General features: G+C 42.7%; 4 protein-coding genes across 8 annotated transcripts; 3 read left to right on the top strand and 1 right to left on the bottom strand.

The window, feature by feature from the left end:
• Positions 1-17112: 17112 nt before the first annotated feature.
• Positions 17113-49561, bottom strand: LOC135517649 (hippocampus abundant transcript 1 protein-like). Its single transcript, XM_064942149.1, has 12 exons — positions 49234-49561; positions 45970-46068; positions 36923-36985; positions 36423-36550; positions 26473-26587; positions 25623-25841; positions 25370-25483; positions 24802-24873; positions 24313-24425; positions 23881-23978; positions 23078-23241; positions 17113-18928 (listed from the first exon to the last, which is right to left on the bottom strand). Exons 1-12 carry the CDS (start codon positions 49312-49314, stop codon positions 18692-18694), a joined length of 1503 nt encoding a protein of 500 aa, XP_064798221.1. The 5' UTR covers positions 49315-49561; the 3' UTR covers positions 17113-18691.
• A 16538-nt stretch (positions 49562-66099) lies between these two features.
• On the top strand, positions 66100-98474 carry LOC135517648 (spindlin-W). Of its 3 annotated transcripts, XM_064942147.1 has the most exons (7): positions 66100-66291; positions 70598-70657; positions 71203-71328; positions 90187-90232; positions 91936-92195; positions 92448-92681; positions 93040-98474. In XM_064942147.1, exons 3-7 carry the CDS (start codon positions 71274-71276, stop codon positions 93237-93239), a joined length of 795 nt encoding a protein of 264 aa, XP_064798219.1. In that variant the 5' UTR covers positions 66100-66291; positions 70598-70657; positions 71203-71273; the 3' UTR covers positions 93240-98474. The 3 variants fall into 3 exon arrangements, with proteins under 3 accessions (XP_064798219.1, XP_064798218.1, XP_064798220.1); XM_064942146.1 differs by having other exon boundaries at positions 70598-71328; XM_064942148.1 differs by lacking the exons at positions 66100-66291; positions 70598-70657 and having other exon boundaries at positions 71299-71328; positions 91916-92195.
• Positions 98475-98713: 239 nt separating this feature from the next.
• Positions 98714-100067, top strand: LOC135518591 (nucleoredoxin-like protein 2). Its single transcript, XM_064943752.1, has 2 exons — positions 98714-99255; positions 99616-100067. Exons 1-2 carry the CDS (start codon positions 98954-98956, stop codon positions 99785-99787), a joined length of 474 nt encoding a protein of 157 aa, XP_064799824.1. The 5' UTR covers positions 98714-98953; the 3' UTR covers positions 99788-100067.
• A 6099-nt stretch (positions 100068-106166) lies between these two features.
• LOC135517647 (chondroitin sulfate N-acetylgalactosaminyltransferase 1-like) lies at positions 106167-143305 on the top strand. Of its 3 annotated transcripts, none has more exons than XM_064942141.1 (9): positions 106167-106491; positions 113919-114035; positions 118432-119795; positions 130683-130899; positions 132305-132406; positions 138600-138778; positions 138975-139069; positions 139175-139256; positions 141273-143305. In XM_064942141.1, the coding sequence occupies exons 3-9, from the start codon at positions 119069-119071 to the stop codon at positions 141563-141565; spliced, it is 1695 nt and encodes a 564-aa protein (XP_064798213.1). In that variant the 5' UTR covers positions 106167-106491; positions 113919-114035; positions 118432-119068; the 3' UTR covers positions 141566-143305. The 3 variants fall into 3 exon arrangements, with proteins under 3 accessions (XP_064798213.1, XP_064798214.1, XP_064798215.1); XM_064942142.1 differs by having other exon boundaries at positions 113916-114035; XM_064942143.1 differs by lacking the exon at positions 113919-114035.
• Positions 143306-144179: the final 874 nt, after the last annotated feature.

The following is a 144179-nucleotide window of genomic DNA, read 5'->3' as shown; positions in this document are numbered from 1 at the left end:
AGTTTTTGGCTTTACGTCCTATGCATGGCACAACTACGGGGCATGATTTGTATGAAGAGGTGTCAAGATGTGTAAATGAGATGGAGCTGCCTTGGGAAAAACTCGTGGGTTTGACAACCGACGGAGCACCTGCGATGTGTGGACACAGGAGCGGACTGGTGGCGAAGATACGGGAAAAGATGCAAGAGGAAAACGTGACAGGTGAGCTGACAGCTTATCATTGTATCATACACCAGGAAGCGTTGTGCGGTAAAGCCTTGAAAATGGAGCATGTAATGAGCATCATCACGCGCACAGTTAACTTTATCAGAGCCAAAGGTTTGAATCACCGCCAGTTCAAGGCATTTCTGACGGAGTTAGAAACGGAGCATGGTGATTTGCCTTATCACACAGAGGTGCGATGGCTAAGCCAGGGAAAGGTGCTTCAAAGATGTTTCGAGCTTCGTGAGGAGATTTGTCTGTTCTTGGACAGCAAAGGGAAAGACACAACACAACTCCGAGACGAAATGTTTCTGTGTGAAATGGCTTTTCTGTGTGACATTACGAGTCATCTGAATGCAATGAACTTGCAGCTGCAGGGTCGGGATCATGTCATCTCTGATATGTACAGTACAGTGAAGGCATTTAAAACCAAACTGACTCTGTGGGAGACGCAGATGCGGAAAGAAAATTTGAGCCACTTTCCCAGCTGCCAGACCATGAAAGAGAAGCTCTCTACCAGTGCGTTCCCGAGCGCACAGTTGGCTGATAAAATAGGTATGCTTGCCGCTGACTTTCGACGCCGATTTGCTGACTTTGAAGCACAAAAAAGCAGGTTGGAACTGCTCGGTAACCCATTTGCTGTTGACGTGGAAAGCTCACCACTAAACCTCCAAATGGAGTTGATTGACCTCCAATGCAATGATGCACTGAGGGCAAAATATGCGGCAGTGGGTGCTGCGGAGTTCGCCCGTTTCCTCCCCGACACAATGCCCCAGCTGCACATCCAGGCTGCTCAAACGTTGTCTATGTTTGGCAGCACATACCTGTGTGAACAACTTTTTTCTTTGATGAACCTGAACAAAACATCACACAGAAGTCGACTTACTGCTGAACACCTCCACTCAATTCTGAGGATTTCCTCAGCTCAGAGCCTTACCCCGAACATTGATGAACTTGTGGAAAAGATGGGACACCACCAAGTATCACCCTCAACCTCAAACAAGTGAACATTACTGTGCAATCACATATTTAGAGTTTTTACTCAGTTCAAGTTTAAAAGTTAAAGTTTAATATTTGTTTTCACTGCATGTTACTTCTCCTTAAACAAAGTGTTGTTTTTGATTAATAGATTTTTGCACTTTATTTTATTGTATTTCAATCCAATTATATTTTAAAAATATTTCAGTTGAGTGGATGATAGAAAATTGCTATTATTGTTTTTTTCTTTGAAGTAAATTTAGCCCACTTTTGCTAAAATAGAAAATATAGGCTACTGATGGTGCCTTGAATACCGGTTTCTTTCATTTAATGTTCATGTTATGGGGATTTTTATATAAAGGAAATTTGTCTTTTGTGTCTGTTGAAAATTAAAGATTACTGACAGAGCCATAAGAAAATATTGCTTTATTTATCTGATCATATTGGAATATATTTGTTAGGTTTTCAGTAGGTTCAATTAGGTTCACTAGACTATATGCGTCATTTAAAAAATTTTCAATGAACATTCGAACAGTCCGGCCCTCGGCTTGTAGCTAAATTTTTTATTTGGCCCTCCGTCCATTTGACTTTGACACCCCTGTCCTATGGCATCGCTCTCAAGAACCTTATTTAGTTCCAAATTCGGTCTTTATAGTCTAAGACAGGTCCTCCTGAATCGACTGGGCCCCAACCAATGCCTGCTGACCTGGGAGCATATAGACTCAATCACCAGCAATGCTCATGTCTGGATCAGTCTTGGCAAGTCACGGCTCGATCTCATATCATGATAACACACATACCCTATTTAGGCCGACAGCTATCCCCACAAACATCCTTATAAACTCCTCACTATTATAATGGAGATGGAGTCACAACTGATCCAGATTTTTTTTTTTAAGGGATTTTCTAGTGAGCCAATAGTAGTGAGATTCCACCATGCTAGTTTTGAGGACGCCGCCCACCATTCAGGGCAAGACTTAAATCCATGGAGTCCTTCTTCAGAGATAGTGTATTTCTTTTATTTTATCTTTTCTTTTATCTCCTTCACCCCACTGGCACACAGGGGCGGAGTCAATGAGCCTACGACACATAATCATGAGACACTCTGAGATGTGTGTTGTGTGTGTGCTCGTGCATGTCTGCGTGCCTGCCTGCTTGCGTTTGTGCGTGTGCGTGCCAGCGAGGGATTTAGTTTTGAAAGTGAAACTCAACTGAGTTTGTAACAGATTAAAGATGCCTAGGGTTACAACCAAGAAATCTTTAGAATCCCATGGAGATGGACTCATGCATGGGAAGACTGATCTCTCTCCTTCGGATTCAATGTCCTCTGAGGCAGGAGTCCACGGTGCAGTCAATAGATAAATGTCAAGACTCATAGAAACACATTTTATACAAGAATTCATGTGATCCATAAAATCAGTATAGCATTTTACAGTTGAGATGTGAGCTGCACACTGCTTCATGAAAGGCAGAAAAATCTGCTTCTCCAAAGAGAATTGCAATCTTTCTTTGTGTATGATGTCTTGATTATTCCATAAGGGTTGAAGAGAGCATAAGATGAAAACAAGAAACATTAAAAGCTTCTCGCAAGGCTTCAAATCATCACCCTAAAGTGTGTCCTTCCTTATCTGTTATGTTTTATAATGTTTTATACCAAGAGCATGCGGAATGAAAATGAAATCGAATGGAAGGAAGGAAAGGAAGGAAGGAAGGAAGGGTAATCTTTAAAGAAGTGTTTGTTTCATTGAACAACAAACATCAATTTACACAATTTATGTTACATTTTCAACAATCTCTAATGCATTTCTAATGCAATCTCTAATCCATATCACCTCCACCCTACCTGACACCCTAGACCCACTCCAATTTGCTTACCGCTCAAATAGGTCCACAGACGATGCAATCTCAACCACACTGCACACTGCCCTAACCCATCTGGACAAGAGGAATACCTATGTGAGAATGCTGTTCATCGACTACAGCTCGGCATTCAACACCATAGTACCCTCCAAGCTCGTCATCAAGCTCGAGACCCTGGGTCTCGACCCCGCCCTGTGCAACTGGGTACTGGACTTCCTGATGGGCAGCCCCCAGGTGGTGAGGGTAGGTAACAACATCTCCTCCCCGCTGATCCTCAACACTGGGGCCCCACAAGGTGTGCGTTCTGAGCCCTCTCCTGTACTCCCTGTTCACCCACGACTGCGTGGCCACGCACGCCTCCAACTCAATCATCAAGTTTGCGGACGACACAACAGTGGTAGGCTTGATTACCAACAACGACGAGACGGCCTACAGGGAGGAGGTGAGGGCCCTCGGAGTGTGGTGTCAGGAAAATAACCTCACACTCAACGTCAACAAAACTAAGGAGATGATTGTGGACTTCAGGAAACAGCAGAGGGAACACCCCCCTATCCACATCGATGGAACAGTAGTGGAGAGAGTAGCAAGTTTTAAGTTCCTCGGCATACACATCACAGACAAACTGAATTGGTCCACTCACGCAGACAGCATCGTGAAGAAGGCGCAGCAGCGCCTCTTCAACCTCAGGAGGCTGAAGAAATTCGGCTTGTCACCAAAAGCACTCACAAACTTCTACAGATGCACAATCGAGAGCATCCTGGCGGGCTGTATCACCGCCTGGTACGGCAACTGCTCCTCCCTCAACCGTAAGGCTCTCCAGGGGGTAGTGAGGTCTGCACAACGCATCACCGGGGGCAAACTACCTGCCCTCCAGGACACCTACACCACCCGATGTTACAGGAAGGCCATAAAGATCATCAAGGACATCAACCACCCGAGCCACTGCCTGTTCACCCCGCTATCATCCAGAAGGCGAGGTCAGTACAGGTGCATCAAAGCTGGGACCGAAAGACTGAAAAACAGCTTCTATCTCAAGGCCATCAGACTGTTAAACAGCCACCACTAACATTGAGTGGCTGCTGCCAACACACTGACACTGACTCAACTCCAGCCACTTTAATAATGGGAATTGATGGGAAATGATGTAAATATATCACTAGCCACTTTAAACAATGCTACCTTATATAATGTTACTTACCCTACATTATTCATCTCATATACATACGTATATACTGTACTCTATATCATCGACTGCATCCTTATGAAATACATGTTTCACTAGCCACTTTAACTATGGCACTTTGTTTATATACTCATCTCATATGTATATACTGTACTCGATACCATCTACTGTATCTTGCCTATGCTGCTCTGTACCATCACTCATTCATATATCCTTATGTACATATTCTTTATCCCCTTACACTGTGTATAAGACAGTAGTTTAGGAATTGTTAGTTAGATTACTTGTTGGTTATTACTGCATTGTCGGAACTAGAAGCACAAGCATTTCGCTACACTCGCATTAACATCTGCTAACCATGTGTATGTGACAAATAAAATTTGATTTGATTTGATTTTCTAGTAGGCCTACATTACACATGTATTAAAAGCAAAGACCTTACACTTTTCTTGACTTCTTTGTAAGGCCTGAACCCTAAAATGTATATTTTCCCTCCATTCTTTGGGACAGTTGAGGGAGTTATTTGTGGAAGAGAGACGTTCCTATCTGGACTTGATAAGACAACATGAAAGATGCTTCCGTATCACCTCTGTAAGTGGAAACCCTTAGTCACTGGGCATAAACTCAGTGCTTCAAGTGGCTGAATTCTACAGTAAGATGTGCTTCTCTTAGCAAGGTTAATAGGGGGTTTCTGAACTTAGCTGCCCTCCTCTAACCTCACAAACCCATTTAGAATTGTGAAATAAGCCCTTTGTCTTTGGTGAATTAATATAGGCCATATTGGATCTAATTCAGTGCACATTATATTTTCTTGCAAAACTTGCAAAAGCACATCAAATGCTGGATTAATGCTTCTCTTTCAAATTGTAATGTGTTTTTAATCGGATCCAATTATGAGAGAGAAAGGGTAGCATCTAAATCTCTCTCACACCCTCCCACTTTCCCTTTACCTCTCCCTCTCCCCCCTATTTTCATCCCTATCCTCTCACTCTCTCTTTCTGGAAGGATCAGTGTCCATCCATTGGGATAGAGTGACAGTGGTGAATGTGTCTATTCTTTGGCAGTAAACAGAGGCAGAGCTTGGTAAACAGACAGGCTGGCAGCCAGGGGATGGGGTGGGGCTGGCCGGTGGGAGTTCATCAGGCGCGGGGTCTGAATGTGTGTCCCAAATGGCACTCTATTGCCTATATAGTGCACTACTTTGACCTGGGTCCATAGGGTTTTGGTAAAAAAATAAAAATGCACACTACATAGGCAATAGGGTACTGTATTATAAGCAAAAGTGTGCCACTTGGGATGCACTTCAAGATGGGAATCTAAACAGCACAAGGAGGAGAGGATGGGATAGCAGGAGAGTGCTGTGTGACGTACAACAACACAGCAGACAACATTATACATCACACTGGCAGGGGACGTATTTACCCTTAACATGCTAATGGGGGAAGGGGTTGGAGAGGTTAGAGAGAGAGAAGAGCGTGGGGGGGTAACCTAAAATGAAATTAAACACTTTTCCAAGATACTGTCTTTACTGGCACCTGTCCACAGTTTCCTTCAAACAGTCAGACCATCCAAACTCACCCCTATAGACAGGGACTTGTCAAAGACCAAAGAGCTGACCCCAAACATTTGAACAGTAGTGTATATTTGAAAGCACTTCCCTTATTCCACACCAGAAACTGAACATACAAATCATGCAAACGGTCACATTGACCATGGAATTTATTTGTTAACACCAGGCTAGGAAGACTGAATCTGCAATATTTAGGTAAGTACACTTCAACTATGACAGACAAAATGAGAAAAGAAATCCAGAAAATCACATTGTAGGATTATTACTGAATTTATTTGCAGCTTGGTTTGAAGTCACACTCCAAACTCCACTATGGCCAAGACCAAAGAGAAGGCTAGGAAGACTGAATCTGCAATAGGTTCAGCTTGGTTTGAAGGAATCAACTGTGGGAGCAATTATTAGGAAATGGAAGACATACAAGACCACTGATAATCTCCCTCGATCTGGGGCTCCACGCAAGATCTCACCCCGTGGGGTCAAAATTATCACAAGAACGGTGAGCAAAAATCCCAGAACCACACGGGGGGACCTAGTGAATGACCTGCAGAGATCTGGGACCAAAGTAACAAAGCCTACCATCAGTAACACACTACGCCGCCTGGGACTCAAATCCTGCAGTGCCAGACGTGTCTCCCTGCTTAAGCAAGTACATGTCCAGGCCCGTCTGAAGTTTGCTAGAGAGCATTTGGATGATCCAGAAGAAGATTGGGAGAATGTCATATGGTACAATCAAACCAAAATAGAACTTTTTGGTAAAAACTCAACTCATTGTGTTTGGAGGACAAAGAATGCTGAGTTGCATCCAAAGAACACCATACCTACTGTGAAGCATGGGGGTGGAAACATCATGCTTTGGGGCTGTTATTCTGCAAAGGGACCAGGACGACTGATCTGTGTCAAGGAAAGAATAAATGGGGCCATGTATCGTAAGATTTTGAGTGAAATCCTCCTTCCATCAGCAAGGGCATTGAAGATGAAATGTGGCTGGGTCTTTCAGCATGACAATGATCCCAAACACACCGCCCGGGCAACGAAGGAGTGGCTTCGTAAGAAGCATTTCAAGGTCCTGGAGTGGCCTAGCCAGTCTCCAGATCTCAACCCTATAGAAAATCTTTGGAGGGTGTTGAAAGTCCATGTTGCCAAGCAACAGCCCCAAAACATCACTGTTTTGTGATGTCCGGTCTATCCGGTACCACCTCCACGCACCAGCCCTCCGGTGGCAGCCCCCCGCACCAGGCTGTCTCTCTGTCTCATCCCTACAGGTGCTCCCACCTGTCCAGTGCTGCCGGAGCCTTCCTCCTCTCCAGCGCTGCCGGAGTCTTCCGCCTGTCCAGCGCTGCTAGAGCTTTCCTCCTCTCCAGCGCTGCCGGAGTCTCCCGCCTGTTCGGCGCTGCCAGAGCTCCCACCCCTCAGTCCAGAGGCGCCACAGCTACTCAGTCCAGCGTTGCTGGAGCTTCCCGTCTGCCCAGCGCCATCAGAGGCGCCAGAGCCCCTCAGCCCAGAGCCCCTCAGCCCAGAGGCGCCAGAGCCCCTCAGCCCAGAGCCCCTGCCCCTCTGTCCAGAGCCTCCGCCCCTCTGTCCAGAGCCTCCACCCCTCTGTCCCGAGCTGCCCTTCTGTCCCGAGCTGCCCCTCAGTCCAGTGGGGTCATTTAGTAGGGTCACCGTGGTTAGGAGGCCACGGAAGCGGTCAAGAAGGCGGACTAAGACGATGGTGAAGTGGGGTCCGCGTCTTGCGCCAGAGCCGCCCCCGCGGACAGACGCCCACCCAGACCCTCCCCTATAGGTTAAGGTTTTGCGGCCAGAGTCCGCACCTTTGGGGGTACTGTCACGCTCTGACCTTTATTTCCTTTGTTTTGTCATTATTTAGTATGGTCAGGGCGTGAGTTGGGGTGGGCAGTCTATGTTTGTTTTTCTATGATTTGGGTATTTCTATGTTTCGGCCTACTATGGTTCTCAATCAGAGGCAGGTGTCATTAGTTGTCTCTGATTGTGAATCATACTTAGGTAGCCTGGGTTTGACTGTGTGTTTCTGGGTGATTGTCCCTGTCTCTGTGTTTGCACCAGGCTGTTTTTGGTTTTCCACGTTTACTGTTTTGTTAGTTTATTCATGTATAGTGTCTTTATAAATTAAAACATGAATAACCACCACGCTGCGTTTTGGTCCGCCTCTCCTTCATCTAAAGAAAACCGTTACAAATGTTTACATACCCTACATTACTCATCTCATATGTATACACTGTACTCGATACCATCTACTGCATCTTGCCTATGCCGTTCTGTACCATCACTCATTCATATATTTTTATGTACATATTCTTCATCCCTTTACACTTGTGTATAAGGTAGTTGTTGTGAAATTGTTAGGTTAGATTACTCGTTGGTTATTACTGCATTGTCGGAACTAGAAGCACAAGCATTTCGCTACACTCGCATTAACATCTACTAACCATGTGTATGTGACAAATAAAATTTGATTTGATTTGGGGATCCCTGAGAAATGCAAATACAAACCCAAGTTTAACATTTAAAGCATTAGACCTCTCACTAAAGGCATTAGTCATACAAAAGTTATACTTAAATCTGAACTGGTTCTCTAGTAAATTAGTAAGAATGTCTCATCCCATGTTCAAGAATGGCCTTTTTCCCTTTATTCAGATTGCAACCGCTCATTTTCAGTTATTTGAAAGCAAAATAATACCCAAAATATCGTTATTTCTTAAACAAGCCATAGAAACTTGGTTGCAATTTCATTCTTTGACTGGTGATTGTTACACGTTATTTGAATGAATGCTTTTGTTTTTTGGTAATTGTTTGTATTTGATTCACTTAAGTTGGGATTGATTATTTGTTTGAATTGTATAGTGTTACGCACGCCTCTATGAAGAGGGAACGCAACACCCTGCTACAACTAAACTCTCCGTGAAGTGAAAAAGGTATGGACTGTAGGTGCAAGAAAGAATGACAACAGACAGAATGTGGTACCGTTTACCAGGACTTTATTCCTTCACACAGTAATATGGGGAAAAGGGGCTGGACGGAACCAAAGCAAAGAAAGTACATCTCAAAGCCCCCCCTCTCCTATCTTACCTGCCTACCCACTACTTACCTAATTTAGCACCACCTGGTGCCCTAACCAAAATACAAGGGGGTGGTCCGCCCAGGTCTTACCTAGTGTGCCTAGACAGCGAATATGCTACGGGTATATGTATGCCCGCGGGCCTCTTGCCTAAGCACTCCTTAGGTGCCTTCCCCTTGCCCCTTGGGAACAAATGAAACAGAATATTAAACCATTTTTGAAAACAAACTAAGAAACAAAGGATGTCAAATAAGCTCTATCTGAGCAACAAACTCACTAAACATACCAACTCTCAGCAATGAACTCCTAGCAAAATCTCTAGCAAAATATCTGCAATGACCTCCCAGCAAAACTCTCTAGCAAAATCTACCTCTAGCAAAATCTACCTCTAGCAAAATCTACCTCTAGCAAAATCTACCTCTAGCAAAATCTACCTCTAGCAAAATCTACCTCTAGCAAAATCTACCTCTAGCAAAATCTACCTCTAGCAAAATCTACCTCTAGCAAAATTCTCTCCTACCTGCACAGAACACTGGCTTTTATATAGCTTCTGGTATAGGTAATTGGAGACAGCTGCGTCTTGACGAGGGGGCGGGGTCAGCTCTCCAATTAGCCCTGGAGTCGACCAATCAGCTGCTTGATGGATTTCAGGAAGCCATTTCCTGAAATAAACACATGCAAACTACAACACATAAACTGGGGAACGTAACATATAGTGTTTAATTAATTTGATTAGAAATTTTAACATGTAACCAAATAAATTGACCTTTCAACACCATACTGCCCTCCAAGCTTGTCACTAAGCTCAGGGCCCTGGGTCTGAAACCCTCCCTGGGCAACTGGTTCCTCGACTTCCTGATGGGTTGACCCCAGGTGGTAAGGTTAGGCAACAACTCCTCTGCCATGCAGATCCTCAACACGGGGCCCCCCAGTGGTGTGTGCTCAGTCCCCTCCTCTACTCCCTCCGTACCCAAGACTGCGTGGCTACGCACAACTCCAACTCAATCATCAAGTTTGCTGATGACATGACAGTGGTAGGCCTGATTACCAACAACAATGAGACAGGAAGGAGGTTAGAGCCTGGGTGGAGTGGTGTCAGGAAAATAACCTCTCCCTCAATATAAAAAAAAGGAGCTGATCGTGGCCTATCGGAGACAGAGGAGGGAGTGGAGAGGGTGAACAGCTTCAAGTTCCATGGCTTGAAATAGTCCGACCACACCAACACCATGGTGAAGAAGGCCCAACAGCGCCTTTACAACCTCAGGTGGCTGAAGAAATTCGGCATGCTCAGCCACCTGAATCACGGTCTGTTGAATCTGCTACCATATAGCAGACAGAGACAGTACAGGAGCATCAAAGCAGGGACCAAAAGACTGAAAAGCAGCTTCTATCTCCAGTCCACAGACTGTTGAACAGTTATCACAATATTTCCTGTAGTAAGAGACAAAGAAAGACTCACTCACACAAAATGCACACACACACACTTCATACACACGCAGACTCCTGCACTCACATATAGACTCACAGACGCATATGCCCATGCCCACAAACACACAAACTCACAGCCAATGCTGCTGTCCCATGTATATAGATACATTCAACACTGAAGCATTTATTTTATATTATTATTCATACTGCGTATTCATCCAATGTGTTCTTCAATTAGCTCATTCTAATATATCAACTACTGTACATTGCATTTTGTTACACTATTTACAGTTGAAGTCGGACATTTACATACACCTTAGCCAAATACATTTAAACTCAGTTTACCACAATTCCTGGCATTTGATCCTAGTAAAAATCCCTGTCTTAGGTCAGTTAGGATCAACACTTTATTTTCAGAATGTGAAATGTCAGAATAATACTAAAGACACATCACATTCCCAGTGGGTCAGAAGTTTACATACACTCAATTAATATTTGGTAGCATTGCCTTTAAATTGTTTAACTTGGATCAAACATTTTGGGTATCCTTCCACAAGCTTTCCACAATAAGTTGGGTGAATTTTGGCACATTTCTTCTGACAGAGCTGGTGTAACTGTGTCAGGTTTGTTGGCCTCCTTGCTCGCACACGCTTTTTCAGTTCTACCACACATTTTCTATGGGATTAAGGTCCAGGCTTTGTGATGGCCACTCCAATACCTTGACTTTGTTGTCCTTAAGCCATTTTGCCACAACTTTGGAAGTATGCTTGGGGTCATTGTCCATTTGGAAGACCCATTTGCGACCAAGCTGTAACTTCCTGACTGATGTCTTGAGATGTTGCTTCAATATATCCGCATATTTTTCCTGCCTCATGATGCCATCTATTTTGTGAAGTGCACCAGTCCCTCCTGCAGCAAAGCAACCCCACAACACGATGCTGCCACCCCCGAGCTTCACGGTTGGGATGGTGTTCATCGGCTTTCTTTGGCTTGTTCTTCGGTCCTTTTTTCCTCCAAACATAACGATGATCATTATTGCCAAACAGCTCTATTTTTGTTTCATCAGACCAGAGGACATTTTTCCAAAAAGTACAATCTTTGTCCCCATGGGGGTTTTGGAGCAGTGGCCTCTTCTTTGCTGAATGGCCTTTCAGGTAATGTCGATATAGGACTCGTTTTTACTGTGGATATAAAGACTTTGTGCCTGCTTCCTCCAACATCTTCACAAGGTCCTTTGCTGTTGTTCTGGGATTGATTTGCTCTTTTCGCACCAAAGTACATTCATCTCTAGGAGACAGAACACGTCTCCTTTCTGAACGGTATGCTAGCTGCGTGGTCCCATGGTGTTTATACTTGCGTGCTATTGTTTGTACAGATGAATGTTGTACCTTCAGGCATTTGGAAATTGCTCCCAAGGATGAACCAGACTTGTGGAGGGCTACAATTGTTTTCTGAGGTCTTGGCTGATTTCTTTTGATTTTCCCATGATGTCAAGCAAAGAGGTACTGAGTTGGAAGGTAGGCCTTGAAATACATCCACAGGTACACCTCCAATTGACAAGAATTATGTCAATTAGCCTATCAGAAGCTTCTAAATCATTCTCTGGAATTTTCCAAGCTGTTTAAAAAGGCACAGTCAACTTAGTGTATGTAAACTTCTGACCCACTCGAATTGTGATGCAGTGAATTATAAGTGAAATAATCTGTCAACAATTGTTGGAAGAACTACTTGTGTCATGCACAAAGTAGATGTCCTAACCGACTTGCCAAAACTATAGTTTGTTAACAATAAATTTGTGGAGTGGTTGAAAAACTAGTTTTAATGACTATGTGTATGTAAACTTCCGACTTCAACTGTATATACTGGACTATATCTGTAATATATCTACTGCTGTACATATCATTCTTTGTATATCTTTTTGGTGTATATACGCATAGATTGTATTTCAGTTGTTAACTGAATTCGTTCTGCCATTCATCATTTCTTGTTCCTAGTCGTCTGACATTTTTGCTGCACTGTCAGGAACTAGTAACACAAGCATTTTGCACCCACTATAACATTTGCTGAACTGTGTACGCAATCTCTAAACTTTGATTTGTGTATCAAGCTGCGATCCTAAGTCTGTCACTTCATGTGACCTGCAGTCACCACGGAAAGGAATGTGAGGGGAGGGAAAAGCATTTCCTCAACTGATGATCTGAAACATAACAACTATCCTCAGCAAGGCAACATACATGTGTCTGCCTGAGGGAAAACACTGTCCCAACAGACATTTCACACTGGCAGCACAAATCTCAGATCGGGATTTCTATTGGGAAAACACAGTAAACTACACTTCACACCACTGCCACCAAGTGATCAAAATATGTACACGCAGCTTTAAAAAAAAAAAGGTTACTTCCGTCATGTTGTTTTTATTAATAATTAAACCATATTTTTTTAAGACAAGACATAAAATGTATACATAGCCCATGTACATCTCATTTGTTTGTGCTATCATGAGCAATAACATCCACTCCATGTACACCGTCAGTATTTACATATACTCCGTCCCCAAATTGCACCCTATTCCCCATATGGTGCCCTACTTTTTGACCAGGGCCCATAGGGCTCTGGTCAAAAGTAGGGCACTATATAGGGTATAGGGTGCCATTTGGGATACATTTCTAGTTATTTTTCTGATCTTCAAAAATGAACATGTTCACTTGTTAGGCACGTTTTGTATAATAACCCTCTCGTAAAGATGCTGGGTGCAGACACAGACATAAAGAACACACGGTGGAATGTGTTGTCTCGTGGTTAGAAACCATCCTGCAAACACAACTATGAAGTTGATGTGTTGTGGTGGTAGCAAAGTCATGTTCTAATCATTTTACACCACACAAAAACGACAAAAAAATACTTAATGGGTGCATTTTAGATTTGTGGGCAATAGCATTCTAGAACTGTTCCAAAACTATAGCAGTCATAGAGATATGTACTACAACCATTCCCGAGATACTTTTCCATAACATATACATTACATTACAACGCAATAGTCTTCATCATAGAATTCATTATACTAATATACTGTACATAGTTTATTTTACTCTTACAGGCTGGGTACAATATAACACTGGAGGAAATTCAACAACAGTCACTCTGACTGACAGTATGGGAGAGCGGGGTCAATTGAGAATTTCTTTACATTCCGCATCACTCTGGCAAGGGAAATAAACAGTATTGTTCTAACTAACAAAGATGTCTACATATATTTCAGGATGTTGTGTATCCCTGGCTATAATCAGAATTCATGAAAAATATTACAGTTTCCAAAACATAGCTTGTCCAAAGAATGTGGTCTTTTGGTACAATTTACACCAGGTATGGGGTAAGTTGAGCCATGGAACAGAGTGTTAAAGGCGCTTTCAAATGTCTTTATTGAATGAAATGCTAACACTACCTTTTTAAAATCATGTCTATGTCTATTTCCCAAACATAAACACAATCAGCATCGTTTTTTTGTTGTCTGGTAATTGTTTTAAGCATTTTTTTAACACAGGCTTAACACCTAACAAATACGTTAACATAGGCCAAGCCCTGCTATCTCATATCCCAGCAAAAATGCGTTGCATTAAACCGGTCAAGAAAACACTTACATTTGCTCAATTTACCATTGGATCAACTTACCCCAAGGCAAACATTTAGTCTATATTAGCCCACACAGCTACAAGGTTGCACTTTCATGCTTGGTTTAGGACCTCATATTGAAGCTTATAGAGACCCCAACTGATGTATAGAACAATCTTAAAATGATCTACTTTGCTTTAGATACAAGCATCATGAAACCTCGAACAATAAATTCCTTTGACTTCTTTTTTTTTTTAGATCTAGCTTGCTTATCACCTTTTCCATGTCGTATCTTCCTTCACAGACTCCATGAAATGATGGCCTCTTCCTAAATATTTGGTCAAATTATACATTTGTGTATGGTTTGCTAGAAACCCCTTTGGTTCAACTTACCCCCACTGTTAACCTCCTTCGGACATCAATTTATGGATTCTTGGTCAAGATACTTCATAAAAGGATTGGGGTTGGAGGTGACAGATGGTAAAGCTTTACCTTCTCCTGCTCACTTCAACAATGCATACAGGTCCCATAGCATAGAAAACAAGGACATGACTGGCAACCCGTAAGGGCAAAGCAAAAGCACTGACACATTCTACTGTCTGGGCACAGACAATAGCCAATAAATTGTCTGGAATAAAACGGTATACCTAATATGCTGTCCATCATATCATTTCAGGGACAGTCAAGAAGACATGCTGTATATGTAGCTGTGTCCTTCTGTCCCATTGGCCACTTTGTTTGAAATATAAATACTTTGAAAGGTCCACATACAAGTATGACACAGTTTTGGAAATTTCTAATATTATACTATTTTCAAAATCCAAATGTCCCATGGACAGCTATTTACTATTCATGTATTCAAACAGGAATCTCCTTCAGTAAATACTCAACTTAACACAGGCATGAGCCGCGATCGATCGATAGATCGAAAGATAGATACAGTGGGGCAAAAAAGTATTTAGTCAGCCATCAATTGTGCAAGTTCTCCCACTTCAAAAGATGAGAGAGGCCTGTAATTTTCATCATAGGCACACGTGAACTATGACAGACAAAATGAGAAGAAAAAATCCAGAAAAATCACATAGTAGGATTTTTAATGAATTTATTTGCAAATTATGGTGGAAAATAAGTATTTGGTCAATAACAAAAGTTTATCTCAATATTTTGTTATATACCCTTTGTTGGCAATGACAGAGGTCAAACATTTTCTGTAAGTCTTCACAAGGTTTTCACACACTGTTGCTGGTATTTTGGCTCATTCCTCCATGCAGATCTCCTCAAGAGCAGTGATGTTTTGGGGCTGTTGCTGGGCAACACGGACTTCCAACTCCCTCCAAAGATTTTCTATGGGGTTGAGATCTGGAGACTGGCTAGGCCACTCCAGGACCTTGAAATGCTTCTTACGAAGCCACTCCTTTGTTGCCCGGGCGGTGTGTTTAGGATCATTGTCATGCTGAAAGACCCAGCCATGTTTCATCTTCAATGCCCTTGCTGATGGAAGCAGGTTTTCACTCAAAATCTCTCGATACATGGCCCCATTCATTCATTAATTCCTTCACACGGATCAGTCGTCCTGGTCCTTTGGCAGAAAAACAGCCCCAAAGCATGATGTTTCCACCCCCATGCTTCACAGTAGGTATGGTGTTCTTTGGATGCAACTCAGCATTCTTTGTCCTCCAAACACGACGAGTTGAGTTTTTCCAAAAAGTTATATTTTGGTTTCATCTGACCATATGACATTCTCCCAATCTTCTTCTGGATCATCCAAATGCTCTCTACCAAACTTCAGACGGGCCTGGACATGTACTGGCTTAAGCAGGGGGACACGTTTGGCACTGCAGGATTTGAGTCCCTGGCGGCGTAGTGTGTTACTGATGGTAGGCTTTGTTACTTTGGTCCCAGATCTCTGCGGGTCATTCACTAGGTCCCCCCGTGTGGTTCTGGGATTTTTGCTCACCATTCTTGAGATCATTTTGACCCCACGGGGTGAGATCTTGCGTGGAGCCCCAGATCGAGGGAGATTATCAGTGGTCTTGTATGTCTTCCATTTCCTAATAATTGCTCCCACAGTTGATTTCTTCAAACCAAGCTGCCTACCTATTGCAGATTCAGTCTTCCCAGCCTGGTGCAGGTCTACAATTTTGTTTCTGGTGTCCTTTGACAGCTCTTTGGTCTTGGCCATAGTGGAGTTTGGAGTGTGACTGTTTGAGGTTGTGGACAGGTGTCTTTTATACTGATAAATTCAAACAGGTGCAATTAATACAGGTAACGAGTGGAGGACAGAGGAGCATCTTAAAGAAGAAGTTACAGGTCTGTGAGAGCCAGAAATCTTGCTTGTTTGTTATTAACCAAATACTTATTTTCCACCATAATTTGCAAATAAATTCATTAAAAATCCTACAATGAGATTCTCTGGATTTCTTTTTCTCATTTTGTCTGTCATAGTTGAAGTGTACCCTATGATGAAAATTACAGGCCTCTCATCTTTTGAAGTGGGAGAACTTGCACAATTGGTGGCTGACTAAATACTTTTTTGGCCCATGATAGATAGATAGATGGATAGATGGATAGATGGATAGATGGATAGATGGATAGATGGATAGATGGATAGATGGATAGATGGATAGATAGATAGATAGATAGATCACTTCGCTATTTCCTGGTTGCTAAATTTAGAATAGTTTGCCTAATTTCAGTTCACGTGACAAAACAAGCAATGCATAGTGTGGAGAATCATTGCACCATCTAAACCGATGTGAAATAGTATTTTCAGCTGTTTGAAGCTGGTATACAACACTGAAAGATTTAGATGCAAAAATGAAACAGAAAGGGAAGCGTAGAAATAGTGCACATAGAACAGATCTACAGCTTAGACGCTTTCAATGAGAATGACAGATCTATAACTCATATTTCTATGTGAATTTGGTCAGGTAGACCAAAATGTTACAAATGGCAGCTTTAATTCAATACAGTATGTACATATAAAACATTAACTATGGACATTTATACATTGTGACAACCTCACAGAAAAGAGAAGGATGATTGTGTACCATAATAACATGCAACTCATGTATTTGATCGGATGAAATAGCTTTCACTTCATTTATATTTTATAAACCCTGGGTTAGTTAAATTTGACTCTTGGGGTGTGAAAACTATTTGAGCTAACGATGGTTTTGCAGATGTTAAAATCAGACTTCAAAATAGTAACACTTGGACATATTTATTGAAGGAAAAAAACAATGATTGAAATTCATGATTTTGTCATCCAAATAAAAAAAGGAAACCTCACCTTATATCCACCCCTATAATATAATTCAGAGTAAGGTTATACTTAAAAGACAATGAAGAATCCTCCCAAAAATTACAAAAAGAAAACCAGTAAAAATGTGTCTCACTCAAAGTTGAATATAATATTTTTACTACCAAAGTAGCCTAGACATTTCAGTCAATATGTTGCAGAATGTTAGCAATACTATTTTTACAGCATGGATAACAGGGTTGGGTCAATTCAGGAAATACACTAAAATTCAAACTCAAATTCCAATTCTCTTCAATGCTTTTCAATGAGGAAAATGTGGAATACTTTCTAAATTGACTGGAATTGCCCCCAGCCCTGATGTATAATATCAATAAAATACATCATAAATACATCTTATAAATTATATTCTTCAAGATAAAAAACTTTTTTTTATACAGTAACAATCAAGATTTCACAGACTGAACAGAAACCGCAGGGCACTGCATGAAACCATAACGCTCAGCAACAATTATGGCATCATTAACACCTCAATTCTGCCTCAACATACTGTAGTTCCATGTTCTCACCATACAGTAACACTTTTAGCAGTTTCTCTAGGAGCGATGGTTCAAATACCAAAACTCTGCACAATAAAGTGTGAGATGAGATCTTGGGAGTAAAACAATTACATCAAGATCTCATCTTCCTATGCCAACTACTCTACCATCCTAATCCCCCATGTCTCCCTACCCCTTATAAGACAATGATATGATAAGTGCTCTCTGAAAAAAATGTGAGTTGTTGTAAGGCTTGTGAACAGAAGATCCCATGGAAATATTGGACTAATATCTGAGCCCTTTTATTATGTCATAATCGTACGGCTGCTCATAGTGACAGAGTTCCTCTATGAACAGTCTTCTAAAGTAAATATGTTAAGTGTTGTTGACTACTGGCACAGTTCTCCTTCTTGTAATCGAAATGATGTGAAATGGAGTTTGAAAATGCGTTGAAGCAATAAAATGCAGGGCACAACAAGCTCTTTCTGTTCTACCTCCATTAATCTCCCCAGCGGGCAAAGCTGGTTGAAATGGCATCATTACAACCAGATTACAACCAGTAACCAGTTTTGCCCGCTGGATCCACTATCTCCGCTATCTCTCCTTTCAGACTCTTGCAGCAAAAACAAGGTCCAGAGTCCTATAGGTGAAAAACTAAAATCACTGGGGTAACCATCCCCCAAAAGATCACAACATCATAAACAGTTTATCAAATCCTCTTAAATAAATAAATAATTACTAGTTCCTATTGGGTAAGGGCAGAGACAGGGGCGTAGACCAGGGAATTAATGGTTGGTTGTGCAGTGCAGAGTTGAACACAAAATTGAGTTAGGTTAGCTAGACCCCTGTCCCATCCCTATTGCCCCCTTTCTCTCTCCTCCTCCTCCTCCTCCTCCATTGGGGATAGATAGGCTACATAATTGGCGTGTTGGGGTAGTTCCCATAGCTGGATGTAACAATACCAAAGCCGCCTGCTGCCCGCCCTCAGTCACACGACGCTGTCCTGCAGCAGGGGCTCCTCATCGCTGGTCGGCACCTGCGTGTCCTCGTCGCTGCCCGGTAATGGGGTGTTGATGTGGACGCCAGCTAGCGTGGAGGTTTCCTTGGAATCGGCGCAGGTCACAACTGGAGGCTCGGTGTGTTCGGGGATGAACAAGGCTACCAGGAACGCCACGACAACCGTGCACGAGCCCAGGAGGAAGGGAGGGCCGGGGATCAGTGATTTCTGTATGGAGAGAGACCGTATATTATAGATATGAAGAGTTTGATTCCAAAACACAATATAGCCATTTTCAGAAATGTTGGAAAATTGACATGAATTAAAAACACATCTTGTGAAAGACCTAGAGCTATAATTCTTTCATCTTACCATGACATGAGTTAGTGAAAACCCAGACATGATTTTGACCAGGTATACATCGACCAGTTAAATCAAGGTGAAAGCTATGATCCATTATTGAGGTCAATTGTTAAATTCACTTTAATCAGCAGAGATGAAGGGGAGGAGACGGGTTAAATACGTATTTTTAAGCCTTGAGACAGTTGATGCATGGATTGTGTATGTGTATCATCCAGATGGTGAATGGGCAAGACAAAATATTTTAGTGCCTTTGAATGGGGTATGGTGGTAGGTGACAGGCGCAACAGTTTGTATCAAGAACTGGACGCCGCTGGGTTTATCACGCTCAACAGTCTCTCGTGTGTATCAAGAATGGTGAACAACCCAAAGGACATCCAGCCAACTTGACACAACTGTAGGAAGCATTGGAGTCGACATGTGCCTGCATCCCTGTGAAATGCTTTTGACAACTTGTAGAGTCCATGCCCTGATGAATTGAGGCTGTTCTGAGGGCAAAAGGGGGGGGGGGGGTTGCAACTCAATATTAGGAAGGTGTTCTTAATGTTTTGTACACTCAGTGTATACTGCAAGGTCATTTTATTTTAGAGTGACAAAATGCTATATATCCACCCCAAACAACAGAACTCCCGATTGGGTTTAAAACAGTTACATGTAATAAAGTAGGCCTATCTATACATAAATAAATATTAAATGATCCCAAACAGTAAGTCTGATTACATGTAAAATAGCCTTTTGAGTGACTAAAATATAAACCATAATCTTTATTGGGGCTAGAAATGTTCAAACTAGCAGGAAGTTTGAAAATCCAGGAGTCGATGGAGCTGTTGGAGGAGGGAGATCGGAGTGAGATGTTGTTCAGGTGTATTCTGCACCACACTCGCCCTGAAGAGCGTGTCATCAGTCCGGTGAAACCTGTGCCGGCTCCACGCACCAGGCCTCCAGTGCGCCTCCTCAGCCCGGTACGTCCTGTGCCGGCTCCCCGCACTCGCCCTGAAGAGTGTGTCACCAGCCCTGAGCCTCTGCGCCGGTGCCCAGTCCAGGCACGGCGTCCAGTCCCGCTCCTTGGCCAGAGCTGTCCTCTGCGCCGGTGCCCAATCCAGGCGCGGCCTCCAGTCCCGCTCCATGGCCGGAGCCTTCCTCTGCGCCGGTGCCCAGTCCAGGCACGGCGTCCAGTCCCGCTCCTTGGCCGGAGCCGTCCTCTGCGCTGGTGCACAATCCAGGCGCGGCCTCCTGTCCCGCTCCATGCCCGGAGCCTTCCTCGGCACCGGTGCCCAGTCCAGGCACGGCATCCAGTCCCACTCCAGTCCCACTCCTATAGGTCAGGGCATGACCAGGGGGTGTTCTTGTCTTTAATTTCTCTTTGTGTGAGTATGGCTCCCAATTGGAGGCATCTGATGATCGTTGCCTCTAATTGGGGATCATACTTAGTGTGGTCCTTCTCCCACCTGCGTTGTGGGATATTGTTTCGTTTAGTGCTTATGTGCGTTACGTACTGCACGTTCGTTTATTTATTTGTTCTTTGAAGTTTCACCTTAATAAATATGTGGAACTCTACGCACGCTGCGCCTTGGTCCGCTCATTTCTACAACGAACGTGACAATCACATAGCCGATTTATTGTATCCAGAGTATACAATGTGTTTTCTCTCTCCGATTCAACCTCAAAGACCAGGGAAGATTGCAATGCCTCGCAAAGAAGGGTACCTATTGGTGGATGGGCAGAAATAAAAAAGCAGACATTGAATGTTCCTTTGAGCGTGGAGCATATGGATGGCAGGTAGCCTAGTGGTTAGAGCGTTGAACCAGTAACCGGAAGGTTGCTGGATCGAATCCCCAAGCTGACAAGGTACAAATCTGTCGTTCTGCCTGTGAACAAGGCAGTTAACCCCCTGTTCCCCGGGAAGGCCGTCATTGTAAATAAGACTTTGTTCTTAACTGACTTGTCAAATTAAATGGTGAAGTTATTCATTACACTTTGGATGGTGTGAGAGCGGAAAACACGCAGGGATTTCACCATGAGGCCAATGGCTGTGATAGGAGAAAACTGAGGATGGAACAACATGTATCTTTGTATTGACACACCATCCAAAGTGTAATGAATAACTTCACCATTGGGCATCGGTTACAAGAATGCTACCAAAATTAACACAATAGCAAATTTCCATGCTAGCTACAGTGGTTGCTCCACTAAAGGTTTTGCGATTATGCTGCGGGACTTAGAGGTAAGTTGTGGTTTAGTAAGGTACCCTGCATCACCACTTCATTGCTCCAGACCAGCGTAAGAGATAGAGCACTGATTATGCTTTTGGGGCCTACTGTGTCTCTAACTGACAATGAATGGGCGACATAAACCTAAATAGAAACTGATAATTGTGCACGACTTCAGTATTACTTACTAGTATGATCCACCATGCAATCTGCGCCGCAGTACACTGCAACTTTTAAAGGACGAACCACTGTAAATAGGCTAACGAGCGCAAATGTCATTTTTGTTGAATTTGAACATTTACAAGTGAATGTGAACAAGTGACTTTGTGCAATTAACAAAGGTTTTGATGCATGTTTGTCTGCCCTGCGAAGATAGGGGAGGAGCACAATGGCCGAGAACAGAGGAGAAAAGCGCAAAGAAATCAAAAGATAGCAGTGGCAGATGTACAGATAACTCATCCAAAGGGCTTTGACTTCTCAAACACTGCAGAAACCTTACACAATATGATGCCCCGTCACCTTACTAATTTAGTAACTTACTTAGATAGCAAGCTAAACGTAGGTGTCACGTTAAGGCAAAATTTGTTATTTTTAATACAGGAAAGAAATATTAAATGTGTAAGATTTCTCTTGCTGCGTTTTGTAAACGCAGATCTAAAATGCTTCTTATTGTAATTTCTGCCCAGCATCAGACATCGTGCTTCTACACCTGCATTGCTTGCTGTTTGGTGTTTTAGGCTGGGTTTCTGTACAGCCCTTTGTGACATCAGCTGATGTAAGAAGGGCTTTATAAATACATTTGATTGATTGATGAAAACTGTCTGAAGGCACTGTATCTAGAGAGTTGGGACAACTTTTCGATTTTTTTTAAATATTGTTCTAATTCTAGGCATTCAGAAACATGGCATTTAAAAAAAAAAATATTCCCTGTGTAATGATAATCGGATGCGAACATGGCTGCCATAGAATGTTGTCGTGTCATGTAAATGCATCATAATGCAGAAAACCCAATGTCCCAACTCTCTATACACATGGCTCTGGATATAGCTTGTTTTGGTATGAAACAAGTGTGTCACATATCACATAAAAAATTTGTGGTATCCAATTGTTAGTCGTTACTGTCTTGTCTCATCGCTACAACTCCTGTACGGGCTCGGGAGAGACGAAGGTCGAGAGCCTTGCGTCCTCCGAAACACAATCCAACCAAGCCGCACTGCTTCTTAACACAGCGCGCATCCAACCCGGAAGCCAGCCGCACCAATGTGTCGGAGGAAACACCGTACGCCAAGTGACCTGGTCAGCGTGCACTGCGCCCGGCCCGCCACAGGAGTCGCTAGTGCGCGATGAGACAAGGATATCCCTACCGGCCAAACCCTCCCTAACCCGGACAACACTAGGCCAATAAATAACACATTTGGAAGAACATCTAAAGTAAATGTTATAAAAGTATGAGAACAACCATAATTCATACACATAGAAAGGGATCCCTAAGCATTCATGTCAGACAGCGACCCATGAGCAATTTCATTTCAAAATGTGTGTTTATCATGTTTTGTGAATCAAACCCTTCAGATATAACTTGTTTTTCTGTAGGAACTTGACTTCATATTCATATAAAACACAAATAACATAATCCATCTCTGAATAAAGAAACAGAATGATTCAGGATTACAGCTAAGGAAAGATTGCAAGTGCTTACTTAGAAATAAATATGTTTTAAAGCTAAAGAAGATATATGTATACGGCTGGTCTGCCTGGCCCGAGAGGCAGAATGAGAATGTGATATTGGTTTTAGTAATCCATTTACCTCAGCCGGTGGGTTTATAGGTATAGGGTCGATGGGGTATTCTCCCTGGATGGGGTCAATGGTGTTCAGCTCTACGTTGAACATGAAGAAGATAAGGCCATACAGCGCTGGGCCCAGACCGTTACACAGGCCCCGGATACCAGTGATCATTCCTTGCACCAGACCTGAGGAGAGAAAGGTTAGTCGTTTATTTGTCAGTAACGATGTGTAAACACATGTAGCTACATAGACCGTCTGCGGTTCCTGGGCAGAACACACAAAACGGGCGGCAGGGGTGCCTAGTGGTTAGAGCGTTGGACTGGTAACCGAAAGGTTGCAAGTTCGAATCCCCGAGCTGACAAGGTACAAATCTGTTGTTCTGCCCCTGAACAGGCAGTTAACCCACTGTTCCTAGGCCGTCATTGAAAATAAGAATTTGTTCTTAACTGACTTGCCTAGTAAAATAAAGGTAAAATAAAAAAATAAAAATTTAAACAGCATGATATCACAGAAAACACAGCATATACATAAACATCCATGAGGGTCTGTTTCTGATAAATAGTCTATTATAAAAAAATAAAAAATTCAAACGATAACAGGATTTGTCTGCTATGAAATCAAACAGTCAACTTTAAAAACATCCATGCATTCATATGCTGTGATGTGTCTTAATTGAAAATGTTAGAAAAAAAAATGTCTCCAAAAATTAAATAACATTTATTCACTTTCAAAAAAGGGTAACGGCGGAGGAAAGGTAGTACCGTAGAGAACGGGATGAATGGATAGATTACATACAGTAAAGGGCAATAAGGGGAATGTTTTACCCTGCTTATCTGGGTCTGCGCTGTGAGACACCAGGGCGCTCACTGCAGGAAAGGTGATACTAGACATGGCTGCTACTGCACCCGCAGCCCACATCATCCTAAAAACCACAGCGAGAGAGAAAGAGACACAGAGGAGACAGTGGTTAGCTACAGACACATACAGTACGAGACATCACTTAACTAAATGGACCCACTCTAAGGAGTCGCACCCTCTGGACCAGCCCTACTGAGCATGCTCAATGATCTTTGACAAAATCGATTCCCGATCCTCCTTCTCTTTTCTTTTCATTTTAGATAGATTCTAAAGACGAGGGAGAAAGATATACCAGTAGCTACATAAACATACAAATTTTGACATGTAACACATTTTAGGACAGCTCTGTAGATCATACTCCACTAACCACAGTGAAGAGAGAGTTAAAGGTGACCCACCATGGCTCTGACCCAAAACCGTACCAGGCCAGCTGTAGAATCTGGAAGCCCAGCCCCAGTAGAACTGTGTTCTTGTTCCCAATCGTTCTCATCAAGACTGTCAGGATAAGTGTCTGCAACGACAAATAATCAATGAATCAAACAAATGTATTTACAATGCCCATTTTGTATCAGAAGTTGTCATTCGTGCTTTACAGATGGCCAATTAGTTTCTTCAGAAATATTGTATGCATAGGAATGACACGAGTTGCTACATTACATTGGAATGCTTTTCTTTTAAGTAGGATAGACCGGACAGCCTCAGGCTATGTCGACATGATTTATATCTAAACATGGAGCAAGATTAAATACATTCCAAACGACAGTCACACAGTTGAACTGAGACACATGCTGTTAACCTAAGAACGGATTGTTCGCTAACACATTGCAGTTCCCCACAGACACAGTTAAATGGACTAGCAGAAGGTCACCATTGAGTCAGATACGTACCTGGGCTATGATGGAGAGGATTCCAACCACCCCGATGAACACCGCAATCGTTGCCGATGAGAAGTTAATGACCTGAGTCGGGGTAGAGAGAAAAAAAAGAAAGTGAGAGAGAGAGAAAAAGAGAGAAAGAAAGAACGAACGAAAGAACGAACGAATGACAGCATTAGCCTCTCTTTCTCTCTTTGCTCCACGGGTCCAATGCAAAGTAACAGAACTATGCTAAATGACTAGCACTTGAACGTGCTCAATGGAGATAGAGCTGTACAAGTGGATCTAAAAAGAAAAGCGAAAGAACTCTATAATTACAGTCAATGTACTAAAACGAACTGAACCAGAGGTACTTTGAACACTGTGCACTGAAATAACTTTGCTGTTCTTCATCTCTTGTTGTTGCACTTGTAGTTTGTGTAGATGATGTTATCATTTGCAATATGGCATGTCTTTCTTAATTTCCCCTAAGGGGATAAATAAAGTTTTACTGAATTGAATTTCATGTTTACTGCCAGATGGTGCAGGTAAATGTAGAGGAGTTGTCCTGCCTAAGATACAGGACAAGCTGGATATTTACCTGTCTAAGGTAGAGAAAAAAGCTGGAGTATTGGCCAGCTTCAGGTAGGTAGGACAGGAACACAGTTATACAGATGAGAAGAACCGTGGGATCCTTCCCCACTTTCCTCATCGACTGCAAACAAGAGATAGACCAAAGACTTTTAAACAACAGAGAGACACCAACGTCTTTAAAAAAAGGACACACCCTAATGAAGCCATTAGCTGATGTAGCCTTCTCAGCATAGCATGGCATGCCATGGCATAGCACTCACCTGGAAGGGGTCGGCCTGCTCCCAGGTGATGGGTGCACCCCAGGTGTTGAGCCTCATCTTCTCTGGGAGGGACTCTGGCACAGCCAGCAGGATGAAACAGATGTCTGCCAGAGCAACCAGTGTAGCCACCAACACCACCAAGTTGTCACCGTAACACGCGGACAGGTACGCCCCGATGGCTGGACTCGTCACCAGGCTGGCAGCAAACGTAGCAGATACCTAGGGACACAGGAGGAGAATTTAGTTTCAAACACACAGTTGTTTCGAGGTCAGTTTATATTTCATCATGATAGTCCACTCGGTGACAATTGTCACTGTTTTCCATCAAGTCCTGTTGTATGTTTTGTGTTGTGTTATTTTAGAATTGTATGGGAGCCAATAGCTGTCAACGACCCAATTGTCAGGGATGCAGTCTTTTTTTTTTTTACAAGTGGTTGAGCTACAAAGGAAACGGAATTTATGTTCATTCAATGCCAGGGCTCAAAATACAAAGAGAAAAGGGAGGGAGAATTCAATGGGATATGGCTGCACCTGCTACCATCTACTAATCTGTGTGCACAACCAATAAACTTTGATTTGATTTTCTGCATGCTGTGACCTCAAGGGATCCATCATGACACAACAGTATGAGATATGAAAACCACAGTGTGAAGGATAGGCTTGCAGAAATGTGACACTACCAACATCTATTCTCAGCACAAAAGGGCACTTTGCATGACCCTTATAGAATTACAGAACTTGATCTTTATTCACATAGATAAAAAAGTTAAATTATCCACTACCCTCTTCCCCAATCGACATGGGAATCAAATGAGACAGATACTGGGCATCATAACAAAAAACTTTTTACCAAACCGTATGCGGTGCTTCTCTCATGCTCCTCCGTGACATCAGCGACATAAGCGAAGATGACAGAGAAGGTGACAGAGAAAGCCCCTGACATGGAAATCGCTGCAAAGTACCACCTGAGGGAGGGAACATTGTCAGTTAGACTCTTTTCAAACTGCCAGTCAGTCACATTCAAGCAAGTGCATTTCACACCATATACTTGACAAATAACATCAACAAATACTCATTCAGACTCTAAAGATAGGGATTCCGTGACCGATTCCTTGACAGTCTTAAAGTGTTTACCAATTACAAATGCTGACTAAAATTGGTAAAAAACTATATGGTGGTGTGCATGAGGGATAATATAGTATTTTAATTTAAAACAGCACTGTTACATTTGGACAAAGACTACACTCTTAGACAAAATTTGCGAGGGATAGGGTTCTACCATCTGAAGATCCCATTTTGGAAGACAATGGTTCTTTGTAAGGCAAAGCGTTCTACCTAGAACCTTTAATTTCCTAAGAACTGTTTTTTGGAAGAAGGGTTCTTTGATGATTCTTTGGAAGGCAAGAAAGATTCTTTGGAATAGAAGAAATATTCTTCGGAAGGCAAGAAAGATTCTTCGGAAGGCAAGAAATATTCTTCGGAAGGCAAGAATGATTCTACGGAAGGCAAGTATGATTCTTTGGAAGGCAAGTATGATTCTTTGGAAGGCAAGAAAGATTCGTTGGAAGGCAAGAAAGATTCTTTGGAAGGCAAGAAAGATTCGTTGGAAGGCAAGAAAGATTCTTTGGAAGGCAAGAAAGATTCTTTGGAAGGCAAGAAAGATTCTTTGGAAGGCAAGAAAGATTCTTTGGAAGGCAAGAATGATTCTTTGGAATGCAAGAAGGGTTCTACATACAGAGCATTCTGAAAGTATCCAGACCCCTTGACTTTTTCCACATGTTGTTGCGTTACAGCCTTATTCTAAAATGTATTACTAAAAAAGTGTTACGGACAGACTAATCTAAGTTTGAGGTGTTCAGATCACAAAGAAGAACATTCGTGAGATGCAGAAAAAATTAAGATGCTGGAGTGCTTGACGCCATCTGTCAAGCATGGTGGGGGCAATGTGATGTCTGGGGGTGCTTTGGTGGTGGTAAAGTGGGAGATTTGTACATGGTAAAAGGGATCTTGAAGAAGGAAGATCACTCCATTTTGCAACGCCATGCCATACCCTGTGGACTTAGCTTAATTGGAGCCAATGTCCTCCCGCAATAGGACAATGACCCAAAGCACAGCTCCAAACTATGCAAGAACTACAATTAATGGCAATGCACAAACAATACTTTACAAAACAATATAATTATTGAGATAAACCAAAGAGAGAAATATTGAACTTTATTAATGTTTCAATGGAACCAACCAAAATCATACAATTATTTAATACAAAATAAATTATATTTTTTCATAATTATTGGCACTCCTCATTTAGTACTTAGTGCCACCACCTCTGGCAAAGATAACAGCATGGAGTCTTTCCTGTAATGTTTGACAAGGTTAAGGAACACATTTGGAGGGATTTTGGACCATTCCTCTATGCAGATCCTTTCAAGATCCTTCACATTCTTGGATTTGCGCTTATCAACTGCCCTCTTCCACTCAGCCCACAGGTTTTCGATTGGATTGAGGTCCGGCAACTGACGGCAAGATGGCCATGGCAGAACATTGATTTTGTTGTCACAGAACCATTACTGTGTGGATCTTGAAGTATGTTTCGGGTCATTGTCTTGTTGAAAAGTTCACCTGCGGTCAAGTCCCAGCCTTCTGGCAGAAGCAACCAGATTGTCAGACAAAATTGCCTGATACTTGGTGGAATAATTTATGCCGTCAATCTTAACCAGTGCCCCTGGACCTATGGAATTAAAACAGCCCCAAAACATCACTGAACCCCCTCCATGTTTCACCGTGGGTATGAGGTGCCTCTCCTTGTATGCATCTCTGTTTCGATGCCAAACATGCCGAAGCTGTATCTTACCAAAACGTTCAATTTAGGTCTCATCTTACCAGAACACCTTCTTCCAGTCAAAAATGAAATTACTTTTGGCAAACTCCAAGGGCTTGGGTTTAGAAAGGACTTTCTTCTGGCAACCCTTCCAAAGTGCCTGTGGTTGTGGAGGTGGCGTCTGATGGTTCTTTTTGAAACCTAGTGACCCCAAGGCCTGCAATTCTTTCACAGCTGCTTCTCTCACCATCCTCCTCCCTATCCTGGGGGGAAAAATGCGTATGAGTCCTCTACCCGTGAGGTTTTCAACTGTTCCATATCTTTTGCATTTTTTAATAATTGCCCTGACAGTGCTCAGTGGTATATTCAATCGTTTGTGGATCTTCTTGTAGCCATTGCGTCAACACCTGCATTGTTTGCTGTTTGGGGTTTTAAGCTGGGTTTCTGTACAGCACTTTGAGATATCAGCTGATGTACGAAGGGCTATATAAATACATTTGATTTGATTACTAGATTTATGAAGGTCTACGACCATCTGTCTCTTTTGAACAGCCAGTTCTTTTCTTGTCTTTCAGGGTATTGCGTGTGTTACCTCATTTTTATACCCTAGTGAAACAGGAAGTGATGTAATGGCTCAATATAGTTCCTTAAGACTTAGATAAACTTAAATAAGTGGAATTTAATTTGTGGTTTAATTTTGGTAGATGTTATTTACAATAATCTTTAAGGGTGCCACTAATTGTGAAACCTTGATTTGGAAGACATTGATTTTTAATTAAATCAATACATTATTTTTGGTTGGTTCCATTGAAACATTAATAAAGTACATTATTACTCACATGTTGGTATTTTGAGTATCTCTATAATTATGTTGTTTATATTTGTTTAAACATTGTTTGTGCATCGCCAGTCAAGGGTGCCAGTAATGTTGGAGTCCACTGTATTTAGGGGATAAGCAGTCAGCTGGTATTCTGTCTATAATGGAGTGGCCAGCACAGTCACCGGATCTCAACCCTATTGAGCTGTTGTGGGAGCAACCTGACCGTATGGTACGTAAGAAGTACCCATCAAGCCATTCCAACTTCTGGGAGGTGCTTCAGTAAGCATGGAGTGAAATCTCTTCAGATAACCACAACAAATTGACAACTAGAATGCTAAAGGTCTGCAAGCTGTAATTGCTGCAAATGGAGGATTATTTGACGAAAGCAAAGTTTGAAGGACCCAATTATTATTTCAATGGAAAAACATTATTTATAACCTTGTCAACATCTTGACTATATTTCCTATTCATTTTGGAAGTTCATGTATGTTTTCATGGAAAACAAGGACATTTCTAAGTGACCCCAACCTTTTGAACGGTGTATATATATGTACAGTGCCTTGCGAAAGTATTCGGCCCCCTTGAACTTTGCGACCTATTGCCACTTTTCAGGCTTCAAACATAAAGATATAAAACTGTATTTTTTTTGTGAAGAATCAACAACAAGTGGGACACAATCATGAAGTGGAACGACATTTATTGGATATTTCAAACTTTTTTAACAAATCAAAAACTGAAAAATTGGGCGTGCAAAATTATTCAGCCCCTTTACTTTCAGTGTAGCAAACTCTCTCTAGAAGTTCAGTGAGGATCTCTGAATGATCCAATGTTGACCTAAATGACTAATGATGATAAATACAATCCACCTGTGTGTAATCAAGTCTCCGTATAAATGCACCTGCACTGTGATAGTCTCAGAGGTCCGTTAAAAGCGCAGAGAGCATCATGAAGAACAAGGAACACACCAGGCAGGTCCGAGATACTGTTGTGAAGAAATTTAAAGCCGGATTTGGATACAAAAAGATTTCCCAAGCTTTAAACATCCCAAGGAGCACTGTGCAAGCGATAATATTGAAATGGAAGGAGTATCAGACCACTGCAAATCTACCAAGACCTGGCCGTCCCTCTAAACTTTCAGCTCATACAAGGAGAAGACTGATCAGAGATGCAGCCAAGAGGCCCATGATCACTCTGGATGAACTGCAGAGATCTACAGCTGAGGTGGGAGACTCTGTCCATAGGACAACAATCAGTCGTATATTGCACAAATCTGGCCTTTATGGAAGAGTGGCAAGAAGAAAGCCATTTCTTAAAGATATCCATAAAAAGTGTTGTTTAAAGTTTGCCACAAGCCACCTGGGAGACACACCAAACATGTGGAAGAAGGTGCTCTGGTCAGAGGAAACCAAAATTGAACTTTTTGGCAACAATGCAAAACGTTATGTTTGGTGTAAAAGCAACACAGCTCATCACCCTGAACACACCATACCCACTGTCAAACATGGTGGTGGCAGCATCATGGTTTGGGCCTGCTTTTCTTCAGCAGGGACAGGGAAGATGGTTAAAATTGATGGGAAGATGGATGGAGCCAAATACAGGACCATTCTGGAAGAAAGCCTGATGGAGTCTGCAAAAGACCTGAGACTGGGACGGAGATTTGTCTTCCAACAAGACAATGATCCAAAACATAAAGCAAAATCTACAATGGAATGGTTCAAAAATAAACATATCCAGGTGTTAGAATGGCCAAGTCAAAGTCCAGACCTGAATCCAATCGAGAATCTGTGGAAAGAACTGAAAACTGCTGTTCACAAATGCTCTCCATCCAACCTCACTGAGCTCGAGCTGTTTTGCAAGGATGAATGGGAAAAAATGTCAGTCTCTCAATGTGCAAAACTGATAGAGACATACCCCAAGCGACTTACAGCTGTAATCGCAGCTGTCATATAAAGAGAAATAAAGAAGACAAAATATAGATAAAATGTATCGGTGCCCATTAACCAATGGACATAAAAATTACACAACAAGTTGGAAATCGCAAATTCAACAATGAGTTGTTTGGAAGGAATCACTGGCTAACTGCAAGTGTTGCAAAAAAAACATTAACGTTAGCCTGCTATTCAATGGTGTGGCTGTGAGTTCCCACCATAAATCCAGAGAATGCCAGACTACGATGACAAAGTTTGATGACAAAATTGTCCCACAAAGGACCTCTGCGCCGCTGTAATATGCAAGGGATAAATGTATACTGTCGCTAAGAATGTAATACTAAGTGTATGTTGTGTAGTAAGCTGTTAGTAGACCATATATGTCTCACCCTTATAATTTGGTCTATTTTCACCAAAGCGGTATTGTAAACACATCACTGGTGGTCCGGTGAGTGCTTGTTTGGATACTTTCTGTACATCTTTGACAGTGCTACTGATAGTAGTGGTGGTGCATAGTTTGCACGTGCAAATTCAGCACACACAAGATTATATAATAGAATTGTGTTATTTGACGTGTCAAATTAAAAGCTTATTTAATGCGTCAAATAGTGTTATATGGAGTGTATATTTTTTGACACGCAAAGATCTAAAAGGCGTTCAATGTGCCTCACCCTAATAATTTGGTCTATTTTCACCTCTTGATTTCGCCTACTGTTCTAACTTGGTGGTGCACCTAAAGCCTACAACCTGTTTCAGAGAAATCTAATCATTGAATATTGTAAGAGCTTTCATTTTCTGTTTATATGCCCCCTTTATTTATCCTACGGTTTTGACTTGTACAGGGAGTACCCTGTAAGAACGGCCCAAGTTCTGAATTCAGTCGCTGCACATTTCAAAAGTGCTGCTCAAATAGTTATATTGACTATGTCCGGCATCGCTTGCTCTTTAATGTCTTAATCGAAATTACGGATTGCCTCTTATCTGCTTGTCGTTCACTTATGCCATAATTTGTACATCTCAATTGTCAGTAGACACCACATTTGTTTAAGTGAGTACGTTTTTTTTAAAGGCAGTAAATGAGGCTGAATTAACTGTTTCGATACCAGACAGGGCTCTGCTGAAAGCCAGGTATAGCAGTGGTTAGGTGTGGGGACTCTGCTGTCGGGACTCTGCTGGTGGGACAGCTTTATGTAGGCCCTAACAGTTTGTGGGCACCGTTTGTCACCGTTATAGTGCAATTAATGTATTGTTTAATGTTGTGTCGTGTAGTGGCTATGCTGGCATGCATCCCACATTTTTTTTTTGCCCCAACAAGATTTACATGATAAATTGCCACTGAGCTGAGCTCAATTTTGAGTCTCATAGCAAAGCGTCTGAATAATTACGTAAATAAGGTATTTCTATTTTTAAAACATTTGCAAAAATGTCTAAAAACCTGTTTTCGCTTTGTCATTATGGGTTATTGTGTGTAGATTGATGAGAAAAAAATGTTTTTTTAATCCATTTTAGAATAAGGCTGTAACGTATCATAATGTGGAAAAAGTCAAGGAGTAAAAAATACTTTCCAAATGCACGGTATGGACATAGGATTAGGATGCTGTACATAGCATTTTAAGATATTACAACAAAAGCGATAAACAATACTTGTCCAGCCTTTGCTGCTATGCTTGCAGATGTGCATGATATGCTGCGCCCCTAATCAAAAAGTATTTAATAACTTACAACATCCTATAGCAACATTATGGTTATTTTAACATTTAAACTAAAAACATGTTTTACTTTTTTTTTGCACTGCATGGATCACTTGAGCAGTGCAAGGCAGCATTGCTGTATGGTGCACTCAAAATGTCCTGCAGTTGAGTAGCCAACTTAGGCTACTGCTCAAATGTGGCTGTAATAGGCTTACATTTTTCTCTTTTGCATTTTGTTTTGCTACACTTTAAAAAAAAAAGAAATATATATATATACATACACTGCTCAAAAAAATAAAGGGAACACTAAAATAACACATCCTAGATCTGAATGAATGAAATATTCTTATTAAATACTTTTTTCTTAACATAGTTGAATGTGCTGACAACAAAATCACACAAAAATGATCAATGGAAATCAAATTTATCAACCCATGGAGGTCTGGATTTGGAGTCACACTCAAAATTAAAGTGGAAAACCACACTACAGGCTCATCCAACTTTGATGTAATGTCCTTAAAACAAGTCAAAATGAGGCTCAGTAGTGTGTGTGGCCTCCACGTGCCTGTATGACCTCCCTGCAACACCTGGGCATGTTCCTGATGAGGTGGCGGATGGTCTCCTGAGGGATCTCCTCCCAGACCTGGACTAAAGCATCTGCCAACTCCTGGACAGTCTGTGGTGCAACATGGCGTTGGTGGATGGAGCGAGACATGATGTCCCAGATGTGCTCAATTGGATTCAGGTCTGGGGAACGGGCGGGCCAGTCCATAGCATCAATGCCTTCCTCTTGCAGGAACTGCTGACACACTCCAGCCACATGAGGCCTAACATTGTCTTACATTAGGAGGAACCCAGGGCCATCCGCACCAGCATATGGTCTCACAAGGGGTCTGAGGATCTCATCTCGGTACCTAATGGCAGTCAGGCTACCTCTGGCGAGCACATGGAGGGCTATGCGGCCCCCCAAAGAAATGCCACCCCACACCATGACTGACCCACCGCCAAACCGGTCATGCTGGAGGATGTTGCAGGCAGCAGAATGTTCTCCACGGCGTCTCCAGACTCTGTCACGTCTATCGCATGTGCTCAGTGTGAACCTGCTTTCATCTGTGAAGAGCACAGGGCGCCAGTGGCGAATTTGCCAATCTTGGTGTTCTCTGGCAAATGCCAAACGTCCTGCACGGTGTTGGGCTGTAAGCACAACCCCCACCTGTGGACGTCGGGCCCTCATACCACCCTCATGGAGTCTGTTTCTGACCGTTTGAGCAGACACATGCACATTTGTGGCCTGCTGGAGGTCATTTTGCAGGGCTCTGGCAGTGCTCCTCCTGCTCCTTCTTGCACAAAGGCGGAGGTAGCGGTCCTGCTGCTGGGTTGTTGCCCTCCTACAGCCATCCTGGATGAGCTGCACTACCTGAGCCATTTGTGTGGGTTGTAGACTCCGTCTCATGCTACCACTAGAGTGAAAGTACCACCAGCATTCAAAAGTGACCAAAACATCAGCCAGGAAGCATAGGAACTGATAAACTGCAGAACCACTCCTTGATTGGGGGTGTCTTGCTAATTGCCTATAATTTCCACCTATTGTCTATTCCATTTGCACTACAGCATGTGAAATGTATTGTCAATCAGTGTTGCTTCCTAAGTTGGACAGTTTGATTTCACAGAAGTGTGATTGACTTGGAGTTACATTGTGTTGTTTAAGTGTTCCCTTTATTGTTTTGAGCAGTGTATATACATTTTAAGCTTCAAAAACTGAATCCAGACTGCAACATTTTAGTAGCCTAGCTAGGACTGGCTGTAAATTTGACACATGAAAGCAGCACAGTTGAAGTTTGAATTAATGATGCGAGCACATCAGGCTGCAATTTCATAAAGTAGAACTGTTGACTCATTTATACTCGCTTGCTTGTGTGTCCTACTTGGCCCGCAGGCCTTGTGTTTGACACATGTGCGCTAGCCTATTAGCCATGTTATGACTGTTATTTTTACTGTTATTTTTACTAGAGTAAAAGACTCTAAACCATGCCAATTATTATCATATTTCCCAGCAAGCTCTATTAGAATTTCAGAATTGTTTCAATATCTGTATTTTTGCATGTACAGTGAATGGTTGATAAATAGCATGCATTTTTATAAACTATTCCAATCTGTTAGTAGTTGGATTTATTGTACCCGTTACTGAGATGATTATTCCAGTTAAGAAGATTCAGGTAGACTCTTCCCTACCATAGCAGTAATTTTGAATGCAGATTGCTAGTGATGTTACGTTTGATATAACGGAGCTCTGAGATATGTCGAAATTGTTAACCAGTTTACTTCAAAGCAGTGTGCCAGTATCAATTTTTCAGACTCACGTGATCAATGACAACCGAAGCTTTGTTTAGTCAAACAACCACCTGAATGGTTTGATATTGGTTTCGGTAGAAAACATAAAGACTACCCTGCGTACGGGCTGCTCTGTTTGGGATGTCATATATAATAATTTGGCTGCTCTAAATTCTTTTGACCAGCAGGTGCCACTAGTGTACACTTTGTTGATCAAAGCCTTGAGTATAAACCTATTTTTGACACAATGGGCTGGATAGCCTCAATGCTTCAAGAAGCTTAGTTTCCCCATGACTAAAGACTGAGGGTGATCAAAAGTTTCAATTGTGAGATATCCTCACTCTGGCTGGATTCCAACAGGAATTACACTTTACATTCCAAAGTGAGCATAACGTGCCTTGCAGGCCTGATGTGGCCTGTAAACAAGGAGCTTCCTACCACCAGTGTTAGGGTATAACTAGGCCCTCAAGGATAAGGCTTTAGATATATGTAATTTACTGTCAAAGGCTTTTAACTTTAAAGGCTAATACGGCTGGTGCAAACACTCATTGAGGGTTCTAGGAAGAACCCTTCAAAGATTAAAGGGTTCTTAGTAGAACTGTTAATATCAAACCAAATCCAATTTTATTGGTCACATGCGCCGAATACAGGTGTAGACCTTACCGTGAAATGCTTACTTACATGCCCTTAACCAAACAATGCAGTTCAAGAAATAGAGTCAAGAAAGTATTAACTAAATAAACTAAAGTCAAAAATGTAATAAAAAGTAACACAAAATAATAACTTGGCTATATAGATGAGGTACCGGTACCGAGTCAATGTGCGGGGGTACAGGTTAGTTGAGGTAATTTGTACATGTAGGTAGGGGTAAAGGGACTATTCATAGATAATAAACAGCAATGTAAATAGTCCGGGTGGCCATTTGATTAATTGTTCAGCAGCCTTATGGCTTGGGGATGGAAGCTGTAATAGAGGGTTCTAGGAAGAACACTTCAAAGAGGGTACATAGAGGGTACTAGGTAGCACCAAAAAGGGTTTCCCTATGAGGACAACCCGAAGAACTCTATGTGGTTTTACTTTGACTTTTTGTCTAACTGTATATTTCATGTTTAAATGTGCTTATTGTTTAATTCTAATCAAATAAACAATGAATACTAAACCAAATCACAATAGTGATTTTTTTTCTTGGCCAGTAGAAACGGGCGGTCTTACCAGGGACTGAGTCTCATAAGCGGGATGGGGGCGCAGGTGAAGAACACAGTGACCAATAGGAAGGACCGTCTGCCCCACACGTCTGACAAGGCACCAATCAGAGGGGCGCTCATGAAGGACAGAAGACCCTGTTGAGGAGGAGGGTGAAGAGGGTAGGAGCCTCTGTTAAAATTGCCATGGTTACCGGGAACCCATAATGAGAAGGCTCATTCATCTTTAAAGGAAATGAGAGCGAGCTTGATTACAATCATGTTGCAGCACACAAATGGCTCGTTTTATGACCTATAATAAACCTACAATAAACATACACTTGATATGAAATAATAAGATACTGAAAAAAGATCAGCTGGAGTACACAGAATAAAGAATGTGCTGCTTTTGTTCAACTCTATGGGGGGGGCATAGAGGTGATCAATAAATGGCATTGTTGGTTAATTTTTTGGGGAGATATACTGTTCGTAGTCTTTGCTAAATAGTTATTTCTAAGCCTGATGTCTTACCTTTACCCCTTGAATGAGACCATTCATCAGAAACGTGTGCTGTGGAAAAGTTTCATGTAAAACCTGCAAAGAACAGAAAAACCACAAACATCTTAAACAGGGCTGTTCAATGGAAAGGCTGCCAAGAAACCATAACACACACACACACACACACACACACACACACACACACACACACACACACACACGCATTTTAACAAGACAAGAAACCTACCCTAAAAAAACAACACGTGCGTTTTACTAGACCATTCAAACGGGAAGGTTGACAGAGAGGGAAGATAGACAGAGAGAGAAGGTGAGAATAGAAAGATGAAGAGGAAAATAAGAGCAAGAGAAGGATGACTGTACAGTGTCAGAAAGAACAAGATAGAGAGCGATAGAGACCTATAGACAATTAGTATTTCTGTAATTCCTCATTACCTACTTTCTCACCTCCTTCTCAACCGTATTGGAGGGAAAGGCCGAGGGCCCTCGGTCCCAATGAGTTTTGAGATTTATCTCAGTTAACACATATGGACCCAGAGTGTTCTGGGTTAAGAGAAGAGATAGAATGAGGATCGGAACGGAATAGGAGTAAAAAGCTCCACCCTGTCTCTTTGCAAGTTAAGGGAAAGTCTATGGGCCAAATGTCCCCTCCACTTCCAAAATTTGAAAAGATGCTAACACCTGTGAAGTCATGATTTGTCCAAAGCACCAGAACAAATGCTGCTAATTATCTCACGCATCCCCTTGTATCATGACAGACCTTTTCCAGTTGAAGTCAGAAGTTTACATACACTTAAGTTGTAGTCTTTAAAACTCATTGTCACGACTTCTGCCGAAGTTGTTGCCTCTCCTTGTTCGGGCGGTGCTCGGCGTTCAACGTCAATTGTCTTCTAGCCATCATTGATCCTTTTTTCATTTTCCATTGGTTTTGTCTTGTCTTCCCACACACCTGTTTTCAATCCCATTCATTACCTGTTGTGTATTTAACCCTCTGTTTCCCCTCATGTCTTTGTCAGAGATTGTTTTATTGTCAGTATAGTGTGATTGTTGTATAGGTGCGCGTCGGGTCCTCGTACCCATGTTTGGTTTGTTTGTACATTTAGTGTTATGGAGCATACTCTTGGAACTTTATTAAAAGACTCCATTTTACACTCAGTTTGATTCTCCTGCGCCTGACTTCCTGCCACCTATTACACCTATGCATGACAGAATCTCTGACCAATATATATTGAAGTCAGCAGGAGAGGACACTATGCCCATGGACCTGGAGGAACGCATTCAGGAACAAGCGAGGGAGCTTGACTGTATCAGCTCCGTCATGGAGCACATTGTCTAGAAAATGGATCGCTGGGAGAGACTGAGTTTCTCCAGCGCCACCACCACCACAACCGGAATCTCCCGTGAACGTTTTTTCCTCTCCGGAATCGAGGATCCATTTATCCCTACCCACGGGATACAACGGAGATACTGCCGGCTGCCAGGGTTTCCTCTTCAAACTGAACTTATATCTAGCCACGGCCTCCCCAGTACCATCTGACCGTGAGAAGAGTTACGCCCTTGTCTCATGCCTCACCGGGAAAGCCCTGGAATGGGCCAGCTCTGTGTGTAGAAGGGAGGATGCGGCGTTGGACCATTTTGAGGAGTTCACCCGCCAATTCCGGATAGTATTCGATCACCCACCTGAAGGCAAAGCAGCGGGTGAGCTCCTCTATCATCTGAGACAGGAGACGAGGAGTGCCCAGGATTTTGCTTTGGAGTTTAGGACCTTGGCTGCCGGCGCTGGATGGAGCGACAGGGCCCTGATCAACCATTACCGTTGTAGTCTACGCGAGGACGTCCGTCGGGAGCTGGCCTGTAGAGACACCACCCTCACCTTCGACCAGCTGGTGGACATGTCCATCAAGCTGGACAACATGCTGGCTACTCGTGGATGTCTAGATCGGGGTCTGGTTGTTCCATCCTCCCGCACCCTCTCTCCCAAACCTATGGAATTGGGAGGGATGGTGCGTAGGGAGACCGGAGGGGGTTCCCGCTCGAGCACCATTCATGGTCGCAGAGGGCACACTGCTGATCGGTGCCGGGTTGGTTCCTCTGGGAATAGAGAGGGCAGGCAGGGCATTCTGGCGTCACCCCAGGTGAGTAGGCACCATTCTCATCCAGAGCCCTCTGCTGCACTAATGTTTGTCTCTGTCTCTTTTCCTGATTTTTCACTGCATTCCCAGTATAAGGCACTAGTAGATTCAGGTGCGGCTGGGAATTTCATTAATAAAAGTCTAGCTCATAGTTTAGGGATCCCTATTGTTCCTGTGGATATGCCTTTCCCTATTCATGCCTTAGATAGTCGACCATTAGGGTCAGGGTTTATCAGGGAGGTAACCGCACCTTTGTGTATGATAACGCAGGAGGGTCACAAGGAGAAGATTAGTCTTTTCCTTATTGATTCTCCTGCGTATTCTGTGGTGCTAGGCCTACCCTGGTTAGTTTGTCATAACCCCACTGTTTCTTGGCCACAGAGGGCTCTCACGGGGTGGTCGCGAGAATGCTCAGGTAGGTGTTTAGGGGTTTCCGTTGGTGCTACTACGGTGGAAAGTCCAGACCAGGTCTCCACCGTGCGCATTCCCCCTGAATATGCCGATTTGGCTCTCGCCTTCTGTAAAAAGAAGGCGACTCAATTACCACCCCATCGACGGGGGGATTGTGCGATAGATCTCCTGGTAGACGCTGCATATCCCAAGAGTCACGTGTATCCCCTGTCGCAAGCGGAGACGGAGGCTATGGAGACATATGTCTCTGAATCCCTGCATCAGGGGTTCATTCAGCCATCCATTTCACCCGTCTCTTCGAGTTTCTTTTTTGTGAAAAAAAGGATGGCGGTTTACGCACGTGCATTTATTATTGAGGTCTTAATAAAATCACAGTGAAATATAGTTACCCGCTACCTCTGATCAATTTAATGCACGGGGCACGTTTTTTCACAAAATTGGATCTCAGGAGTGCGTACAATCTGGTGCGTATTAAGAAGGGTGATGAGTGGAAGACGGCATTTAGCACTACCTCAGGTCATTATGAGTACCTGGTAATGCCATGTGGGTTGATGAATGCTCCATCAGTTTTCCAATCATTTGTAGATGAGATCTTCAGGGACCTGCACGGGCAGGGTGTAGTGGTGTATATCGATGATATTCTGATATACTCTGCTACACGCGCCGAGCATGTGTCCCTGGTGCGCAGGGTGCTTGGTCGCCTGTTGGAGCATGATCTATATGTCAAGGCTGAGAAATGCTTGTTTTTCCAACAATCCATCTCCTTCCTAGGGCATCGGATTTCCACTTCAGGAGTGGAGATGGAGAGCGACCGCATTACAGCCGTGCGTAATTGGCCGACTCCAACCACGGTAAAGGAGTTGCAGCGTTTTTTGGGGTTTTCCAATTACTACCGGAGGTTTATCCGGGGTTTTGGTCAGGTGGCAGCTCCCATTACCTCACTGCTAAAAGGGGGCCCGGGCGCTTGCAGTGGTTGGCTGAGGCGAACAGGGCTTTTGAGCACCTGAAGACTCTGTTTACCTCGGTGCCTGTGCTGGCTCATCCGGATCCCTCTTTGCCATTCATAGTGGAGGTGGACGCATCCGAAGCTGGGATAGGAGCAGTGCTCTCTCAGCGTTCGGGTACGCCACTGAAGCTTCGCCCCTGTGCTTTCTTTTCGAAGAAACTCAGCCCGGCGGAGCGAAACTATGATGTGGGGAACCGAGAGCTGTTAGCTGTCGTAGAAGCCTTGAAGGTGTGGAGGCATTGGCTTGAGGGGGCTAAACACCCTTTTCTCATCTGGACTGACCACCGCAATCTGGAGTACATCCGGCAGGCGAAGAGATTGAATCCTCGCCAGGCAAGGTGGGCCATGTTTTTCACTCGTTTTGTGTTTACTCTTTCTTACAGACCAGGCTCCCAGAACGTTAAGGCAGACGCATTGTCTCGGCTGTATGACACAGAGGAGTGGTCCATGGATCCCACTCCCATACTCCCAGCTTCGTGTCAGGTGGCGCCTGTAGTGTGGGAGCTGGACGCGGACATTGAGCGGGCGTCACGTGCAGAGCCTTCTCGCCCTGAGTGTCCAGCTGGTCGTCTGTACATTCCGTCTGCTGTCCGCGACCGATTGATATATTGGGCTCACACGTCACCCTCCTCTGGTCATCCTGGGATAGGTCGGACGATGCGCTGTCTTGAAGAAGGTACTGGTGGCCCACTTTAGCTAAGGACGTGAGGATTTATGTTTCTTCCTGTTCGGTGTGCGCCCAGTGCAAGGCTCCTAGACACCTGCCCAGAGGTAAGCTACAACCTCTACCCGTTCCTCAACGGCCATGGTCGCACCTGTCGGTGGATTTTTTGACTGATCTTCCACCTTCACAGGGTTACACCACAATCCTGGTCATTGTGGATCGGTTTTCAAAGTCCTGTCGTCTCCTCCCTTTGCCCGGTCTCCCTATGGCCTTACAAACTGCAGAGGCCCTGTTTACACACGTTTTCCGGCACTATGGGGTGCCTGAGGATATAGTGTTTGATCGGGGTCCCCAGTTCACATCAAGGGTCTGGAAGGCGTTCATGGAGCGTCTGGGGATCTCGATTAGTCTTACCTCAGGTTTTCACCCCGAGAGTAATGGGCAGATGGAGAGAGTTAACCAGGATGTGGGTAGGTTTCTGCAGTCTTATTGCCAGGATCGGCCGGGGAGTGGGCGAAGTTCGTGCCCTGGGCAGAGATGGCTCAGAACTCGCTACGTCACTCCTCCACTAACCTTACTCCCTTTCAATGTGTATTATGGTATCAGCCGGTTCTGGCTCCTTGGCATCAGAGCCAGACCGAGGCCTCTGCGGTGGACAATTGGTTTCGGCACGCTGAGGAAACCTGGGAGGCAGCCCACGTCCACCTTCAGCGTGCCATAAGGCGCCAGAAAATTGGCGCAGACCGTCGCCGCAGTGAGGCCCCAGTGTTCGCACCAGGGGACAGGGTCTGGCTCTCGACCCGAAACCTGCCCCTTCGCCTGCTCTGCTGGAAGCTGGGTCCGCGGTTTGTGGGGCCGTTTAAAGTCCTGAGGAGAGTGAACGAGGTATGTTATAGGTTACAACTACCCACTCATTACCGTATTAACCCCTCGTTCCATGTTTCTCTCCTCAGGCCGATGGTGGCTGGCCTGCTCCAGGAGGCTGAAGTGCGTGATGTTCCTCCGCCTCCTCTAGACATCGAGGGGTTCCGGCGTACTCTGTTCGATCCATTTTGGATTCGAGACGTCGGGCGAGGGGCCTTCAGTACCTCGTGGACTGGGAGGGGTACGGGCCGGAGGAGAGATGCTGGGTTCCGGTGGAGGACGCGTCAGGGGGGGGGGTACTGTCATGACTTCTGCCGAAGTCGTTGCCTCTCCTTGTTCGGGCGGTGCTCGGCGTTCGACGTCACCGGTCTTCTAGCCATCATTGATCCTTTTTTCATATTCCATTGGTTTTGTCTTGTCTTCCCACACACCTGTTTTCAATCCCATTCATTACCTGTTGTGTATTTAACCCTCTGTTTCCCCTCATGTCTTTGTCAGAGATTGTTTTATTGTCAGTATAGTGTGATTGTTGTATAGGTGCGCGTCGGGTCCTCGTACCCATGTTTGGTTTGTTTGTACATTTAGTGTTATGGAGCATACTCTTGGAACTTTATTAAAAGACTCCATTTTACACTCAGTTTGACTCTCCTGCGCCTGACTTCCCTGCCACCTATTACACCTATGCATGACACTCATTTGTCAACCACTCCACAAATGTATTGTTAACAAACTATAGTTTTGGCAAGTCGGGTTAGGACATCTACTTTGTACATGACACAAGTAATTCTTCCAACAATTGTTTACAGACAGATTATTTCACTTACAATTCACTGTATCACAATTCCAGTGGGTCAGAAGTTTACATACACTAAGTTGACTGTGCCTTTAAACAGCTTGGAAATTTCCAGAAAAAGATGTCATGGCTTTAGAAGCTTCTGATAGGCTAATCTGCAGGGCACCGATAGAGAGGGTAGTACCGCTTTATAACAGCTAATGGACAATGCCATTGCGATTATAACTGGACTAATCTAAGGTTACTGAAAATGTCACTGAAAAAAGGATACCTTCAAACTCAGTGCCTCTGCTTGACATCATGGGTAAGTCAAAAGAAATCAGCCAAGACCTTAGAAAAAAAATTGTAGACCTCCACAAGTCTGGTTCATCCTTGGGAGCAATTTCCAAACGCCTGAAGGTATCACGTTCATCTGTACAAACAATAGTACCCAAGTATAAACACCATAAGACCATGCAGCCGTCGTACCGCTCAGAAAGTAGACGCATTCTGTCTCCTAGAGATGAACATATTTTGGTGCGAAATGTGTAAATCAATCCCAGAACAACAGCAAAGGACCTTGTGAAGATGCTGGAGGAAACAGGTACAAAGGTATCTATATTCACAGTAAAATGAGCCCTATATCGGCATAACCCAAAAGGGCGCTCAGCAAGGAAGAAGCCACTGCTCCAAAGCCGCCATCAAAAAGACAGACTACAGTTTGCAACTGCACATGGGGACAAAGATAGTACTTTTTGATTTGTTTTACTTTTGGAGAAATGTCCTCTGGTCTGATGAAACAAAAATAGAACTGTTTGGCCATAATGACCATTTATGTTTGGAGGAAAAAGGGGGTGGCTTGCAAGCTGAAGATCCCCATCCCAACCGTGAAGCACGGGGGTGGCAGCATCATGTTGTGGCGGTGCTTTGCTGCAGGAGGGACACGTGTACTTCACAAACTAGATGGCATCATGAGGCAGGAAAAATATGTGGATACATTGAAGCAACATCTCAAGACATCAGTCAGGAAGTTAAAGCTTGGTCGCAAATGGGTCTTCCAAATGGGCAATGACCCCAAGCATACTTCCAAAGTTGTGTCAAAATGGCTTAAGGACAACAAAGTCAAGGTATTGGAGTGGCCATCGCAAAGCCCTGACCTCAATCTTATGGAACGAGCAAGGAGGCCTGACTCAGTTTCACCAGCTCTGTCAGGAGGAATGAGCCATAATTCACCCAACACATTGTGGGAAGCTTGTAGAAGGCCACCCGAAACATTTGAACCAAGTTAAACAATTTAAAGGCAATGCTACCAAATACTAATTGATTGTATGTAAACTTCTGACCCACTCCCACTAGGAATGTGATGAAAGAAATAAAAGCTGAAATAAATCATGCTCTCTCCTTTTATTCTGACATTCCACATTCTTAAAATAAAGTGGTGATCCTAAATTACCTAAAACAGGGAATATTTACAAGGATTAAATGTCAGGAATTGTGAAAAACTAAGTTTAAATGTATTTGGCTACGGTGTATGTAAACTTCTGACTTCAACTGTATGTTTACGTCGTCTGTCCACAAGATATTATGAAAAGATGGATGCGAGGAATCAAGGCCATTTTGTTTTAGAAAGAGCCCTACACTCTTAAAAATAAACGTGCAATAGGAGAACCATTTGAGGGTGTCTGAATGAACCATACATGGGATGGTTCTTTGAATAAACATACAAAAATGCAAAACCAGACATGTTTCGGCCTTCCAGGACCAGAATTCAATAGACCTGCTGTTGGGTTTCAAGGCCTATTTGCATATTTCCCACGGTGCCTTTCAGGTGAATTTTTGAATTAGCACCCATGAATGTGTTTGCTATTGACAGAGACATGCTTGTTGCACTCATCCAATTTCATTCCTTAGCCTTTTTACCAATTGAGATCCTAAGAGAATAGGTTGTCATAAAATGTTATTAAAAAAATGAAACATATTTCATAAGGATTTATTTTTCAGGGCATAGTTTTACTCTAATACAGTGGCCTGAAACTCTTGGTTTACAGGCCACATTAGGCCTGCAAGTTGCATTATGCTGGCTTGGAAAGAGATGTGTGATTCTGGCTTGCAAAGTGATGTGCAATTCCCATTGGAATCCAGCCACAGTGGGGCTAACCAACATGTGGGAACTTTTTATCCATCTGCAACCTGCATCCAGAACTATTTCCAGGGTTGGGAAGACTAAAATATGAGACTACCTTAAACATCTAAACTGGAACAACCATTTCAGTAACATATGCAATAAGTCCAAGTAACCGATTGGAATAGTTTAGAACAATTTATGTTATTTATATTTGAGTAGCTTGACATGAATTAATCAATCAATGTACATGCAAAAACATAGATATTGAAACAAATATATATTTTAAAATCAAACGTATAGATCATGCTGGGAAATATGATAATGATGAGCATGGTTTTGGATCAACTCTGGTTATTAACACCAGTACTGAGGATATTTTAAGTGTTAATTTAAATATTTACAGCCTTCATTGAATTCTTGAATCAACACAAAATATTTCAACAACCTTTCCAAATTCTGAAGAACCGTAGATGCCACATCAAGCACCCCACACTTAACTCAAAGGATATTTATCGCACAAGTGTTCATAAAGGAACCTTAAGAGCTGAGGAAGAAACATTTAAGAACCTTAATTTTTTTTCAGTGCAGATCACATGTCAAACTCATTTCAAGGAGGGCTGAATGTCAGCGGGTTTTCACTCCTCCCTTGTACTTGATTCATTCATTAAATTCACTAATTAGTAATGAAATCCCCTCACCTGGTTGTCTCGGTCTTAAGTGAAAGGACAAACAAAAAAGCTGCAGAAAGTAGGCCCTCCATGGAATGAGTTTGACACCCCTGGTGTAAATAGACCTGGAGAGACCTAGCTAGCCCAATTCTGATATTTTGCCAAATTACGGTCAAAAGAGCTTATCTGATTCATCAAAATACCAATTACTGGAAAAAGATCTGAATTAGGGTGATGTGTAAATGGAAAAAGATCATAATTAGGCAGAGGCAGTCTAACTCTGACGTTTTATTACACAAATTTGTATTTTGACCAATCGCATCAGATCTTTTCACATCAGCTCTTTTTCAAAGCTGATCTGGTTGGTCAAAATACCAATTTGAAAGATAGGCAGGCAAGCCAGATAGAGATGGAACTCACTGTCAGCATTGGAGTGGTAAGGAGACCCCAGGCAAAGAACTCCAGGAAGATGACCACCACAGCATGGGAAACACTGGGTCTGCCAATACCCTGGCCCGGCTGCAACACACAGTAAAGAAAGTCAGCCATTTTAGAACATATTGTATTCCATGTTAAAACATACACTATGGAAATGAGCAGCTCTTACAGTGTTAGAAAAATGTAAACAGCTTTTCAAAAAGGTAACTTGAGATGATCAACATCCACCATAATCACAAAGCATATAAAAAAACATTATCAGGACCCTATAAATCGGTTTGCTGTATTTGAGTGCCTAGACTTATTTTGACAAATGCAGTCTATTCTTTTGGGAAGCACACATACAATATGCACTATTAGGAAAACAATTTACTAAGGCAACCATTTATTGATCTCCACTCTATACTGTAGATCGTTCTTCTGAATGGGATTGTCAAGGAGTCCAAACAAAAATGATCAATAAAAAAAGCCCACTGCTTCTCTGTCAATATGAATCAGTCACTTTGCTATTTGAAGACATCCACGTGGCCATTGTCTCCCAGGACACCCCTGAGCAAGGACAGACAGCAGTGGTATTTGAGGAAGGCAGTGGCATAGAAAAGATAGATAGATTAGCACAGGCCCCTAGCTACTTCACAGCACAGCGTGAGGCAGCCTGCAGCTTGGGAAGCTTGGGACATGGCCGTTACATAACAGTGGAGACGAGATGGGCCCCCCAATTCCCTAGTCCTCACAACTTGAGTGCACCAAGTTTGCTGTGTGTATGTAATATGTATGCGTGAGTGAGGACTGGGGGAGATTGAGACGTGGTTGTGTTCTCAGCTCGCTGTCACGCAAAGAGCAAATCACGTCATCGTCACCTAGTCTAAACTGAGAAATTAGACATACAGTGGGGCAAAAAAGTATTTAGTCAGTCACCAATTGTGGAAGTTCTCCCACTTAAAAAGATGAGAGAGGCCTGTAATTTTCATCATAGGTACACTTCAACTATGACAGACAAAATGAGGAAGAAATTCCAGAAAATCACATTGTAGGATTTTTTATGAATTTATTTGCAAAATAAGTATTTGGTCACCTACAAACAAGCAAGATTTCTGGCTCTCACAGACCTGTAACTTCGTCTATTAAGAGGCGCCTCTGTCCTCCACTCGTTACCTGCATTATTGGCACCTATTTGAACATGTTATCAGTATAAAATACACCTGTCCACAACCTCAAACAGTCACACTCCAAACTCCACTATGGCCAAGACCAAAGAGCTGAGTAAAAAACCCAGAACCACACGGGGGACCTAGTGAATGACCTGCAGAGAGCTGGGACCAAAGTAACAAAGCCTACCATCAGTAACACACTACGCCGCCAGGGACTCAAATCCTGCAGTGCCAGACGTGTCCCCCTGCTTAAGCCAGTACATGTCCAGGCCCGTCTGAAGTTTGCTATAGAGAATTTGGATGATCAAGAAGAAGATTGGGAGAATGTCATATGGTCAGATCAAACTAAAATAGAACTTTTTGGTAAAAACTCAACTCGTCGTGTTTGGAGGACAAAGAATGCTGAGTTGCATCCAAAGAACACCATACCTACTGTGAAGCATGGGGGTGGAAACATCATGCTTTGGGGCTGTTTTTCTTCAAAGGGACCAGGGCGATTGATCCGTGTAAAGGAAAGAATGAATGGGGCCATGTATTGTGAGATTTTGAGTGACAACCTCCTTCCATCAGCAAGGGCATTGAAGATGAAACGTGGCTGGGTCTTTCAGCATGACAATGATCCCAAACACACCGTCCGGGCAATGAAGGAGTGGCTTCGTAAGAAGTATTTCAAGGAGTGGCCTAGCCAGTCTCCAGATCTCAACCCATAGAAAATCTTTGGAGGGAGTTGAAAGTCCGTGTTGCCCAGCAACAGCCCCAAAACATCACTGCTCTGGAGGAGATCTGCATGGAGGAATGGTCCAAAATACCAGCAACAGTTTGTGAAAATCTTGTGAAGACTTACAAAAAATGTTTGACCTCTGTCATTGCCAACAAAGGGTATATAACAAAGTATTGAGAAACTTTTGTTATTGACCAAATACTTATTTTCCACCATAATTTGCAAATAAATTCATAAAAAATCCTACAATGTGATTTTCAGGATTTTTTTTCTCATTTTGTCTGTCATAGTTGAAGTGTACCTATGATGAAAATTACAGGCCTCTCTCATCTTTTTAAGTGGGAGAACTTGCACAATTGGTGTCTGACTAAATACTTTTTGCCCCACTGTACACTGTAGCCAGGCCTAATTGAGATTGAATCTTTGTTTTCTTACCATGCTGTGAAAAATAGACTTAGGCCTAATTTGTGTTGTTTGCTACAAATTAAACCACTGATCTAAAATGAATGTCCCAATCCACTTTGCTGTGATAGCTCAGATTACATAATAGAATAGAATCTTGTTTATTTTTAAATTAGGCCATCTGTAATTTTGTTTTTGGTCCAGGTCCTCTTTCCAAGGAAACACCATGGTAACACCTTCTATGGTCCTCACAGCTGGCTATTGGCTAGTGTTTAGCCTATGAGGAGGTTTAAATCCGAGGGCACTGTGGGACACACAACTTGCCTGGAGCACCTCCAACATCATCAACACCAACAGTTCATGAAAGGATAGAGGTTACTGCAATAAAAAAGTGTCTTATTTTTATTGCAGGGGATCTGGACTCTATTATCTATACATAAAATAAACAAATAGGCTTTAAGCATTTTTATGGCATTATCATGATAATGCACCAGTCAATGAATATGATTATGGAATTATCATGCAAACAGATTGCGTTGAGAGGGTGTTATGTAATACAGTAAGGCTAATGGCAGCCGCATGACAATGTTATACAGTCTTCATTCAATCTGCAGCTAGGCCGACTGAAAGACGCAAATATATTACCGGACGCGTCCTTCCAATAGAGGTTGCAATGTACCCATCTCCTATCACTATCTATTAACAAATTGATACAAATTTCAAAGCTGTTTGGCAATAGCATTACAGAAAAATGTGGTGCACTGTACGCTGACAGAGCCGTAAAATGTTTCACAAGGTACAGTATCTCGAGCGCATAATGTCCGTTTATGTCATAACCTGCCGCTACCGCAGGCGCACTCACAGCTGATGTTGCATCCTTTGCCGTTTATGTGAAAATCAGTTACATTGTTACATACACATTCCCGGTTACAATTGGTAGGATACCGAAATAAAGACAATTAATTCACATACCGTGGGCCCATCTTTCATGATAATTTTCTTGACCAACACTATACGGCTGGTACCCTGATGATCTCTCTCTCCCGGAGCCATCTCCTCATTACATTTTACCGGAGTTACATAGAATCCATGCTGCGTAGGGATCTTCGGTGCACCCGTTTCGTCCAGGATGCCTTCTGATTTAGCCTTGAAAGGCTAGCGGTTATTAAATGACGTGTTTATAACCCAGTAGCCCAAACCGAATTGACAACACCGGCAAATGTACAAAATGGATATCGCACACGTCCTCTCGAATGTCTCTCTGTGCCGAGGACAGCGCACTATGCGATTGAATTTTAGAGCGGTGCTGAAGGACTGACTGTGGATCAGTGCGCGGTTTAATGGCGTCATTTTATGCATCGGCTTGATGTCGGCTGAAGGTTGGAAAAGCCGGTCTGAAATCAGATTTATGGCTAAGCAGCGCTTCTTTCTGCAGCCACAGTAGACTACGGGAAACCACGTGGCACTTGTCTATTAAGGTTTATTCTCCCTCTGGTACAAATAAAACATTAATTTGTGGTTAAATGTATTGAACTGAAAGTACATGACCTAGTTTTGGCCTATTCTGAGAAAACATGAGCTGTGATCAATTATTCAAAATAATATTATTGGGAGGCTATATGACGACTCTATGAAATATGCTGCATTGAATTCTATTGTTTTAGTCTTACATTCACTGTCAAAAAAAGGTTATATCCACTTGCATTCTATTGACAAATCATGCAGTGTCTGTTTTTCTTCCAGCTTTTGCATTCTAGGCTATCAAGTGTTGCATTCTGCATTCACAAGGTCATTTTTTCTTCTGATATATTTATACTCCATGCCCATAAAGTGTGCACTAGGTGGGTAAGTCATGTGAAATAAATTGCTTTACTTTCTGCTCCATGGGGTCTGTTTGTGGTCATTGCTAGGGTTTTGCCAGCAAACTATACTAGGATCTCCTAAGGCAAATTCCTTCTCCTCCACAACACTTATGGTAAAGCAAATAAAATCAAATAACATCTTTAGACCGACCCACTTGTGTCTGTTTCTATAGACAGAATGGCCTTAGCAAGTGGACACAGGGTTGACAAGGAAACAAAAGATGAACCGCCAAGCCCCAGGTAAGTAACTCACTCTGTCTGTCTGTCTGAAACATGAGAGAACATGATCCTCTAGAACAGAGTTTCCCCAAACTCGGTCCGAAGGCTGGGTCCTGGGGCCTTCCCTGGGTGCACATTTCATTTTTTTGCCCTAGCAATACACAGTTGATTCAAGTAACCAACCCATCATCAAGCTTGGATTATTCAGCTGTATAGCGCTACTGCAAAAACCAAAGGTTCACCCTGCCCCAGGACTGAGTTTGGGGAAACACTGTTCTAGAGGATCATGTACCCCCAAACTTACACATTTTTATTGCATCCTAGGACAAGCACACCTGATTCAACTTGTCAGCTAATCATCAGGCCCTCAATGAGTTGAGTTATGTTTGTCCGGGACCACAACAAAAATGTGTGCTGCTGGGGGTACTCGAGGACTGGAGTTGGGAAGCACTGTTAGAGGTAGATGGAGCAAGTTGTTTCCATGTTATTTCTCCATTACCGCGTCTCTACCTCTCCAGGCATGGCCATGCACTAGCAGTGGCTGGGAATATAGCTTTCCTGTTTGGAGAGGTATCCACCATGTTCCATTAAGTAAATCCCACTACTTTTATTTGACCAATTGGTATCAGTAGAACATGCTAATGAACCTAAAAATGTATTTCCCTGTCTTTTGTAGGATGACCTGTCAGTATATCTGAATAACTTCTACATGCTCACAGTTTCAGCATAATTCTACTCTATGAGCTAAACAAAACACATGTAGGCTATGACTAATATCCTTGGTGATGGCCTGGTTAAATCATAATTCCAGCCTTTTTAAAAATGCACTGTGATATGATTATACCCATGATTACTCACTTCACTTAACAAGTTGTATTGTGTTGTAGTTTCACCCACTCATCACATGCGAGGTGATGCCACAGAATGGTAAATTATATAGTGTACACAGCATCTGAAAAATTAAATACAATTGTCACACCATACTATTACTGTATGCAATCTGTCTTCAAATCAATCACGGACACATTCATTGACACATCCGTTGAGATGTACTACATACCAGAGGTTGACCGATTAATCGGAATGGCCGATTAATTAGGACCGATTTCAAGTTTTCATAACAATCGGAAATCGGTATTTTTGGACACCGATTTGGCCAATTTTATTTTTTATATATATATATATATTTTACACCTTTATTTAACTTGGCAAGTCAGTTAAGAACATGTTCTTATTTTCAATGACGGCCTATGAACGGTGGGTTAACTGCCTTGTTCAGCGGCAGAATGACAGATTTTTACCTTGTCAGCTCGGGGATTCAATCTTGGAACCTTACATTAACTAGTCCAACACTCTAACCACCTGCCTCTCATTGCACTCCACGAGGAGCCTATCTGTTACGCAAATGCAGTAAGAAGCCAATGTAAGTTGCTAGCTAGCATTAAACTTATCTTATAAAAAACAATCAATCAATCCTAATCACCAGTTAACTACACATGGTTGATGATATTACTAGTTTATCTCGCGTGTCCTGCGTTGCAAATAATCGGTGCAGTGCGCATTCGCGGAAAAAGGACTGTCATTGCTCCAACGTGTACCTAACCATAAACATCAAAGCCTTTAAGGTTTTTAAACCTGCATATTTAGCTATATTAACCAGGTGAAACTGTGTCACTTCAAATCAAATCAAAATCAAATCAAATTTTATTTGTCACATACACATGGTTAGCAGATGTTAATGCGAGTGTAGCGAAATGCTTGTGCTTCTAGTTCCGACAATGCAGTAATAACCAACAATTCCTAAACTACTGTCTTATACACAGTGTAAGGGGATAAAGAATATGTACATAAGGATATATGAATGAGTGATGGTACAGAGCAGCATAGGCAAGATACAGTAGATGGTATCGAGTACAGAATATACATATGAGATGAGTATGTAAACAAAGTGGCATAGTTAAAGTGGCTAGTGATACATGTATTACATAAGGATGCAGTTGATGATATAGAGTACAGTATATACGTATGCATATGAGCTGAATAATGTAGGGTAAGTAACATTATATAAGGTAGCATTGTTTAAAGTGGCTAGTGATATATTTACATCATTTCCCATCAATTCCCATTCCTAAAGTGGCTGGAGTTGAGTCAGTGTCAGTGTGTTGGCAGCAGCCACTCAATGTTAGTGGTGGCTGTTTAACAGTCTGATGGCCTTGAGATAGAAGCTGTTTTTCAGTCTCTCGGTCCCAGCTTTGATGCACCTGTACTGACCTCGCCTTCTGGATGATAGCGGGGTGAACAGGCAGTGGCTCGGGTGGTTGATGTCCTTGATGATCTTTATGGCCTTCCTGTAACATCGGGTGGTGTAGGTGTCCTGGAGGGCAGGTAGTTTGCCCCCGGTGATGCGTTGTGCAGACCTCACTACCCTCTGGAGAGCCTTACGGTTGAGGGCGGAGCAGTTGCCGTACCAGGCGGTGATGCAGCCCGCCAGGATGCTCTCGATTGTGCATCTGTAGAAGTTTGTGAGTGCTTTTGGTGACAAGCCGAATTTCTTCAGCCTCCTGAGGTTGAAGAGGCGCTGCTGCGCCTTCTTCACGATGCTGTCTGTGTGAGTGGAACAATTCAGTTTGTCTGTGATGTGTATGCCGAGGAACTTAAAACTTGCTACTCTCTCCACTACTGTTCCATCGATGTGGATAGGGGGTGTTCCCTCTGCTGTTTCCTGAAGTCCACAATCATCTCCTTAGTTTTGTTGACGTTGAGTGTGAGGTTATTTTCCTGACACCACACTCCGAGGGCCCACACCTCCTCCCTGTAGGCCGTCTCGTCGTTGTTGGTATTCAAGCCTACCACTGTTGTGTCGTCCGCAAACTTGATGATTGAGTTGGAGGCGTGCGTGGCCACGCTGTCGTGGGTGAACAGGGAGTACAGGAGAGGGCTCAGAACGCACCCTTGTGGGGCCCCAGTGTTGAGGATCAGCGGGGAGGAGATGTTGTTACCTACCCTCACCACCTGGGGGCGGCCCGTCAGGAAATCCAGTACCCAGTTGCACAGGGCGGGGTCGAGACCCAGGGTCTCGAGCTTGATGACGAGCTTGGAGGGTACTATGGTGTTGAATGCCGAGCTGTAGTCGATGAACAGCATTCTCACATAGGTATTCCTCTTGTCCAGATGGGTTAGGGCAGTGTGCAGTGTGGTTGAGATTGCATCGTCTGTGGACCTATTTGGGCGGTAAGCAAATTGGAGTGGGTCTAGGGTGTCAGGTAGGGTGGAGGTGATATGGTCATTGACTAGTCTCTCAAAGCACTTCATGATGACGGAAGTGAGTGCTACGGGGTGGTAGTCGTTTAGCTCAGTTACCTTAGCTTTCTTGGGAACAGGAACAATGGTGGCCCTCTTGAAGCATGTGGGAACAGCAGACTGGTATAGGGATTGATTGAATATGTCCGTAAACACACCAGCCAGCTGGTCTGCACATGCTCTGAGGGCGCGGCTGGGGATGCCGTCTGGGCCTGCAGCCTTGCGAGGGTTAACACGTTTAAATGTTTTACTCACCTCGGCTGCAGTGAAGGAGAGACCGCATGTTTCCGTTGCAGGCCGTGTCAGTGGCACTGTATTGTCCTCAAAGCGGGCAAAAAAGTTATTTAGTCTGCCTGGGAGCAAGACATCCTGGTCCGTGACTGGGCTGGATTTCTTCCTGTAGTCCGTGATTGACTGTAGACCCTGCCACATGCCTCTTGTGTCTGAGCCGTTGAATTGAGATTCTACTTTGTCTCTGTACTGACGCTTAGCTTGTTTGATAGCCTTGCGGAGGGAATAGCTGCACTGTTTGTACTCGGTCATGTTACCAGACACCTTGCCCTGATTAAAAGCAGTGGTTCGGTGCTTTCAGTTTCACGCGAATGCTGCCATCAATCCACGGTTTTTGGTTAGGGAATGTTTTAATCGTTGCTATGGGAACGACATCTTCAACACACGTTCTAATGAACTCGCACACCGAATCAGCGTATTCGTCAATGTTGTTATCTGACGCAATACGAAACATGTCCCAGTCCACGTGATGGAAGCAGTCTTGGAGTGTGGAGTCAGCTTGGTCGGACCAGCGTTGGACAGACCTCAGCGTGGGAGCTTCTTGTTTTAGTTTTTGTCTGTAGGCAGGTATCAGCAAAATGGAGTCGTGGTCAGCTTTTCCGAAAGGGGGGCGGGGCAGGGCCTTTTATGCGTCGCGGAAGTTAGAGTAACAGTGATCCAAGGTTTTTCCACCCCTGGTTGCGCAATCGATATGCTGATAAAATTTAGGGAGTCTTGTTTTCAGATTAGCCTTGTTAAAATCCCCAGCAACAATGAATACAGCCTCTGGATAAATGGTTTCCAGTTTGCAAATAGTTAAATAAAGTTCGTTCAGAGCCATCGATGTGTCTGCTTGGGGGGGGGGGGATATATACGGCTGTGATTATAATCGAAGAGAATTCTCTTGGTAGATAATGCGGTCTACATTTGATTGTGAGGAATTCTAAATCAGGTGAACAGAAGGATTTGAGTTCCTGTATGTTTCTTTCATCGCACCATGTCTCGTTGGCCATAAGGCATACGCCCCCACCCCTCTTCTTACCAGAAAGGTGTTTGTTTCTGTCAGCGCGATGCGTGGAGAAACCCGTTGTCTGCACCGCTTCGGATAGCGTCTCTCCAGTGAGCCATGTTTCCGTGAAGCACAGAATGTTACAGTCTCTGATGTCCCTCTGGAATGCTACCCTTGCTCGGATTTCATCAACCTTGTTGTCAAGAGACTGGACATTGGCAAGAAGAATGCTAGGGAGTGGTGCACGGTGTGCCCGTCTCCGGAGTCTGACCAGAAGACCGCCTCGTTTCCCTCTTTTTCGGAGTCGTTTTTTGGGTCGCTGCATGCGATCCATTCCGTTGTCCTGTTTGTAAGGCAGAACACAGGATCCGCGTCGCGAAAAACATTCTTGGTCGTACTGATGGTGAGTTGACGCTGATCTTATATACAGTAGTTCTTCTCGACTGTATGTAATGAAACCTAAGATGACCTGGGGTACTAATGTAAGAAATAACATGTAAAAAAACAAAAAACTGCATAGTTTCCTAGGAACGCGAAGCGAGGCGGCCATCTCTGTCGGCGCCAGAAGTTAGGCGTTCATTGCACGCAGAGTCAGTGTATATGCAATAATAATAAACCTTTTGTTTTCGAAATTATAGTTTCCGGATTCTCCCATATTAATGACCAAAGGCTCGTATTTTTGTGTGTTATGTTATAATTAAGTCTATGATTTGATATTTGATAGAACAGTCTGACTGAGTGGTGGTAGGCAGCAGGCTCGTAAGCATTCATTCAAACAGCACTTTCATGCGTTTTGCCAGCAGCTCTTCCCTGTGCTTCAAGCATTGCGCTGTTTATGACTTCAAGCCTATCAACTCCCGAGATTAGGCTGGTGTAACCGATGTGAAATGAATAGCTAGTTAGCGGGGTGCGCGCTAATAGCGTTTCAAACGTCACTCGCTCTGAGACTTGGAGTAGTTCTCCCCTTGCTCTGCATGGGTAACACTGCTTCGAGAGTGGCTAAAGTGCCTATAAGAACATCCAATAGTCAAAAGGTATATGGATTACAAATGTTATAGAGAGAAATAGTCCTATAATTCCTATAATAACTACAACCTAAATCTTTTTTCCTGGGAATATTGAAGTCTCATGTTAAAAGGAACCACCAGCTTTCATATGTTCCCTCCCTCCACAGTGGGGTTAAAGGCAAGCACTACCTATTTGGAGGAGATGTCCAATCTGCAAGCTGGAGAATGTCTTTCTGCACTCTTAAAATAAAGGTGCAAATTGGAACCCAACTCCAGTCCTTGAGTACCTCCTACAGTACACATTTTATTGTAGCCCTGGATAAGCACACCTGATTTAACTTGTCAACTAATCATCAGGCCCTCAATGAGTTGAATTAGGTATGTTTGTCCAGGGATACAACAAAAATGTGTGATGTTGGGGATACTCGAGAACCGGAGTAGGGAACCACTGCCATAGGGGAACCATTTTATGATCTCTGAAGAACCAGAAATGGGATGGGATGGTTTCTTGAAGTACCATACTAAAAATCTATGTCAGAAATGTTTCTGCCCTCCAGGACAGGAATTGAATAGCCCTGCTTTAGGGGTTTAAGCCTTGTTTCCATATTTCCCAGGGTGCCTTTCAAATTAATTTTAAAGTTACCAGTACCACTCATGAGTCTGTTTGCTAGTGACAGAAACATGGTTGTTACATTCATTCATTTTCAGTCCTGTGGCCTTCACCAAGTGAGATCCTAAGTAAATACGTTGTCATACATTTTTTATTCTTAAACACAAAGCAATACATATTTCATAAGCACTTCTTTTGAGGGCCTAGTTTTACCCTAACACAGTGACCTGAAACTTAGTTTACAGGCCACATTATGCTGGCTTGCAAACTGATATATAATTCATATTGGAATCCAGCCAGAGTGGTGATATACAGTGGGGAGAACAAGTATTTGACACACTGCCGATTTTACAAACATAAAAATCATAGAATGTGATTTTCTGTATTTAAGTAATTAATTTGCATTTTATTGCATGTCATAAGTATTTGATCACCTACCAACCAGTAAGAATCCCGGCTCTCACAGACCTGTTAGTTTTTCTTTAAGAAGCCCTCCTGTTCTCCACTCATTACCTGTATTAACTGCACCTGTTTGAACTCGTTACCTGTATAAAAGACACCTGTCCATACACGCAATCAAACAGACTCCAACCTCTCCACAATGGCCAAGACCATATTATTGTAGACCCACACAAGGCTGGGATGGGCTACAGGACAATAGGCAAGCAGCTTGGTGAGAAGGCAATAATTGTTGGTGCAATTATTTAAAAAATGGAAGAAGTTCAAGATGACGGTCATTCACCCTCTGTCTGGGGCTCCATGCAAGATCTCACCTCGTGGGGCATCAATGATCATGAGGAAGGTGAGGGATCATCCCAGAACTACACTGCAGGACCTGGTCAATGACCTGAAGAGAGCTGGGACCACAGTCTCAAAGGAAACCATTAGTAACACACTACGCCGTCATGGATTAAAATCCTGCAGCGCACGCATGTCCAGGCCCGTCTGAAGTTTGCCAATGACCATCTGGATGATTCAGAGGAGGAATGGGAGAAGGTCATGTGGTCTGATGAGACGAAAATATAGCTTTTTGGTCTAAACTCCACTCACCGTGTTTGGAGGAAGAAGGATAAGTACAACCCCAAGAACACCATCCCAACCGTGAAGCATGGAGGTGGAAACATCATTCTTTGGGGATGCTTTTCTGCAAAGGGAACAGGACGACTGCACCGTATTGAGGGGAGGATGGATAGGGCCATGTATCGCGAGATCTTTGCCACAACCTCCTTCCCTCAGTAAGAGCATTGAAGATGGGTCGTGGCTGGGTCTTCCAGCATGACAACGACCCGAAACACATAGCCAGGGCAACTAAGGAGTGGCTCCGTAAGAAGCATCTCAAGGTCCTAGAGTGGCCTAGCCAGTCTCCAGACCTGAACCCAATAGAACATTTTTGGAGGGAGCTGAAAGTCTGTATTGCCCAGAGACAGCCTCGAAACCTGAAGGATCTGGAGAATGTCTGTATGGAGGAGTGGGCCAAAATCCCTGCTGCAGTGTGTGCAAACCTGGTCAAGAACTACAGGAAATGTATGATCTCTGTAATTGCAAACAAAGATTTCTGTAACAAATATTAAGTTCTGCGTTTCTTTTTTTTTGTATTACACTTAGCATTTTTAGAGTCCAAGCTGCAGAATGGCGAATGTCTTCCTCTATTCTTAAAAATAATTACTGCCAGAGTTAGGTAAACAACATGAGACTACCTTAAACGTCCAAACTGGAACAACAATTTCAGTAACGGGTGCAATAAGTAACAGATTGGAATAGTAACAAAAAAAATTATGCTATATACTGTATATTTGAGTAGCATTAAATTCATTAATAAATCAATGCACATGCAAAAACATAGATAATGAAACAAACTATTCTAAAGATCAACCTCCAATACAGCATGCTGGGAAATATGATAATTATTGGCATGGGTTTAGTTCACGTCTGGTTATTAACGCCAACACTAGGGTTCTTTACACCACTGAGTGTTAATTTAACTCTTTACAGTGTTAATTTTACTTCTGAGTCAACACTTTCTGCTATAGCACAGCTAGCGGTACAGGAGCACAAACTCTGAAGCCAAAATGCACCTGAAAAGTTTCTACCCCAAAGCCATAAGACTGCTGAACAGCTAATTAAATGGCTACCCTGACTTTCTGTTTTTCACCCCCTACCTACATAGTACTTCAATTAATCACCTAACCAAACCTACATGTACATATTACCTCAATCAATCTCTCAACTACCTCGTACCCCAGTCCACTGACTCTGTGCCGGTACTCTTTGTATATAGACTGTATATAGCCTTGTTATTGTTGTTTTATTGTGTTACTATTTTATCTATGTATTTGTTAATTTTCTTATTTTTAACTGCATTGTTGCGAAAGGGCTCGTAAGTAAGCATTTCATGGTAAAGTCTACACTTGTTGTATTCTGTGCATGTGACAAATAAAATGTGATTTTTTTTTTGTTACACTGAAAATCAACACCTGTTTATCCTGGCCAATTTCTATGAAAGGGACACCTCTGCAGGCTTCCAAACATTTCAAGAACCTTTAAGAATTCTGAAGAACACTAGATGCCACATCAAGAAACCCACAACTTTGTTTTAGTGTGGAGTCTACTGCTTTGACATAGGTAAGCTTACAGGACAGGGCAGGGAGACTAGTCTGTCTACCTAGGTTAATAAAGGGAAGGAGTGTAGATGATAGGAAGAACACAGCCTCAACTCTCAAAGATGAAGGCTAAAATAACTGATTAAAACCCAGCTTCTTTGCTACTTCATTTTTGCCAATGTCAACGGATGGGATGATGGATCTTAACTTCCCAAATGAATAACAGCCACTTTGAAAGAATAGTACCATAGCATTCATTATTTCCACAAGCCTTATATTCAGGATCTTTAGGGTGGGATTGTAATGTTCATTACTGAGTTTGCTGTGCAATTTATCATTGCTAAAACTATACAGTCTGATACACAGTCACATTATACAATGCCTCTCCCCCATGAGACCTACTTGTTGTGTGTATGTACTGAAATGTATGTGTAACTGATAGATGCACACACGCAACATAGAAATTCTACCAAATATAATTTATAGAAATGTGTTACAAATGACGGAATCATCCATGATTCACCCAAATATACAGTTGATGTCGTAAGTTTACATTCACCTTAGCCAAATACATTTAAACTCCGTTTTTTATTTTATTTTTATTTTTACAATTCCTGACATTTAAACCCAGTAACAATTCCCTGACTTAGGTCAGTTAGGATCACCACTTTATTTTAAGAATGTGAAATGTCAGAATAAAAGTAGAGAGAATTATTTCAGCTTTTTCTTCTTTCATCACATTCCCAGTGGGTCAGAAGTTTACATACACTCAATTAGTATTTGGTAGCATTGCCTTTAAATTGTTTAACTTGGGTCAAACGTTTCGGGTAGCCTTCCACAAGCTTCCCACAATAAATTGGGTGAATTTTGGCCCATTCCTTCTGACAGAGCTGGTGTAACCGAGTCAGGTTTGTAGGCCTCCTGGCTCGCACACGCGTTTTCAGTTCTGCCCACAAATTTTTGATAGGATTGAGGTCAGGGCTTTGTGATGGCCACTCCAATACATTGACTGTTGTCATCAAGCCATATTGCCACAACTTTGGAAGTATGCTTGGGGTCATTGTCCATTTGGAAGACCCATTTTCGACCAAGCTTTAACTTGATGTCTTGAGATGTTGCTTCAATATATCCACATGATTTCCATTGCTCATGATGCCATCTATTTTGTGAAGTGCACCAGTCCGTCTTGCAGCAAAGCACCTCCACAACATGATGCTGCCACCCCCGTGCTTCACGGTTGGGGTGTTCTTCGGCTTGCAAGAGTCCCCCTTTTTCCTCCAAACATAACAATAGTCATTATGGCCAAACAGTTCTATTTCTGTTTCATCAGACCAGAGGACATTTCTCCAAAAGTACGATCTTTGTCCCCATGTGCAGTTGTAAACCGTAGTCTGGCTTTTTAAATGGCAGTTTTGGAGCAGTGGTTTCTTCCTTGCTGAGCAGCCTTCAGGTTATGGTGATATAGGACTTGTTTTACTTTGGATATAGATACTTGTGTACCTGTTTCCTCCAGCATCTTCACAAGGTCCTTTGCTGTTGTTCTGGGATTGATTTGCACATTTCGCACATTCATCTCTAGGAGACAGAACACGTCTTCCTAAGCGTATGACAGCTGCGTGGTCCCATGGTGTTCATACTTGCGTACTATTGTTTGTACAGATGAACGTTTTTTTGAGGTCTTGGCTGATTTCTTTTGATTTTCCCATGATGTCAAGCAAAGAGGCAGAGTTTGAAGGTAGGCCTTGAAATACAACCACAGGTACACCTCCAATTGACTCAAATTATGTCAATTAGCCTTACAGAAGCTTCTAATGCCATGATATAATTTTCAGGAATTTTCCAAGCTGTTTAAGGGCACAGTCAAAATAGTGTATGTAAACTTCTGACCCACTGGAATTGGGATACAGTGAATTATAAGTGAAATAATATGTCTGTAAACAATTGTTGGAAAAATGACTTGTGTCATGCACAAAGTAGATGTCCTAACTGACTTGCCAAAACTAGAGGAAGCAAAATATTTTAAGCATATGTTATCATTTCAGTCTCCTCCATCGCCACTAACTGAAGTTAATTGTAAGGATTTATTTTTCTATTAATAATGTAAAATTAACAGCTGTACAGAAAGACTCATCTGAAGGAAAATTACAGAGGAGGAACTTGTTGGTGCAATTAAAGCCTTTCACTCTGGGAAAACTCTGGGGCTGGATTAAATACCAGCTGAGGTGTATCAAACATTTCCCCATGAACTTAGAGGTCTGTTTTAACTACTATAAAAACTATAAAAAAATGTAGACTGATACTCAGCAAGAGGGTACATATAAAGATCCAGTCCACCTAAAAAACACTTCAGTGTTGTGATGCAAAAATTAGAGCAAAATGCATAGCGCATAGAATAAAAAAGCATTGTCGGATATTATACATCCTAATCAGTTTCTTTTTTACATGGAGATACATTTGAGATAATATAAGACAAGTACTTGAAACAATAGAACACTATGAACAAATGGTAGATATAGTACTCATAGCTGATTTTGAAAGGATTTTGATAAAGTACAACTAGAATTTATGTATAAATACCTGGAGTATTTGAATTTGAAAATCCAGTAACGATGCAGTTCTTGACACAAACGGGTGTGACTGGCATCTACTACCATACCCTAATCAAAGGCACTTAAATCTTTTGTTTACCCTCAGAATGGCACACATACACAATCCATGTCTCAATTGTCTCAAGGCTTGAAAATCCTTCTTTAACCTGTCTCCTCCCCTTCATATAACTTGATTGAAGTGGATTCAATAGGTGACATCAATAAGAAATCATAGCTTTCACCTGGTTAGTCTGTCATGGAAAGAGCAGGTGTTCCTAATGTTTTGTACACTCAGTGTACGTATTTGGTGGGAATTTAAAAGATGTTTGTGTTATTCCCTCTCTGGAATAACGGACCGGGTGCAATGCACGCAGACACGGTCACCAGGTGTACGGTGTTTCCTCGTGACACATTGGTGCGGCTGGCTTCCGAAGCAGTGCGGCTTGGCACGGCTCTCGACCTTCGCCTCTCCCGATGTGACAAGACTGTAACTACCAGTTGGATACCACGAAATTGGGGAGAAAAAGGGGTAAAAGTTAAAAAATGTTTAATTAAAGGTGATAAATCTGGCAATGGGCCTTGAGCAAGGCCCTTAACCCTAATTTGCCAAAGGGGCACCCTACTAATATGTCTGACCCTGTAAAATAACACAGTTCACCGCACCTATCCAGTGGGTGACAGTACAACATATATATATATATTTTTTTTTTTTCAGGAAGAATGACAAAAGCTTTGTTTGTGGTTTAGTATTGCAGGAACTACAGGAAATGCTTGAGAGACACAGAGCCCAGAACAAGACCTGGCTATGTGCTCAGGCAGAGGAGAATGACAAGGAGAGAGAGGAGCTGTAAACTCAGTGTTTTTTTTGTGGTAACACCACTTTCACACCCAGCAGTACAAACATAAACAGACATGTAACGTTTCCAGGCCATTCTAAATCTAGGTACGAAACATAAGAGACAGATTATGAAAACATTTATTCTATTCAGTTTTATTTATAGTGGATTATCGGCATTATCGGTCTTTGGGGAGTGTGTGACAGTCGTACCTTTCAGCACTGGGCTACAAGAAAATCCCACCTGTTCAGAAAAGATAGCCGTCCATCTATGAATACATCAATGTGCTTTTGAACTCAAGTGTACTGTAAAAAGCCATGGGGCTATCGTGAATGAATTTTCCTTTTCTGATTTTCAAGGAGGAAGTTGTGCATGAGCAGGAGAAACTGAAAGAAGCGCAGGGAAACATCCAGAACTGCAGTGATCAGCTCCTATCCATCATGCAACAGTTCAAAGGCATGTAAAGACATGTTTCCATAGCAACCACCTGGAGGAAGCATATTGCCCATGTTTGTGGGTGTGGTTTACTTTCCCAAGGATGAAAAACGAAAGGGGTCAACTCAAAAGTCTCTGTGAAAAGGAAATGTGACATTCATTTGTCTTTTTCCACTGGTGTGTTTAAATAGTTAGCATTTTGTCTGTAGCTGAGATGAAATTTTGCTGTCTTTTGCCAGATTGTCCCCCATCTCTCTAAAATATTATGACTAAGGGATTATTTTGACCTTGTCAAAAGAACAAATCACTCATGGCATAATGTTGAATTCTTTGGAATTCCTATTTGGGCATTTCAAAGTAGGTCTGTATCATAATTTCCCCAGTGGCTACCCCTCCTTCAGGACAGGTGGAGCAGCAGCTAGGGGAAAATACAGAGCATAGGCATTGGTAATGTCCTCTAGTTGCGCCCTGATTGGCTCAGTGTTCTGTCACTCATGGGGACAATACGTCCTCACAGAATCTACAGGGAGTGCTCGGCAATTCAAGTCGCCTTGGGTGCTGCCATAGATTTACATTAGAAGTGCCCATCCATAAAGGCTCAAGGTCATTGGCCGCAGATAAAATGACGTCAAATCACGTTATATCTACCATAGCTTTGATTGTACTGATAATGTCAACATCATACTTTCAAAATATCAGCTAGCAAGCATTCATCATCATGAATCACGTCGACAATCTCCTGGGAAATCCTTTTCAATCCTTGTCATATGACAAGAAATTATTGATTAAACTTTTCGGTGCTCATCGACCATTGGACATACAGTAAACATTACACAACAAGTCGGAAATTGCAAATTCAACAATGAGTGGTTTGGTAAGAATCAGTGGCTAACTGCAAGCGTGGCAAAGCAATCAATATTTTGCTTCCCTTGCCTGCTATTTGGTTTAGAGGGTGTGTGCTCCAAGTCTGGGTTTAAGGATTTAAAACATCTGTCTAAAAGGGTCTCTTTTCCAAGCTTAAAAGGACAAACATTCACACGCAACACCATGGGCCAGAAAAGATTGAATACATTGACCATGTCAATCCAGCATGACTTCTGCCGCATTCAAAACAACTTTAAAATCGGACCTGTGAAATCTCAGACTTCAGTGAGTTCAAGATAACTGGGAACTTGGAAAGAAACCGGCTCTGACTGGGAAAATACGTTTTGAACGGTCATCCAACTCTGAACTTGGGCCTCTTTCTAGAGCTCAGACCTGAAGATCACTGACGTCATGATTCAACCTTGTTTTTTTGAAAGTTCCCAGTTGTCTTGAAAGCACCATAAATCCAGAAAAAGACTGACTTTGATGAAAGTTTGATGACAAAATCAGCCCACAAGAAGAACCCCTTCCTATTTAAGTGAGCACAGCACAACGATGGTGAATCCAGAAATGTCTTGTATGCTGCTGCATATATGATGTAATATGCTAGGGAGTTATGTATACTGTAGCTAAGAATGTAATACTAAGTGTATGTTGTGTAGTAATTTGTCCCTTTCCCCCTCGGAACTTAGCCTACTGTTCTCACTCACAAGCTTTCTTTGTTTCCTTATATGCCCACTTTAATGTCTCCTACGGTTCTGACTTGGTGTACAGGGAGAAACTGTAAGAATGGCCCATGTTCTGAATTCTGTCACTGTACATTTCAAAAGTTGAACCAAAAATTATATTGACTACGTCTATCTTAGCTCGCTCATTAATGTCTTAATCAAAATTACAGATTTCCTCTTATCCCCTCATTGTTCTCTTATGCCATAGTCTGTACATCTCAATTGTTACAAGCCTATTGCTAATATAATGTAGGTCTATCTCATTAGTATCTTATTTATCATTTTAGGCAATGTTGGAATGATTTAATTGTTTTCCTTACATTGTGTATTATAATTAGCGTGTGCTTTTCTTGACGAGAAGGAGATACTGTATAATGTTGTTGGGTCTGTAACCATGTTTGCAAGTGACAGTCTCTTCCCATTCAAAAAATGTGTTCAACAAAAAGATCAGTAATACACCCATGTAATTACAGATGATATTGTGAGGGTTGTTTTGTTTGTGCAATGCGCTACCTGTATATTGTATATTACATATAAAGTGGATCCTCGTGATTGTATTTTCCTTCCTTTTTAGATGACATATGCCAAATAAAATACCTAAAATGGTAGGCTAACCAAGAGTCTCTCTCTCTGTGTGTGGTGACTTAAATAATAGTAAAGTTAAGGCCATATTTCTGAATTCATCTGAACTAACATCTATCGGAATTTCTGTCTGTGTCCATTTTGAAAGTGCTGACCGAATAGGCCTACCTCATTGCAGCTCGTTTGCTTGCACTTGCTTTACTGAACATAAATGTAATAATGTGTATGGTTCAAAAGTCAGCTCATTTTGGCGTTCATTATTATTGAAGAAGAATGCGGTCAGTAGTAACCATATTTGTTTAAGCAAGTCAGCCATATCAGCTATGGTTTTTAAAAAGGCAGTAAATGTTGGGACAGCTTTCTATAGGCCCAAACAGTTTGTGGGCAGTTTGTCACCGTTATAGTGCAATTAATCAATTGTTTTGTGTTGTGTAGTGGCTTTGCTGGCATGCATAAACAAATAAATGAGTTTGCCCTACCAAGATTTACATGCTAAGACCACCAATGGATAGGCCTAGGGAATAGGTTGTGAAGGAGAATAATTAACTGAGTTGTTGATTCATGTAGCCTAATCATGTAGTCTTGTCATATCTGCATAAAACAAACCTTCTGTTCCCTTTTCTTTCAAATGCCACACTGAAGGATTACACTTTTTAGAGAATACATTTAAATAATTAGGGCATATTCCATTATATTCTAAATGTGGGCAAATTAGGCGAACCTGGCAGGTGCATGGGTATAGATTATACAAAAAAAAGTAGACTATAGGTAAAGGATCATTATTAATTTAATCAGACATTGACAAGACTGGTTGTCAATTAAATGGTTTACTCAAATAGTTCTTGTCCTCAAGTTGTTCCGAGCCCTGTCGCAGTCACACATGCGCAGGTGCAGAGCTGTCGGTTCGGAGAACGCGCAATGACTCACTATTTTGCAGGAAGATGGAATTTACTGCGCCAATTGTTTCTCGTGCTGTAACACTATTTGGCAGCGGAAGAAGAGGGGAAGGTTTTTGGCCATAGAATCGGTGTTGCCATCAAACGGAGACTGGCTTGGCACAGGGGACAAACGGGAGACGAAAATATCCTTCATATCTTGCTATAATTTCACAATAAAGCGGGTAAGATATCCCGACAGACAAACATCTATTGTCAGACAGGAAGCCAACCACAAATATGAATTCGAAAAGGGCTCTATGCGCGCGTAACATGGGTTTTCAAAATTGGGGTGGGAAGTAGGCTGGTTTGAGTCATTTTTGTTGTCATTTGAAAATGTGTTTCTTGTCAGCCAGAGTACAGTACATCCTTTGTTCGACTGTGCCGTTAATAGTAATGCAATATGGCTGACATTGGCTGCTGCAGCCACTAACGTTAGCTATAGTGTAGCTAATTGTGCGCTGTTTTCAGACTGCATTTTTCTTACCATTTCAAGACCATGACCATGTTTACATGCGCACTGTATTCCTGATAGTAGCTCATATCCCGCTTAAAGTCAATTTAGGCTTGATCCCAAAATGTAGTCGGAGGCTTGGTATGGAGGGCGTGACGCAATTGCGTAGTCATGCAGAGGCAAGACAAACTCTGTACCGCATCGCCTTGCCCTTCCGAACTATGCGGAGGGCTCCGTATAAGACCGCATCGACGTGATTGGTTGACGGTAGGTGGGGGCGGTACATCCTGTATAAACACTAACTTCCCCGACAACTTCCTTCACAATTGCTCTGCTCTGCTAAGCGCAAGAAGTATGAAAGCCTTGACATCTGCGGAGGCTGCATCTCAGTAAATGTTGAACTGCCACAGATGTCGGATTGACCAATCAGAGCCTTTTAAGGTCATATTCGGGATAAACTGTTGACATGAACCTTTGATATACTGTTTATATTAACCCGTGATATCCTGATCATGAGTATCCCTGTAACCATGAATAAACATAATTTTCCTAATTTAAGTATATGGGTTAAATTGAATAGTAACTGATATATGGACACTGACTGTTGGCCTATAACCTCTCACATGTAACGTACTATAACATGAACTCCTGCTGATTAATCCATTTCTTGCAGAGGAATTATATTAACAATTGTTAATTTTGTCTTGGGAACAGGAGTGGAGAAATATATATATATTTTTCTTTCAGTACCTCTTGACAAAATGTGAATGAGTGTGTAATGTGTAATCATTGACACTGTTTATGCAAGCAGACAGTATTTCAAATCAAATGTTATTGGCCACATACACATATTTAGCAGATGTTATTGAGGGTGTAGTGAAATGCTTGTGTTCCTAGCTCCAACAGTGCGGTAATATATAAAACAATTCACAACAATACACACATCTAAAAGTAAAAGAAGGGACTTTAGAAATATATAAATATTAGATTGAGCAATGTCGGAGAGGCATTGACTAAAATATAGTAGAATAGAATACAGTATATACATATGAGATGAGTAAAGCAGTATGTAAACATTATTTAAACATTATTAAGACTAGTGTTCCATTATTAAAGTGGCCAGTGATTCCAAGTCTATGTATATAGTGCAGCAGCCTCTAAGGTGCAGGGTTGCGAAGCCGGCTAGTGATGGCTATTTAACAGTCTGATGGCCTTGAGATAGAAGCTGTTTTTCAGTCTCTCGGTTCCAACTTTGATGCACCTGTACTGACCTGCCCTTCTGGATGATAGATGTGTGAACAGGCCGTGGCTCGGGTGGTTGATGTCCTTGATGATATATTTGGCCTTCCTGTGACATTGGGTGCTGTAGGTGTCCGGGAGGGGCTTTGGTGACAAAACAGATTGCACTGTGATAGACTACTTCCAGTTTACTAGTAGACTGTTGGAGGCTATTTTGTAAATGACATCGCCAAAGTCAAGGATCAGTAGGATAGTCCGTTTTACGAGGGTATTTTGGCAGCATGAGTGAAGGAGGCTTTGTTTGCAAAATAAGAATCTGATTCTAGATTTAATTTGAATTGGAGATGCTTAATGTGAGTCTGGAATGAGAGTTTACAGTCTAACCAGACACTTAGGTATTTGTAGTTGTCCACATATTCTAAGTCAGAACATTCCAGAGTAGTGATGCTAGTCGGGCGGGCGGGTGCGGGCAGGAATCGGTTGAAGAGCAAGCATTTTGTTTTCCTAGCATTTAAAAGCAGTTGAAGGCCATGGAATGAGTGTTGTCTGGCATTGAAGCTCGTTTGGAGGTTTGTTAACACAGTGTCCAAAGAAGGGCCAGATGTATACAAAATGGTGTCGTCTGCGTAGAGGTGGATCAGAGAATCACCAGCAGCAAGAGCGAAATCATTGATATATATACAGAGAAAAGAGTCGGCCCTAGAATTGAACCCTGTGGCACCCCCATAGAGACTGCCAGAGGTCCAGACAACAGGCCCTCTGCCCTGAACTCTATCTGAGAAGTAGTTGGTGAACCAGGTGAGAAACCAAGGCTATTGAGTCTGCCGATAAGAATGCAGTGATTGACAGAGTCGAAAGCCTTGGCCAGGTCGATGAAGGCGGCTGCACAGTACTGTCTTTTATTGATGGCAGTTATGATATCGTTTAGGGACCTTGAGCGCGGCTGAGGTGCACCCACGACCTGCTCGGAAACCAGATTGCATAGTGCACAGATTGCATAGAAACCAGATTGCATGATCTGTATGTTAACTTGGCTTTCGAAGATTGTGTGTCTCCAACTTTTGGGGGGGAGGGGGGGGGGTGACCGCGGCAGCTTTCCAATCTTTGGGGATCTCAAATGACACAAAAGAGAGGTTGAACAGCCTAGTAATAGGGGTTGCAACAATTTTGGCGGATAATTTTAGAAAGAGAGGGTCCAGATTGTCTAATCCAGTTGATTTGTAGTGATCTAGATTTTGCCGCTCTTTCAGAACATCAGCTGTCTGGATTTGGGGGAAGGAGAATCAGGGGGTGCAGAGCTGTTGGCCGGGGTAGGGGTAGCCAGGTGGAAAGCATGGCCAGCTGTAGAAAAATGCTTATTGAAATTATCAATTATCGTGGAATCGGTGGTGACAGTGTTTCCTAGCCTCAGTGTAGTGGGCAGCAGGGAGGAGGTGCTCTTATTCTTCATGGACTTTACAGTGTCCCAAAACTTTTGGGATTTAGTGCTACAGGATGCAAAATTGTTTGAAAAAGCTAGCCTTAGCTTTCCTAACTGACTGTGTATATTTGTTCCTGACTTCCCTGAAAAGTTGCATATCGAGGGGGCTATTCGATGCTAATGCAGAACGCCACAGGATGTTTTTATGCTGGTCAAGGGCAGTCTCCTCTGAACAGTTGATGTTGAGATGTGTCTGTTACTAGAACTCTGAAGCATTTATTTGGGCTGCAATTTCTGAAGCTAGTAGCTATAATGAACTTATCCTCTGCAGCAGAGGTAACTCTTCATTTCTTGTGGCAGTCCTCATGAGAGCCAGTTTCATCATAGTGCTTGATAGTTTTTGGGACTGCACTTGAAGAAACTGACCTTCAAGTCTTACCTTCAAGTCTTAAAAGTAATGATGGATTTCTCTTTGCTTATTTGAGCTTTTCTTGCCATAATACGGTCTTGGTCTTTTACCAAATAGGGCTATCTTCTGTATACCAACCCTACCTTGTCACAACACAACTGATTGGCCCAAACACATTTAGAAGAAAAGAAATTCCACAAATGTACATTTAACAAGGCACACCTGTTAATTTAAATGCATTACAGGTGACTATCTTGGCATTTTCTCAACCAGCTTCATGAGATAGTCACCTGGAATGGTTGAGAAAATGCCAAGAGTGTGCAAAGCTGTCATCAAGGCAAAGGGTGGCTACTTTGAAGAATCTCAAATATAAAATATATTTTGATTTGTTTAACACTTTTTTGGTTACTGCATGATTCATACGTGTTATTTCATAGTTTTGATGTCTTTACTATTATTCTACAATATAGAAAATGGTACAAATAAAGAAAACCCCTGGAATGAGTAGGTGTGTCCAAACATTTGACTGGTACTGTACATCTTGATGATTTAGCCCACAATATTTGGAGTGTCTGCTTTGGTATGTAATGGATATGAAACACAATGTTCTCCTCTTTTTTGAGATTATGTGCAAAATTAGTCTTTTAAAAGTGACTCAATAGAATTAAGCAATAAGGCACGAGGGCGTGTGGTATATGGCCAATATACCATGGCTAAGGGTTGGTCTTAGGCACAACATAGAGTGCCTGGATGCAACCCTTAGCTGTGGTATATTGGCCATATACCACAAACCCCCAAGGTGCCTTATTGCTATTATAAACTGTTACCAATGTAATTAGAGCAGTAAAACTACATGTATTGTCATACACATGCTATACGGTCTGATATAGCACGGCTGTCAGCCAATCAGCATTCAGGGCTCGAACCACCCAATTTATAATCACCTTTATAATTTATTTTGGTTTGCAGGTCTTCGCAGAGACCTGACGTGACCGTCATCCCTGAACAGAGCCATCCGCCTGCTCCGAAGTCAGTCCTTAACCATCATTGGGCAATCTGGGTTGAATATTATAACCAGTCCCTATCCCTTTTTTCAGCTTTCACTGGGTATCATAGATAGACACTTTACTTTTTAACTCCCTCCCTCCCACTGGGCAAAAACTGGTTGAATAAAAGTTGTTTCCTCATCATTTCAACCCCCAAAACAGAATATGTTGACGTTGAATCAACGTGGAGAAATAATTGGATTTGCAAAAAGTCATCAACATAAGGGCATTTCGTAATTTTTTTCACCTAACTTTTAACCTAAATCCAATGACATGGTGACATTTTTTTTGTTGATTTCATGTTCGTTGACAACTCAACCAAATGCAAATCAAAACTAGATGTTGAACTGACGTCTGTGCCCAGTGGGCAGTTTCCATTTTCTGAATTGGTTGCCATATAGATTTTCACTTTCTCACTTCCTCTGACTGGACCCACTGGATTCTATTAAGATTTATTCCCTGGCTGTTGTCCATCTCTCTGGGCTATAACATAAATCATTAATGTTTTCATTACGTTCATATTTTTAGACCCCAGACTTGGTACCATAGATATTTTCACCCTAGTCTGGCAGCTAGGCTGCTCCCCTATATGCTGATGAATGAAGACCCCATTCAGGAAGAGCGCGCCGGGCCAGAGATCCAGAGCTGATGCAGGTTAGTTTGGCTTTAATCAGGCTCTTTATAGATGTGTTTGTCTGCATCCCAAATGGCATCCCATTCCCTTTATTACTTACTTTGGGAGCATAGGCCATCAATGACTCCTCTCCATCGTACTCTGTTCTAGTGTTGTATGGTAAGCTGAAATGTCTGTACTTTTTTATACTAGAACATGAGAAACGGTTCAGTAATAGAATTTGTAATACTGTATTACTTTTGGTACTTCTGTCAAATGCCTCATGTCGTCTACTGATTTGAAAGAGGATCAAGTCTGTCTATCGAGGTGCCCTTATAGCGCGAGAGCACCGTGCCTGCTCCACTTACTCATTGCTAGCTCTAGCCTATCCTGAGGAACCACTGAACTCACTGAAGTCTGGGCTGCATCATGTTAGCTCCACACTCATGTCTTCACAGAAGTTAGCACACTTGAATAATGCAAAACGGCATTTAGAAATGTTGTAACTGTTTTGCAAACTGTATTTGACAATGGCATTACAGGCGAGAGCACTTTACAATACAATATTGAAGATACCGGTAGCTTCCAGCTTTGTAGGCTAACTTCCCTTGCTATATGCTGAAGCTCACATCAATTCACAACCCTAGTACTTAGTTTGTGATAATATGCCATACATAATGCAAAATATAGCTGATTTCAAAGCTGATTGTCAACACAAACCATAGCTACAGTCATTGCCCAAAACTTTATTCACTGTCTCCCTCGCCTGCTGCGCTAGGTTACGTCTTTCCTGTCTCTCTCACTGTGTGTGTGAATGTACCACCTCAAGGCTTACTATAAAGCAGGTGACAGCTCACCTTATTTGGTAATGGTCTCTGTAAGTGGAGTGTGCCAATATATTTTTGCATGATGCTTCCTTGACTAGACTTCTGACATTAACCAAAATTCAAAAGGCAGTAAGGCACATTTCCTCATATGACCAAATTCAACATTCTTTCTTACGCTTTCATACACATCTATGTGCTTTTACGAAGAAAAAAAAATATAGGCTATGAGGATTATACCTTTTTATATTCATTGCTACATCCATCGTAATAAGAAATAGATGACAATGGTAGTCATCTCGATTCCTTGTATTTTTTCTCAACTACTATGACTGATAGGTGGCGCAGTCCGCTAGGACAGTTGGCTCATAGTTCAATAGATGGGTTAGCTGACAACGTCACGAAAACTTTATGCACGCTTCCGTGGGGCAGAAGTCAGCATGTTGTTGTGATTTTGGATGGCCAGATTCCTAAAAAGAATGACAAGAAACTGCCATGTGTGGAATCATAAGTGGCTCGTTTCATCTTGTTCTTGATTACTAAAGCTGTGTTCGAATATCAATACTAACATACTGTATACTACATACTTAATGAGGATATATTACATACTATTAGTTAATTTTAGTATACTGTCAACTAACGGTATCCTTTCAGTTGATGTATTAGGCTTCGGCTGTCTACCTGAAGTTGATGCTGTTGCTATGCAACCTATTGCTAGTTCCGGGTGTGTTCATAAATTCAATCCAGAGCGTTGTCAGATTGTCTATTTGCAAATTCAGAATGTTTCGCTCTTGGAGCGTACACTGGATGCTCTGACCGAAGAGTAGGGTTGATCCGAGCGAGTGTTCTCACCTCACAATGGTAGTCAAGCACCCAAGCTAACGTTGGCTATCTTGCTAGCTACTTCCAGACACAAATGAGAGAACACCTCACTCTGACCATTTTACTCACCCTAGCAGAGCTGGTTAGGCTGTTTTAATTTTATCCAGGGCGTTGGTGACTAACTGTGCTGCTGGCAACAATTTAATTACGCTTGTTTTTGAAGAAGTTTACTGACACTGGCCATATTCAATAGGCGTTGAGCGTTTGTAAAATCCTTCAGTAATTCTGCGCTCTGGCACACTCAGACGAGAGTGCTCTGAAATCGGAGTAGATAGCCAAAATGAACTATATCCATTGAGAACTCACAACGACTATACCATTTAGCTAAGAATGACGTGAATAATCAAATCAATAAATATTTGGGTAGTTAGTTAGCATATAGTTAATATACTGCCTGGCAAGTTCATTGGAATAGTAGCCAACTAATGTTAAGTAACTAACATACCGATACATACTGTTGTAATGCTATGCGGTTCGTAAGGATAGCGTAACTAACAAATTGTCAGCCAACATACCATGTTACGTAACTTATTTAAAAGTCATTACTTTATTACATTGCTCAACATGTTCTTAAACATTTGTCATAATTAGTTAAAACAATGATTTTTGTATCCGCTCTCTTCAACTTCAGCTGCATATTTTCCGCCATTTTCTTCAAATCTGAAAACTTGTGAAACCACGCCCATTTTCTGAAGAATTTCATTATGAGCCCTAAAAGCACAGAAATAGTAACAACTGCTTGAATACTTCGTATTTTGGCGAAATTAGTATGACATCCGGGAACTTTTGGAATACTAACTATATCCATACTATGACCAAAAAGCATACTACATACTCAATTTACGTCACAAATAGTACAGTTAGTGTAGTTGGTATGAGTATTCGAATATAGATGTCTTGTTTTGACTGATTTCATATCAAAGCTAATATGGCTAAATTTCGCTTGCCAGATAACCAACACCTCTAACCATGTATTTGTGCAAATGTATTTATGTTTTAAATAAACATTGGAGACGACCTATACATGTCAACAACCTAAGCTAACCCCCTCTATTTCTTTCCAAGTAGTTGCGCGTGCCTTGGTTTTGTTGCTAAACAACCGACCCGTCTATGGTTGCTAGTTCTAACCCCACATGGGGTAGATATCTTATATTTTATCCTTTATTTACAATATTCATGCCTTGCCCACACACTTTGAATTCTGAAAAGTGAAAGCATACCTGTGAGAGAGGTCGCCCTGGTAGTAGTTTGTATGTAGCACCCACGACCAATCTGTGAGTTAATTTGACCATTGGGAAAAAGAGCTATTGCATAAACACTACAATGCGGGTTGGATTGAACTGACACCCCCCCCCCCCCCAATTGAGCCCCTAAATCGTAATTTTCAAGGGATGATTGTTCTTTTCTTTCCAACACAATAAATGTTAGTCCACATTTCAACGTTTTTTTTTTGCGCCACTTGGCAATAGGTGTCAGGAACTCAGGAACTAGGCGCCTTACCACTGGTTTCCACTAGTTACCACAGCCACAAAGTCATGTTGGCTATAGCATAACAATGAATGAAAACGAAAATTAGGCATAAGTTAGGGTTGTGTTAGGGAAAAGTTAGTGTGTTTATGTTTAAATTTTAATAAGATAAATTGTAGAATTAGGTGGCCTGTATGTCTTTGTGGCTGTGGTAACTTGTGACGACCCATACAGGGGGCAACTGTCCTCACTGCCCAGTGTCGTATTTGCTCGCAATGCACATAATTGTATTATCAGAGCGTGCCAGTGGACCTCTGGTAAGTAGGCTATGTTTTATTGAGAAAGTTTACCTTGGTAGGCCGTCATTGTAAATAAGAATTTGTTCTTAACGGCCTTGCCTAGTTAAATAAAAGGTAAGGTAAATACCCCCAAAATGAATATTTATGTGCAATTCTCCCAATCCACAACTTCTCAACTGAATTACTTTTTAATTTTACATTTTAAGGCGCAAAGGCTTAAATTGGGGTTGAGAGTTACCCTTTAAAGCGACAACGCACACTTTTATATATATATAAAAAAAGAGATTGCTTCTTCTATGCAAATGTCGTTGATCAGTAGGTTCAAATGTTTAATATATGAGTGCATTGGTCTCCCGTTTCACTGAAATTGTTTGCTTTTACTTTCTTTCTACCTTCCGAAAATACATCTCATCTGTGGTGACAACTGATATGTCCTCTCATTCAGTCTCGAACTAAGCATGTAACTGCATTGACAGTCATTGATTTACAAGTCATTTCGTATGCCGAACAACCCCAGGCAATATATTAGTCGCCTAGTCAAACTGCGCGCTGTTGGTCAGTGTGCGAAGCGAGAGGTAAAGCGGCCTATTCCTATTCCTTGCACATCTACGCATTGGCACCTCCAGCATTCAAATGTTTGTAAAATGGTTGCGTAATATTAGGCTTTATTCATTGAGTGGCAACCACTGTAATTGGTTATTGTTGTCAAATGCTGTTGGAAAATTGTGTTTTACCGGAATAAAATAAATCGACCAGAGACACATCTCTCATCTGGCTATAGCCTATATACAGTGTCTTCAGAAAGTATTCACACCCCTTGACTTTTTCCACATTTTGTCGTGTTCCATCCTGAAGTGAAAATTGATTAAATTGAGATTTTGTTTCACTGGACTACACACAATACCCCATAATGTCAAAGTGGAAATATGTTTTTAGAAATGTTTACAAATTAATAAAAAATGAAACCTGAAATGCCTTGAGTCAATAAGTATTCAACCCCTTTGTTATGGCAAGCCTAAATACGTTCAGGAGTAAAAAGTTGCTTAACAAGTCAATACGTTGCATGGACTCACTGTGTGAAATCATGTTAAACCCTATTATCATTGAATGACCACCCCATCTCCGTACCCCACACATACAATTATCAGTAAGGTCCCTCAGTCGAGCAGGGAATTTCAAACACAGATTCAACCACAAAGACCAGGGAGGTTTTCCAATGCCTTGCAAAGAAGGGCACCTAAAAAGCAGAAATTAAATATCACTTTGAGCATGGTGAAGTTATTCATTACACTGGATGGTGTATCAACACACCCTCTCACTACACAGACACAGGCGTCCTTCTTAACTCAGTTGTTGGAGAGGAATGAAACTGCTCAGGGATTTCACCATGAGGCAAATGGTGACTTTAAAACAGTGACTCGGTTTAATGCCTGTGAAAGGAGAAAACCGTGGATGGATACAATACACAATACAATACTAATGTAAATGACACAGCGAAATGAAGGAAGCCTCTACAGAATAAAAACTTTGTCCTTAATTTAAAGCATTATGTTTGGGGCAAATCCAATAGATCACTTAGTACCACTCTTCATATTTTCAAGAATGGTACTGGCTGCATCATGTTATGGATATGCTAATTGCTGCCAAAGGTGATTCTTACATGTATTGACTTGGGGTTGAATGTAATTAAGATATATTAGTGTTTTATTTTTCATGTATTTTCTTAAAAATGTTCTTCCACTTTGACAGAGTATTTTGTGTAGATCGTTGACAAAACAATTACAGTTAAATACATTTTAATCCCACCTTAACACTGGAAAAAGTCAATGGGTGACACAGCAGTCGGATTTGAGCTAGCCACACTGTTTTTTTACAAACACAGTTCTTACAAAGTTATGTCCTGAATGTGACCAGTTTATTTTTGGATGCAGTAGCGACAGCATACGCAATCATCCAAACCAGAAAATGTAGGCTACATTAGTGGATGCCAATTTAAGGCAGCCCTAACACCTCTCCGATTCAGAGGGGTTGGGTTAAATGCGGAAGACACATTTCAAGGCATGCAGTTGTACAACTGACTAGGTATGACACAAGTAATTCTTCCAACAATTATTTACAGATAGATTATTGATTTTATAATTAATTCACTGTATCACAATTCCAGTGGGTCAGAAGTTTACATACACTAAGTTGGCTGTGCCTTTAAACAGCTTGGAAAATATAGAAAATTATGTCATTGCTTTAGAAGCTTCTGATAGGCTAATTGACATAATTTTAGTCAATTGGAGGTGTACCTGTGGATGTATTTCAAGGCCGACCTTCAAACTCAGTGCCTCTTTGCTTGACATCATGGGAAAATCAAAAAGAAATCAGCCAAGACCTCAGAAAGGAAATTGTAGACCTCCACAAGTCTGGTTCATTCTTGGTAGCAATTTCCAAACGCCTGAAGGTACCAAGTTCATCTGTACAAACAATAGTACCCAAGAATAAACACCATGGGACCACGCAGCTGTCATACCGCTCAGGAAGGAGACGCATTCTGTCTCCTAGAGATGAACGCACTTTGGTGTGAAAAGTGCAAATCAATCCCAGAACTACAGCAAAGGACCTTGTGAAGATGCGGGAGGACACAGGTACAAAAGTATCTATATCCACAGTAAAACGAGTCCTATATCGACACAACCTGGAAAGGCCGCTCAGCAAGGAAGAAGCCACTGCTTCAAAACCACCATAAAAAGGCTAGACTATGGTTTGCAACTGCACATGGGGACAAATACTTTTTGGAGAAATGTCCTCTGATCTGATGAAACAAAAATAGAACTGTTTGGCCATAATGACCACTGTTAAGATTGAAGGAAAAAGAGGGAGGCTTGCAAGCCGAAGAGCACCATCCAACCGTGAAGCACTGGTGTGGCAGCATCATGTTGTGCGGGTGCTTTGCTGCAGGAAGGACTGGTGCACTTAACAAAATAGATGGCATCATGAGGAAGACAAATGTTGCTTCAATATATGCACATCATCTCAAGACATTAAAGCTTGTAAGTTAAAGCTTGGTCTCAAATGTGTCTTCCAAATGGACAATGACCCCAAGCATACTTCCAAAGTTGTGTCAAAATGGCTTAAGGGCAACAAAGTCAAGGTATTGGAGTAGCCATCACAAAGCCCTGACCTCAATCGTATCGAAAATTTGTGGGCAGAATTGAAAACGCATGTGTGAGTGTTACGCCCCTGAAAACGGGAGAAATAATCACGAGAGTGATACGGTGTTGTATTCTCAATTCAACGTTTAGTGTCATGAGAAAAGACCGCGATTTTCCCCAGGAATATGGGTGGAGACCAGAGCAATCGATCTCCGGCTCATAGATTAAGAGCATTTCGTAGATCACAGGTTAACACTTTTAGGCACTACAAAATAAAGTAATCAATATAACGTTTACACATTACTCTCACAATTCGTACACTTTGACAGATTTGAACTTTAACACAATTATATGAATGTTATCAATCTCTATCAACTAATACTGAATGCATATTTTTAACCTTAGATGTTTTAAGATCCTCACATACTATGAATTTACTAATACTTTTTAATGTACAACAGGCTATGAATATTTCCTTTAACCTGTCACATGAGCAAGCAGGGCTACAAACTTGTCTCAGTTACTCCAGCACTGTCAGGCAGAATGGGCCATAATTCACCAAATTTATTGTGGGAAGCTTGTGGAAGGCTACCCAAAACGTTTGACCCAAGTTAAACCATTTTAAGGGCAATGCTACCAAATACTAATTGAGTGTATGTAAACTTCTGACCCACTGGGAATGTGATGAAAGAAATAAAAGCTTATATAAATCATTCTCTCTCCTATTATTCTGACATTTCACATTCTTAAAATAAGGTGGTGATCCTAACTGAATTAAGACAGGGAATTTTTACTTGGATTAAATGTCAGGAATTGTGAGTAAATGTATTTGGCTAAGGTGTATGTAAACTTCCGACTTCAACTGTACATACATAATGTATGCTACAGTAGAAACAACACGAATTACAGAAAATAAGGCACTTACTTTGAAAGGAACGCACACATGTCCAGTTATTATTCGTAAGGAAAATAACAAGTAAGGCATTGCAAGCGCAAGCCAGAAAATGTTCCAATTCGTGTAAAACCGTGCAAATGTCTGCATACTTGATCTGCAGAAGCATTGGTGAAGTGCTTGGGCTGTCCTCGAAGAGGCTCAGTATAGCCTCAAACATAAATTGTCCGCAACACTGAAATGGGCTACTTCAATGTGAATTAATGAGGTGGAACACACCTCAATTCAAACTGATGTTATAAAAAAAACATTGACAAGTTGAAACAGCCTATCGATAATTAACAGGCAGCGCGTGTTCACTGTCCTGTTGCGTCACGAGCGCATTTTGGGGCGAACTTTATATATTTGGAACTCACATGTGAAAAGGTTTTAAACATTTGATTTTTGTTTGGTACATTTTGTCATCTCAACCAATGCCATGTAGTAAAATGGTAATGTAGTTTTCATTATAGGACTCCCATATTTTTTGAAACACGCATTCAAAGATGGTTGAAAACCAGGAGATGAACATTAGCAAAACCGAACCTCATTTACCACAATTTGTTTTTACTAGTTGTGTATAAAATTGGGAAAATATAAGGTTGTAACATGTTGTTGACTTCTAAAACATAATTTGAGAATAATTAAATTACTCATATTTTGGTTTAGCAATTTTAGGAACTCTTTAAAAATATGAACTGCCGGGTGGTTAGTTGCCCATTTAAAGGAATGCTAAACTCAGCAAAAAAATTATAATTTAAAAAATCATAAGTAACCGTCAGCATTAAGTACTGCAGTGCATCTCCTCCTCATGGACTGCACCAGATTTGCAAATTCTTGCTGTGAGATGTTACCCCACTCTTCCACCAAGGCACCTGCAAGTTTCCTCACCCTCCGATCCAACAGGTCCCAGACAGATCATCATGCACAGAACAATCAGTATGGCTGGTGGCATTGTCATGCTGGAGGATCATGTCAGGATGAGCCTGCAGGAAGGGTACCACATGAGGGAGGAGGATGTCTTCCCTGTAACTCACATCGTTGAGATTGCCTGCAATGACAACAAGCTCAGTCCGATGATGCTGTGACACACCGCCCCAGACCATGACGGACCCTCCACCTCCAAATCGATCCTGCTCCAGAGTACAGGCCTCGGTGTAACGCTCATTCTTTCGACGATAAATACGAATCCGACCATCACCCCTGGTGAGACAAAATCGTGACTCGTCAGTGAAGAGCAGTTTTTGCCAGTCCTATCTGGTCCAGCGACTGTGGGTTTTTGCCCATAGGCGACATTGTTGCAGGTGATGTCTGGTGAGGACCTGCCTTACAACAGGCCTACAAGCCCTCAGTCCAGCCTCTCTCAGCCTATTGCGGACAGTCTGAGCACTGATGGAGGGAATGTGCGTTTCTGGTGTAACTCGGGCAGTTGTTGTTGCCATCCAGTACCTGTCCCGCAGGTTTGATGTTCAGATGTACCAATCCTGTGCAGGTGTTGTTACACGTGGTCTGCCACTGCGAGGACGATCAGCTGTCCGTCCTGTCTCCCTGTAACGCTGTCTTAGGCGTCTCGCAGTACAGACATTGCAATTTATTGCCCTGGCCACATCTGCAGTCCTCATGGCTACTTGCAGCATGTCTAAGGCATATTCATGCAGAGGAGCGGGGACCCTGTGCATCATTTTGGTGTTTTTCAAAGTCAGTAGAAAGGCCTCTTTAGTGTCCTAAGTTTTCATAACTGTGACCTTAATTGCCTACCGTCTGTAAGCTGTTCATGTCTTAACGACCATTCCACAGGTGCATATTCGTTTAATTGTTTATGGTTCATTGAACAAGTATGGAAAACAGTGTTTAAACCCTTTACAATGAAGATCTGTGAAGTTATTTGGATTTTTACAAATTATCTGTGAGGGACGGGGTCCTTAAAGGGGCGTTGAGTTTATTAAGTCAAAGCTAGTGATAATGGACAATCGAAAAATATTATGGGATGTCTTTATGCAAATATGTGTATTTTTAAATCCATATCATTATTTACTGTTATCTACAATATGTTTCACAATATCATTCAGCACATTTAATTTTCTAAGCATATAAACTGTAAACAAATGAATTTACATGCATTTTATTATTCATATATAATTAATTTAATATTCATATTTTGACATATCATTTTTTAAATATTTGATATCAGTCCCCATTTAACTAGGCCTATCTTCCATTACTAGTAAATGAAGCAGACATAATGTAAATTCATGTATAGTTTTTTTTCGATGATTTACAAATTCCAATACAAAATTAGTTTAGTCTAATTGGGCAACTCAAACAGCTGGTTGCGATATTTCAAATCAAATTTTATTGGTCACATACACATATTTAGCAGATGTTATTGTGGGTGTAGGGAAATGCTTTTCTATGCATTTATCTATCAACTTTTAAATTATGTAAACAACAATTCTTTACTTATGGCATATACTGAGGCCAAATACACATATTTTGCAGCATTTGTTTGTTTATATTTTTTGTTGGTGTGCCAGTTACAGCATTAAACAATTTGTGTATATGGTCATTTTTAGATATAAAGTTTATTATTTCATAATCAGGACAGCAATCAGTTTTGCGAGCAGCACCGCATGGTTGACGCAAGAGATCCTCACTCCTTCAACACTACCAAATGATCAAAAACATTAATTTTGAGACAGGGGTGAAATCCAAATTTGTGCTATATTCAGTATTCATTGTAATAGCTGCCATGGCTATTATATTGATACATTACTAACTCAAACACTTTCAATCTGGAAAAAGGAGAAGTGGTTGATGGTGATTAAATTATGTGAAATAAAAGGCATATATTGCCCCCCAATCTGATAGTGGGGTGGTAGAGGCCTGCTAGTCTCCCTTATGGCTCAGCTCAGGTGATTACATACACCATAGACACACAGTGCATTCGGAAAGTATTCAAACCCCTTGACTTTTTCCACATTTTGTTACGTTACAGCCTAATTCTAAAATTGATTAAATAGTATTTTTCCCCCTCAGCAATCAACACACAATACCCCATAATGACATAGCAATGGGTCTGAATACTTATCTAAATAAGGTGTTTCTGTTTTTCATTTGTAAAAACTTAAAAAAAAACAGTTTTTGCTTTGTCATTATGGGGTATTTTGTGTAGACTGATTAGGATTTTATATATATATACAGTGGGGGGAACAAGTATTTGATACATTGCCGATTTTGCAGGTTTTCCTACTTACAAAGCATGTAGAGTTCTGTAAAAAAAATTATCATCGGTACACTAAAACAAAATTCCAGAAAATCACATTGTATGATTTTTAAGTAATTCATTTGCATTTTATTACATGACATAACTATTTGATCACCTACCAACCAGTTAGAATTCCGGCTCTCACAGACATATTAGTTTTTCTTTAAGAAGCCCTCCTGTTCTCATTACATTACATTTAAGTCAGTTAGCAGACGCTCTTATCCAGAGCGACTTACAAATTGGTGAATTCACCTTCTGACATCAGTGGAACAGCCACTTTACAATAGTGCATCTAAATCATTTAAGGGGGGGTGAGAAGGATTGCTTTATCCTATCCTAGGTATTCCTTGAAGAGGTGGGGTTTCAGGTGTCTCCGGAAGGTGGTGATTGACTCCGCTGTCCTGGCGTCGTGAGGGAGTTTGTTCCACCATTGGGGGCCAGAGCAGCGAACAGTTTTGACTGGGCTGAGCGGGAACTGTACTTCCTCAGTGGTAGGGAGGCGAGCAGGCCAGAGGTGGATGAACGCAGTGCCCTTGTTTGGGTGTAGGGCCTGATCAAAGCCTGGAGGTACTGCGGTGCCGTTCCCCTCACAGCTCCGTAGGCAAGCACCATGGTCTTGTAGCGGATGCGAGCTTCAACTGGAAGCCAGTGGAGAGAGCGGAGGAGCGGGGTGACGTGAGAGAACTTGGGAAGGTTGAACACCAGACGGGCTGCGGCGTTCTGGATGAGTTGTAGGGGTTTAATGGCACAGGCAGGGAGCCCAGCCAACAGCGAGTTGCAGTAATCCAGACGGGAGATGACAAGTGCCTGGATTAGGACCTGCGCCGCTTCCTGTGTGAGGCAGGGGCGTACTCTGCGGATGTTGTAGAGCATGAACCTACAGGAACGGGCCACCGCCTTGATGTTAGTTGAGAACGACAGGGTGTTGTCCAGGATCACGCCAAGGTTCTTAGCGCTCTGGGAGGAGGAAACAATGGAGTTGTCAACCGTGATGGCGAGATCATGGAACGGGCAGTCCTTCCCCGGGAGGAAGAGCAGCTCCGTCTTGCCGAGGTTCAGCTTGAGGTGGTGATCCGTCATCCACACTGATATGTCTGCCAGACATGCAGAGATGCGATTCGCCACCTGGTCATCAGAAGGGGGAAAGGAGAAGATTAATTGTGTGTCGTCTGCATAGCAATGATAGGAGAGACCATGTGAGGTTATGACAGAGCCAAGTGACTTGGTGTATAGCGAGAATAGGAGAGGGCCTAGAACAGAGCCCTGGGGGACACCAGTGGTGAGAGCGCGTGGCGAGGAGACAGATTCTCGCCACGCCACCTGGTAGGAGCGACCTGTCAGGTAGGGACGCAATCCAAGCGTGGGCCGCACCGAGATGCCCAACTCGGAGAGGGTGGAGAGGAGGATCTGATGGTTCACAGTGTCGAAGGCAGCCGATAGGTCTAGAAGGATGAGAGCAGAGGAGAGAGAGTTAGCTTTAGCAGTGCGGAGCGCCTCCGTGATACAGAGAAGAGCAGTCTCAGTTGAATGACTAGTCTTGAAACCTGACTGATTTGGATCAAGAAGGTCATTCTGAGAGAGATAGCGGGAGAGCTGGCCAAGGACGGCACGTTCAAGAGTTTTGGAGAGAAAAGAAAGAAGGGATACTGGTCTGTAGTTGTTGACATCGGAGGGATCGAGTGTAGGTTTTTTCAGAAGGGGTGCAACTCTCGCTCTCTTGAAGACGGAAGGGACGTAGCCAGCGGTCAGGGATGAGTTGATGAGCGAGGTGAGGTAAGGGAGAAGGTCTCCGGAAATGGTCTGGAGAAGAGAGGAGGGGATAGGGTCAAGCGGGCAGGTTGTTGGGCGGCCGGCCATAACAAGAAGCGAGATTTCATCTGGAGAGAGAGGGGAGAAAGAGGTCAGAGCACAGGGTAGGGCAGTGTGAGCAGAACCAGCGGTGTCGTTTGACTTAGCAAACGAGGATCGGATGTCGTCGACCTTCTTTTCAAAATGGTTGACGAAGTCATCTGCAGAGAGGGAGGAGGGGGGAGGAGGATTCAGGAGGGAGGAGAAGGTGGCAAAGAGCTTCCTAGGGTTAGAGGCAGATGCTTGGAATTTAGAGTGGAAGAAAGTGGCTTTAGCAGCAGAGACAGAGGAGGAAAATGTAGAGAGGAGGGAGTGAAAGGATGCCAGGTCCGCAGGGAGGCGAGTTTTCCTCCATTTCCGCTCGGCTGCCCGGAGCACTGTTCTGTGAGCTCGCAATGAGTCGTCGAGCCACGGAGCGGGAGGGGAGGACCGAGCCGGCCTGGAGGATAGGGGACATAGAGAGTCAAAGGATGCAGAAAGGGAAGAGAGGAGGGTTGAGGAGTCAGAATCAGGAGATAGGTTGGAGAAGGTATGAGCAGAGGGAAGAGATGATAGGATGGAAGAGGAGAGAGTAGCGGGGGAGAGAGAGCGAAGGTTGGGACGGCGCGATACCATCCGAGTAGGGGCAGTGTGGGAAGTGTTGGATGAGAGCGAGAGGGAAAAGGATACAAGGTAGTGGTCGGAGACTTGGAGGGGAGTTGCAATGAGGTTAGTGGAAGAACAGCATCTAGTAAAGATGAGGTCGAGCGTATTGCCTGCCTTGTGAGTAGGGAGGGGAGGTGAGAGGGTGAGGTCAAAAGAGGAGAGGAGTGGAAAGAAGGAGGCAGAGAGGAATGAGTCAAAGGTAGACGTGGGGAGGTTAAAGTCGCCCAGGGCTGTGAGAGGTGAGCCGTCCTCAGGAAAGGAGCTTATCAAGGCATCAAGCTCATTGATGAACTCTCCGAGGGAACCTGGAGGGCGATAAATGATAAGGATGTTAAGCTTGAAAGGGCTGGTAACTGTGACAGCATGGAATTCAAAGGAGGCGATAGACAGATGGGTAAGGGGAGAAAGAGAGAATGACCACTTGGGAGAGATGAGGATCCCGGTGCCACCACCCCGCTGACCAGAAGCTCTCGGGGTGTGCGAGAACACGTGGGCGGACGAAGAGAGAGCAGTAGGAGTAGCAGTGTTGTCTGTGGTGATCCATGTTTCCGTCAGTGCCAAGAAGTCGAGGGACTGGAGGGAGGCATAGGCTGAGATGAACTCTGCCTTGTTGGCCGCAGATCGGCAGTTCCAGAGGCTACCGGAGACCTGGAACTCCACGTGGGTCGTGCGCGCTGGGACCACCAGATTAGGGTGGCCGCGGCCACGCGGTGTGGAGCGTTTGTATGGTCTGTGCAGAGAGGAGAGAACAGGGATAGATAGACACATAGTTGACAGGCTACAGAAGAGGCTACGCTAATGCAAAGGAGATTGGAATGACAAGTGGACTACACTTATTGAATGTTCAGAACGTTAAGCTTACGTAGCAAGAATCTTATTGACTAAAATGATTGAAATGATACAGTACTGCTGGAGTAGGCTAGCTGGCAGTGGCTACGTTGTTGACACTACACTAATCAAGTCGTTCCGTCGAGTGTAATAGTTTCTACAGTGCTGCTATTCGGGGGCTAGCTGGCTAGCTAGCAGTGTTGATTACGTAACGTTACGTTAAAAGAACGACAATAGCTGGCTAGCTAACCTAGAAAATCGTTCCAGACTACACAATTGTCTTAGATACAAAGACGGCTATGTAGCTAGCTAGCTACGATCAAACAAATCAAACCGTTGTACTGTAATGAAGTGAAATGAAAATGTGATACTACCTGTGGAGCGAGGCGGAATGTTGACCGGGTTGTTGAAGTTCAATTCGGAAGACGTTGGCTAGCTGTTGGCTAGCTAGCTAGCAGTGACTCCTACGTTAAGGACGACAAATAGCTGGCTAGCTAACCTCGGTAAATTAAGATAATCACTCTAAGTCTATACACTCTAAACTACACAATTACCTTGGATACGAAGACAGCAAAGACAACTATGTAGCTAGCTAACACTACACTAATCGAGTCGTTGAGTGTAATAGTTTCTACAGTGCTAGTGGACGTTAGCTAGCTGCTGTGCTAGTGGACGTTAGCTAGCTGCTGGGCAGAAAGCAGTGTAGACTACGTTAGGACGACGAAATACGATAATTACACAATTATCTTTGATACAAAGACGGCTATGTAGCTAGCTAAGAAGAAATTGCTAAGATTAGACAAATCAAACCGTTGTACTATAATGAAATGTAATGAAAAGTTATACTACCTGCGGACCGAAGTGTAGATGCGACCGCTCGCTCCAACCCGGAACCGGAAAGGGTCCACTCATTGCCTATATTAACTGCACCTGTTTGAACTTGTTACCTGTATATTTGAACTTGTTACCTGTATAAAAGAGACCTGTCCACACACTCAATCAAACAGACTCCAACCTCTCCACAATGGCCTAGACCATATAATTGTAGACCTACACAAGGCTGGGATGGGCTACAGGACAATAGGCAAGCAGCTTGGTGAGAAGGCAACAACTGTTGGCGCAATTATTAGAAAATGGAAGAAGTTCAAGATGACGGTCAATCACCCTCTGTCTGGGGCGCCATGCAAGATCTCACCTTGTGGGGCATCAATGATCATGAGGAAGGTGAGGGATCAGCCCAGAACTACACGGCAGGACCTGGTCAATGACCTGAAGAGAGCTGGGACCACACTCAAAGAAAACCATTAGTAACACACTACACCATCATGGGTTAAAATCCTGCAGCGCACGCAAGGTTCCCCTGCTCAATCCAGTGCATGTCCAGGCCCGTCTGAAGTTTGCCAATGACCATCTGGATAATCCAGAGGAGGAATGGGAGAAGGTCATGTGGTCTGATGAGACAAAAATAGGGCTTTTTGGTCTAAACTCCACTCCCCGTGTTTGGAGGAAGAAGAAGGATGAGTACAACCCCAAGAACACCATCCCAACCGTGAAACATGGAGGTGTAAACATCATTCTTTGGGGATGCTTTTCTGCAAAGGGGACAGGATGACTGCACCGTATTGAGGGGAGGATGGATGGGGCCATATATTGCGAGATCTTGGCCAACTACCTCCTTCCCTCAGTAAGCGCATTGAAGATGGGTCGTGGCTGGGTCTTCCAGCATGACAACGACCCGAAACACACAGCCAGGGCAATTAAGGAGTGACTCCGTAAGAAGCATCTCAAGGTCCTGGAGTGGCCTAGCCAGACTCCAGACCTGAACCCAATAGAAAATCTTTGGAGGGAGCTGAAAGTCCGTATTGCCCAGCGACAGCCCCGAAACCTGAAGGATCTGGAGAAGATCTGTATGGAGGAGTGGGACAAAATCCCTGCTGCAGTGTGTGCAAATCTGGTCAAGAACTACAGGAAACATATGATCTCTGTAATTGCAAACAAAGGTTTCTGTACCAAATAATAAGTTCTGCTTTTCTGATGTATCAAATACTTATGTCATGGAATAAAATGTTTTGGCTGATTTCTTTTGATTTTCCAATGATGTCAAGTAAAGAGGCACTGAGTTTGAAGGTAGGCCTTGAACAGGTACACCTCCAATTGACTCAACTGATGTCAATTAGCCTTCTAAAGCCATGACATGGCTTCTCCGCTATGCAATCTGGTTTCAGAGCTGGTCATGGGTGCACCTCAGCCATGCTCAATGTTCTAAACGTCGTTATAACCGCCATCGATAAGAGACATTACTGTGCAGCCGTATTCATCGACCTGGCCAAGGCTTTCGACTCTGTCAGTCACCACATTCTTATTGGCAGACTCGACAGCCTTGGTTTCTCAAATGATTGCCTCGCCTGGTTTACCAACTACTTCTCTGATAGAGTTCAGTGTGTCAAATCGGAGGGCCTGTTGTCCGGACTTCTGGCAGTCTCTATGGGGGTGCCACAGCGTTCAATTCTCGGCCCGACGTTCTTCTCTGTATACATCAGTGATGTCGCTCTTGCTGCTGGTGATTCTCTGATCCACCTCTACTCAGACGACACCATTCTGTATATTTCTGGCCCCTCTTTGGACACTGTGTTAACTAACCTCCAGACGAGCTTCAATGCCATACAACTCTCCTTCCGTGGCCTCCAACTGCTCTTAAATGCAAGTACAACTAAATGCATGCTATTCAATCGATCACTGCCCGCACCTGCCCGCCCGTCCAGCATCACTACTCTGGACGGCTCTGACTTAGAATACGTGGACAACTATAAATAACTTGGTGTCTGGTTAGACTGTAAACTCTCCTTCCAGACTCACATTAAGCATTTCCAATCCAAAATTAAATCTAGAATCGGCTTCCTATATCGCAACAAAGCATCCTTCACTCATGCTGCCAAACATACCCTCGTAAAACTGACCATTCTACCGATCCTCGACTTCGGCGATGTCATCTATAAAATAGCCTCCACCACTCTACTCAACAAATTGGATGCAGTCTATCACAGTGCCATCCGTTTTGTCACCAAAGCCCCATACACTACCCACCACTGCGACCTGTACGCTCTCGTTGGTTGGCCCTCGCTTCATACTCGTCGCCAAACCCACTGGCTACAGGTTATCTACAAGTCTCTGCTAGGTAAAGCCCCGCCTTATCTCAGCTCACTGGTCACCATAGCAGCACCCACTCGTAGCACGCGCTCCAGCAGGTATATCTCACTGGTCACCCCCAAAGCCAATTCCTCCTTTGGTCGCTTTTCCTTCCAGTTCTCTGCTGCCAATGACTGGAACGAACTGCAAAAATCACTGAAGCTGGAGACTCATCTCTCCCTCACTAGCTTTAAGCACCAGCTGTCAGAGCAGCTCACAGATCACTGCACCTGTACATAGCCAATCTGTAAACAGCCCATCTATCTACCTCATCCCCATACTGTATTTATTTATTTATCTTGCTCCTTTGCACCCCATTATCTCAACTTGCACATTCATCTTCTGCACATCTACCATTCCAGTGTTTAATTGCTATATTGTAATTACTTCGCCACCATGGCCTATTTATTGCCTTAACACCCTTACCTTACCTCATTTGCCCTCACTGTATATAGACTTTTTTGTTTTCTTTTTTCTACTGTATTATTGACTGTATGTTTTGTTTATTCCACATGTAACGTTGTGTTGTTGTTGTATGTATCAAATTGCTATGCTTTGTCTTGGCCAGGTCGCAGTTGCAAAAGAGATCTTGTTCTCAACTAGCCTACCTGGTTAAATAAAGGTGAAATGAATTCAAAATGAAAAACATAATTCTCTGGAATTTTCTAAGCTGTTTAAAGGCACAGTCAACTTAGTGTATGTAAACTTCTGACCCACTGGAATTGTGATACAGTGAAATAATCTGTCTGTAAACAATTGTTAGAAGAATTACTTGTCATGCACAAAGTAGATGTCCTAACCGACTTACCAAAACTATAGTTTGTTAACAAGAAATGTTTGGAGTGGTTGAAAAACATGTTTTAATGACTACAACCTAAGTGTATGTAAACCTCCGACTTCAACTGTAATTAGATTGGTAAAAACGGAAGTCAGTGGTTGTATAATTGATTCATTAATGCATACATAACTGATGATACCTCAAAAGATCTGTCTTGGTCAAGTGCCATTCCGTGACTTTGGCGTTTTTTGTTGTTGCTGTGGTATCGTTTTGGTATCGAGTGTTGTGATGGTATTGAGTGTCATGATACTTAACCTGGTATCAAAGTCAAACTTCTGCTATCATGACAACTCTGCTCTTTTCTGGGCAGTCTTCTCGAGATCGTTCCACTCTACGCCAGTTCTCTTTGTATCTGCCTCAAGCTCCCACCTCCAGGTGTTTCTCGACACACTTTTTTCTCCTTTTGCCAGCCTTGTGAGTTCCAGGATCCCGCTTGCCTGGTGATGTTGGAAACACCTGGAAACACATATTCCATTTTATAGTGCACTACTTTTGTTTCCTTAATAATGCACTTCTTTGGACCAGGGCCCCATAGAGGCTTTGATCAAACATAGTACTCGGTAGGCCTATAATAGGGAATATGGTGCCATTTGAGGGGGACAGACTTTGTGGTTTGCTTTTGTTATCTTCAGATAATAATCAGGTACATTTAGCCTACTTATAAGAGTAGAGTAGCCTAGCTACTGAATAGATTTACTACATTAATTTGCATTAGAATAATTTAAAAAAATGTTTTTGTTTTTAAGGGCACTCAGGTGTTTCTGCAAATATGAAGAAAAAGAACTCCCACAAGTAAGCAAGGAATCCTCCACTTAACTTAGCTATTATGTACCCTTTGTGATTGTGCATTTGTACAACATTCAGCATTCAACTGTTTTGAATAGACATTTTGCTTAGTAGGCCTATTAAATGAACGGCTAAAACCATCTGCAGCCGACTTTTGACTATGTAGAGAACAGTGGTGCTTGGTAAAATACATAGATTATTTAGTCTAGTAGTGCCACGCTGAATACCTGAATATCTGATACTGGTCTTTAGTGGTCTGCTGAAGTGAATACTGGGCTAGTATCAGCTGTGCAGTGACACACTACCATGGTATGGTCAGTACTATATTCACACTTCAAAGTACACAGTCTTTACGGGTCTCAGGTAGACAGATCCAGGGAATGAAAGCAGATCAGAGTACACACTTGACTATTATATTGCCATGGGCTACAATGCATTTTGGAAAGTATTCAGACACCTTGACATTTTCCACATTGTTACATTACATTGTTACCTTACAGTCTTATTCAAAACACAAGTCCTTATAAATCTTCACACCATACCCCATTATGACAAAGCAAATGAAGGTGTGTAATTTTTGCAAATGTATTAAAAATAAAACAAGACATATCTTATTTACAAAAGTATTCAGACTCGAAATTGAGCTCAGGTGCATCCTGTTTCCATTGATCATCCTTGAGATGTTTCTACAACTTGTTGTAAATTTAATTGATTGGGCATGATTTGGAAAGGCGCATACCTGTCTATATAAGGTCCCACAGTTGACAGTGCATGTCAGAGCAAAAACAAAGCCATGAAGGTCTCTCAGACCATGAGAAACAAGATTCTCTGGTCTGATGAAACCAAGATTGAACTCTTTGGCCTGAATCCCAAGCGTCACGTCTGGAGGTAACCTGGCAGCATCCCTACAGTGAAGCATGGTGATGGCAGCATCATGCTATAGTGATGTTTTTCAGAGGCAGGGACTGAGACTAGTCAGGTTTGAGGGAAAGATGAATGGAGCAAAGTACAGAAAGATCCTTGATGAAAACCTGATCCAGAGCACTCAGTACCTCAAACTGGGGGCGAAGGTTCACCTTCCAACGGGAATACCAAGACAACACAGTAGTGGCTTCAGGACAAGTCTCTGAATGCCCTTGAGTGGCCCAGCCAGAGCCTGGACTTGAACCCGATCAAACATCTCTGGAGGGACCTGAAAATAGCTGTGCAGTGACTCTCCCCATCCAATCTGACAGAGCTTGAGAGGATCTGCATAGAAGAATGTGAGAAACTCCCCAAATACAGGTGTGCCAAGCTTGTAGCTTCATACCCAGATTCAAAGTGGTAATCAATGCCAAAGGTGCTTCATCACAGTACTGGGTAAAGGGTCTGAATACTTATGTAAATATGATATTTCCGTTTTTGCTTTGTCATATGTGGTATTGTGTGTAGATTGATGAGAGGAAAAAATGTGTTCATCAATTTTAGAATGAGGCTGTAACGTAACAATGTGGAAAAAGTCAAGGAGTCTGAATACTTTCCAAATGCACTGTATATATTTAATCAATTCAATATTTTAGTCTATTTGATGTACTATAAAATGGATCTAGTTAGATTAGCAGCTAATGTAAGGGACTGACAGCCATCAGGTTTTCACCCTTTTCATTGGCTAAGTGGATGTTTGTTCCCCAAATTCCCCTTTTTCATAAGTTATCTGAAACATCGTTCAGGAAACAAAAGAACAGCATGGGCCCCAACAAGGCAGTGTCGTCGGCGCCGCGGCGGAACATCGTGGGCTGTCGTATTCAGCACATCTGGAAGGAGGGGAGCGCTACATCTCAGTCGCAGTGGAAAGGCACGGTGCTGGACCAGGTGCCCGTCAACCCCTCGCTCTACCTCATCAAGTACGACGGCTTCGACTGTGTCTATGGCCTGGAGCTGCATAAAGATGAGAGGGTACAGGGCCTCGAGGTGCTCCCTGACCGTCAATGTAAGACCTTGGTCTATGTATACATATTGTTTATATTGATTGTCATTTGGTATTGATTGATTAACGCAAAGTCGCGGACAAGTTTCTGTTTGTGCTCTAATGGTGTTACACCGTTCATGGTGCTCCTCAAATGTTAATAATATGAATTGTGAGTTTGATCGTTGATATTCACGAGTTAGTAAGTCTTCCAATGTATACGTTAAACATGGCAAATAAACTTGAAACTAGATGTTACCGTGTACTCTGTTGCAGCCTCTACGCGCATCAGCGACGTCAACCTGGCTGACACGATGATAGGGAAGGCAGTGGAGCACATGTTTGAGACAGAGGACGGAACTAAAGACGAGTGGAGGGGCATGGTTCTGGCCCGGGCACCCATCATGAATACCTGGTTCTTTATCACCTACGAGAAAGACCCCGTCCTGTACATGTACCAGCTCCTAGACGACTACAAGGAGGGAGACCTGAGGATCATGCCTGACTCAAGTTAGTCCTGTCCTTAGAGTTAGGCTGCACTTCAAAATGACAATAGACCACTCTCTCTTGATTGTAAAAACTGCTTAAAGCTAAGATGTGTGTACGAGTTTATGAACGTTTTATAAGCATGCGTGAGCCTTTATAATGTCTATACTCGCCTGATGATGGGTGGGTTGCTTTTCATGATGATAACAGGCTACTCTCTCTTCATGATAAAAGCGTTGTGTTCTTCAAGGTCTCTCTTGTAAAAGAGATGTACCAGGTTGAATAAATAGATAGGTGAACATGTTTGAGTTTCCAATGATATCCCATGAATGAGTTACATATGGCAAATGAACTTGAACTTGTGTTGTTGTTTGTCTCTTAGATGACGCTACGCCGGCGGAGCGGGAGCCGGGGGAGGTGGTGGACAGTCTGGTGGGGAAACAGGTTGAGTACGCTAAAGAGGATGGCTCCAAACGAACTGGCATGGTCATCCACCAGGTGGAGGCCAAACCCTCCGTCTACTTCATCAAGTTCGACGACGACTTCCACATCTACGTCTACGACCTGGTCAAGACCTCCTAAGGGCCACCTTTGACCTCTGACCCCCTTTTCACACTACTGAGCCGAATCGAGCAGTGCTGGTCTGTTTACGTGTCTATCCGCCATTGCTGAAAAGGACTATGTGGGGGAAAAATATTTCATAGCGAGCCAGTATAGCCTGGTTCGGGACAGCACGGTTAGTGTGAGAAGGCTACTGGGTCGCTGGGCCCAGAGGACAGGAGGCCTGTCTGGGGAGTTAACGATGGATGCGGAGGTTGTGGGGAAACTCTACCATGCAGGAAAGACGATCAACCACCACCATCACCACATGGAACCTTATCTTATCCACCAATTTTCCCAAAATATCTCTTCAACGTTTCGTGCAAATGCTTCTTTGAGATGTTACAGACAAACAGCTGGATTGGATATATCACTGAAGCCTTTGGATTTCTACTCATGAAACATTTCTGATAGCTCTAGTCAGAGAAGGAAAAATGGGGCACTGTGCATCTGAATTAGCTGCCACAATTTGTTTCTCCACTGTCTATCCCCTGTAGTTGAGTGATCCTATGGATACATCCCATCAATCTCTAAGGGAAGGGACAGGGACAAGATATCAAGCATTATATTTGCACACTGCATATAAAATTGGTTGGCATCTCATTCAATTGTTTTCTGTGATTTGATGACCAAGCCAGTCATAGCAATGTATCTCCTATATATGTGTGAGTGTATGAGCTCTTGTGTTCATTTGTTTTTTGTACATGCAGTTCTGGAGTCCCCATATCTTACGGTGGTCAGTAACTACAGAACTTGGATTTGTTTCAGTCTTGTAGAATCATTCAAACCCTGACTATGATTACATTTGTTTCTTTGCGATGTTGAAAGATATGCAACAACATATGCAGTGAGCAAAGAAATGTGTGGAAGTTACGAGAGGGAGGTGACCAGTGTTTTTAAAGGATGCTTTGGGATTTTGGCAATGAGGCCCCTCATTTACTTCCCCAGAGTCAGATGAAGTCGTGGATACCATGTGTATGTCTCTGCGTGCAGTTTGAAGGAAGTTGCTAACTAGCGCTAATGCAAATGCTAACTAGCGTCAGCATAATGACTGGACGTCATTGCCAAAATCCCAAGGTATCCCTTTGATTCAAATGTTTTATTTTTTTTCCAAGAACTTGTTTACTTTATACTGTATTTAATGTATATTCATAGAAAATGATAGAACTAAATCTGTATCAAACTATCACAGCACTAATTTCAAAAAATCTTCTTAGAAAACAGACGATTTAAGAGCACTTGTTTGTTTGAGTTTTTTTGTCTGAAAGGACAATTATATTTTGATCATCTCAACAACACTATTCAAAAATGGTTAACCAGTGAGAGCGTTAATCTGTTGTCCTGAGAAAGATTTTGTTTAATATGCCTTGCCAAATCCCTCGACCCTTATAATTCATTATTCATTCATAATAACAGCAATAATTATTCAGATAATAATTGTTTATTGTTGTTCCTGTATTCATATGTTTACAACAGTTTGTTTTGTTGGGAAAATCTATTTTCATTACTTTTTTACTTAATCATCACATTCTTCTTGACCTCTGTGTTAAACACACTTTCTGTTTAATTGTTATAGTAACATTTTAGTAAACTGTTTTCTCATGCCTTTTAAAAACTGAAGACGGTATGGTAAAAGCACTGCAAAGTAAGACCATTATTTAGAAGTGAAAATTCCATACCAGCTCCTGAAAAGTGTTCTAAATTCAGCAGTAACAGTACTAGAGTGATTTTCAAAACATTTTCACACAACTGTTAATACACAAGAAGTATTCAAAACTTTAAAAGCAACACCCACTTTATGGAGTGCATGAAATATTGTACTTGAGGAAAGGTTACTCGCCATGAAAGACATTTTTATTGTGTGTGTGTGTGTGTGTGTGTGTAACCAAACTACATGTTCCACCAGATGACCTCTTAGTATGCTCATTTAGGGACGTTACCCCTGTTGTCAGAGAAACAGTGGGCAACTAAGTGGTCTAGAACCTCTAAGATACAGATGTTGTTAATTAGTTAGTAACGTAAACGTTCCATGTGACTGTAACTCCCAACACTCCACCCTTACTGCTTTCTCCATGCCCTCCATGACACTGAAGCAGTGTATGTTCAGATGCAGTCTCCGAAGAGGGGTAGTACTGTCCTTTACAGTATTCTGCGTAGTAACAGAACAGATGAGCTGTTGTGACTGATTTTGAGATTAAGTCCCTCTGTTAGAGGAGTAACTAATGCTTACTCTAGATTATACACAAACCATGACTGAATGGTAGCTTTAGGGATGGATAGAAAAACCTGAGAGTATGTATATCAGTTATAATAAAGATTATAATTTTAAGACCGCATACAGTATAAAGCCCCTCTATACCAGAAAAGCTACACACAAGTAAATATCTTCTATAACCTGTTGTATTCCAAGCCGCAAACTGATTTGTGTTTTATGCAAGATGTCACCTTCAGAAAACAATTGAAAGGGTTTGATGAATTGGCCTTTCACACTTGCCTACTGTAGTGTTGTACTGTGTTTGATGTCAGTTCATTGTGGGATAGAAAAAAAGACCATTTGTTTTGCATGAGTAGCGAAAACAGAACTGTAAGTGGAAGTTAGTGTGAAAAGTGAGATGCATGTGTGTATCTCTCATTTTATTTCAGTTTTTCTATGTTCAATGTGTTTCTTATTGTGACATTCCCTTTCATTCCATTTTCTTTGCATTTCTAAAGAAAAACAGTCATTTTTTTGTATTCAATTTTTTACCCTGCTGTATGTGTTGTATGTGGTGACAACAGAATGGCCACAGGGTGGTGGTGTTACACAGTATTTGAGGGATTATGTCTTTCACATACAAAACTGATGTTGTCCAAAATAATTATTTATATGTATCTCTTTTGAGTGCCACAAGGAAAATATGAACTCAAAGAAAAAGGCCTTATGAAATTGGTAGGGGTGGGGAAATGTTTATATATAAATATAGTATACATATATATGGTGTGTAAGTGTATGCATGTGTGTGGATGTATAAGGTAGGTAGCACATTTTAGTTTACATATCCGAGGAATAAATCATGTACATAGACATTTTTCAGAAAAATACACTACAAAAGTATGTGGACACCCCTTCAAGTTAGTGGATTCAGCTATTTAATCCACACAGGTTGCTGACAGGTGTATAAAATAGAGCACAAAGCAATGCAATCTCCATAGACAAACATTGGCAGTAGAATGGCCCATACTGAAGAGCTCAGTGATTTTAAATGTGTTACTGTCATGTGATGCCACATTTCTAAGTCAGTTTGTCAAATTCTGGCCATGCAAGAGCTGCCCCGGTCAACTGTAAGTGCTGTTGTGAATTGGAAACGTTTAGGAGCAACAACGGCTCAGCCGTGAAGTGGTAGGCCACACAAGCTCACAGAGTGGGACTGCCGAGTGCTGATGCGCATAAAAAACGTCTGTCCTCGGTTGCAACACTCACTACCAAGTTCCAAACTGCCTCTGGAAGCAAGGTCAACACAATAACTGTTTGTTAGGAGCTTCATGAAATGGATTTCCATGGCTGAGCAGCCTCACACAAGCCTAAGATAACCATGTGCAATGCCAAGCGTTGGCTGGAGTGGTGTAAAGCTTGCCGCCATTGGTCTCAGTGGAAACGCATTCTCTGGAGAAACGAATCACGCTTCACCATCTGGCAGTACCAGCATGGCAATGTGCCAGTGCATAAAGCGAGGTTCATACAGAAATGGTTTGTCGAGATCCGTGTGGAAGAACTTGACTGGCCTGCACAGAGCCATGACCTCAACCCTAATGAACACTTTTGGGATGAATTGGAATGCCGACTACGACCGCACTAATGTTCTTGTGGCTGAATGGAAGCAAGTCCCCACAGCAATGCAACATCTAGTGGAAAGCCTTCCCAGAAGAGTGGAGGCTGTTTGGGCAGCAAAGGGGGACCAACTTCATATTAATGCCCATGATTTTTGAATGAGATGTTCGATGAGCAGGTGTCCACATACTTTCTGGCATGTAGTGAATACACTGAACAAAAAATATAAACGCAACATGCAACAATTTAAAAGCTTTTACTGAGTTACTGTTCATGTAAGGAAACCAGTCAATATGAATACATTCATTAGGCCCTAATCTATGGATTTCACATGACTGGGTAGGGGCACAGCCATGGATGGGCCTGGGAGGGCTTAGGCCTACCAACTTGGGAGCCAGGGCCCAGCCAATCAGAATTTATTTTCCCCACAAAGGGACTTTTGTAGAGACAGAAATACTCCTCAGACGATCCGACATGAACAAGCCTGATTGTGGAGGTCCTGGGCTGGTGTGGTTACACATAGTCTGCGGTTGTGAGGCAGGTTGAATGTACTGCCAAATTTTCTAAAAAGACAGTGGTAGAGAAATGGTAGAGCAATGGACATTACATTTTCTGGCAGCAGCTCTGGTGGACATACCTGCTGTTAGGTTACCAATTGCACGCCACCTTAAAACTTGAGACATTTGTGGCATTGTGTTGTGTGACAAAACTGCACATTTTAGAGTGGACTTTTATTGCCCCCAGCACAAGGTGCACCTGTGTAATGATAATTCTGTTCAATCATGCACGGAGATTGGCTGGCCCTGCCTTGGGCGGATCAATACAAACAGTAAATTCTTATGACTGTCTCATCTTTCATGTATGCCACACCTGTCAGGTGGATGGATTAACTTGGCAAATGAGAAATGCTCAGTAACAGGGATGTAAACAAATGTGTGCACACAATTTTATAGGAATACGCTTTTTTTGTGCGTATAGAACATTTCTGGGATCTTTTATTTCAGCTCATGAAACATGGGATCAACACTTTACATGTTGCGTTATATTTTTGTTCAATATATATAATTAGGGTTTTCATCTCTCAGTTACACTTAATTGTGTTTAAAAAAATAAAATCAATATGATTTATATGGCCCTTTTGGATGATGTTGCTCTTTAATAACTTTGTAAAATACAGTGCAATTGGATGGTTGCAGATACATGTAATGTATAGTTGATTCTTCATGTTCGTTGTTGTCTACTTGGCTTCTATTGACCGCATCATCTTTTATTGTTCTGAAGAATGTAGATAGTTAATTTTATTTGAATGTAGAGGTATACACACATTTAAAAACATATACTTTTTATATAATTATTATGTAAGTATCCATATAACATTTGAACAAATTAAAACTTTATGTGAAGTTGTATGTTGGTCTCTCTTCGTGGTTTCTCTCCTTTTAGGGATGACAGACTTTGGTATTTATTTTAAAGTTTACTACCGTCATACTCTAGTCTAATTGATAGTCTGTAATATTCATGAGGCTATTTGTATTGTGATAATATTACAGATTATACCTTTAAATAGTTCTGTAGAGGACGGAGGACACTGATTGGCCTCACGAGATGTCAATCAAATGGACAGTTTTTTTTAAGCCAACCAACATCAGCAAGCGCCACACAGCAGTGAGTACAGTTTGTTATGACCAGTTTATGACAGGGAGTAAAGTGAATCAAATAGTGATTGAACACTGAAAACTATGCCCGTGTTGTACTTGGACGAGTGATTAAGCGTCTTGCTTCAAAGTAACGGTTCACGGCGAGTAAAGCTGCCACGGTGACCGTCCTGAACTGGTTTTGGCTACAGTTGCCTAGTTCGTTACTGTTGCGCGTGTTCACTGACCCGACCATGGTGGAGGTATTTGTTGGGAAAACTCTCCTCAATAAAGAAGGGGATCTTATAGACCCAGAAGAAGCTCTCAGGAATAAAGTAGTGGGAATATATTTTTCTGCCGGCTGGTGCCCGCCTTGTCGAGATTTCACCCCTATTCTATGCGATTTTTACACGGAACTTGTCGAGGAGAGCGAACCACCTGCACAGCTAGAAATCGTTTTCATATCTTCTGACAAGTCAAGTGATGATATGGTGGAGTATTATCATGACATGCACGGAGATTGGCTGGCCCTGCCTTGGACGGATCAATACAAACAGTAAATTCTTATGACTGTCTCATCTTTCATGTAGCCTATTCCCATTGAGTTATTGGAAAGGGATAGTATTGATAACCATGGTTAAAATGGTTTTAGGCCTATATACTTTCCTCCACTGTCTAGCCATAGTACAGCGATTGTAAGCAACAGGCTTTGTAAGAGGTTTATGGGTCACCCTTTGAGGGATTATGTTTAAAAATAGGGCAATGTCTCTACCTGCCTGGTGAGACAAGTGATTGGAGCTCAGCAAGGCTAGCCTACTGTATTCCTCTGCTAGATTGGGACCTGTATTTTGTATGGTATAATCCATATAGTTATAAAGTCATGATTATGCCCTGTGCTCTTCCACTTTCCCTCCAGTGATTTAAAGAAGAGATTCAATATCACAGCGGTCCCTAAGCTGGTGATTGTGAAGGAGAATGGAGACGTGATCACAGACAAGGGAAGGAAACAGATCCGGGACCAGGGACTAGCCTGCTTCAGGAGCTGGTTGGAGGTGGCCGAAGTGTTCCAGAACTTTAAAGCTTTATAGACTATAGTACATAGTTATACATTATAGAGCACCTTCCTTCTTCTGACTTATAAAAACAATTATTTTTGAATAATAGTGGCAATACTAAACGTCTGCACTACAACAAAAATAGGGCTTTTTTTTCTTAAATAGGCTTTTATAATACCAGCTACAATAGAAACAATGAACAGACATGAGTGGCTTATATTTTCAGAATACATATTTTGAGGTGTTCGGCTCTTTTTATATTTTGTTTTATATGACTTAAAATGCACAATAATTAAATCATTTGCTGTCTGTTTACAGTGTAGTTATTGTTCACTGTGGAGTCTTGTGTTGTTGTGTTATGTATGGAACATCCATGTCACTGTCATTCCCCAGTGTGCCATTAGTATGCTTCTAGGAAAGCCCAAAAGGATAGTATTTCCACCTTAGCTAATACACCCGAGTGTCACTCCTTATTGCCTTTGCACCTCTTTGCATTTAAGCATCATTTTGTTTTACTTGTAAATTGGCAAGCTCCTCAACTTTGATTATGATAGTCTAGTCACTCAGCACACATCCCACTCTCTGTAGATTTGATTGTTTTTAAGGTTACCTAAGGGCCTTCTTGTAATCATGCAAAGCAGGCTCCAGAGATTCTATCATGACAAATCATGTTGATGTACGTGAATTGAAAAATGTCCTCTTGATGACTGTAAACGAACAAGGTAATGCTAATATCTTTGCACTTTATTTCAGGGATTTTATGGCAAGTTCACTTAATAACCTCAAGATGTCGCCATAGACTCACCTATGAGAGTACATCCTCAGCTATAGATTGTTTGAAACAGCACTACCTCTCATTGCCTCCTAGGTTGTATGTTTTTCAACCTTATTTTGGGAGAACATTTATTGGAAACAATGCCCTTTTAAAATAACATTTTAAGAGAGTTTCTATTGCAGTATGTCAAACAGGGAAACTATAGTTTGAGGGGGATTTGACCAAATGTTAAACTGAATTTGACTCTTTGAAGTAAATAAGGCTTTACAAATTGGAGGAATTTTGTGTTAAACATATCTCTCAAAATGCCATAGGCATAGCCCTTGCTAAGTAAGCTCCTCCCCTCCGATTACATTATGGTCTGACTGAAATACTGCCTATATAGTGCTTAGTGAGCCATTCGGTCTTCGGTTGAATATTTTGCAATAATGGGGAATTATGTCGATCTGTGGAAGAAACGTGCCGTCCTTACTCAACTGAAGTGCCTTTAGGTCATCGTCTTGACCATGAAAATGTCTATTTGGGCTTTGATTAAAGTTATTTTCATTTGTCAAGGTGGGCAACAGGTGATCAGAGCTACCTTTCAACCTTGTTCACCGGTCTGACAGCTGCTCTATGTAACTGTAGCGAGCTGCCGCCAATTTAGTCATTAAAGAGGCTTGAACTAGTGAGCGTATGATTACGGGGCTAGCTCAAACCTGTGCCATATAGGTCAAGACCTCTCGGCAGAGGCCATAGTTTGCTCATGTAGGTTTCCGCGAAGCTATAGTCTTACCAGGTATGAGGCGAAGAGTCCCTCCGATGCTAGACAAAACTGACAATATACGATATTGGTTAGCTCTTCTTGATGGGACCCTGATATATCACTTTGCCCAGAGAGCAAACTAAAACGCCTTCGGCTGTTTGACCAGTTTACACTGCTTGAATGCATGACACACAATCACTTGCGCTGTCCTCAGAGTATGCGCAGACCGGCTGGCTGGAGTGTTTACGGACATATTCAATCTCTCTGTCCCAGTCTGCTGTCCCCACTTGCTTCAAGATGTCAACCATTATCCCTGTACCCTAGAAAGCAAAGGTAACTAAGCTAAATGGCTATTACCCTGTAGCACTCACTTCTGACATCATGAAGTGGTTTGAGAGGCTTTCTTTTGCTTCTTAATGTTTTCTATTTAACCTTTACTTAAGTAGGCAAGTCAGTTAAGAACACATTCTGACTGACAATGAGAGGCTAGTTAAGGATCATACCAACCTCTAATTTGACACCCTAGACCCACGTCAATTTGCCCCCCCCCCATAGATCCTCAGACAACGTAATCGCAGTCACACTGCACATTGCCCGATCCCATCTGGACCAGAGGAATCTATGTAAGAATGCTCATCATTGACTATAGCTCAACATTCAACACCATAGTACCCTCTAAGCTACTCATTAAGCTCAGGTCCCTGGGTCTGAACGCGGCCCTCTGAAACTGGGTCCTGGACTTTCTGCCGGCCGCCCCCAGGTGGTAAAAGTAAGAAAAAACACCTCCATTTCGCTGATCCTCAACACGGGCCCCATAAGGGTGCGTGCTCAGCCCCCTCCTGTACTACCTGTTCACCCATGACTGCGTGGCCACGCATACCTTCAACTCAATCATGACGTTTGCAGATGACACAAAATAAGTAGGCCTGATTACCAAAAATGACGAGACAGCCTACAGGGAGGAGGTGAGGACCCTGGGAGAGTGGTGCCAGGAAAATAACCTCTAACTCAACATCAACAAAACAAAGGAGCTGATCGTGAACTTCAGGAAACAGCAGAGGGAGCACGCACCTATCCACATTGACGGGACCGCAGTGAAGAAAGTGGAAAGCTTCAAGTTCCTCGGCATACATATCACTGACGATCTGAAATGTTCCACCCACACAGACAGTGTGGTGAAGAATGCGCGACAGCGCCTCTTCAACCTCAGGAGGCTGAAGAAATTTGGCTTGCCCCCAAAAGCCTCACAGATTTTTATATATGCACAATTGAGAGCATCCTATCGGGCTGGATCACCACCTGGTATGGCAACTGCACCGCCATCAACCGCAGGGTTGTCCAAAGGGTGGTGCAGTCTGCCCAACGCATCACCGGGGACAAACTACCTGCTCCCCAGGACACCTACAGCCCCAATGTCACAGGAAGGCCAAAAAGATCATCATGGACATCAACCACCCGAGCCACAGCCTGTTCACCACGCTATCATCCAGAAGGCGAGGTCAGCACAGGTGCATCAAAGCTGGGACCGAGAGACTGAATAACAGCTTCTATCCCAAGGCCATCCGTCTGTTAAATAGCCACCACTAGCAGGCTTCCACCCGGCTTCCACACTGTTACGCAACCCTGCACCGGCTGCTGCCCTATATACATAGACTTACTGCTGTACTCATCTCATATGTATATACTGTATTCTATTTTACTGTATTTTAGCCAGTGTCACTCCGACATTGCTCAATCTAATATTATATATTTCTTAATTCCATTATTTTACTGTTAGATTTGTGTGTATTGTTGTGAATCATTTTAAATACTACTGCACTATTGGATCTCGGAACACAATTATTTCGCTACACCCGCAATAACATCCGCTAAATATGTGTATGTGACCAATAACATTTGATTTGATTTGCTTGAGTCAGACTTCCCAAGTATCCAAATGAACTGTCTGACCGCAACCACTGCTCTGAGACCGGTTCTCAGTGTGCTTCGAGACACAGCCAGTGGGATTGTGTGAGTCGTGAGTGCAGCCCTGATGAATAAACCACTATGTTGTAGCACCGGATGTGGTTTTCATACCGCTGCTCAGCTCTTCTTCTAAACCACATTGTCAACAGAACAGAGTTGCAACAGGAGGACCTCAGTACTTCCTTTCCTTAACTGACAAGAGACTCATATTACCGAAAATAATGGACCTGATGTTAGGAGCAAAAAGGATTAGGCTTTTATCCATCAAATTGATCTTGATTTATTTCCACATGCATGTTAGCCAAGAACAGTAGGCCTACGTTTGACATTTCACCACCACAGTTTTACTTGTTCATACCAGATCAAAGGACAGAATCGAGTGTGGAGCGCTTTATAGCGTGCTTGTGTGTCAGGGGTGTATCTCAACTCTCATCTCCCCGATTTCTTCACATGGGATTGTCATGTCTATTTCAGGGCCAGACCAAATAAAATACAGCACAAGTTACGCAACTGAAATTGTGCATAGACAATTCCAGATCCACATGTCTAATGCGTTTAGAGATTCAATCAAGTAAGACTACTGTCTTTCTGGTCTGTGTATGAACAACCTGGTCTCAGAGAATTTCGTATTATTTTGTAAGTATATCCGAGATACTCAATTTATTATGATATGTTACGTTTTGTGTGGTTGGCCTATGTTTTAATTTGTGGATGTCCTTCACCCATTTCCATGCAGCACAGTCTCACAATCAATTCGTGCATATATGTACAACATGCATTTCAGCTAATTTTGTGCGTTTTTGTGTGTTTTTCTGGCTTAATTCGTGAGAAAAGACACATTTATGTGCTTCTTCATTCGTGTGAAAAAACACACAAATTTAACCAGTAGGCTACACACAAGCCTTTTCAACAACCATATAGACGCGATAGTTTATATTTAATTTTTGTTCTTAAACTCGATGTAAGATCAGGCAAAATCCTTTGAGTTGCGCACCTTATGCAGGTTTGGTCCTCGGTTGGTTGCCATGCGTCCATATCGAGTGGTGTGGTCATGATGTCTCGGTCCGCTTGTCAACGGATGTGGAAAGCATAGTGCAATTTAGGAGTTTGGTTTCTAGTTTTGAGTCGGTTGATCCACTTCCATCTCTGACACGTGGAAACCGGAGGAGGGAAGGGAGGGGGTGCACTCCACACATATGCGTGTATGCCGGAGGGGTCCGGGCGCGGTCAGCCAAAGTTGTGGGCCCCATGGTTGCCCACTTGTAGATTGACCCATTGTTTGGGTTAAAGAGTCGTCTGTCCGTAGGGTGGGGGTTAGGGTTAGGTATAGTTAGCAGAATGGTTAAGGTTAGGGTTAAAACCTCTTGATATTCCCCATCCCGGTTCCGGGATCGTGAATAAAGCCTCAGGCTCATTAGCATAACGCAACGTTAGCGATTTCTGAAAATCGCAAATAAAATGAAAATAATGCGCCTGCTCTCAAGCTTAGCCTTTTCTTAACAACACTGTCATCTCAGATTTTCAAAATATGCTTTTGAACCATAGCAAATCACTAATTTGTGTAAGAGTATGCTAAGCTAGCTTAGCATTTTGAGTAGCATTTAGCACGCAACATTTTCACAAAAACCAGATAACCAAATAAATAAAATCATTTACCTTTGAAGAGCTTCGGATGTTTTCAATGAGGAGACTCTCAGTTACATAGCAAATGTTCAGTTTTTCCTGAAAGAATCTTTGTGTAGGAGAAATCGCTCCGTTTTGTACATCACATTTGGCTACCGAAACGAACCAAAAATTCAGTCACCAAAACGTCAAACTTTTTCCGAATTAACTCCATAATATCGACCGAAACATGGCAAACGTTGTTTGGAATCAATCCTCAAGGTGTTTTTTCACATATCTCTTCATTGATATGCAGTTCGTGGAAGCCTGCTTTCCCCTCAGAATCGCATGGAAAAATACCAGCAGCTGAAAAAGACGCACCAATTTCGACGGAGGACACCGGGCGGACACCTGGAAAATGTAGTCTCTTATGGCCGATCTTCCAATGATATGCCTACAAATACGTCACAATGCTGCAGACACCTTGGGGAAACGACAGAAAGGGCGGGCTCATTCCTCTCGCATTCACAGCCATATAAGGAGACAATGGAAAACGGAGCCTCAAAAATCCTGTTGGTTTCCTGGTTGCCGTTTCATCTTGGTTTTGCCTGTAGCTCCCGTTCTAGGGCACCCACAGAGAATATCTTTGCAGTTCTGGAAAATTCAGAGTGTTTTCTTTCCAAAGCTATCAATTATATGCATAGTCGAGCATCTTTTTGTGACAAAATATCTTGTTTAAAACGGGAACGTTTTTCATCCAAAAATGAAATTGCGCCCCTAGAGTTTCAAGAGGTTTACCTCAAGAGGTTAGCGTAAGGTAGGGTAAGGTATAGTCGCGTATCTGGTTGTTGCAAAGGCTTGTGTGCCTACTGGTTAAATTTGTGTCTTTTCGCACAAATTAAGTAGCACATAAATTAGTGTATTTTCGAACAAATTGAACCACACAAAAATGCTGAAATACATTTTGTACATATATGCGCGAATTGGATGTGAGGCTGGGCTGTTCCATGATATGTTATGAATTACAATTCATATTATATGTCACAAATTTGCAAAACGTACAATAGGGGAAGGGTTAGCTAACATACAAAATAGAGAAAAAGTACTAAGTAGTTGAAAAGTTGCTAATTTGTTAAAATGCTAAAGTTGTCTGTGATGACATTTGAACCCACAACCTTTAGGTTGCTAGACATTCAGGTTGTATGCCTACCCATCCACTCTGACCAACTAACCTACTTTAGCATTTGCTCTAACAATCTGTTTTATGTAACCATACCAAACTTACTTTATCACACTAATTTGAGTGTACCGGATTTAGGTTTACTATGTTAAGTCTAGTCTATGAGACCAGGCTGGTATGAAAGCCAGTAGTGTTTCTTATGCTAATGGCATGCTGAATCAGGTAACAACACATCCATTATGTGAGTTGCGAGAGGAGAGGCGGAGGAATCACCGGGGCGGACTCGCGGATCCTGTTCCTGTCAGAGTATACATACACACACACACACACACACACACATACACACACTCTTTAGGCTCGTGTTCACGGACTCAGGAGCTCGAAGACCGGTCCAGGTTTGGGTACCGCACCGTGCGCTTCAGCGAACCCCTCCGCTGGAATTAAGAGAAATGGATGAATGAAACTGAAAGGTACGTAGAGATTACAAGGATTATTGTTAAATATTGTCCGTCTAAAGCGTGAGATTGCGATGCTGTGGGTAAGTAGGGTACACTTTGCCATTGGTTGGCTATTGTTTGAGAGTTGCGGTTGATGTGAGCACATGTTGCCATGTACACACAATTAACTGTTCACATTAGGACGTTTACAGTCTCTTTACTTGAGTGTAAGATTTGGTGAGGAAATTGTTTCGATTTTAACTAGTCAGTTCAGCCATTTAATTTCAATTTGTAAAATTATTTGGCGTGTGTGTGTGTGTGTGTGTGTGTGTGTGTGTGTGTGTGTGTGTGTGTGTGTGTGTGTGTGTGTGTGTGTGTGTGTGTGTGCGTGTGTAAAGAGAGGAGACTTGAATAATGGTGCCTTATTCATTGGGACAGGATAGTGGGGTGTTTTTTTTAAACGATGGGAGGGCAAGATAATATTGAGAAGAGAATGGACTAATAGAATATGGATAGCCTGGAGTGGAAATGGGATTGTGTCTAATGCGCTGAAAGAGGGTAGTGTTGGAATGAGATGAGACAGTATCCTACTCTCACTTCTCCAGCAGTAAGCTATTGGGGATAGAATGGAAGGGGTTTAGTGAAGAGCGGTGTGCACGGTTCTCTCATGTTAATAGACATCATAATGACACATTCTCTTCTGTGGGAGAGACAGACGGGCACTCTGATTTAGAGGCATTATGTTGCAACGCTCCTACCTTTTCTTGTGTGACTAGAAACTGTCAATGGTACCACAGGTTACCTATTAGTTCTCTCTTTCTCAATCCCTTTCTCTCTCCCTCTCTCTCTCACACACACACACACACACACACACACACACACACACACACACACACACACACACACACACACACACACACACACACACACACACACACACACACACACACACACATGGGGAGAGAGTGATGAAGTGTAAATCAATAACTGAACAGGGAGAGGTCATGATTTCAATTAGTTTTGTGCGCAGTCATGCACCCACACATTCAGTGCATTCGGAAAGTATTCAGACCCCTTCACTATTTCCACATTAGGTTACGTTACAGCCTCATTCTAAAATAGATTTTTGTGTTCGTTTTCTCATCCTCTACACACAATACCCCATAATGACAGAGCGGAAAAAGGTTTTTAAAATTTGACAAATGTATAAAAACTTTTTTTTTTAAATCACATTTACATAAGTGTTCAGACCTTTTACTCAGTACTTTGTTGATGCACCTTTGGCAGTGATTACAGCCTTGAGTCTTCTTGGGTATGATGCTAGAAGCTTGGCATGCCTGTATTTGGAGAGTTTCTCCCATTCTTCTCTGCAGATCCTCTCAAACTTTGTCAGGTTGGCTGGGGAGCAACGCTGCATAGCTATTTTCAGGTCTCTCCAGAGATATTCGATCGGGTTTAAGTCCAGGCTCTGGCTGGGCCACTCAAGGACATTCAGAGACTTGTCCCAAAGCCACACCTGCGTTGTCTTGGCTGTGTGCTTAGGGTCGTTGTCCTGTTGGAAGGTGAACCTTTGCCCCAGTCTAAGATCCGCTCTGGTGCAGGTTTTCATCAAGGATCTCTCTGTACTTTGCTCCGTTCATCTTTCCCTCTATCCTGACTATTCTCCCAGTCCCTGCCACTGAAAAACATCCCCACAGTATGATGCTGCCACCACCATCCTTCACCGTAAGAATGATGCCAGGTTTCTTCCAGACATGACGCTTGGCATTCAGGCCAAAGAGTTCAATCTTGCTTTCATCAGACTAGAGAATCTTGTTTCTCATGGTTTGAGACTCCTTTAGGTACCTTTTTAGCAAACTTCAAGCGGGCTGTCGTGTGCCTTTTACTGAGAAGTTGCTTCCGCCTGGCCGCTCTACCATAAAGGCCGAATTGGTGGAGTGCTGCAGAGATGGTTGTCCTTCTGGAAGGTTCTCCCATCTCCTCAGAGGAACTCTGGAGCTCTTTGAGAGTGACCATCAGGTTCTTGGTCACTTCCCTGACCAAGGCCCTTATCCCATGATTTCTCAGTTTGGCCAGGCGGCCAGCTCTAGGAAGAGTCTTGGTGATTTCAAACTTCTTCTATTTAAGAATGTTGGAGGCCACTGTGTTCTTGGGGACCTTCAATGCTGCATAAATGTTTTGGTACCCTTCCCAAAATTTGTGCCCTCACACAATCTTGTTTCTGAGCTCTACGCACAATTCCTTTGACCTCATGTCTTGGTTTTTGCTCTGACATGCACTTTCAACTGGGGGACCTTATATAGACAGGTGTGTGCCTTTCCAAATCATGTCCAATCACTGGTGGACTCACAGGAAACATCTCAAGGATGATCAATGGAAACAGGAATCGTCTGAGCTCAATTTCAAATGGTCTGAATACTTATGTAAATAAGGTATTTCTGTTTTTTATTTTTAATAAATTTACAAGCATTTCTAAAAAACAGTTTTTCCTTTGTCTTTATGGGGTATTGTGTGTAGATTGTTGAGGGAAAAATAATAATTTTAGAATATGGCTGTAATGTGACATGCACTGTACATACACACTCATCAATCCAGCCAGCCCACCTGCCTCTTGTCATGCTAAATTCTGATGACAATTGGGGAGATTAGCAGTAAAATATTAAAGTCGTGAGAGACTAAAGTGTCAGTATTTGGGTTGTTTCACCGTAGATTAACCACATCACAACATCAGATCTCCTATAGCCTATAGCCGCAATTCTGCTCTCTTACAATTCAACCTCTTGATTTTAGTCAGGAAAGTTGGGGTCAAGTCCCTCACTGCTAAAATATTTGTCCATAAAAAATCCTGTTGTTTTCTAAACCATGAAAAACCCAACTGGGATTGATTGAAATGTGTTTTTTTATGAATGATTTAGTCAAATATTTTAACTATGAGCACTGGCAGTCAAAAATCAGCCACATTCTATTTTCCTTAGTAGTGTCAGACCCCACACTGTAGCAGTGAAATTACTAGTAGTCACTTGCCAAACATACACTACATGGCCAAAAGTATTTGGACACCCCTTAAAAATTGTTGATTTGGCTATTTCAGCCAAACCTGTTTCTGACGGGTGTATAAAATCGAGCACACCGCCATGCAATCTCCATAGACAAACACGGGCAGTGAAATGGTCCGTACTGAAGACCTCAGTGACTTTCAACTTTCAATGTGGCACCGTCATAGGATGCTACCTTTCCAACAAGTCAGTTTGTCAGATTTATGCCCTGCTAGAGCTGCCCCTGTCAAGTGCTGTTATTGTGTTATTGCGAAGCCTCTGGACGTCAGCACAAGAACTGTTCATCGGGAGCTTCGTGAAATGGGTTTCCATGGCCAAGCAGCCGCACACAACCCTAAGATCCCCATGCACAATGCCAAGTGTCACGACTTCCACCGAAGGTGGCCCCCCTGCCTGTTCGGGAGGCGCTCGGCGGTCGTCGTCGCCGGTCTACTAGCTGCCACCGATCCCCTTTTCTGTTTGTTATGTCTTATTGGTTGCACCTGTTTCTTGTTTGAGTTTTGGTTCAGGACTATTTAAGCCTGTTAGGCCCGCCTGCTTTTGTGCGGGCTTGTTCTCTGTTAGTCTAGGTTGGTTGCGTGTTATGTTCACTGACTGTTTGGAGCTCAGTTTTGGGTTGGACATATTTGTTTTCGCCTGTTGGTTTTGGCGTTACTTTTGGATACCGTAATAAAGTTTGGTTTTCCCCATTATCCTCTGCTCTCTGCGCTTGACTCGACACCCACCACTCCTGGCTGTGTGACACCAAGTGTCAGCTGGAATGGCGTAAAGCTCATCACCATTGGACTCTGGAGCAGTGGAAATGTGTTCTCTGGCAGCCATCTGGCAGCGAACGGACGAATCTGGGTTTGGCGGATGCCAGGAGAATGCACGGTGGCAACTGTAAAGTTTTGGCGGAGGAGGAATAATGGTCTGGGGCTGTTTTTCATTGTTCGGGCTAGGCCCCTTAATTCCAGTGAAGGTAAATCTTAAAGCTACAGCATACAATGACATTCTAGACGAGTCTATGCTTCCAACCTTGTGTCACAGTTTGGGGAAGGCCCTTTCCTGTTTCAGCATGGCAATGCCCCCGTGCACAAAGTGAAGTCCATACAGAAATGGTTTGTCGAGATTGGTCTGGAAGAACTTGACTGGCCTGCACAGAGCCCTGACCTCAACCCAATCGAACACTTTTGGGATGAATTGGAACTCCGACTGCGAGCCAAGCCTAATCACCCAACATCAATGCCCGACCTCGCTAATGCTCTTGTGGCTGAATGGAAGCAAGTCCCCGCAGCAATGTTCCAACATCTAGTGGAAAGCCTTCCCAGAAGTGGGGAGGCTGTTGTAGCAGCAAAGGGGGGACCAACTCTATATTAATGCCCATGATTTTGGAATGAGATGTTCAACGAGCCATGTAGTGTATGTTGTCCACTTAACTTTCTGTTTAGGAGGGTATGATTTACCTTAGTGAGATGCTTAATAAAACAATACATTATATGTCTGCATCTGTGTGTGAGTCCAATGTCCATCTGTTAGAGATGTTCTGTTGTTTACTGTGTGAAATATTCACTAGTTAGTCCTCTACTGGCCTGCTGGTGGTGCTGATGTGACGTTTAGCTCATGTTACACAGATCAGGTGTCAGTCATCCTCTCTCTGAAGTACAGTCCATCTCTGAAGTACAGTCCACTGATGTACACTCAATCGCCAGTTTATTAGGTACACCACGCTGTTCAAGAATATAATTCACTCCTACAGACTGTAAGTCATGTAGCCATGGCTTGCTATATAAAGCAGGCAGACAGGCATTCAGTTACTGTTCGATGGAATGTTAGACTGGGCAAAATGAGTAACCTAACCTACTTTGAGCTCCAGTATCTCAGAAACGGCCAGCCTCCTGGGCTTTTCCCACACAACCGTGTCTAGGGTTTACTGAGAATGGTGCGACAAACAAAGCCAGCAGCAGTCCTGTGGGCAAAAACAGCTTGTTACTGAAAGGTCGAAGGAGAATGGCAAGAATCGTGCAAGCTAACGGGCATGCCAAATAGGCAAATAGCGGTGCAGTACAAGAGTGGTGTGCAGAACGGCGTCTCAGAAACGCACAACTCGTTGGTCATTGTCACGGATGGGCTATTGCAGCAGGCGACCACACCGGGTTCCACTCCAATCAGCTAAAAACAACAAGGAGCGTCTCCAGTGATCACCAACACTGGACAATATGAGGAGTGGAAAAACAATGCCTGGTTCGATGGTTCCTGTTGCATCATCCCGGTTCCTGTTGCATCATGCTGATGGCAGAGTCAGGATTTGGCATAAGCAGCATGAATCCATGGCTCCATCTTGCCTGGTGTCAACGGCACAGGCTGGTGACGGTGGAGTAACAGTGTGGGGAATGTTTTCCTGGCACACATTAGGTCCCTTGCCACCAATTGAGCAACATTTTCATGCCCCGTAGAAATCAGGCTGTTCTGGAGGCAAAGGGGGGTCCAACACGGTACTAGATGGGTGTACCTAATAAACTTGTCGCCCTCATCGAACCAGCTCCACACACACACACACACACACACACACACACACACACACACACACACACACACACACACACACACACACACACACACACACACACCAGCCCTGGCCACATACACTAACTCCACCTCTCATTATGTAACGAGTAGTCTTGGCTACCAGTCAAGTGCGCATGTATCCACACTGGCTCCATTCACTGATCCTATTCCAAGATCAGTGAATGGAGGCTGGCATCGCTGGCCAAAGTATTACACCGCTTTCTTGGAAAAGGTCGCTGGAATCTGCGCTTTAATTTGCCAGAAATCCGGTCCAACATGTATTTCACGGACAGCTGGAAAGCGGAGGGGAAAGAAGTGTGTGGGAGTGCATGCCAGTTTGTGCGCGTGTGTGATCTTGCATGCATGTCTTTTGAGTGTCATACAGCCATGCCATCTGTGCAGATAAGATGTGACCTGAGGCTTGATGGTCATGCTGGATGAGCTCATGTGTTTTCAGGCAAATCATTGGACTTGGGTGGTGAGTGCCAAGGCACTGAGGGCAGAACACACACACATTCAGTACACGTATATTATCACTGAAAAATATAGGCTGTCACAAGCACCTCCCCACCCTCCAGCCCCTCTGAGTGTCTGTGACGATGGGATAGGAAATTGATCATATAGACTAGGGCATGGGTATTCAACTCTGACCCTACGAGGTCCGGAGCCGGCTGGTTTTCTGTTCTACCTGATCATTAATTCCACTCACCCGTGGTCCCAGGTCTAAATCAGTCCCTGATTAGAGGGGAACAATGAAAAAACGCGGTGGAACTGGCTTTGAGGCCTCGAGTTGAGTTTGAGGGGACTAGAGGAACCACATGATCTTGCTACGCTAAGAACCCACTAATAAACTAAAACTAGTTGTCTGGTTGAAGGACATAGGAAGGAAGTAAATACCTTTTTAAGACACTAGTTTAACCAAAAGACAGCAGGATGTGGGGTTTGAAGCCCAGAGACACTGAAATCAAGCCCAGCGATCCCTTCTCACACATTATTTAAAGAGTTGTAATTATAGGGATGGATTTTGTGCGGGTATTAAAAACATTGTGACTTTTTATTGTGATGCACTAAGGATGCGCCCTGTAATTTTCCTCATCTGTGCATTGTTTTATGAAAGGCAATGTTATCGTGTTTATGGTTCAAGTACCATTACTTTAGGCAAATATAGATTAGTACTTACGCTGCCGTGGAAAAGTATTTGACCACTTTCTAATTTTCTCTACTTTTGCATATTTTATGATACTGAATGTTATCAGATCTTCAACCAAAACCTAATATTAAATAAAGGGAACCTACTTTTTCACAGCAATGTACACGCAGAACTAATTGCACTATTTGTAGTACCTATAAAGACGTAGCCTAGTTGAGAGAAGTTGTGAGCATCTGGAAGAAAGTACATGTGAAAGTACACAGCGAAGGTTTCAATAACCAGGTATAATGTTCTCTTTGTGTTTACTAAGTATAGGGTATAGGTCTACCATTTGAAATACTTTGTGACTTTGTTGTATGTCAATGTGTGCTTTTGTGTGTCCTGTACACCGATAGAGAGGTGGAGTGTGTAACTGAGAGATGTGTTTAGTGTGTAGCAGAACAGATGGGGGTTTTTTAAGAGCTGAGTGGGCCAGATGGTGGGTAGGGTAGACGAGGATACGGCTTGGGTCTGGCACTGAGGAAACCAGCTACCAGTAAGCCTAATCAAGGGGAAGGAGAATCACCTGAGGGCCAGAGGGACATCAAAAAGCCCCTTCTCTACCTCTAACCCTCCCTCTCTTCCTCACTCTATAGATCACTCTACCTCTAGCTCTCTTTCTTCCTCTAAACCCTGTCCTCCATTTGTTTCCCTTCTCTCTAAAGCAGGTTTTCCACAAACTTGGTCCGATACGTGCACCCCGAACTCCTCTCCAATGACATCTGGGACTGGTTTTGCGTGCTCTCCTCCTTTCTCTCAGGGATGGACCTGATGATGGGGTGATGGTAAGGCAGTGAAACCAGGTGGCGCGGCCCGGGCAGCCCCACCTGGAGCTTTTCCTGTATGTCACAGTAGAACATCCTCCTTTTACCACGACCAGTTCAGACCGATTCGCTGTAAAAAGACTATGTCAAAAAAAAGCCTAAGGGAAAATAAAAGAAAGAAATACAGAGATCACAGAGTATTTTTAATAAGGTCAGAAGCATGCCTTGTGGTGTGTTTCTGTGGTTCATTTTCTTGTTTTTAGTGATTGCAGACCGACCACTGCTTATGCCTACGGGGATGTAATGTAACGAATGCACCTTGTTGAAATTATCACTATGGTGAATTTTTGTACATTCTAGCTTCATGTGTTTAGTAACGCACGTGGGTACACACACACACACACACACACACACACACACACACACACACACACACACACACACACACACACACACACACACACACACACACACACACACACACACACACACACACACACACACACACACACACACACACACAGTCACACATTGAACTACTGTTTAAACATTTGAAGACTGCCACAGAATCATACCTCAAATACTTCACACTTCACAGAGACAGTCTGATCTGACCTTCGCCCGCCCGACTCGCCACCTCACCTCGCTCTCTTTTCTGTCATTCCCTCTTTTCCCTCGCTCGCTCTCTATCAATCAGTTTTTCCTCTGTCGCTCTGTCTGTCTGTCTGTCTGTCTGTCTGTCTGTCTGTCTCTCTATCTGTTTCTGTCTCTCAGAGTGATTGCAAGTCCCCCCGAGAGGAAAAATACACAATTTATCATAGCTCAGTAAGATCAGGAAATGTTATTTCCGGTCACCGCACTTATGCATGTTCTACATTTGTATACAAGCGTTTATAAATATTTATAAACACTGTTTGCGTAATGATCATATAATGACTCGGATTTAGCCACTGTGTAATTAAAGATTCTCCATACACATGAATCTGGCTTTACTGCTCCAAAGGAACAAACCAATCACTCTTATAGTCATGAAAATATACAGGAAGAAAGTCAGAAACATGAGCAGACGTAACAGCAGTAACTGTAAGACAGAACCCACTGTGGTACGTAACTATTTATGCACAGCAGCACAAATCAGAAGTGAGTAAACTCATGTAAACTGTCTCACCACAGTTACTTCTCTCTGATTGGACAGTGACCACTGCTGAGATGAGACGTGCCAAAATGAGGAGGGAAAAAAAGGCACATCATTTCCTGACTGTAGTACAATGGCAGTTTGTTTTACTTCAGTTGGAAATTAAGTCACGACTTATAGGTTAGCTCAGTTGACAAATTACCCGAGGTCCCAGAAGTAGATGTAGATGTTAGGCGTTCTTTAGATGTTACTTTTTCGTACTGATCTTATTCAAGTTTCACACGAGGGTTACATTATGCTAAATGTCGATAGAATCAGTATAAGGATGCTGTAATTTAATAATAAATCATAATTTAATTATGAATGTTAGGGAAGAGCACGTCATCCCGTAATATGATTTAGAGGTTATATATTGTGGTATGACAGCCCAGTCCATTCCCTTGGGGAGTTAAATGACAGCTAGTGGATCTATCCATTGAGAGTCAGTGAGAGTCAGCGGTTTGGCTGTGAGTCACCATTCATTCAGTCTCTCCTCCCAACACCCAGTCCCTGGCTCTGTTGGGGTGGGAATCTCTGCTGCTAGAAGGATGCCTGGTAATTACAGGCTATATGGACTCATAGAGTAGGCTACATCTCAATAGTCTTAACGTCACATCCTCTCGTCTCCTTTGCAGTTTATAACGTAGCCAGGCAGGTGAAAGTTCATTCCTATCATTCAGGCTCCCCCACATTGTGTTCACTTACGCAGTCAACCTCAGACCAGCAACGATGAAGGAGAGGAGACAAGAGGAGGAAGCCACTTTAGATTCTTGAGATCGAAAGTAGCTGTGGTGCTGTTGCAGGAAGGCCAAAGTCATCTGGGAACTTTTTTCTTAATGGTGTCTACGTCCGTAACACATTCATAATCCCTACATAATGCATTCATTTCGTAAATGCTTATGTACGCATCACCGACTGGTTTGACCCAGCAGCCCAGGCACAGAGCATAGGACCTATACAGCCCGCTATTCTCACATAACTAGTCTTTTCATTAGTAGCAGGCTGCATTGAGCCTACACTACCGGTCAAAAGTTTGGACCCACCTACTTATTCAAGGGTTTTTCTTTATTTGGGCTATTTTCTACATTGTAGAATGATAGTGAAGACATCACAACTATGAAATAACAGATATGGAATCATGTAGTAACCAAAAAAGTGTTAAACAAAATATATTTTATTTGGCTCTCACGAGGATCACCACAGGAAAGGAAAACCTAGAGTTACCTCTGCTGTAGAGGATACGTTCATTAACTGCACCTCCAGATTGCAGCCCCAATTTTTTCAAGTAGCTGTTCAAGTAACAGACACATCTCCACATCAACTGTTCAGAGGAGACTGCGTGAATCAGGCCTTCATGGTCAAATGGCTGCAAAGAAACCACTACCAAAGGACACCAATAAGAAGAAGAGACTTGTTTGGGCCAACAAAACACAAGCAATGGACATTAGACCGGTGGAAATATGTCCTTTGATCTGATGAGTCCAGATTAGAGATTTTGCATGAACCGCCGTCTCTTTGAGAGACGCAGAGTAGGTGAACGGGTGATCTCCGCATGTGTGGTTCCCACCGTGAAGCATGGAGGAGGAGGTGTGATGGTGTGGGGTTGCTTTCCTGGTGACACTGTCTGTAATTTATTTAGAATTCAAGGCACACTTTACCAGCATGGCTACCACAGCATTCTGCCATCCCATCTGGTTTGCACTTAGTCCCACTATCATTTGTTTTTCAACATGACAATGACACAACACACCTCCAGGCTGTGGAAGGGCTGTTTGTCCAAGAAGGAGAGTGATGGAGTGCATCAGATGTCCTAGCCTCCACAATCACCCGACCTCAACCCAATTGAGATGGTTTGGGATGAGTTGGACCGCAGCCAACAAGTGCTCAGCATATGTGAAGCTGGTTGAGAGAATGCCAAGAGTGTGCAAAGATGTCATCAAGGCAAAAGGTGGCTACTATGAATAATCTAAAAATATATTTTGATTTTTTTTTAACACTTTTTTTGGTTACTACATGATTCCATATATGTTATTTCATAGTTTTGAAGTCTTCACTATTATTCTACAACGTAGAAAATAGTAAAATAAAGAAAAACCCTTGAATGAGTAGGTGAGTCAACCTTTGACAGGTACAGTATAAAATAGATCATTGTGTGGTGAGTCAACAGGGAGATACGTGTACAGACACACTAACTACACAGTAACTACACTCACAAACACACGTGGACCCGCGCTTCCATTTTGCACAGCACACACAAATAAACCTGCACAAGACGTGCACCACAGGCTTGGAAACATAGGCCTAACATGCAAGCAGTCTTTTTCTATCTCTGTCCATACAGTCTTCCTTCATGTGATTAAGGACATTTTCTTGTGGACGAGAGATAAAGACAGAGAGACCGAGATAAAGAGAGAGCGTTTGTGTGGGTGTGTAAATGGCCCGTTTTCTTACTTGTTTTGTGCTTGTGCTTGTCTTCTACTGATCCAGTTGTTCCACAGTGAGAGGACAGGCAGGCAGAAGTGTCCACATACATCTACAGTCCCTAATGCTTTTAGAACAGCCCACATAGTGCCACACTGTCATCACTGGCAACATTGTTATTCAGCAGTTAAAGGGATTGCGAGATGCTTGGCTTGGCTGTGTTGCTAGGTAGAAACCCATGCTTTCAGTTCACATCAAAGTATATGAACATTTCAAATGGAGTGGCATGTTTTGTAATCTTGAGTTAGATATTGAAACTGTTTTCCTTCCCTACATCCTCATGCAATAGACATTAGACCTCATGCAGACCTCTAGCCCTCCCAGGTTTATGATTTTTTTTAAATGTATCTCTGAAAATACAATGTCACAGTTTTATACTGCAGCATATCGAGAGCTTTTTACCACAAAGTGAAGCTCTTCATTTTCAGAGAGCCAAGCAATCGTATATACCAAGGCATATGTCTAGATGAAGGAGATTTGAAGAAATTGATTCTGATGACTATGGGATGTTAATGACAGTGATGACATCATATACTCAGGAGCCTTAACGGCGCTTTCATACCAACTGAGTTTTAACTCTCTCTCTCTCTCTCCTGCTATCTCTCTCTCTCTCCTGCTATCTCTCTCTCTCTCTCTCTCTCCTGCTATCTCGCTCTCTCTCTCCTGCTATCTCTCTCTCTCTCCTGCTATCTCTCTCTCTCTCTCTCTCTCTCTCTCTCTCTCTCCTGCTCTCTCTCTCTCTCTCTCTCTCTCTCTCTCCAGAAGGCAACTCATGGAAGATATATACACCATGAAGAAACTGCGAACAACCAAAAATGTTCATTCACTTTCTTTTAAGGGATGTGGTTTGTGTTCTCACTCTATGCAGTTTACTCAATCAGGTCCAAGAAGACTAGTCATGTGTCATCAACCCTCAACATGAGTCCAGTGGAATAAATAACGAATCCCAGACAGACATTCTCTCAGTGGCCTGTAATGCAACAGCAGCATCAGACAGGAAGGAAAGAGCAGGGTGCACAGAGAAAGTAGTGGGACCATATGTGATGTGAGTCACTGGTGAATGGCGTCTGTTACCAATGACAGAATCGGAAATAGCAATAGCCAGGTTCTGGACCTCGTCAAACCATACTAGGTCCCAGCCAGTGGTGAAGGAAAAGGGGACGTGACCAATGGGCTTCACCCTTGACCGCAAACATAAGGATGAGGAATCCAGACAATGGTATGAGCAATGTTGAGATGTCCCTTATAATGGCCCAAATGATCATTCAGGCGGATCTTCTTTGGTTAGTCAGACATTAATATCAATCACAAAGACAATCAAATTTTAGTGGGCGGTGAGACTGCTGAAGGGTAAGGTGTGTGTGTGTGTGTATCCCTGGATCCTCTTGGTGATAGCGGGATGCTGCGGAGGGGTCTGCTGGCCTGGGTGTCCCGTGTGGGCGTGCTATTGGTCCTAGTGTGCTGCTCTCTGTCCCTCCTCTACGTCATGACCTGCAGCCCCCACTCCGAGGACAACCTGGTGAGCCACGCCCTGCCACGCCCCGGGCTGGGGGTAGGGGCAGCAGGGGGCATAGGGGCGGGTCAGAGCGGACCCCCGGGGCGGGAGGACTACCAGGCCATGCTAGCGGAACGCGAGGAGCAGCACAAGCTACATATGGCGAGTCTGAAGAAGCAGATCGCCCAGTTAAAAGAAGCACTGCAGGAGCGTAGTGAGCAGCTCAAAGGAGTTCAAGACACAATGGAACGGGCGGCAGGGAGAAGCCAGGGCGGACAGTCCCCAGGAGGAGGTGCCCTCGGGGAGGGGGGCCAGGGGCCTGGGGCTGACAGGAGCCACACGGACCTCCAGGAGTTCCTTCGCAGTCAGCTGGGCCGGGCGGAGGTCCACCAGGGGACCAGACTACCCAATGAGTATGCTGTGGTGCCCTTTGAGAGCTTCACCCTGCAGAGGGTGTACCAGCTGGAGATGGGCCTGACCAGGCACCCTGAGGAGAAGCCCGTGAGGAAGGACCGGAGGGATGAGCTGAGTGAAGCGCTGGAGACAGCCCTGCGGAGCCTCAACACACCCCGAGACGGAGCAGACAAGGGCCGGACCACCAAGGTCTACTCCCCATCAGACTTCATAGAAGGTGAGTCACTAAGCTCCATACCAGAGCCATATGTATACAGCCATAATGATATACATACTGTGTATGTATAATTGGGGAGGACAGGCTCATGGTAACGGCTGGAGCAGAATGAGTGGAATGGTATCAAATTGGTGTCATTCCATTTACTCCGTTCCAGCCATTATTATGAGCCATCCTCCTCTCAATAGCCTCCTGTGTATGGCATATATACAAGGTTCTGCTCCACACTACTCTATGATAGCTTACAATAGCTACATTGTGGAGTGGCAGTTGGAATACTGACATGGTTTGAATAAAAATGATATGGAGTAAAAACAACTAATTCACCAAATTGAACTCCAGCCCGAACAAATAAATAACCAGCACATCCCCATTTCAAACTAAGAAAATCTAACGATTGTTTCTGTATTTTCTCCAGTAAACCACATCCGTAAACGAACATGTTCGTGTGTTCCTACTTATTTTTTGTTTTTTTGTTGTCTTGCTTTGCTGTGTGATAGCCATAATAGAGGTGCTGAAGAGCCACAGCCAGGATATCCAGCTAGTCTAGCATGATTTGGAATAGGAAATGAGTGCAGCTGCTTTCCATTCAGTTTGTAGCATCTCTACAAGCTCAGAGAGAGGGGCCGCTTCCTCTGAAAGGTCAACATCTTTACTGGGGTCATGTCTGACTAATTCCTACGTGTACCTGGGAGAGGGAAAGTGTGTGTGTGTGTGTGTGTGTGTGTGTGTGTGTGTGTGTGTGTGTGTGTGTGTGTGTGTGTGTGTGTGTGTGTGTGTGTGTGTGTGTGTGTGTGCCTGCCTTTGCGTGTGGTGTCTATCTGTGTCTGTCTGTGTGTGTCAACATACCAAAAATATACTGAAAACACATAATTGTTTATGTACCTCTATCTCTCCCTTGAAGTACTTCTTCAGGAATCGTCTGTTAAACATACTCATAAGGAATTAAGAGTTTCTTTCCAAAAGGCGTTATAGAATAGTAGTGAAGACATCAAAACTATGAAATAACACATATGGAATCATTGTAGTTACCAAAAAGGTGTTAAACAAATCAAAATGTATTTTAGTTTCTTCAAAGTAGCCACCCTTTGCCATGATGACAGCTTTGCACACTCTTCGCATTCTTTCAACCAGCTTCATGAGTTATTCACCTGGAATTATTTTCAAATAACAAGTGTGCCTGGTTAAAAGTTAATTTGTGGAATTTCTTTCCTTCTTAATCCGTTTGAGCCAATCAGTTGTGTTGTGACAGGGTGGTATACAGAAGATAGCCCTATTTGGTAAAAGACGAAGTTCATATTATGGCAAGAACAGCTCAAATAAGCAAGAACTCTTCAAGTGCAGTTGCAAAAACCATCAAGCTCAATGAGGAAACTGGCTCTCATGAGGACCACCACAGGAAAGAACCAGAGTTACATCTGCTGAAGAGTTCATTAGAGTTAACTGCATGTCAGAAATTGCAGCCCAAATAAATACTTCACAGAGTTCAAATAACAGACACATCTCAACATCTACTGTTCAGAGGAGACTGTGTGAACCAGGCCTTCATAGTCTAATTGCTGCAAAGAAACCACTATTAAAAGACACCAATAAGAAGAGACTTGCTTGGGCCAAGAAACACAAGCAATGGACATTAGACCGGTGGAAATCTGTCCTTTGGTCTGACAAGTCCAAATTTCAGATTTTTGGTTCCATCCACCATGTCTTTGTGAGACGCAGAGTAGGTGAATGGGTGATCTCCACATGTGTAATTCCCACCGTGAAGCATGGAGGAGGAGGTGTGATGGTGTGGGGGTGCTTTGCTGGTGACACTGTCAGTGATTTATTTAGACTTCAAGGCACACTTAACCAGCATGGCTACCACAGCATTTTACAGCGATACGCCATCCCATCTGGTTTGCACTAGTCCCACTATCATTTGTTTTTCAACATGACAATGACCCAACACACCTCCAGGCTGTGTAAGGTCTATTTGACCAAGAAGGAGAGTGATGGAGTGCTAAATCAGATGACAATCTGATTTAGCCACAATCACCCGACCTCAACCCAATTGAAATGGTTTGGGATGAGTTGGTCCACAGAGTGAAGGATAACAGAGTGAAGCACTTAACAAAATAGATGGCATCATGAGGAAGACAAATGATGTGCATATATTAAAGCAACATCTCAAGACATCAGTCAGTAAGTTAAAGCTTGGTCGCAAATGGGTCTTCCAAATGGACAATGACCCCAAGCATACTTCCAAAGTTGTGGCAAAACGGCTTACGGACAACAAAGTCAAGGTATTGCAGTGGCCATCACATAGCCCTGACCTCAATCTCATAGAACATTTGTGGGCAGAACTGAAAAAACATGTACATGCAAGGAGGCCTACAAACCTGACTCAGTTACATCAGCTCTGTCAGGAGGAATGGGCCAAAATTCACCCAACTTATTGTGGGAAGCTTGTGTAAGGCTACCCAAAACGTTTGACCCAAGATAAACAATTTAAAGGCAATGCTACCAAATACTAATTGAGTATATGTAAACTGCATACCCACTGGGAATGTGATGAAAGAAATACAAGCTGAAATAAATCATTCTCTGCTTTTTTTTAATGGCATTTCACATTCTTAAAATAAAGTGGTGATCCTAACTGACCGGAGACAGGGAATTTTTTACCAGGATTAAATGTCAGGAATTGTGAAACACTGAGTTGAAATGTATTTGGCTAAGGTGTATGTAAACTTCCGACTTCAACTGTATGTACTGTTCCATACCATCTACTGCAACTTGCCCATGCCGCATGGCCATCGCTCATCCATATTTTTATATGTGCATATTCTTATTCATCCCTTTACATTTGTGTGTATAAGGTAGTCGTTGTGAATTTGTTATATTACTTGTTATATATTACTGCATGGTCAGAACTAGAAGCACAAACATTTCACTACACATGCATTAAACAGCTGCTAACCATGTGTACACTGGGGCAAAAAAGTATTTGGTCAGCCACCAATTGTGCAAGTTCTCCCACTTAAAAAGATGAGAGAGGCCTGTAATTTTCATCATAGGTACACTTCAACTATGACAGACAAAATGAGAAAAATAAATCCAGAAAATCACATTGTATGATTTTTTATTAATTTATTTTCAATTATGGTGGAAAATAAGTATTTGGTCAATAACAAAAGTTTATCTCAATACTTTGTTATATACCCTTTGTTGACAGAGGTCAAACGTTTTCACAAGGTTTTCACACACTGTTGCTGGTATTTTGGCCCATTCCTCCATGCAGATCGCCTCTAGAGCAGTGATGTTTTGTTAAATACTTTTTTTGCCCCACTGTATGTTAAAAATAAAGATTGATTTGATTTCACTATTATTCTACAATGTAGAAAAATGATACATTTGTAACATCAATATTTTAACCTCTTGAAACTCCCCATCCCGGATCCGGGATTGTGACTAAGCCTCAGGCTCATTAGCATAACGCAACGTTAACGATTTCTGAAAATCGCGAATAAAATTAAAATAATGCGTTTGCTCTCAAGCTTAGCCTTTTCTTAACAACACTGTCATCTCAGATTTTCAAAATATGCTTTTGAACCATAGAAATTGACTAATTTGTGTAAGAGTATGCAAAGCTAGCATAGCATTTTGTGTAGCATGTAGCACGCAACATTTTCACAAAAGCCAGATAACCAAATAAATAAAATCATTTACCTTTGAAGAGCTTCTGATGTTTTCAATGAGGAGACTCCCAGTCACATACCAGATGCGCAGTGTTTCCTGAAAGCGTCTGTGTGTAGGAGAAATCGTTCCGTTTTCTACATTGCGCCTGGCTACCGAAACGAACCGAAAATGCAGTCACCTACAACGTGAAACTTTTTCCGGATTAACTACATAATATCGGCCGAAACATGGCAAACGTTGTTTGGAATCAATCCTCAAGGTGTTTTTTCACATATCTCTTCATTGACATGCAGTTCGTGGAAGCTTGCTTCTCTCTCTGTGCCCCATGGAAAAATACTGGCAGGTGACTTTTGCGCACCAATTTCGGCGCAGGACACCGGGCGGACACGTGGTAAATGTGGTCTCTTATGGTCAATCTTCCAACGATCTGCCTACAAATACGTCACAATGCTGCAGACACCTTGGGGAAACGACAGAAAGGGCAGACTCATTCCTCTTGCGTTCACAGCCATATAAGGAGATCATGAAAGACAGAGCCTCAAAAATACTTGTCATTTCCTGGATGCCAAGTCATCTTGGTTTTGCCTGAAGCTCACGTTAAAGGGCACGCACAGAGAAGATATTTGTATTTCTGGACACGTCAGAGTGTTTTCTTTCGAACAGTAGCAATTATATGCATAGTCGAGCATCTTTTTGTGACAAAATATCTTGTTTAAAACGGGAACGTTTTTCTTCCAAAAATGAAATAGCGCCACCATAAGTGTAAGAGGTTAATAATAAAATGACTCAATACAGTAATATGAGATCTGTATGTAAAACGTTTATATTTGACATTTCAGTCATTTAGCAGATTCTCTTATCCAGAGTGACTTACAGTTAGTGCATTCATCTTAAGATAGGTAGTGGAGACAACCACAGATCTTAGTCAAATATACGTAGAGTATACGAACATTCTAAGGTATCCGTAAGCAATAATTTCTGGTGAAAATACATGTGAAACATTGGTAGATATAGCGTTTTGGAAATAAACTCTTTAAATGTGTTTTTTGATCCTGTAGATAGCCAATTTGTTCCTGGGCAATCCAAAGATTACTCTGTAGTTGGACGTGGCTGTGTAGCAAGTAGCAAACAACAACCATTGTTCAACAACAAAAATGAAAGCGGCCGTGTAGGCTACTTAATGAACTGTCTTTATATTAGCAATGAAGTTCTCCTTGCCCGTCCTTTTAAATGAGTTGTACCAGTGGACAAGTACCTTTTCATTCATCCAGACAACTTGAAGCTTGTTGAGATGCTGATGATTACAAAGGGAGCATTAAGAGCCCTGCCAATTCTCAGTTAGCGAGCCGAACTGAACACAAATACTGAACACCACCCATTGGCTGTACTGAATGGTGTTTTTCAGGAGCTGCCCTGGGTGGGTTTGCTCAGCTGTTGCACAGAAAGTATGAGAGTGGCGCAACGAGACAACAAGGAATAAGAGGGACAGTGTAGAAGGGGAGAGAGAGCGAAGGAAACGAGAGGGAGAGACAAACTAGAAGAAATAAAATGACAGAAAAAGAGAGGGTTTGGGTGGAAATGGAGTGGTACAGGTGTAGGATCTTAATTTGAGCCAGTTTGCTACAGCAGGAAAATAATCATGCAGCAAGAGGAAATGTGAATGATTACGGCTGCTTTTAGAGAGGTCGCCCAATTCTAGTCTTTTGTTCACTAATTGGTCTTTAGACCAATCAAATCAGCTCTGAAAAAGATCTGATGTGAATTTTTGTATTATTTTTTAAGAATGTAACTAGGCAAGTCAGTTAAGAACAAATTCTTATTTACAATGATTGCCTACTGGGGAACAGTGGGTTAACTGCCTTATTCAGGGGCAGAATGACATCTCAGAGATTTGATCCAGCAACCTTTCGCTTACTGGCCCTTACGCGCTACCCACTATGCTATTTGCGACCCCTAAAAGAGCTGATGTGATAGGTCAAAATGAGTGGAAAAAAATATCAGAATTGGGCTGCCTGTGGATTACAGTTAATGGACATTTTCATAGGGGTTGATTCATTTTTTTGCAGTAATGTTATCCTGTAACAGGGTGATCAAATGAATATCCTATCCTGTATGCTGTGTGAATGTGAAAAACATGTTTATGTGGTACATGGAGTCTGGGCTGAGGAGCCACAGCCCACCCTGTCCCCAGAGTTCAGAGAAGATGGCTCTTATCACAGGAAGTTAGTCTTGCCACTATCGGACTGGGGATCACATGCTATTCCCGCTCGGCTTTTGCAGCTTCCTGTGTTTTCTATCGGGAGAATACAGTAGCCTGCAGTATGAGGATTTTGATACTGTGCTAGATTCTACTGCATTGTTGCGTGACTTAAAATATCCCGTTTTTATTCTTGAAGTAATCAAAAGTAGAATGTTTTGAAATGGGAGTAAAGTACATGCATTTTCTGTAGAGAAATTTAAATAATTATTTCGGGACAGAGTTCTGCTTTCGTGATGACGAACCTCACACTCTTGCTGTGTTTTTTGTTCAGTCCAGTCATGTCATCTTTGGAACAAGAGGTTTTGACTGACAGTGCACAGCTGTGAAGGGGGGACTGAGTAAACTCTATTGTTGTTGAGTGATATGTCTGGGTATTAACTACTGTGAGGCGTTGTAAATCCGGTGTGAGTAGGATCTCTATGCATGACCAGTCTCCTTCAGCTGTCATAGTGGCAGATGGCCCAGGGCCCCAGCCAAGTCCACCTAGGAGCAGAGAGGAGAGGCCGGGGATCTTTACATTGGCCTGAAATGCCCTTTCTGGCCATCTCTCTCTGGGCATAAAATGCCCTGTCATAATGCCCTGTCTCTCTCTCTCTCTGTCAGTTTCAGTTTCTGTCACTCTCTCGAACCGCCCCCCCCCCCCTCCCTGTTCACTCTCAATTCAATTTCAATGTCAGTTTAAGGGGCTTTATTGGCATGGGACACACGTTTACATTACCAAAGCAAGTGAAATAGAAACTAAACAAAAGTGAAATATACTATAAAAATGTAACATTACACTCACAAAAGTTCCAAAAGAATAAAAACATTTCAAATGTGATATTATGTCTATGTACTGATGGGTTCTGACTTCTAAACTTGAAATGTTGAAGGGAGGGAGAGCGGAGAATGCAGAACATGTTATTGTTAGACATCAGGTATCCTATGGAAAGGAGAAGGGCCACAGTCTGGTACAAGTCAAGAGGACAGCCGTCAGTTGGGGGAGGAGTGAGGAATTTGGGCCGAGGTCAGGTCAGATGAAGTGAGAAAGAACATGCATCACTAACGTTCTGCCTAGCAACCGAGATGTATTGGCTGTCCAGATGTGTAAGGAGGAGACTCAGCATAGGAGGCGGGTTTAAAAAACAGCTTTTCATAGTTGTCCTTCACATTTTACCCTGTTATTTAGAACCTAACAGTAGTGTTTTAATTATGTGCAAATAGTTAAAGTACAAATGGGAAAATAAATAAACAAAAATATAGGTCTTATTTACAATAGTGTTTGTTCTTCACTGGTTGCCCTTTTCTTGTGGCAATAGGTCACAAATCGTGCTGCTGTGATGAAACACTGTGGTACTTCACCCAATAGATATGGGAGTTTATCGAAATTGGATTTGTTTTCGAATTCTTTGTGGGTCTGTGTAATCTGAGGAAATATGTGTCTCTAATATGGTCAAACATTTGGCAGGAAGTTAAGAAGTGCAGCTCAGTTTCCACCTCATTTTGTGGGCAGTGTGCACATAGCCTGTCTTCTCCTGAGAGCCAGGTCTGCCTTCGGCTGCTGTACATAGTCAAGGATTTCCTTAATTTTGGGTCAGTCACAGTGGTCAGGTACTATTTCTCTCTCTCTCTCTGTGTGTCTCTGTCTGTCTGCCTGTATGCCTGCCTGCCTGTCTGTCCCTTTCTCATTCCGTGGGCCTGAATTGCCCTGTTTGTCTTTCTCTCTCTCCCTGGGCTTAAAATGCCCTTTCTCTCTCCCTGGGCTTAAAATGCCCTTTCTCTCTCCCTGGGCTTAAAATGCCCTTTCTCTCTCCCTGGGCTTAAAATGCCCTTTCTCTCTCCCTGGGCTTAAAATGCCCTTTCTCTCTCCCTGGGCTTAAAATGCCCTTTCTCTCTCCCTGGGCTTAAAATGCCCTTTCTCTCTCTCCCTGGGCTTACAGTTTTTTTTTTGATTGCTAAACGACAGTGGACACAACTGGAGTCACATGTGCAAAACTCTAACTACAGTCTGCACAGCAGCAGTTCATGTGGACCAAACTCTAGTTCGTTTTTCATTGCTTGAACACAGTTTTCAAAACTCTACACACTTATCCCATGACTTTAACCACAACCTGCACAACACTGTGGATTTACAGCACTTTGTTCAAATGCTAACACACTGCTGTCAAAACTGTGAACCACACATTCAAAACGGAATAGATTTCAGCCTTGTGCCTTTCAAACACTGCTGATTGCAATTTCAGCTGAAAGGCTAAGCAGGTGACTTGTTTTAGACTTGTTAGTGAACACACACACATATTACAGTATATATAGGTAGAGCTCAGAAAGACTCATTTTGGAAATGGAACAAGGAAGATGGGTTCGTGGAGGGAGAAGGGTGGCAGGGAGAGGGCGGATGCGTGGAGGAAGACAAAGAGCTGTTATTTCAGATGAAATAAGGGCTACACTTATAGACCATGTCGTGAACCATGGTCTCTCATTGAGAGAGGCACTATTGAGGGTGCAACCCAATCTGCAAAGATCCACAGTGGCATCTGTAATGCGAATTTTCCATCATGTGAAAACATTACAGGAATCCATTTTGTATTGCAATTATAGAATATTTACACAGATATACAGTAAGTTTGACTGTAAAATATATTTTTACAACAGGACCCAAAGGCTGCCCCCAATAGGGGGAAGAGGAAAAATATTTTCAGATGCGCAGGAAAATGCTATTGTTGACATGGTTGCTGTCAACAATGCAATAAAACTGCGGGAGATTCAAGATAGAGTGCTGGCTGATAATGATATATTTGAAAATGTTAATTCTGTCAGCACAACAACTATTGCTCGAGTCCTAAAGAAACACCAAGTTACAATGAAACAGTTATACACTGTACCGTTCGAGAGAAACAGTGAACGGGTAAAAGAGCAAAGATACCAATATGCCCAGGTAAGACGTCTGAGGTTACGTACACAGCTATACAAAATATTTACAGTAAAAAAAAACACTAGCATTTCTACAGTAAAACTGTGCACTTACTGTTTTTCAGAGAGTAATGGAGGTGGAAGCACTGGAAAGACCACATTCATTTGTATTTATCGATGAAGCTGGATTTAACCTTGCCAAAACACGGCGCAGAGGAAGGAATGTTATAGGTCAAAGGGCCACTGTGGAGGTTCCAGGCCAAAGGGGGGGAAATATCACCATGTATGCTGCAATGGCCAATGATGGTTTGCTTCTCAACACACCACTCATTGGCCCATACAACACAGAAAGGCTTATAGCTTTCCTAGAACAGCTCTATGCTCAGCTAGTGCCAGCAGAACAGGGGGAGCCAGTAAGAAACCCCCAAGTTTTTGTCATAGTTTGCGATAACGTTGCTTTTCACCACTCTGCAGCTGTCACAGATTGGTTTGCAGCACATCACAGATTTATGGTTTTGTACCTGCCTGCATATTCACCCTTCCTCAACCCAATAGAGGAGTTTTTCTCTGCCTGGAGGTGGAAAGTGTTTGGTCACCACCCACATGACCAAATATCTCTTTTGGAAGCCATGCGTGCCGGATGTGAGGACACGAGTCCAGAGGACTGCCAGGGATGGATAAGGCACTCCAGAAGGTTCTTCCCCAGGTGCATGGCAAGAGAAAACATTAGATGTTGAAGAAAACCTGTGGCCTGATGCTAGAGAGAGGCAGGATTAGCCCCTCAATTATTTGTTTGAATTACAGTATGTACTTTTAGTTTCTACCTTTTTTTTCTCATTACTGTAATTCCGTAAATTACTACAGACTATTGAAGCAAACTGCTAATTTTCATTTACCTTAAAGAATTGTTATGTTCTAAAAAATTTAATAAATCATGTGAAAGAATGTCACTCTTTTCTTTGAAGAAAATATTACTTTGTATGAAGTCACTGAAATTGTTCAAACTGTAAAGATGAAAAGTTTGTATTTTCTGTATTGGTGTTTGATGCTAGTGTTTTTACTCTCAGTGTGTTCTGAGTGACAGTGTGTTATCTCAGTGAGGGTTGTGCATAGTGTTTGGCTGCACTGAGCGTGTTTTGAGCCATGTGTTAAGAGTTGTGTTGCTTGGAATGAGTTTTACAGGTGATGTGAACTGTTTAGCTCAGGTGACTGTTGGTGGTGCAGACTGTAGTTAGAGTTTTGCACATGTGACTCCAGTTGTGCCCACTGTCGTTTAGCAATCGAAAAAAACTGTAAAATGCCTTCTCCCTCTCTCCCTGGGCTTAAAATGCATTTTCTCTCTCTCTCTGGGCTTAAAATGCCCCTTCTCTCTCCCTGGGCTTGAAATGCCTTTTCTCTCTCTCCCTGGGCTTAAAATGCCTTTTCTCTCTCTCTCCCTGGGCTTAAAATGCTTCTCTCTCTCTCCCTGGGCTTAAAATGCCCTTTCTCTCTCCCTGGGCTTGAAATGCCTTTTCTCTCTCTCTCCCTGGGCCTGAAATACCCGGTCTGTTGCACTCTCTCTCTCTCACTTAAATGCCCTGTCTGTCCCTCTCTCCCTGTCCTGTATCTCTCTCTCTCTCTCTCTCCCTGAGCTTGAAATGCCCTGTCTGTCTATCCCTGTCTCTCTGGGTCTGTCTCTCTCTCCCATGGCCACACAGCCAAGGACTATCCTTCTCTTTTCAAAAAAACTTTCAGATTCAGGCAGCAAAGTGGAGAAAATATTCACCAGTTGACAAAACCCAGGCAGATTATCCACAATGCACTACTGGATAGCCATCAACATTATAACAACAAATAATCAAATAAACTGAACTGCAGTTCAGCTGTGTGTGTGTGTGTGTGTGTGTGTGTGTGTGTGTGTGTGTGTGTGTGTGTGTGTGTGTGTGTGTGTGTGTGTGTGTGTGTGTGTGTGTGTGTGTGTGTGTGTGTGTGTGTGCGTGTGCGTGTGTGTGTGTGTGTGCGTCTGTCTGCATTTGACAGCCCTGGTGTGTGTATGGGTAAGCTCACTCTTCTCCCTTCCCCAGGTATCGCTCGGACGGAGAAGGACAAAGGCACTCTGTATGAGCTCACCTTCAAAGGGGACCAGAGCCGTGAGTTCAGGAAGCTGGTTCTGTTCCGTCCCTTTGGGCCCCTGATGAAGGTGAAGAACGAGAGGGTGGACACGGCTAACGTCCCCATCAACATCATAGTGCCCCTCTCCCAGAGGGCCGACAAGTTCAGACACTTCATGCACAACTTCAGGTGAGAGCCACTTAGTTATTCATGCGTGTTATTGGCCTTTTCGCCCCTCTCCCCGGGTTGTTGTGGTAAATCAGAATGTGTTCTCCGGCAACCTACCTCACAAAAAAACAACAACGGTAAAATAAGGGTTAATAAAGACATTTTAAAAAGCATGTTCACTTGTATTAACTACGATAATGTTAGGCAATAACCGAGTTAAAGGGAAGGAGAAACCGAATATGCAGTAGTTATCCATGTTTGACATTCCTAGTTTGTCGCGGCAGTAAGGATTCAGAGTATAGGAGGTATGAAGGTTCTGTTTGTACTCTGATAGCCACGGCATGTCTGTCTGTTAGAGACCTTTTCATTCCTGTAATTTGTTACACTCCTGCACAGCTGCTTATCAAGGCTTTGAGGGTGTTTTTTTCCCCCTGGCAAATCCTGCTTAGTAGCAGTCTTAATCCCAGCACGTTAAACTGCCCCCTGGACTCAGAGGGAACCTGTGATATAGTGGTGCTGTTCATGCTGTACAAAGGTTCCCTGAGTCGCTGAGCAAATGCTTTGGTCTCATCCATATTTAAGGGAGGAGGGGGAGGTGGTGTGTTTGTGCGCGTGTGTGTGTGTGTGCGCATTCACGTGGAGAGAAGAGGAATGTGAGGTCGAACTGACAGTCTTTCAGAAGCCATGTGACTCATTTACTGAGCACAGCATATACATTTGGCGTGTCTCCATCAGAATGTCTGCTTGCTAGAGTTCTAGAATGTCGCACTAGTGCTGGAGATCGATCGCTCTAGGCTTCTGTCTGGTGCCAGGTCCTCGTTGTGTGACTCCTATATAAAAACGTAACACACTGTATGTAGCCTGTGCATATACCGTATGCACCAGTGGAGGCTGTTGGGAGGAGCTATAGGAGGACGGGCTCATTGTAATGGCTAGAATTGGAATCCATGGAACGGAGTCAGAAATGTGGTTTCCCATAAGTGCAGTGTGTTTGATACAGTTCCATTGATTCCATTCCAGCCATTACAATGAGCCCGTCCTCCTATAGCTCCTCCCACCAGCCTCCTCTGGTATGCTCCTACCCTTGAGGGTACTCTCTGATCTCGCTGTAACCCCATTTGAACTGACCTCTTCTATTGATACAATATGTGTTTTCTTTCAAACACTTTGAACTTTTTGTCTCGGCCTACCTTCAGTGCAAATGTGCAGGGTTTGGACCTTGGCGATTATTCCATCGGTTCCGTTGCGCCAGGAAAGCTTCAAACGCAGCGAACGTCTGCTAAAAGCAAAACAAATGATTACAACCTAGGCTACCTGCCCCATGGCCCTCTCTGTACTTGGGTTGTGTATAGTAAGTCCCCTGCTCTGTTTGATTCATTGTGTCTTAATGTGTTTGTGTGTGTGTGTGTGTTTGTGTTTGTTGCAGAGAGGTGTGTGTGCGGCAGGATGGGCGTGTCCACCTCACAGTGGTGTATTTTGGGAAGGACCAGATGAATGAAGTCCGGAGCACCCTGGAGAACACGTCTCGGTGGGTGGAAACACACACCCACACGTGCTCGCACATGCACAGATGAGCAGACATGACTGACTGTATGCGTTTAAAAAAACTATATTATTTTATATTCATAAAATTGCTCAGAGGAATGATCTAAAAATGATAGGGGTCAGAATTATTGACACCCCTGTTTTCAATACTCCAGCACCCTCCCCTTGCGTGGAAAACGACACAGAGCCTTTTTCTAAAATGTTTTATTAGATTGGAGAAAACATTGGGAGGGATCTTAACCATTCCTCCATACAGGATCTTTCCAGAACCTTGATACCCTTCGTCTGCTCTTATGAACTGCCCTGTTCAATTCAAACCACAGGTTTTCAATGGGGTTCAAATCCGGAGACTGAGATGGACATTACAAAATGTAAATTATGTGGCCATGGAACCATTTATTTGTGGATTTTGATGTGTGCCTGGGGTTATTGTCTTTCTGGAAGATCCACTTGTGGCCAAATGTCAGCTTCCTGGGAAAGGCAACCAGGTTTTTGGCTAATTTGTAATGGTTCTTGGTAAGGGGACAGTGCTAGAGTACTGAAAACAGGGGTGTCCGAAATTTTGAAACCTATATTTTTCAGATGTTTTGTATTAAACAAAATGTCTTTCTCTGAACAATATCAAATAATATACTTAAAAATATGTGAACATACAATATAGCTAAGTATTTGTATTATTTATTTTATACTGTATTTTTTGCTAGGGTGCCCCCCCCACACACACACACACACACGCACACACACACTCCCTGTCTCTCTTTTTAGCAACTCAGAAACCTCAGCCCCGTCTGATGAATAATGTAGGAGTGTGGCCACCCAGAGGCACTCGGTGACCTCTGCCAGTGTCGGATATTACAGGCCTGGCATCAGGGATGACAGCGGTCGCAGTGAAATTAGTGTATTGCCCGCAGATACAATTACAGGTCCAGGGTCAATTTGAGATCGCCTTGTGGGTGAAATGAGTTCACGTGGTACTCTGGTACTGTGCTGATTATCTGGTAGGTTGCCATGGAGATGCTGTGCCCACCAATGGCCGGATGGTTTGCAGGGGTAGAAAGAGAAAGAAGGAGAGAAAGAGTCGCACACCTCATGCTAGGCTTTGAGCCGGTTTCAGATGTCACACTACAGCTTTCTTTCTCTCTCTCTCTCTCTCTCTCTCTCTCTCTCTCTCTCTCTCTCTCTCTCTCTCTCTCTCTCTCTCTCTCTCTCTCTCATTCTCTCGCTTTCTTGCTCTCAATGACAACGAGGCAGACAGTATTGTCTGGAAAGAGAAATCTGATGAGAGCCAAGGTCTTTCGCTCAAAGATATCTCATTCTCAACAGCTCTCATGTCTCTGCGAATGGCCTGCGACGGAGTGAATAGTTCAAGGGGGAAAGGCAAGACGGTGTCCTTGTGCATTGTCTCTGAGACAGTGACCTCCGCTGCTAATGTGTTGTCTCACTGTGCAAGGGAAAGAGCTGTGTTGGTCCTTGGAGGATGTGTTTGCTTTGTTCCCAGAAAATACCATAGACACCGCCTGCGTGTAACAAGATGTATGTTGACACCTGCTATCTGCACAGTCTCGCTCGCCTAGTTCACAGGCAACTGAGCACTACAGTCCCTCGTTCTTGCTAGGCTTTTTGTATCACAATTGCTCTGATAGCGGGTATCTTCGCAGCCATAACAGTCCCACGATTGAGCTCACATCAGACCTGGGTTCAAATAGTAATTGTGTACTTTCAAATGATTTAGGTTTGTTTTGTGAGCTTGCCCTGTGCTCCCCAGGCAGACTCAATCAAGCTCTTTCAAAGTAACACTATTTGAAACCCGGTCTGCTACAGTTCAGAATGGAGCTCACATGATGCCAAACATATCTACTGTGCAAATCACGGTCTGTCCTCTTGTCACCTTATAAACAGCTCTCTGTTGTCAATCGCCATGGTTAAGTACACTTCATCGGACTCTGGATCAGGCACTGTAATCGAGCACGGATCTCCTAGAGGGAAAGATAACAGCATCCAAACTCCAATCTCTCCCTGTTCCTTTTTTTCTGTTGAATTGGTCTGAATGGTTATTGATTTGTGTGATGTCAATGTCTGTTTCCAACAGCAGGCACCGGGGGGATCATTTGCTGCTGCTGCTGCTTCTGCCCTGACTAAATTAAAGTCGTCCTTCCCTACCCAAAGACGATTTGTGTTCATAATCATAGGGGCAAGCTCTGTATCCAAGTCAGTTAAATCACATCATCAGAGTAGAGCGACAGAGCAGGTTGAAATCAAGTTCAATTCCTTATGCTCTATGTTAGTGAGCTGTACCAGACAACGAGACACGATTATCATGTCGAACACGCTTCCACCGCTAACTGTCCGTCACTCCGGTTTGAGATGGACAGAGACACACCGAGCTGTTTGAAGAGTGGGGGGAATCGATAGACATGAATAAATGAGTGTCCATGAGGGAGCGAGGAGAGGAGAGGAGAAGAGATGCATCGAAGAAAAGACACGGCAGAGAAGAGAAGAGAGCGGAAGAGGAGAGAAGAGAGAAGAGGAGAGCGTTTTGAGCCCAGGGTGATAGCTGAGCGCCTGTGAACCACAGATGTCCTCAGAGCATAAACACCAGCCCAACAGCTAACGGCGCACAGTAAAATGCTAATGCTCCATTCCTACAACTCCACAGAGGGACCAGCTCCTCAGGGAGACAGACAAAGCACTGCGTCCTTTCAACAACAACAACAAAAAGCTTCATCACATGGTAGTGTAGGATTTCATATGGATGACGCAATATTTTGGCTTTTCAGGAAACTGGAAGCTGATGTTGATGTTTATCCACTTAAAGTACATTTAAATCTGCCTCTCATTATGCTCTGTCTTTCTCACACACGCACACACAGACACACACACACACACTTAAAAACCACTTCAGCCCTGCTTAATGGGGCCTTGCTTGAGGCCTGCGTCTCCACACGTCTACATTTTTAATGACCAGTGCTGATGATGTTTCTTCAAAACATTTGACTGAATCCTAACTCTCCAGGGTCCTCCAAAACACTAGAGGCCCCGGCTGTCAGACAAATGGGCGGTGAGTGCTCTCCCTCAGACATACATACGCTCACACACTCACACGCACACACGCACACACACACACACGCACACGCGCACACACACAGGAAGTGAGACTCCTCAGGGTGTTAACAGTAGACAGAGAGGGGTCTTGAACTCCTAGTTGAAGATTTCCTCTCCCTGGAGGCAGAAGACGGGACAGGGCAGACAGACAGACAGACAGGAGCTCCTTCCTGGGCTTGTTTGACATGGCAGTACTGAGGATGGCTGGAAATGGATAGAAGGATGTAGAGGGAGAGGGGGAGAGAGAGAGGGGTGGGGGGGTTTTCCCAGACCAGCACCAGACGGACATACCAAACCAGGATCGCAAAAGGAAATATCCAGAGTGTGTTTTGGCCTTAGGCTTGGTGCTGCTTGAATCACAGTGAAAACACTCCAACAAGCAGCCTGAATCCTAAACTAATCCCACTCCTACCCACTACTAAAGTGATTTGAATTAAATCATGTTTGCCTGCTTTTAATTACTCTGGCCCACATACATATTTAATGTGTTTTTTTAAATATAATTTGTGGTTTAAAAGGTATTTATCAAATGCGGGAACAAACTCCCACGGGGCTTTGCAAACAATGTTTTAATGTCCTAAGAATTTTTGGAGACTTAAAAGATTTTGTGCACCTTCAATAAACAACAGCTGGCTGGGAATTCTAGTGGCAACATTTACAAGCATACATTCTGCACTAGTATGAGTTTTAGTATGTGTATGTGGTAGGCAAGCATGTGTGCATTTTTGCGTTTGTGGGTGTATCTGTGGGTGTCTGTGTTTCTGTCTGTCTATATTTGTCTGCCAGTCTGTCTGTCCGTATGCCTGGGCACACCAACCAACACGGGGGGGGGGGGTTCTGTTCTGGCCACACCAGCCAAAACGTGGGTGTTTTTGTTCTGGCCACACACCCACCTATTGGCTGGTATCGGTTTTGATCACACCAGCCAAAACGTGGGTGTATCTGTGTGTGTCTACGCAGGATTAAGCTCATGTACACTGGTCCTAAATCTGTTTTCTTTCTGACAGCAGACATAAATCGGTCTCCATACAGATTAATCTGAAATCAAATACACAGTTGATCTATTCCAGAGCCCCCAGGAAGGAGAGAAGGAGCCCTTCCCTCTGGTTCAGTTTGGCTAGATGCTGATAGAGAGATGATAAGAGACGGGGAGAAGGACTCCGCACTGGGAATAGCCTACAGGCTATAGTGTCAGGCTGAACTACAGATGCCGCATCTTGATTTGACCCAGTTTCTCACAGCAGCAAAATAATGTGAATTATTATGTGGATTATAATGAATGTTAATTTTTGTTGTTGTAGGGGGTTGATACATTTTTCATTAGGGCAAATTCATTATGACAAACTGTCGGACCCAAGTAAGACTAACTGTCGCCATTGGCGTCGGTTAATGGGTATCCCAATAAATCGATTCCAGTCTCATATTTTTAAGTGGAAATTTGAGACTTTGGAAGCATTTTTAAACCTTCAATACACTACAAGTTTGCATTTCCATTTTGATCAAATTAAGATACGGCATCTATACTACAACTGTCACGTCGCCTCCCGCCATATAACTACCTTGGAGTAACATCTAACCCTGCAGTGCAAAGCTAGAGATTAGCCACCATTCAGAACTATCACACAGTGCTATAGCGGACCATAATAAAAGGCTCATGAGTCACGTTTCAATATTATATTTGAATAAAAACTCAATAATAAAAAACGGATTATGTTCCTCATGGTCTTTGGTCTGCTGGTGGGCTACAGTTGAATCTATGGGTTGTCCCTGGAAATATTATCCGGTTATCTTCTGCTACCAGACCTGTGAATAAAATACACCACAGTACATCATCATTTATGTCACAGATGAGTAATTATGTTCTCTTTTTAACTGGAAAGTTGAATTTCTGATCCATTTTGGGCATGAATATGTGATCATGTGAGAGCGTTCATTAATAATGTATTAACAACTTTATAGTGTTCACATCTCAAACAATTCATTGCAATGTTTTCTTGCTATTTCCCCCTAGTGCAAGGCCCAAGGCCCAAGGTTAGGAATGGATGTATAATTTATCCCGATGGATCCTGCTGTGTATGTATGTGTGTGTGTGTGCGTGCGTCCGTCTTTGAACTCCCATAGCAGTCCCCTCTCTGTCTGTCTGTCCCTCATTCTCTCTGTCTCTCTGTCTCTGTCTGTCTCTGTCTGTCTCTTTGTCTCTGTCTGTCTCTCTGTCTCTGTACGGTAGCAGGCTTGTATTTGAGTTGAGCCCACAACGTGCCACTCTATCCACAAGGGCCTAATCCCACACTGATAACGGCACATCAATCAGTGGTTGTTTACCGTGGGTGGATGATAATAATGCCTAAAGGAGGCGGTGATGTCACAAAACACATTTGTCACGTTGACAGAGTAAATAGCACATTAACTACGTAGGGCATACTGTAGGTGCCATTTGGGACCCAGCCATCATGTAGCCACTTTACAGACCTGATCTTATTAGTTCTGCTGTTGTCAAAGGGGGAATTAGGTTCACTACAGCATACGGGGCTAGTGTGTGTGTGTGTGTGTGTGTGTGTGTGTGTGTGTGTGTGTGTGTGTGTGTGTGTGTGTGTGTGTGTGTGTGTGTGTGTGTGTGTGTGTGTGTGTGTGTGTGTGTTGTAGTTTAATGGTACAGTACAAAGACAGAGCTGTGTATATTGTATGCAGTGTCTGTATTCGGACTCAGTTGGGCCCTCTGCGCTCATAAGACCTATTAGACACGGATGAATTAAGCCTGTCCCACTCCCTCTACTAAATGAACTTTAAACCAATGATGCTAATTCATTTTTGGTCCATTTCTTTTGCCACACTGTCTCCCTCTGTCTAGTATCCGTTGGGTTCTGTCTCTGAATCAACTCCAATTTCATCTCCAATTCTGTCAAATTCTCTCTTCCCCTCTCCCCCCTCTCTCTCTCTCTCTCTGCTCCAACCTCCATCCTCAACCTGTTTGCATTTGAGTTTCTTTCGGAGAGGTTGGGTTAAAGCAGAAGACACATTTCTGTTGGACATTTGTGTATAAAGGACAATAAAGTATTCTTCTTCTCTCTCTGCAGGGAGATCAACTTTAAGAACTTCTCCCTGCTCCAGCTGAATGAGGAGTTCTCCAGGGGGCGTGGCCTGGATGTGGGCGCCAGGGCGTGGAAGGGAGGAAACGTCCTCCTCTTCTTCTGTGACGTCGACATCTACTTTACCGCCGACTTCCTGAACACCTGCCGTCTCAATGCTCAACCTGGTACTACAGTACACGGAACAAATCCACATCAGTGCTATGTTCGGCTTGGGCCGCTGTGCCTTTTGGTTTTCGAACAAAGCTGAGATTTGAATGAAATAACTGTTGAGATGTTGTTTTGTATTAACCATTGGTAATTAATACTTTGGAAATCTTAGCTATGTTAGGTTACATTTTCATGTATTTATTTCTTCCCCAGGTAAGAAGGTCTTCTATCCTGTTCTGTTCAGCCAGTATAACCCAACCCTGATCTACGGCAATCATGACCACATCCCGCCAGTTGAACAGCAGCTGGTAAGAAACCTGCTTTCGCAGATGTCCTCAGAAATATGTGCAACAGCACATTTTCTTACCTTAAAGATTTGCCTGTTCTTTTGTTGTTGTTGCTATTTTCAATAGGTGATTAAAAAGGACACAGGATTATGGAGAGACTTTGGCTTCGGAATGACGTGCCAGTACAGATCAGATTTCATCAACATAGGTAAATATCATGTTACCGTGCTCATCGCTGGTAAATTGTTATATCCAAACCATCTGCGATATTATTATGGACTCAGGCATATTGGCTCTCAGGACAGGTTTTGCCTCAATGCATTTTTCCACCTCAGTCGAGGCCATTCGATGAAGTCACAGGCTATAAACTATGCTGTAAATAAGGGTCGTTTCTGGACAGTGTCTGCGTCCCAAATGGCACCCTATTCCGTATATGATGCACGACTTTTGACCAGGGCTCGTAGGGCAGACAGAGGTACAGCATCTGTCTGACCTTAAACTCTCAGGAGAGAGACACATCGGTGTGACCCTATAATACATCAAATACCCCTTGCAACTCTAGGGCGAGTGATTTGAGATGTAGATGTGATGTGATGCGAATGGTGATGAATAATGAATTTATCTGTGATGAGGTTTTCACCCAAAGTAGAGAGAGATGAAGGGAGGTGGAGAGAGGCACGGACAGAGAGGGAGAGAGAGGCACAGAGAGAGAGAGAGAGAGAGAGAGAGAGAGAGAGAGAGAGAGAGAGAGAAAATAAACAATGTGCTTCTCACAGTGAGGTGAAGAGAAAAGACGGGGTGACTTCAAACAGAGGGGATATTTTTAGGCACCAGGGCCAGACAAATACACAATTTCCCAGCTTCCTGGTTCGGTTCATTGTTTAGCCCCTCAGCACTGAACAGTCTGCAGTCATCTTAAAAAGAGAGAAAGAGAGAGAGGTGGGGGGAGGAAAAACCGCACTCGTGCATCAATAAGTAAAACATGATTAACCGTGTCACCTAGGGTATGAAGAGGATGTCGTCCAGTTGGTTGGAAAAGAACTGACGTCAGCGTCTTACTTCCTCTGAAAGTCACGTTGGGGCATGTCCTGAGGTTCTATCGCAATATTTTGTCACTCCACTGCTGTCATATCATCAGACTCCATGCATTATGCATGTAGAAAAAACTGGTAGAACATAATACACTGCTGTGTACAAAACATTAAGAACACCTGCTCTTTCCATGACATAGACAGACCAGGTGAATCCAGGTGAAGGCTGCGATCCATGATGGAAGTCACTTGTTGAAGTCACATCAGCGTAGATGAAGTGGAGGACACGGGTTAAAGAAGGGTTTTTAAAGCCTTGAGACGAAGGAGACATGGATTGTGTGTGTGTGCCATTCGGATGATGAATGGGCAAGACAAGAGTTTGAAGTTCCTTTGAGTGAAGTATGGTAGTAGGTGCCGGGTGCAACGGTTTGTTCAGAACTGCAATGCAGCTGGGTTTTTCCACGCTCAACCGTTTCCCATGTGTATCAAGAAAGGTCCACCACCCAAAGGACATCCAGCTAACTTTCCAAAAGTGCTGGAGTCAACATGGTCTAGCATCCCTGTCAAACGCTTTCAACACCTTGTAGGGTCCACGCCCCGACGAAATAAGGCTGTTCTGGGAGGGGGGAGGGGGGGGCAACTCAATATCAGGAAAGTGTCCTTAATATTTTGTAGTATCAGTGTATATAGATTCAGAGTGTTTAATGCTCACATGTACAGGGTTGTAGGCGTGATTGCAGGGTACAGTGAAATTCTTAGGCTAAAGGGCTCCAACATGCAGGACTAAGTGAAATAAAATAATGAAAACGGTAATAAGAAAACAACAATAGAAATAGAAATAGCCCCAATATAATAATAACAACTGTAGATACATTTCCGTTGTGGTGGAAACACAACGGAAATGTTGAGGGGGTGTGGGAGAACGATCATTGAGTGAAATAAACAACAAAAAAGAAGTTACAATATACATATTTACAACTGCAACAGTGATGAATGTCGTTGGGGTGGGGGCAGAGTAAAGTCCGTTGGAGGGGGCGGAATGTCAATAGGGGGAGTAGAATGGAGGGGGCAGCAGGAGAAAGAATGTCCACGGGGAAGTAGCAGGGGGAGGGGGAGCAGGTAGCTGACTAGTGGTGGCTATTCAACAGATTGATTAAAGTGAGTTTATGAATTCATGTTGTCCCTCCTTCCAGGTGGTTTTGACGTGGACATCAAAGGTTGGGGTGGTGAGGATGTTCACCTTTACAGGAAGTACCTGCACAGCAACCTGCTGGTGGTCCGGTCCCCATCGCGGGGCCTCTTCCACCTGTGGCACGAGAAGCGCTGTGCTGACGAGCTGCCCCCGGATCAGTACAGGATGTGCATGCAGTCCAAGGCCATGAACGAAGCCTCACACGGCCAGCTGGGCATGCTCTTCTTCCGACACGAGATCGAGGCACACTTGCGTAAGCAGAAACCCCAGCGGTCCATTGCCAAAAAGACATGAGGGGAATCACACAGGAATCTAGACTACGGGAGGAGGGCATGACAGTATGACGGTCAGAGACAGTGAGGGGGGGAACAACAACAAAACAGATCTTCTGTTATGAACAGTGATGACATAACAGTACTGACTCACTATAGAGGAAAATCACTCCAATATATCCTCTCTTTTGTTATGCCAAAAAGGGCATAACAAAATATACCTAAGACACCTGCCGTTACTTGAAGAAGTGCAAGCACTGTGAAGACGACAGTTAAAATGGCCAGCAGAAATATTGTATTGACTGCTCCTCTGTGTTTTGGTCTAAAATCATGTGCCTCATGTTGACTGACTGACAGCTGTGGCATTGCTGGTTTCTTGAAGGAGGCTGGAGGAAGACTGGAACAAGATTTCCCTGTGTCTTACTAGAGCCACCTTGTGGACAGGAGGAAAACAGCATGACAGTGAAGATGGTCAGACAGATGGTCAATCAATAAATGAAAACAGGTGTTAGTGATGCTTATTTAGCGAGCCAATGACAACAACAAAGGAGGGACACGGACACTGTTAGACATTCATTATTTCTCAAGCTCCTCAGAATCATTATGGTGCTCTGCTTTTTCACAAGTTTTATTAATCCTGCCTGCACGTGCTTTTATGTGGTTTTTCATCATCAAGAAACAAAACAGTGCAGTTTTGTCTTGTTTGAAGGGTCAAAATAAATATAGTATATTTTTTTACACTGGGCAGTATTTTGGTTCGCAGTTTGAGAATGAAGCTACAGTACATGTATGACGAAGATTATATGGCCCTGAGAGAAAATATGGGTACAATGTCCTTTGTTTTGAGTATGGGCTAACATTGTGCAAATAATATATTTTAGAATAGATGTATTACACTTCTGTTCCATAATTAAGTTATCCAGTGATAAAATTATAGAATGAATTTCACACAACTTTTGTTGGAAAAAGAAAAGGCCTTGCTCCAAAAATGCTTATTTAATATTAACAATTCTTAGCTACATCACTCATTTGCTTATTCTTTCTTAGAAGCTGAAATGGCGGTGGCTTGACACAAGTCTACATGAGCCAAATTAAGTTTAGTGGTAGTATAATGCTTCCGTGTCTACAGAGCACTATAAGACCAGGACAAGGAAGGGTAGGAAAAGGCCTGTATGAAAGTGCAAATACAATCTGAAATGGAATGTTAATATGGAAAGAGGGTCTGATATTTGAACATGGCAAATTGTTTTGACGTTAATCCTGATGGATTTCTACTGAGAGTATTTCTTCGGAGATGTATAGCCTATAGATAAATACATTCTCACAGGCTTGACATTCACAGCGAGTGACAATGATTTTATGCCTTTATTTAACGAGCTCACTTATTCGTCTTAAAATAGATATTGAGAGATTTGATTTAATTCCCAGGTCTTTCGTTTTCAAGAAAGCACTTGGGTTGCTTCACATGGAAGAATTTGTATGAACCTAAATTTGTGTCGGATGAACAAAACCTGTAAAAAGAGTTAGGAAGATGCACCTTTTTAATTGTTTTACGTTTTATTGTTTCGTGAAAGGATACGTCTATCTGTTAATAATAAATATAACTTTCCTGATGAAGCTCTTGATTAATTCTCAATTCATGCCCATTTTTTTTTTGTCTTAATTGTTCTGTTTGAAGTGTCTACAGTTGAAATAAATGTGTGTACTCATTTTGAGACCCTTGTAAATAGTTTGAAATGAAGAAATAAAATTATATTCTGGTCTTGATGCTTCTTCACAGATTTGATTGGACTCCAGTATGTAAAAACTGCAGTAGTCTGTAATCTACTCTACTGTAACTCTACGCTATGCTTTATTCTCTACTCACCTGTGGTGCAGCCTGTGAAATGTCTATAAAAAAAGACAGAGTGGTATTATGTAGTGATGTACACAAGATGGTAGTCTCATCATCACATTGTGTTCAGTAGTACACCTCTAGATGGAAGCATTGCATCCCAGTCGAGGAACCAAAGTGCCAAAAACCTATGAACAGATACTGTATGTTGGCTATGAAATAGATCAAATGTTGTGGAGAGGGGTGTCTGAATTATGGGGTGAGCCAGGGATCGTCAATCTCCCCTGAAAGAGACATAGACATGAGCTCACCTAAAGGCAACAAAAGTCCAACTTGGTGGGGGGGGGGTCTCTAAATATTGATAATTTGACCAGAACGTGTGCGGACAGCAAAATGCATCAATCTCACCGGAGAATGCATCCTATCGAGCGAAACAGCTCTCCTCCGTAGCTCATGTATCTGATGGGGTCTGTCCCAAAAAAAAGTATGAAATGTTACTACACATGCTGAGCCAGAGGGGCGCTGTTTCACTCTCTCATACTGTATGCTTTCTCCGCTGAGATAGATTCAGCCACTTGCGAATTGAAGGAAAATTATGAAACATTATTTAAAATTGTTTTATTTATTATTATTGTTCACATTGTTGGGGAAAGCGTGGCTTCCCTTGACACATATAAATACACACCACTGTAGTAGGCCTAATGAAAATCGCTGAATGTCATTACACTTTTGTAACAGATGTCTCTTTCAATTCATCAGTTGGTGCGTGCACAGTGCACTGTTTGGATATTGGAATTATTTT

The sequence above is a fragment of the Oncorhynchus masou genome, chromosome 28 (genome assembly GCF_036934945.1).
Source record: "Oncorhynchus masou masou isolate Uvic2021 chromosome 28, UVic_Omas_1.1, whole genome shotgun sequence".
Classification (NCBI taxonomy): Eukaryota; Metazoa; Chordata; class Actinopteri; order Salmoniformes; family Salmonidae; genus Oncorhynchus; species Oncorhynchus masou.
The sequence above is the reverse complement of the archived record's forward strand: the minus strand, read 5'-3'. Positions and strand labels throughout refer to the sequence as shown.

What these genes read in the sequence shown, in the direction of transcription:
- LOC135517649 (XM_064942149.1), bottom strand. Translation starts at nt 49,314, where the DNA reads ATGGCTCCGGGAGAGAGAGATCATCAGGGTACCAGCCGTATAGTGTTG. An exon ending in GAAGCACCGCATACGGTTTG is followed by an intron (nt 25,842 to 26,472) that starts GTAAAAAGTTTT and finishes CTGTGTCCCTAG; the next exon opens with GTATCTGCTACGTTTGCTGC. An exon ending in CTATAAACCCACCGGCTGAG is followed by an intron (nt 18,929 to 23,077) that starts GTAAATGGATTA and finishes CTCTCCATACAG; the next exon opens with AAATCACTGATCCCCGGCCC.
- LOC135517648 (XM_064942147.1), top strand. Translation starts at nt 71,274, where the DNA reads ATGAAGACCCCATTCAGGAAGAGCGCGCCGGGCCAGAGATCCAGAGCT. An exon ending in AAGAAAAAGAACTCCCACAA is followed by an intron (nt 90,233 to 91,935) that starts GTAAGCAAGGAA and finishes AACATCGTTCAG; the next exon opens with GAAACAAAAGAACAGCATGG. An exon ending in GAGGATCATGCCTGACTCAA is followed by an intron (nt 92,682 to 93,039) that starts GTTAGTCCTGTC and finishes TTTGTCTCTTAG; the next exon opens with ATGACGCTACGCCGGCGGAG.
- LOC135518591 (XM_064943752.1), top strand. Translation starts at nt 98,954, where the DNA reads ATGGTGGAGGTATTTGTTGGGAAAACTCTCCTCAATAAAGAAGGGGAT. An exon ending in TGGACGGATCAATACAAACA is followed by an intron (nt 99,256 to 99,615) that starts GTAAATTCTTAT and finishes CTTTCCCTCCAG; the next exon opens with TGATTTAAAGAAGAGATTCA.
- LOC135517647 (XM_064942143.1), top strand. Translation starts at nt 119,069, where the DNA reads ATGCTGCGGAGGGGTCTGCTGGCCTGGGTGTCCCGTGTGGGCGTGCTA. An exon ending in CCCATCAGACTTCATAGAAG is followed by an intron (nt 119,796 to 130,682) that starts GTGAGTCACTAA and finishes TCCCTTCCCCAG; the next exon opens with GTATCGCTCGGACGGAGAAG. An exon ending in ATCAGATTTCATCAACATAG is followed by an intron (nt 139,257 to 141,272) that starts GTAAATATCATG and finishes CCCTCCTTCCAG; the next exon opens with GTGGTTTTGACGTGGACATC.